Raw genomic sequence first — 144,179 nt, forward strand, 5'->3', positions numbered from 1 at the left:
TTTTACCAAAAAAAGATCAAAAAAAAAAAAAAGTAGAAATGCCCTTGGAAACTTTTGCCATTTAAAAATTTTTTAAATATATCTAAAGAGCCAGAAAAATTACCTTCAGCTAGATGCAACTATGTGAAATTCAGATAGAGACATCCACTTTTTGTCATGCAAATGCTTGAATTGATAAATTCCAGCCCTTACAAGCAGGCTGAGGAAAACTTGAAGTGTTGCCATGAGGTAATATCTATTACTGACATAAAGACAGGCTAAAGCATTCTCATTTCAAATTGCTCTAACTCTTTAATTTACCCTTTCTCAATAATTTATCCCATGCTGAGGGAATGTTTAACTCCTGATCCAAATAAAGAGGGCCAACAAGCCTTTTTATCCACTTATCTTTTTAAGAAAAAGACAAAAAGAAAGATAACGAAAAGAAAATATATTGATTCTTAATAGGTCTAGTTCTTTATACCAGCGGCCTGCTCACGTATGTTCATAAACAAGTCATTATAAAACCTCAGGCCATCACCTCACCTCCTTTTTGTGTAATCAAATATTCTCTTAGGAGATAGAGGCAACCTGAACCCTCGTTTCTGTATCAAATGTACACAGACAGGAATAGCTCCTAAAACTCTCTAAGGATATTTGCCCACTGTAAATAAGAAATTCTTTTGAGTATCTAGAGCTGAAGTTAAGAGTGATGTATATTTTTTTTTCCTCACTATTTTCCAGATTCTATTAGAGGTCTACTGAAGTGTTTTCTAACACATTTAATAGTGGGAACTCCCTGAAGAACAGGTCCAACTCAGCTCCAAAGCTCATTCATCAAGAAGGGGAAATGTCTGCAGCTTTCACTGGACTTCTGTTTGTGTAAGAAACGCTCAATACTGAGACGGACTTTCAGAACGAAGCATCCATGGAAGGGATCCCTCTGGTGCTGACAAGCTTGGGAATTGGGAAAGAAGAGGGTAAACTGAAGCAATAAAATGTTGGCATTTATTATTACATTAACTATAACTGAAGTGAACCAACATCCAGACCCCAAAGAACCAACATGAAACTCACTGCAAGAAACAAACACAACACAAAATCCTCCAGTATAAAATGATGGCACAGAAAAATTGTTCTGATTCAAGCTTCCTTATCCTTTCTAACATTCGTAATTATCCTGGTTCTTGCCTAAGCATTAAATGTGCTAGTTTCTGACAGGTCACATAAAATTAAGACTCAGTGGCTGGGTTTGTGTTTGTGCCCTTAACATTCCCCAAAAGTTGTCAAGAGCCAAAAGTCTACTATCCAAGCTAGTAGTTGCTAGACTCAAGTCCTGGATTCTTTCGGTGACTTGTTACTTTACCCAAGTGAAGAGCTGGTTTCCATCTCTCTTTTTTTTCTTTTAAGTTTCTTTTTTATTTTTGAGAGAGAGAGAGAGAGAGAGAGAGAGCACAGGAGTAGAGGAGGGTCGAAGAGAGAAGGAGAGAGAGAATCCCAAGCAGGCTCTCTACTGTCAGCACAGAGCCCAACAAGGAGCTGGAACCCACAAACCGGGAGATCATAACCTGAGTTGAAACCAAGAATCGGATGCTTAACTGACTGAGCCACACCGGTGCCCTAGTCTCTCTCTCTCTCTCTCTCAACATGGTAACAAAACATGGTACCTATAATTTGCCTTAACAGGGTTATGGTGAATGTTCTGCAAACATTAGCTCATGGATATTCTTCTGCACAAATATGAAGAGCCATTTCATACTAAAACAGTTATTACATACTAGTATTGATATTGAACATTATAGCAATAGCTTATGGTGGCTAACAGAGCTGAAAGTCATAATTATACATACCCTCTAGCCCTCAGGATACTTTATTGATGCCCATAATCCTTTTTACTTCTCAGGAATAGAAGCCCCAGTAGTCCATTTAGATTTTCCCTTTATCATCACAATAGTTTATATTTACAAAAACTCCATCCACTAAAAGCCTATGGCCTGTGACTCAGATATTTTTAAAACTGACCAAAGTATCCTCAAGCATCTCAGATCTCTATTATCTCAGAAAGGTTAGTTTGATGGGGAATCTAAGACAAATAGTAGAAATGGCAGATTTACAAAGCAGGGGAAAGCATATGTAATCCACTCTGTACCCTTTATCACGGGATTCAATTCACTGAGATGTTGGCTTTTTGCTGTCTTAAGGAGACAAGGATTCCGGCTCCACATGAGGTATTACACGAATCACTTTTGTGCTCATATTCTGAGGAAGGTTGTATGGAATGACAGGTAGAGTTTAGGGTTTTAACCCTCTGCCCTAAAAAAAGGTGGGATTTCAGTTTTTTGGGTTTTTTAAAAAAAAGTATATTTATTTTGAGAGAAAGAGCATGAGCAGGGAAGGGGAAGAGATGGAGAGAGAGAGAATCAGCACAGAGCCTGACAAGGATCTCGATATCATGAACTGTGAGATCATGACCTGAGCCAAAATCAAGAGTCAGACACTTAACTGACTGAGCCACTCAGGCACCTTGGGATTTCAGTTTTGATTGTTATATGATATTGGACATTTATCATTTAATCCTTCTTAGACTCAGTTTCTTATGTATAAAATGAAAATAATAACACTAACCCTAGAGAGTTGTAAATGCTTTTGCTGCATTCATCACATTAACTTTTTTAATGTTTATTTATTTTCAGAGACAGAAAGAGATAACGGTCATGAGCAGAGGAGGGGCGGGGGAGGGAAGGAGAGAATTCCAAGTAGGTTCCATGCCCAGTGTGGATCCCAACTCAGGCTCAATCTCATGCTTGTGAGATCGTGACCTGAGACTGGAGACGAAATCAAAAGTCAGACAGTTAACCAACTGAGTCACCCAGACGCCCTCATCACACTAAATTCTGATTTGCTTATAAATCTGTCTCTGAGCTTCTTGAGGGCAGAGACTGTCTCACCCATCTCTGCATCTTGAACGCCTAACACACACCAACAAATAAAATCACTCATTATACTGTACCGAGTCAGCTACTTGCACTGCTTTTGCTAACAACATACTGAGTATTGTTTTTGTAAAGAAGAAAATACCAGTTTTAAATTCAGATGGTAGATTAGATCACTGCTTAAGAAATATTCACCATCATCCCTCTCCTTAAGGAGAAGAGTATATTTTCTCATCCCTTAAACTTAGGCTTGACCATTTGTTTTGCTTTGGCTAACAGGATGTTAGTGGACGTGACATAAACAGAAGTTTGAACTGTGCTTGCACAATTGGTCTTGCTCTCTTAACTCCTGCCTTTTACCATAAGACAAGCATGTCTTGAGTAGCCACTAGTCCAAAGAGGATGAGAGACACTTGCTATCAAGCCTTGGAGTCTGGGTATGTTTTTTTAAACAAGTCCCCAGGTGATACTGACACCAATGTAGATTATGCCTACCGATAGATTACAGATTAGATAAATAGAAAGACATTTTTGAAAGAAACTTACCAGCCTCAAGTATTCATCATGGCACCTGCATCAATCAGTTATTTAAAGAGAAGGTAATGGAGATAAGTAGTGAATTTGGTAAGTCAATTAAGTAGCAGTTAAGAAATCTCCTACTTTCCACCTCGTATAGTTCTGTATAACCGTTGCTGTAAATTTTAATTGAGGTTATGACTGTAAAGTAGTCAGCACGGCGCCTGGTATATGAAAGCACTCAATAAATGTTATCATCATTATTATATTTTAGTTTTCTTTGTGTTAATTCTAAAACTCACCCAACACAGCCACTAATCACCTCTGCATCTTCGTATTAAGTAATTTAATCACTCGGTCACTGAGTTTATTCATCTGTAAAATAAAGTGGTTGGAATAGATGATCTTTATTGTCTTTCTCTAAATCTAAAAGTCCCTAATTTTACACTGACAGGAATCCATCACATCGGTCTTAAGGTTTTATATTCACTGAGTGCTCCCCTTTCTGATCACAACTGTGATGTCCTGAAAATCTTGTTTCTTATTTATCTCATCGAAATTCCTCATCCTGTAGAATTTGTTTTTTTAAGTACATTGGACTTTAGGTCAGTTTCTACCCCTATTTATGCCTGGGAACTAAGAGCTGAAGTACTATAAAGAGAAAAATCCAAACAGGAAAGGTTGTATTTTCTGTTGGTAGGGTCATACTTTTCCCATTTGGGTTTTCTCTGAGGCTTTCCTCAAGAAAACTAAAGCTCCATTAGCAGACATGCTACAAAAAGGAAGCTGCTATTACTTTAATGATATGGGTCTAATTGCAAGGATGTGATAGTTTATTTACCATACACTGAAGAGTGTACATTTCAAGTTGTTCTAGGATTTGAAACCACAAACAATTCATTCAGATACCATTAATTTCACTGAAGGGTCACGGTCTAAAATTCTGTATATCAACATTCTTACTATCAGTATAACTTCACTTATATTATGCATAGTAACTTAATGATGAAAGAGCAAAATGGAGCAGAAATGAAATACACACTTGCCAAAATGGTTAATTTACCATTGCCTGTTTGCCTTCTTTTGCAATGCCTTAACTCTTTGGCTGAAAGTTAGGCTTTTACTGGAGGAAATGTGGTCTGCACGCACACTGAATCTCACCGCAACTTGCCTATATAACCCCTCTCTCTTGCATCATCAGCTTTCTTTCTGCTGTATCTTTGTTCTCTGCACACAAAAGTGATGTTCTTTCTCCCATTTTAGAAAGATCAAAGCTTCTCTTAGTCACAGCCCTCTCTAGGTACTGCCTATCTTCTGCTTCCTTTCGTAGCAATGTAGTGCAAAGGTAGTGTGCACATTCACTCTCCCTTTCTTCTCCTCTCATTCTCTCTAGAACTTACTCCTAGCAGGGTCTCACTATTTCAACAAAACTGTTGTGTCCTTGATCACCAGTTAACTTCTAATTCTCAAATTCTAAAGTTGATTTCTGGTCTAAGTTGATTGTCCTCCTTTTTGAAGTACTTTCTCAATTTGACTTCCAAGAACACTACACTCTCCTGCCTATCCTTCTACCTCAGTGGCTGTTCCTTCTTGACCTTCTTTCCTGAATCCTCTTCAGTTCCCTACCTCTCATGCTGGAATGCCTCAGGGTTGAGCCCTCAGACGTCTCCTCACTAAGTACATTTCTTCCTTACATGATCTCACTTGTCCGATGACTTTCAATACCATCTGTGCAGATGATTCCAAAATGTCTCTAGTCTAGGCCTTCCCTGATCATTCTTTCTAAAACAGCACTCCCTCCTGTCATTTTTTTTCTATTTTTTTATCACTTTAAAAATCTACTCTCTCAGCAACTTTCAAATATACATTATAGTGTTACTAATGATAGTCACCATTATTACATTAAATCCTCAGGACTTCTTTACTTTATAACAGGAAGTTTAAACCTTTTGACTTTCTTCACTCATTTGCCCACCCCACCCCCACCTCTGGCAACCACCAATCTATTCTCTGTATCTATGAGCTTGGTTTTTTTTTTTGGGGGGGGGAGGAGTTTCTTTTATATATATATATATATATATATATATATATATATATATATATATATATATTTAGATTCCACATATAAGTGAGATCATATGGTATTTGTCTTTCTGTATCTGACTTATTTCACTTAGCATAATGCTCTTGAAGTCCATCCATGTCATTGTAAATGGTAGGATTTCCTTCTTTTTACGGCTGAGTAATATTCCATTGTGTATGTGGATCTTCTTTATCCAGTCATATGTTGATAGACACTTCGGTTGTTTCTGCATCTTGGCTATCATAAATAATGCTGCAATGAATATAGGGGTACATTTATCTTTTCAAATCAGTGGTTTTGTTGTCTTCAGATAAATATCCAGAAGTAGAATTTGTGGATCATATGGTGGCTCTTATTTAACTCCTCAAAACCTCTTATTATAGTATGTGAGCTGGGACTGATGGGAAGGAGTAGCTGTAATGGGCAACCACTGCCCTGAGTAGCATTGGATGCCCATCCCGATGGCCATGAACGTGCCAAAGGTGCTGCCACCCTGCATCATGGTTTTCCTGATCCCACCATCAACTCTTGACCCCACACTTTAATCCTTTTCCTGAGGAAAAGGTGCCAGAAAGTGCCTCAGCCACCACGCCCACTGCACAGCCCATCACAAAAGCCCATCTTCATGGGGTCGAAGCAGTTCATCTGCGGCTGTCTATAGGGCCCCGTGACCACCAGCATCTCATTCATGTCTTCAGTTACCCGGTTTTGGTTGCTCTATTTTTAATTTTTTGCGGACTCTCCATCCTGTTTTCCACAGTGGCTGCACCAATTCCCACCAAGTGTGCACAAGGCTCTCTTTCTTCACATTCTTGCCAGTACTTGTTATCTCTTGTCTTTTTGATAATAGCCATGCAAACAGGTATGAGGTGATGTCTCATTGTGGTTTTGATTTGCATTTCCTTCACGTTAGTGATTTTGATTAGTGATGTCACCTTCTATTCCTTTTCCCTGCTTTATGTTCCTTCACAGCACTTACTTCTTAGCAATAATTTTATATTATGTATCTATTCATTTGTTTGTTTTTCATGTTTCTTCTGGACTAGGAAGTCAACTCCATGAGGGCAGGGATTTGGTCTTGTTCCCTGTTGTATCTCTAGCACATGCAACATCATGCAGTATTCGTATATATTAGGTACTCAATAAATACGTGTCAAGTGAATAATTAATGACAAAATCTTTTCTTTCAAATTGTTCAACACCAATTTCATTTGTGTAATAGTGACAGGTAAGCAATAGTTTAAGCTCTCAAAGAGTGGGATTACAACAGGCTGCCTGTGTTATACTCAGCATGTCAGGAAGGAGGATGAGCTGAGGGGCACAAGGAAGGGGGCCCGATACAGTGGTAACAATTCTAATTTGTATCCAAACTGGGGAATGGTAAATTCAGTCCAATCCAAATCAGGTGTTGGTTTTGGGGTAGGGAAACAATGGGATGGGAGGGCCCGAACGCAGAGATGCAACTTTATAATATCAGGTGAAGACTGTCAACTTAGGTTTCTTTTTTTCTTTTCTTTTTTTTAACTTGTTTTCTTTTTTTTTTTTTTTTACATCCAGATTGGTTAGCATATAGTGCAACAATGATTTCAGAAGTAGATTCCTTAGTGCCCTTTACCCATTTAGCCCATCCCCTCTCCCACAACCCCTCCAGTAACCCTCAGTTTGTTCTCCATATTTATGAGTCTCTTCTGTTTTGTCCCCCTCCCTGTTTTTATATTATTATTATTTTTTAATATGAAATCTATTGTCAAATTGGTTAGGTTTCTATCAGCAAATAAGGTCTAGGGAAACTATCAGATGTTCTGAAGCAAAAGAAAATGTGCAAAACTCACAAGAGACCTACCACCTTAAGGCCTGTTTCCTTAATTTCAGTGTAGGATCATGGCTGCCTACAGATGGCTTAATGTTCAGTCCAGTATCAGATGTGGGATGAAGCAGGTATTGTGTAAAATGCAAAATAAATACGACAAAATCTCTACTTTCAAAGTGCCTGTAGACTTACAGACGATGATAAGACACAGCTAATAAAAATAAGAGCATTATGTAACATGTAACCTGCTCCAGAGTCATGGAATCGTAGCAAATTATGTCTTTAAAGAGGCTATTTCTGGATTGTGTTTAAATATAGAACTAGTCTCTTGAGTACAAGAAAAAAGAATAATTTACCAGTCACAAATCTCTTCATCGGTAAAATGTAAGCTTTAAACAGAACTCTTCTGTATGTTTCCTCCCAGTTCTAAATTGCTATCATTCTTAATTCATACACATGTAACCCTATATACATATACATACATACATAATAAAAATCTCATTAATTTGGACTTTGCTAAAATGAAATTTGTGATTCACCATCAAAGTGAGCCTAGATGAATTTTAATTTTGCTCTAACAGAGACATTAGTAGCTTATTCAACAAAGAGCATAAACAAATTATAAAAGGAATGCTCACAAAGTTTAAAGAACAAACTGTTTCCAAAGCATTCAGAACTCCTATTTGTGAACAAATAGCTAAAGTGTACATTAGCCATTTGGACGAGTGTTTTGATATACTTCATACAGATCTCTGGGCTAGGGCCCGCTGGACAGAAGGGGGTTGGCATACCAGTTCCCTGACCCTCACCTCCACTCAGAGCATAGGAGTCAGCTTGACTTGACTGAAGGAGATGCCAGAGGAAATTGTACCCAGAAGAACCATGGCCTAACTGCTTATCCCTTGAGCCTCCTGCTGTACTTCTTGTTCTGATAGTAAAAAGTGCTATGCAAAGCATACGCCAGAAAAGATGCATTCTTTTCCTTAGGAACAGGTTATTATATAAAACTAATTCATTGGAAAAGATTTATCAAATGCCTACCATGCAGGAGGCACTGATACATATCCTTGTCACATTACGGATGTTTCACTTCCACATTTATTTGTCCATAGCTCTTGAAAATATGCTGGAAGAAGATCTCATTATTACACAGTTAGTTCTAATGGGAATTTCAGTTACATTGCCTCGAAAGGCTGCATGTGGACCTCATAGGCAAATGGGAATGTTACCAAACATAGAAACTAAGGTGATTGATTAGAGAATATAAAATTTAGCAAACTTTTACGATGTAGGTCAGAAAAGTGGAAATTCACAATGAGATGAAAATTTTAAAAAGACAGCAAGGGAATGGAAAAAGAGATCATGGAAACTGCATCGCTAGAAATCTTCATTATACCTTAGAAAAATAATCACAAAGTGAATACTAAAGAGGAGGTAGGTGTGGGAAAGCAGGAATAGGAGTCGAACAACCTATCAGCCACTCTCTGTGGCTGAATCAAAAGACTAATCAAGATAGGCAGGCCATGGTCCTCAGTCTCCATTGAACACACTGAGGCCATGTCCAACTTAGTGTTTTTCCTAATGCTGCTTTCCTCACCCATTGTCTGCTTTTTCAGATACTTTTTCAGATTCCTTATTAGAGCACTGCTGCAATTCCAGCTTCACCTTAGCCCTGATTCCTCCTTCCAAAAATGACAGCCACTTTCTGGATGCCCCACAATATCAAAATTTTGCACTAAATGGTTCTTTAATAGATGTTGAGTTCTTCCAGATTAGACTACAGATTTCTTATTGGTAGGACTCAGGCCTTATTAAACCTTTTAAAACTTATGCTTTTGAACTTACTTATGAGCAAAGTCTTACAAGACATAAAAATTAAATCACATTAATTATACATTTAATGAATTGCCTCTATTGAAAAGAATAATATGAAAGTGAAACTACTGTGGAAAACTTGGGATGTGTGGTCCACATACCCAGTGCACTTGACTCCTTATAAGACATACAAGAAGCACTAAAATATTTTTGACAGACATGTTAATTGATGAATGTTTATAAGGGAGTTTTTCTTTACTGAGATCTTTCATTCTAACCTATATGTTCATAATGTATGAAGTTGATTAGTGAAAATAATCAGACAATATGTCCTAAAGTAAACTCAAGACATTCACCACCATCCTCTAAAGACTGTCTGGCCTCCTGCATCCTCTATCATATTTGATGACATCACCATTCACCCAGTGACCTAAGCCAGGAACCTGGTGGCCACCTAGCATTTTGTCCTTACTCTCATATTTTATTCCTCATCTGAATGTTCTGTAACCAATTCCAATTTGTGGGGAGAAATTTTCCCACACATCACCAAGCAATTCTCCGACACCAGATGGTGTCCTACAATTCAACTCAGTGAAGACAGTACCTGGAGATAGCATCCAATTCCACAGCCTAAAGGCTCAGTCTCACAGGATTGTCTTCATCCCCCACACCCATTCTTACCCTCACCCCCTCCACTTTATTTGCCAATCCCAAATCCAGGTTGTCACAATCAGCTATAGATTGGAGGGTCCCAAGACTCCCTCCTCAAGTTTGAAAATTTGCTAGAATGGCTCACAAAACTCAGAGAAACATTTTACTCAGTGGATTACTGGTTTATTATAAAAGGATATGACTCAGGAACAGCCAGATGGAAGAGATGCATAGGGCAAGGTATGGGGAAAGGGCAGGGAGCTTCCATACTATCTCTGAGTGATCCACTGCTTCCAAATCCCTGTGTGTTCACCAACCTGGAAGCTCTGAGAAACCCATCATTTTGGGTTCATTACATAGACACAATGGATTAAACCACTGGTCACTGACCGTTGGTGATTGATTCAACCTCTAGTCCTGGCTCTTTCTCCCTTTCCTTCAGGGAACTTTCGGTCCCAAACCTTTCAGTATTACCTCAGTTCTCCTGGCAACCAGACCCCATCCTTTGGTTACAAAGGAGTTTTCCAAAAGTCATCTCATTAACGTAAAAAAAGACACCTTTATGGTTCTCTGCTGTTAGGAAATTCCTTGAGTTTTAGCAGTTCTCTGCCAGGAAAGGGGACAAAGACCAAATACATATTTCTTATTAGAAATCACAATATCATATTGTCAAATTCTGTTGGTGCTCTCAGATCCATCCCTGACTCTCTTTCAGCACAGTTTTTACCTTGGCTCAGGCCTTAATACCCCCCACCAGGTGCTATGGTCATTTCTGCTGGCCTTGTATCTGGTCTCACCTCTTTCTAATCCATGCCACATACACCTAGGGATGATCTTTCTAAAATACAAATCTGTTTGTGTCACCCTCCTTCCTAAATATTGTAATGACTTTTAATGCCTAAAGGACAAAGTCCTAACTTCTTTGCATGTCATTCAAGGGCCCTCATAATCTGTCCCTTTCTTTTTAATTTCAACTTTGGCCATTTACCTATACACATCGTACCTTCTACCCATGCTAAAATTGTTAAACTTTGAAATACCATGCCATTTCATCTCACTATTCTAAAACCACCTTTGACTCTACCCATTTATATTACTTGAGTTACCTTCAAGCCTAACTCAAGGACCAATTTCTTTCTCAACCACCACTGCAAGACTGATACTATGGTCTGGTAATTGCCTTCAATCTATTTTCATATACCCATTTTACCGACTAGATCTTCTTTACTCTCAAAAGGGTAGAGAGGGACATCGCAAATTCTGGTATGGAAACAGAGTACGTGGTTTGGCCTTTCATATATTACCATCACCATAATTACCATTCAAATATTTGTTGGATACTGGTAAGTCAAGGATGAGTTTAAAAGAGAAGAAATTTTAGGGAAGGGAACAGCAGGAACAAAGGCTCAGAAATAGCAGTGAACTTGCAGTAGGCAGAGACTAGCCCAAGGTATTTTTTTTTCCTGACATTTCCTGACATTGCTAAATTGAAGGTTTTTATAAAGAAGCTAAAGGTGAGGGAAGGAACAGTGACTCAATCAGCAAAACATGAAACAGAAAAATAACTCAAAGACTTGTACCTGGGACGCTGGCAGATTGGCAGCACCTTAACAGAAAAGAAGTCTGGATTACACATTCAGACTAGTTCTCACCATCTCAGTTTGAAAAAAAAAAAATGTCTAAGAAGGAAAACTGAATGGTTACCTATAAACTGCCTAATAAATGTCCTTGCCAATTTGAGGACTTATGCCACCTGGTGGCAGTTTACCCAATTTTAGATTCAATTTTTTAAAGTGGTGTAAACTATCCAAATTTGTACCTACAAACCTTAGCACAGTGCCAGGAACAGAGCCGCTACTTAAACAATTTTTGTTGAATGGGTGAATTACTTAAGTGTATAAATCAATGATTAAACAAGGCAAAGCTCTGTGGTGAAAAGAGCTCTGGCCTGAAGGTCAAGAGAGTAAATGTGTGGTTCCACATCACTACTTGTGGGCTGACCCTAAGAAAGTCACTAGATCTCTGGGTCTCAACACCGGTATATGTAGAATCTCTAAGTAGATGATTTCTAATCTCCCGTCCAGCACTAACATTACTGACTTTATATTGGGACTTCAGTTGGCTCATCTGGAAAAAAAATTAGGTAGTCAAAGTTAATGATATGTAAAAATCTCTTAACATTATATTATTTGATTTTTTGAATAAATGTGTATGGAAAAAGGGAAGGGTCCATTGTCAGGCAAGAGCCACAGAAATAAGAAGATAATAAGAGTATTGGAGTTGGAAAAATAGGTTAGGGGAATTTAAAAAGGGCATGTGTATGTTTCAAGGAGTGACATATGAATCCATAAAATGCTGAGAGATGGGAAGAGCATGAAGAATCCCTTATTTTGCAAATGTGTGTTTGTGGACATATTGGGAGGAGAGCCAATGTGGTTGTCAGTAAATGGCAGGAAGTACTCACATTATTAAAATGTCTGTAGTCACTTCTAGTTAGGGGCTTGAATTCCGACAATACTCTTTCTTATTATTTGATACAATGGCTATTTTCCACATAAAAATGTTTGACATCTTAAATTCAGTTAGATGGGGGGGGGGGGGTAATGACAAGAAACAGTATACATTCTTGAGTACATATTGCCACCCAGTGGATGCATGTGCATGATACACAAAGCATTTGCAAAGGGAAAGACAAAGGAAGATGACAGTAAGAGGTTAATTATGACCATGTTAGTGTTAAAGCTATGTTTATGCTCAGTGAAGGTCAGATATCATAAGTGACCCAAACCTGCATTACCACTCATTTAGAATGCCAGACTAGATCTTAATATACATTTTCTAAGTATTCTGATAAACATTATCAGAGGCTTTCAGCAATGAGAGAAAAATATTGAGCGTTCTTACCTCTGCTTTAGATACTAAAGTCTCATTAATGCCAATGAAACTTAATGTCCATGGATTTCCAATAAAACAAATCAGGCGTATTTAACTTACAATAAGGCAGAAAGGGTTCTCAAGGCAGAGACTAGACATTTAAACCTTGACTCCCCAGGGTGCTAACAGTTTTGATCAATTACATTTTTGGCATAATAATCTTGAGTTTCCCTTCATCAGAAAGCAAATAAAGATTTATTAGAGTAGGGATATATAGAGACAATGGATGGAAGCTGGGTCATTTATGTATTGACGTCATGTTTATGGAGAGATTTCCTAGTGGTTCAACTTGAAGGGGCACAACAAATATACTTCTCATGGAATAACTCCATAAGATTCTTCTGGTATTCTGTAGATAAGTCTAAACCTATGTACTATGTTTTCTAAAAAGAATAATAAAATCCACGCAATTGGAAGGACATTGAAAGTCCAAGGAAAACTAGTTTGGGGTTTTATATCTTGCTATGTTTATGCAGTATCCTCATGAAGAGATTTATCCATCCACTTTTGAGCAACTCTAGATAGGGAGTCAAGTAACTAGGGTGCTTGTTCTTTGCTGGGTCTGGGATTTATTCATCTAATCCTACTTATAAGCTAGTAAGTTAGCCTATCACTGTTTCATGAATGTTGACAGAAGACATGAGATGCCTGAGTCAGGCACAAATGACTTCATTATTCACAATTAGCAAGTAGGATGAAATTACATTTGAGTGAGTTTCCCTTACTGCCAAGTCCCATAGGCGCACTGGAGAGGGACCCAGGTGCATTCTTTGTACGTCTATTTGTGTCCTATGTTAAAAATCTTTAACTCGGGGAATCCACCACTTTTATAATAAGTGGTAAGTAAGTGTGCCTTTTGCCAATGGGATCAAACAATGCCTGTCTGGTCCAAGTTGGGAAGAGAAGAAGTTTTAAATTTAGATCAGATTGGACTCAATATTCCCAAATTTACTACAAGTTGGAAACAAGCAAGTCTAATGATGGGTAAAACAAAACAAAACAAAACAAAACAAAACAAAAAACATGGCTGAAAGCCCTAAAATAGATCTCTATTGCAAAAGTTCTTTCTTTATAGTGCCTTTAATATATCATTATTTAAATAAGTTCAGCTAAACATTGAAGATATAAAAGTACCCAGTGAGCAGTGATCCTCAACATTGGCTACACATTAAAATCATCAAGAAAGCTTTCAAGTACACTGATGTTACTGTGTAACACTCATACCCGCCATTCTAACTGAATTGATTTGGGGTAATTTTTAAAGCTTAACAGGTAAGTCTATTAATGCAGCCAATGTTGAGAACTATTGCTTTAGAAATAGAGTCTACCAAAACAAAACAAAATACTTTTACTACTTTACTTTCAAATATCAACAGAACTATTGACAAGCTATTGAATTTTCATGGAAGAGACCTACCTATTTGATCTTCACTCTCGGGATCCCTGTCATAGTGATTTGATTAAATGAATGTATTCCTTTCATTAATGGGATATAAGTAAGTTCATTCCATGGGGTCAGGGACCAAGGCTCTTGTGTAATATAAGATAAATACTAGAATATATTATTACAGGAGTGGAAAGAAATCAACAGTTTTGAAAACACATATTGATCTCTAACATACATCATTCCCATAGAAGACATGTTTTTTAAAGCAATAATTTAAAGTTTATATTGTTACATGAATTGGAAACTGGAAATTCTAATGTTTTAAAGAAACATGGATGAACACTTTAAAACAGATCTCCATCTTAGATATTCTTTCCTTAAAATGACATTAATGTATTGTTATAATTTATATTTAAATAAATTCAACTAAATATTGAAGATAGAAAACTACTTGGCAGAAAATGACAATACACACACACAACAATGCCCCAAATGGTTTATTATCTTTATCCTTTCAGACTTTGTGCTGATCAATAAAGGATTCCTCCCCTTTTCCCTCCCTTTTTTCTTTCTGTAGATATAGGTGATTACAATGTGTTAATCTTCGCTAGATATTTAAAAAATGAAGATGAGTAAGACCTGGTCTTTACTCTGATAGCGCTGACATATACCAGTAGACAAGTAAACAGACCAACATTTAAAAATCAGTACACTGAGGACTATAAAAAAAATGATACACAAGATAGTACTCAAGAAAATGACCAACAAAAATGTTCTGGAAAAGATGACCCCTGGTCTGAGTCTTAAAGGATGGCTATGAGTTGGAGGAGTCAACATGGCAGAGAAGTAGGGGGCCCGAAGTTCCTTCATCTCTCAAACACAGCAGTATTGAGGCCAGAAGACGGGCTACAGAGTGACAGAAATATCTCCAGGGGCCCACGGGGACATCTTGGTGGGCCATAGGCATGTGATTGTGAATTGGGAGAGATAAAATGGGCCGCGTAGGCAAGGAGGGGAGGGATCCCCCTCTGTGGAGAGACAAAAGAAAGAGAAAGAGAGGCTGTGGAAGTGTAGGATTATATTTGGACAAGAGAAAAACCTCTCTGGACCACATACCGGGGAATGGAAAAAATGGAGAAAGAACCAATTTCTAACTTGCAAACAGCCTTAGGAGTGACGAACCAGGGTTGTGGGACTTCCTCTGGACTGGGGCCAGCCACCCTGTGCGTGTGCCTGGGGAGGAGGGGATCGAACCCTGGGCTTAGTAGCGAGCTCAGAGGCACAGTCAGAGAGAGCAGTCCCCTCCCTTGAGTGCTGTGGGAAGAAGGCATATAGCCTCTCCAAGGACAAAAGACCCTGCAGGTGCTGGCCAGCCTGAGGCCCTTTGTCCTCTGGCTGGATAGAGTGGCACTACCCTGGAACAGGGGCAGGTGAAGAGGAATTTAAGACATCAGGGTTTCAATCCCAGACAAGCACATGGGAGGCACGAATGACTGTAGAGCAAGAGAAGCCAGCCCATTCGCGACCACCCAGCACTGTGACAAACGCCTGAACACAGTGATTTGGGACACCCAGTCCAGGGAAAAGAGACTGGGTGTGCCATTTTTCTCTCCATCACCAACAAGGTGGGGCTTCAGGGAATAGGACAGACGGCCACAGTGGAGGCGGGACCCACCTACACCAAACCACGCCCCTCTGTGCCTGGTAACTGCTATCTGCCAACCAAGATTGACACTGACCAAACCAGACGGCCCCTCCTCCAAACCAGCACAGCCACTGGTTTCAAGGCAGCATCAGATATCCTCCCAGCGTTTTTGCATTTTCTGGTTTGATTCTTGGTCAATTCTGTGTGTGTGTGTGTGTGTGTGTGTGTGTGTGTGTGTGTGTGTGTGTATGTATACGTGTATATGTATATGTATACACATGCACACATATATATAATTTTTTTCTTTCTTTTCTTCCTCTTATTTCTTCTCTTCTCTGTTCTGGTTGGTGGTTTGTTTAATGGGACATTTTAAATCTATTCTTTTTACACCTCTTCTGTATCTCCTTCTTCTTTATTTTCCTCTTTCTCTCTGGATTAAGCCATATAGTATAGTTTCTCTGAGTCTCTAACTGGTCTTTTTTTTTTTTCTTTTCTTTTTCCCCACTCCTGTCATTTCTCTCTTTGTATGGAATAAGGCTTCTTCTACCACCACTCCCCATTTTGAATTTTTTCCAAGGTTACTTCAATGAACAAATCAAAGCACAAGTGGGAGAAGGTCCAAACCACCACTATGAGTAGGGAGATAAAGCAACTAGAGTCAAAATAACAGAGAGCACACAACACACTCCAAAAACACCTCCTGAAGGGCCAGGCCCTGGACAGTGTATGACCCCTTTTTAATATGGTAGTTCTCACAGTTGCAGGACACATAACAAGCTATTAAAACACGTAAAGGACAGAAAACCAAACAAAATGATGAAATGGAAGAATTCTCCTCAAAAGAAATTCCAGGAAATGACAGCTAGAAAATTGCTCAAAACAGATATAAACAATATATCTCATTAAGAATTTGGAATAATAGTCTTGAGATTAATAGCTGGGCTTAAAAAAAGCATAGAAGATACCAGAAAATCTACTGCTGCAAAGATCAAGGAAATAAGAAATAGTCATGACAAATTAAGAAATGCTATAAATGAGGTACAAAATAAACTAGTTGCAGTGACAGCAAGGACGGAGAAAGCAGAGGGGAGAATAAGTGAAAAAGGAGATAAAATTATGGAAAATGATAAAGCTGAGAAAAAGAGAGGTAAGAAAATACTAGACCATGAGGGGAGAATTAGAGAACTAGGTGATTCAATGAAACATAATATCTGTATCACAGAAGTTCCAGAAGAAGAGAGAGAGAAAGAGGCAGAAGGTTTACTTGAAAAATTATAGCTGAAAACTTCCCTAATCCGGGGAAGGAAGCAGACATTTATATCCAGGAGGCACAGAGAACTCCCTTAAGAATCAATAAGAATATATCTTAACCACAGCATATCATAGCAAAACTAGCAAAATACAAAGATAAAGGGAATTCTGAAAGCATCTAGGGACAAATGGGCCTTAACCTACAAGGGTAGACACATAAGGGTAGTAGCAGACCTGTCCACTGAAACTTGGCAGGCCAGAAGGGTGTGGCAGGAAATATTTAATGTGTTAAGAACAATATGCAGCCAAGAATCCTTTATCCTTCAAGGTTGTCATTCATAATAGAAGGAGAGATAAAGGCTTTCCCAGATAAAGGAGTGCATGACCACCAAACCAGCCCTGCAAATGATCCTAAGGGGGACTCTGTGAGTGGAATGCTGCAAAGACGACAAAGGACAAGACATCACCACTAGCATGGAACCTACAGATAACACAATGACACTAAATCCATATCTTTCAAAAATCACTCTGAATGTAAACGGACTAAATGCTCCAATGAAAAGACATAAGGTATCAGAACGGATAAAAAAACAAGACCCATCTTTTTGCTGTCTACAAAAGACCCATTTTATACCTGAGGACACCTTCAGATTAAAAGTGAGGGGATGGAGAACCATCTATCATGGTACTGGAAGTCAAAAGACAACTGGAGTAGCCATACTTACATCAGACAAACTATATTTTAAACTAAAGACTGTAAGAGATGAAGAAGGGAATTGTATCATAATTACAAGGTCTATCCATCAAGAAGAGCTGACAATTGTAAATGTTTATGCCCCCTAATTGACAGCACCCAAATACATAAATCAATTAATCACAAACATAAGCAATCTTATTGATAAGAAAACAGTAATTGCAGGTGACTTTAATACTCCACTTACAACAATGGAGAAATCATCTAGGCAGAAAATCAATAAAGAAACAATGGCCCTGAATGATACACTGGAACAGATGGACTTGACAGATATATTCAGAACTTTTCATCCAAAAGCAACAGAATACACATTCTTCTTGAGTGCACATAGGACATTCTCCAAGATAGATCACATACTGGGTCACAAAACAGCCCTCAATAAATACAAAAGAATTGAGATCATACCATGCATATTTTCAGATCACAAGGCTATGAAACTTGAAATGAACCACAAGAAAAATTTGGAAAGCCTCAAAATGCATGGAGGTTAAAGAACATCCAACTAAAGAATGAATGGATCAACCAGGCAATTAAAGAAGAAATTAAAAAATGTATGGAAGAAAATGGAAATGAAAACACAACAGTCCAAACCCTTTGGGATGTAGCAAAGGCAGTCCTAAGAGGAAAATACATTGCAATCCAGGCCGATCTCAAAAAACAAGAAAAATCCCAAATACAAAACCTAACCTCCACCTAAAGGAACTAGAAGCAGAGCTGCTAAGAAAACCAAAACTCAGCAGAAGAATAGAAATAATAAAAACTAGAGTAGAAATGAACAATATAGAATCCAAAAAAAAAAAAGAGAACAGATCCATAAATCTAAGAGTTGGTTTTTGAAAGAATACGCCAAATTGATAACCCACTAGCCAGACTTCTCAAGAAAAGAGAGAAAACACAAATAGATAAAATCACGAATGAAAGAGGAGAGATCACAACACCACAGAAATAAAAATAATTAAGAGAATACTATGAAAAATTATATGTCAAAAACTGGACAACCTGGAAGAAATGGACAAATTCCTAGACACCCACACACTACCAAAACTCAGAAAGAAACAGAAAATTTGAACAGATCCATAACCAGTGAAGAATTTGAATTGGTTATCAAAAATCTCCCAACAAATAAGAGTCCTGGACCAGATGGCTTCCCAGGGGAATTCTATCAGACATTTAAAGCAGAGTTAATAGCTGTTCCAAAAAATAAAAATGGAAGGAAGCTTCTGTGAGACCCTACAAAAAAGGAGAATTATAGGCCATATCCCTGATGAACATGGATGCAAAAATTCTCAACAAGATACTAGCAAATTGAATTCAACAGTATATCAAAAGAATTATTCACCATGATCAAGTGGGATTCATTCCTGGGCTGCAGGGCTGGTTCAATATTCACAAATCATTCAGTGTGATCCATCACATTAACAGAAGAAAAGATAAGAAACATGACCCTATCAATAGATGCAGAAAAAGCCTTTGATAAAATACAACATCCTTTCTTAATAAAAACCCTCAAGAAAGTCAGGATAGAAGGAACATACTTAAACATCAAAGAAGTCATATATGAAAAGCCCACAGCTAGTATTATCCTCAATGGGAAAGACCGAAAGCTTTTCCGCTGAGATCAGGAACATGACAGGGGTCTCCTTCTCACCACTGTTGTTTAACATAGTGTTGGAAGTCCTAGCCACGGCAAGCAGACAACAAAATGAAATAAAAGGCATCCAAACTGGCAAAGGAATCAAACTTTCACTTTTTGCATGATACTCTACATGGAAAACCCAAAAGACTCCATCAAAAGACTCCTAGAAGTGATACATGAATTCAGCAAAGTCGCAGGATACAAAATCAATGTACAGAAATCAGTTGCATTTGTATACACCAATAACGAAGCAACAGAAAGAAATAAAGAAACTGATCTCATTTACAATTTCACCAAGAACCATAAAATACATAGGAATAAACCTAACCAAAGATGTAAAAGGTCTGTATGCTGAAAACTATAGAAAGCTTATGAAGGACTGAAGAAGACACAAAGAAATGGGAAAACATTCCATGCTCTTGGATTGGAAGAATAAACATTGTTAAGATGTCAGTACTACCCAAAGCAATCTACCCATTCAATGCAATCCCAATCAGAGTGCACAGAGCTAGAATAAACACCCTAAAATTTGTATGGAACCACAAAAGACCCCAAAGAGCCAAAGTAATGTTGAAAAAGAAAACCAAAGCGGGAGGCATCACAATCCCGGACTTCAGCCTCTACTACAAAGCTGTAATCATCAAGACAGTATATGGTATTGGCACAAAAACAGACACATAGACCAATGGAATAGAATATAGAACCCAGAATTGGACCCACACATGTATGGCCGACTAATCTTTGACAAAGCAGGGAAGAGGATCCAATGGAAAAAAGACAGTCTCTTTAACAAATAGTGCTGAGAGAACTGGACAGCAACATGCAGAAGAATGAAACTGGACAACTTTCCTACACCATACACAAAAATAGACTCAAACTGGATGAAAGACCTAAATGTGAAGCAGGAAACCATCAAAACCGTCGAGGAGAAAACAGGCAACAATCTTTGACCTCAGCCACAGCAACTTCTTAATCGACACATCTCTGAAGGCAAGGGGAATAAAAGCAAAAATGAACTATTGGGACCTCATCAAGATAAAAGCTTCTGCACAGCAAAGGAAACAATCAACAAGACGAAAAGGCAACCAACGGAATGGGAAAAGATGTTTGCAGATGACATACCAGATAAAGGGCTAGTATGCAAAATCTATAAAGAACTTATCAAACTCCACACCCAAAAAGCAAATAATCCAGGGAAGAAATGGGCAGAAGACATGAATAGACACTTTTCCAAAGAAGACACCCAGATGGCCAACAAGCACATGAAAAGATGCTTAATGTCACGCATTATCAGGGAAATACAAATCAAAGCCACACTGAGATACCACCTCACACCTGCCAGAGTGGCTAAAATTAACAAATCAGGAAACAACAGATGTTGGCAAGGATGTGGAGAAATGGGAACCCTCTTGCACTGTTGGTGGAAATGCAAACTGGTGCAGCCACTCTGGAAAACAGTGTGGAGGTTCCTCAAAAAGTTAAAAATAGACCTACCCCACCACCCAGCAATAGCACTACCAGGAATTTACCCAAAGGATACAGGAGTGCTGATACATAGGGGCACAGGTACCCCAATGTTTATAGCAGGGCTATCAATAACAGCCAAATTATGGAAAGAGCCCAAATGTTCATCAACGGATGAATGGATAAAGATGTGGTTTATATATACAATAGAATACTATTTTGCAATGAGAAAGAATGAAATCTTGCCATTTGCAAACAATGTGAATGGAAGTAGAGGGCATTATGCTAAGTGAAATAAGTCAGTCAGAGAAAGACAGATATCATATGTTTTCACTCATATGTGGAATTTGAGAAACTTAACCGAAGACCATGGGGGAAGGGAAGGGGAAAAAATAGTTTCAAACAGAGAGGGAGGCAAACCATAAGAGACTCTTAAATACAGAGAACAAAGTGAGGGTTGATGGCGGAAGCTGGGGGAGAAGGGAAAATGAGTGGTGAGCATTGAGGAGGGCACTTGTTGGGATGAGCACTGGATGTCATATGTAAGTGATGAATCATGGGAATCTACTCCCAAAGCCAAGAGCACACCGTATACAATACTGCTTAGATATGCCAAAATTTTGTTATATTTTGTAGAAGGTAGACCTTTGAACATTAACATAGCCCCTCACCCTGCCTAATGGAACAAAAACTACTATTCTTCTATATATGACCTGGCATATTGCTGAGTATACACTACATTGACAACTGAATTTTGGTCAAATGTCTCTATGGAATTGGGGGGGGGGGGGACACTCCAGTGCTGTATCCATTCATTTAGAGGTTTATATTATGTATGTCCTCGGTGCTGCTTGTTTTCTCAGGAGAAAACCTAAGTAAAAGTAACCTTGAACCTAATTTGAGTTCTAGTCAGTCTTTGAATACAAACCAACCTCTGTGGTCTGACTGAGCTTAATGGTATATTCCAGGAAATGAAAAAAAGCACAGAATGGATGGAATATGCAATAGAGAGTGGGGAGTGGTAGAAATAGAAAAGGTAACAAAGGGGTGAGATCATAATAGCTCATATAAAAGTTAGTGAGTAGGCCTTCATCTTGGAGATAGCAGAAACATCATATAGTACAGAGGGATGTAATATGACCAGATTTGCATTTTAGAACAATAATAGCAGTAAGAGAAGAGATTCAATGAAGGCAGACTAGTTAGAAGGCTGGTCAAATGATGCATCTGAGAGATGATGATCTGAATGTCTGGCAGTTAAGATAGAGAGACATGGGAACAGATGATAGATTTATAAAGGCAGAAGTGTAGGGGAAGAAGAGGTGAAGGAAAGGGAGACATTCAGAAACACTCTAAGATTTTTTGGATGAGCAACTTCACGAAAAATGGTTTCATTCTCTGAAATAGAACATCAGAGGGGAAAAATTTTGGAGGGGAAATGGTGAGTTAAGTTTGGAGGATATTGTTTTGAGGGGCCCATAGGATATGTCCAATAAGCAACACTATACCCAAGTCTGAATATGTACTTGAAAGTATAAAACTTAAAGAATTAGGTTACCTTATGTAAAGGAAACATCGATTATAAACACGAGGATGATGGGGTGGGATAAGAAAATAAACTCTATGTTCATAGCAGCACTCTCAACAATAGCCAAATTATGGAAAGAGCCTAAATGTCCATCAACTGATGAATGGATAAAGAAATTGTGGTTTATATACACAATGGAATATTACGTGGCAATGAGAAAAAATGAAATATGGCCTTTTGTAGCAACGTGGATGGAACTGGAGAGTGTGATGCTAAGTGAAATAAGCCATACAGAGAAAGACAGATACCATATGGTTTCACTCTTATGTGGACCCTGAGAAACTTAACAGGAACCCATGGGGGAGGGGAAGGAAAAAAAAAAACAGGTTAGAGTGGGAGAGAGCCAAAGCATAAGAGACTCTTAAAAACTGAGAACAAACTGAGGGTTGATGGGGGGTGGGAGGGAGGAGAGGGTGGGTGATGGGTATTGAGGAGGGCACCTTTTGGGATGAGCACTGGGTGTTGTATGGAAACCAATTTGTCAATAAATTTCATATAAAAAAATAAAAAAAAAATAAACATTTTTTAAAAATTAAAAAAAAAAAAAAATAAAATAAATAAACTCTAGGGGCGCCTGGGTGGCGCAGTCGGTTAAGCGTCCGACTTCAGCCAGGTCACGATCTCGCGGTCTGTGAGTTCGAGCCCCGGGCTGATGGCTCGGAGCCTGGAGCCTGTTTCCGATTCTGTGTCTCCCTCTCTCTCTGCCCCTCCCCTGTTCATGCTCTGTCTCTCTCTGTCCCCCCCCCCCCCAAAAAAAAAACACGTTGAAAAAAAGAAAATAAACTCTAAAACATGTGCGTAAGGAAAGTAAAGGAATAGGGAAGTACTGATAATATGTAAATTGAAGCAATGTATAATGCAAAACTAGGAATTAAGAAAATGGAGGATAGGGGCACCTGGGTGGTTCAGTTGGTTGAGGGTCCAGCTCTTGATTTTGGGTTGGGTCATGATCTCACGGTTTGTGAGATCAAGCCCCACATCTGGCTCTGTGATGATGGAATGCAGCCTGCTTGGAATTCTCTTTCCCTCTCTCTTGCTCTCAAAATAAAGAAATAAACATTTTTTTTAAAAAAAAGAGAAAAGAAAATGGAGGATATTAAAAACTCAAAACTCAATTGTCATGAACACATCTATTTTCCACAAATGTTTCTCATTAAATGAGAGTACTCTCTTTTTGTTGTTGTTAGAAAGGAATGTGACATTTTGAGCTAAAGAGTCTGCTGGAAGCTTTAATTATTTAATAAAATACAGTAACTGGACACCCCAGCCTTCTGAGAATTAAATAAAACAAAAAGCCTGCTCCAGATTTAGAAAGGACATAGTTTACCACAGGCACTTGGCACAAGGACACAGGAAATACGATGTAAGCATTTATTTCTCTAGAAAGAAAATCTATTTAAGGAGAGTATGAAAAGTTTGTCTCTACACAATTGATACGTGATCATCATGAGTCCAAACTAAATGTGTTAATCTGGAAAAAGTAGTAGTGACAGATTCTATTTCCTTCACTAAACAAATAGCTAGCATAGAATAACTCATTACTTGTAGCAGCCGCCCCATCTCTGATATCACAAGTTTAAAAAACATTGCCTACAATGGAAACACATGTGCTCTAGACCACAGTTCACATAAACACATACAGTAAGCATATAAACTACGATTCCCATTCTTTACTGCACAAGTTACAAAAACTTTATAAAAAGAAATCCATAATTCCACTGCATCCAATATGTTGTGTGTGAATTTACATTATTTAGGGCAAACAGGCTATATATAATACATACACATTTCTTGCTTGCCATTTAGCACAAACACTCGGATCCACACACACACACACACACACACATAGATAACTGAGCAGTGCTTTCTTGAAAGTGCTGGACTTCCATAGATTGGTGGCATCTAAGAGTTCACATAACAAATAGGATGTTGGGACACCAGGGTTGCTTAGTTGGTTGAGCATCCGGCTCGTGATATGGCTCAGGTCATGATCCCAGGGTTGTGGGATCAAGCCCCATGTCAGACTGAGTGTGAACCCTGCTTAAGATTCTCTCTCTCTTTCTCTCCCTCTGCCCCTCTCCCCCGTTCTTGCTCTCTATTAAAAAAAAAAAGTAGGATGGATATATTGTAAGTATAACTTTAATACAACCAAGTAAAAACAATTATTAAATCTACTTTGAAATATAAAATGATATAATTCACATGTAATTGACATATTATCCTCCAGCTTTTGAATCCATGGGTGTTATGTTTTTGTCATGTGTCATAGAATAAGCTTCTCTGAATTTCTCCCCCCAAATTCTACTTACAGAAAAGGAATTACTGGAGATTCTGTAGAAGTGAGATAGATCCAGGTGGGTGAGGGTTCCTAAATGCTTTTATAGACTTGAACTACAAGATGGTGCATATATAAAGTAAGAGCAATACATTCATTAACTTTAAAAGCACCTCTTTTTTTTTTTTTCTTTCCTGGTACAAATAAATACAGAGAGTAAGATTGGTTCAACTTTATACCAAGGAAAAGAGCAAAGCTACTTGTAGAAATACTGCCTCCTAGTGGAAAGATCACTTTTTCATTTGTTTTATAAAGCACTGGAGTACAGCACATTTATTTGGTCACTATATTACTATTCACAATTTAAAACTACAGTTAGACAAAGTTTAGTTTGATACTTAGCACCTCCAAAAGAATCATGTCATGAACTCTCATCTGATTTACAAACGTGATTCCTCTTCTTAATAAAATGACAACCAGTATTTCATATGTGCAGTTAGTAGCAGAGCTTAGATTGAAAACTAAACTTACTAAAAATAAAAATCATCATTGTGGTTTTACCCTCAAAGTACCAGAAACCTATACATAAATGCTTGAGAGTGACAAAGATCTTATAGAAACAGTAAGACACAATTATTTAACAACCTAGTCATTCTGTCTCTGAGTTAATCAAAACTTTTTCACTCAGTAAAACAGCAAGGAGACTTTTCATTAAATACTTTGGAACAGATAATCCAAAGTCATAGTCAAATATAATTTTATTTTGTTTTAGAATATTTTGGTACATAAAGTGAAATATGGTCACCTAATCCTCTTGTAAATTTATAAACTTCAAACAAAATAATGCATAGTGAAGAACTGGAAAATGATCAACCTTTCTTAATGTGTGAAATTATTCTTAATCTTCATTGTTATCATTAAACAAAAGTATTTTTCCTGAGTTTGAAATTGTTATCCTATGTTTAATGCCTTCCCTGAACTGGAAGAGACGAGGTATTTAAATTTTACACTGTCTTATGAGTTGCATAGAAGAATTCAACTGAACAAGGTATCAGGTTGTGACGACTTAACAACACATATCTCAGTATTGCAATTGCTGGTTTATTGACTGCCACCTTTCAGTAGATATTAAACCTCCTAAAAGCTACAAGTGTATTTTTTTTAACCTATCCTAGTACCTCAACAAAATTTTGACTGAATGTATGAATGGATGATATTAACAGAACGTTGAAAATAAAAATTTAACTTAGATAGCTTTGATTAACTGTAAAATCTAAAATGAGATTTGAAGTCCTAAGATGTGGGTTCAAGTCCTGCTTTATCACAAAGTATATGATTTTAAACCTCAATGAGACTTAAGTTTCCTCATCTGAATAAAAAGAATAACAACTGGCCTATGTATTTCAGAATAGCTGTCAAGATAAAATGAGGTAACGTATATAAAAGCCCTTTGTAAATACCCAACAAATGTAATTTTCCATTATTCTACTACCTGTTCATATAAGACACATATGAATAAAATAAAAAAGTTGAAGATGCAATGAACTACTCACTTTAAAAATACACGCCATATATACCATTTTGCCCCATGTACACATAGCTTGACTCCTCTCTTCAGCCTACAAATATATTTAAAACTCCTGATCAAAAGAAAAAAAATACCCCTTCCTTTGAGATACACAGCCCCCAGTGCTTTCTCTTCTCTAGTAAATACTATCAAAGAAGAGTGGACACCTACGCATCCTCTTCCACAGTGTCCTGAAATCCGACTCTGCCACCATTGCCTACAGAACAGCTTCAATATGGTTAATCCACTGGTTTCTTCTCAGTTCTCATTTTATTCCATCTCTGAAAATTTCTTGTACGCTGTGTCTCTGAAAATTCTGAGTTCCTCTCACATCCACACTGGCTTCTTTCTTCAAAATGGGAATACTCTGGTTTTCTTCCCTTATTTCTAATTATTAATCTTTTTTTTTTTTAATGGTTCAGCTTCTTGATTCTTCAAACCCAGGTGTTGTATGAAGTTTCACCCTCAAACCTCCTTTTCACTCATCCTGTAATTCTGCCTAGATGATTCAGTCTACTCCAATGGCCTCAGGCCTCATTTCTGCATAGCCAACTTCTAAAGCTCTATCTTTCTCCCAGCTCCCACCAATGTGACAGGGCTGTATTTCTAGTCATTGACCAAATATTTCCATCTGGATACACTTTAGTCTGCGTGTCAAACTCATTATCCTTCTCCCTTTTCCCAAACTTCTTTCTTCCTCTTGTTGCCACTCTTGGTAGTCAACCAAGCAGAAATCTTGGAGTCATCAATGACTTCCCCACTCTTCCTCAGCTGTCCTCTTCATTATCTATTAAGAGGATCTACTGATTCTATATCTGAAACGTCTCGCCATCTATTCTCCTCCATCTTAATTTCCATGGTCTTCATTTAGCCTTCATTATTTCTTTTTTAAAGTATTTTGCCTCTTAACTAATTTTCTCTGGCCTGGTCTCTTGCAATTTAAATCCATCCTGTTACAGATGTCGAGAAAATAAAAACACTCCCCTACTTTTTATGCCTACTCTTTAACTGAAAAATCAACTCTAAACTCTCTGACATGGCATGTGAGACCTTAACTAATCTCTTTCCAACCTGTTTTTCCAGTAACTCCTGCCTACACACTTCTCTCTCTAGAACATGTTACACACTCAATTTCATGCCCTAGTTCATGGTGTTCCCTCTACCTGTTATGGTTGTTCTTCATTTGTCAAAAGCCTGTACATCTTTTGGGCCCATGTGATATATCATTTTCTATATAGCACTTTCCCTATCCTGCCTTCCAGAGAGAATTAATCCTCTCTTCTTCAGTACTCTTCCACGGCTATCAAAATTAAATTTAAGTATTATAAGTGTTTATCTCCTCCATTGCATTAGACTCAAGGGGAAAAATTATTACTTATTTTGACTCACCTATGCTTCATCAATGCCTGACAAAGAGGGTACCCAATAAATACTGAAATGAACAGACCTATTCCTGATTCATGCAACACAGAAAATAGACCACACTTTACGAATAATCCTCATCTAGATTTTGTTAGAATCAAATAAAAATCATTTGGTTTTGGATAATAGTGAAAATATACCTAAAGATGAATTATCCATTATAATCCTTTTGGTTTTAAGTAAATCAAACAGCTAAATTTGTCTCTTGTCGTTGGTTTAGGAGGAGGCAGGAAACAGTTGTGTAAAAATCCAGTCAATATCTGTAAAAATACATTGAAATCAAATAAGAGACCCTTACTAATGCTATTATAATATCAAGGTAAAAATCACTAAGTATGCTAAAGTCTTTTGTATATTAAAGAGTTAAAGACATTGTGAAGATTAAAAATAATATTAATTCAGTTAAAAGGAAACTTAAGGAAAATTAGATATGTGCTAAAGGGTCAGGACTAAATCGCTGTCATGAAATATTTTTTTATAACTCTGAGAAAATTATCTGAAATAAATACTAACTTAATGAAATTATATTCTGTCTCGCTCTATGACTATAGATCAGGTATCAGCAAATTATAGCCTGTGGGCTAAACCTGCCTGGCGCCTCACCTGTTTTTTTCATAAAGACAGTTTTATTGAAATACAGTCGTACTCTTTTGTTTCTGTGTCTTTCCTGTCTGCTTTTGCTGTACAATGGCAAAGCTGAGTAGAGATAGAAACTGCACATACTACAAAGTCTATTTATTATTTATCCTTTAAAGAAAACTAGCAAATTCCTGCTATAATCAGTTGGAAATCTAGTTGAAAACCAAGCCAGTTTGTGTATGTGAGGATTCTTTATTATTCTAGAATTTAGAATCTTTATGCAAAGATTTCTCAAAAATCAAAAGAATAAAAAAAAGAAAGGTATGAGGATGTTATGATAGGAAGTATACTGATATGAAGTACAAAGAAGATAAATGGTATTCATATCGGATTTTTTAAAAAGAATAAATGATTTAATTTTATACTTATATGCTAGACTGATTATTCTTCATTAACTAGGAAAAGGAGTGGCTATTCTTTATATTATAGCATGTCACTAAAATTAACTTTTCTACCTCTATTGCTTCAATAAAAAGTAGAAACTTAATTCTTCCTACAAGAATAAAGGGGTAAAGTTAAATATGATTAATTATTTTTAAAAATGAGGGGAGGGAAAGGTGGAAAGAGGAAGAAGGAGAGAAGGGAAAGACGAGAGAGAACCTACTGTACCTCATTCTCTAATTGATATGAAGCCAATCTGTGTACCAAAATTAAGGCCATCTCGGACGTGGGAAAAAAACTTGTCAGGATGGCAGGATGTACAGATGTTGAGATCTTGGTTCAGGTCCTGAATATTCTGTGGTAGAATTCCTCCCCGTTCTAGAAGAATCCTTGGGATAAAGATTTTTTAAAAGATAGCAAGAGTTTATTTTACCAATAGACAAAGCAGTAATGTGTGTGTGTGTGTGTGTGTGTGTGTGTGTGTGTGTGTGTGTATTGGATATTGGTATAAAAGAATTCTGGGAAAGATCTGCTTAAAACCATGCAAGTTGATTTTCAGATACAAAACATGAACAAGTCCAGGAAATGATAGATTTTATCACCATTCATCACTTAAATTCATATATAAACTGTAAAACCTTCCATATTGTTCTGCAGACATGACCTGGGAATTTTATAATCAAAATCAAGTACTTATTCAGAAGAAACTTCTAAAGTTACCAGGGTATTGGCAGACAAGATTCATTTGATTCAGAACATGCTTTTTAGTCATTTGGCCCTCCCTTCTCCTGTCCTCCTCTTAACCAGATTTTTCACAGAGAAGTTGTTTCTTCATAAACACTTTATGATATGAAATATGACTATAAATTAGTGACACTAATTCCACAAGTCACATTTAAGAATCAATTTCAATCCTTTCTACTTATGTGCTAAATGAAGCAGAATCTCAGCAAGGTTTTGTTGGCTGGAACAGAAACACAATTCAAATCAGACAATTTTCCTTTATAGGAATGATAATGGGTATTAACAGCAACACTTTGTAACTCAAAATTGTAAGGGGCCATAAAAACCTTGAAAGTGACTATGTGCTTATATTACCTAACATTTTTTCTAAGAAATATATTCCTCTAGTTATAGAATAAAATAATTTTAAAATATCAGCTTTCTGATAGTTTATTGTATTTAGGACATTTTAGCTGAGGAATGTCTATTAAGTACATGGCAACTTTTCTACATGAAGTCTAAGTAGGTCTCTCAAAACTACATGGTAAATATATCCTCCTTCACTTTTAAATCAGTAAGAGGTACCAGACAAGAAAATTTCATTATTCAAACTTAAATGACAATGTATTTCATAATTAAAATAAGTTTTTATATATATGTGTATGTCAGCTACTTAAATACCTGCCACCTGAATTTTTCTTGCAGTTACTAATTGTTGTCTAAAGTACTTTTCATTTTAGAAACAGGGGCAGCTGGGTGGTTCAGTCAGTTGAGCATCCGACTTGGGCTCAGGTCATGATCTCATGGTTCATGAGTTTGAGCCCCACACTGGGCTCACTACTCTCAGCACAGAACCCAATGTCCTCCTCTCTCTGGCCTTCCCCTGTTCGTGCATTCTCTCTCTCTCTCTCTCAAAAATAAATAAATATTTAAAAATAAAATAAAATAAAATACACTGAGGCACTCATGCCATAGAGACTGTATATTAAAAAAAAAGAGAGAGAAACAATAAGCAATAACCAAACTTGCAGTTCTGTAATGAAGTCAAACCTACCTAGTGGCTTTACGAATGTCAACACAGGGATTTGGTGAATCAAATAACCGTACACATTCAGGATCAAGATTATGAAATTCCTTTGCTGATTCCCTTGGCAGAGTAAAACAGCAAGGTCCTACTGAAGGTCCCAGTACAACAATAATGTCTTCCAAACTACAGCCGTATTCTGTGATCAGAGCATGCACTGTAGCCATAGCAACACCTAACAAAGTACCTCTCCAACCTGGTAAATAGGAAGAAAAAAAGATAAGGGAAGTTAAAATGTAACATTGCACCTTAATTTCTATCTAACTTAAAAATGAACAGTTTGTGTATTTTTCAAACTCCAGAAACAGCAAATAAATCACAAAATTAAGCTAAATAATCAATTAACTAAAATACTGGTTTTTAAATACGGTATGTTATATAAAGCACCTGACATAGAAAACATATTTAATGGGAGGTCCCTTCCACTTTCTTTAAAAATATTCTACAGCTTCAGTTTCCACTGGGATTATATATAACTTGTTAGTATTCTCTCTCCTTCACTTTTTTCAAATTTTTTTAAATTGTGGGAAAAAATATGTAAAATAAAATTTACCATTTTAACTCTTTAAGTGTATACTTCAGTAGTGTTAAATACGTTCATCTTGCAAAACTGAAACTCTATACCCATTAAATAACAACTCCCCCTCACCACTTTCCCCTCGCCCTGGTACCCACCATTCTACTTTCTATGAATTCGCCGACTATGGATAAGCCATGTAAGTGGAATCTTAAAAGTGTCTCTTTGTGACTGACTTATTACACTTAGCATAATGTCCTCAAACCCCTCATTCGGGTGTCAGGATTTTCTTCCTTTTTAATGCTAAATAATATTCCATTGTCTGTATATATCACATTGTGTTTATCTATTCATCCATCTGTGGACTCTTGGATTGCTTCCACCTCTTTGCCATTGTGAATCATTCTGCCATGAGTATGGGTGTGCAAGTATCTTGTCAAGATCCTGCTTTCAATTCTTTTGGATATACCCAGAAGTACTGGATACCAGGACTTCTACCTAGAAGTAGAATTGCTGGATCATATGGTAATTCTATTTAAAAATTTCTGAGGAACCATCACATTATTTTCTATAGCAGCTGCACCATTTTACATTCCCACTATTCCCACCAATAGTACATCAGGGTTCCAGTTTCTCCACATCCTTACCAAAATTTGTTATTTTCATTTGTTTTTAATATTAGCTTTCCTAATGAGTGTGAGGTGGTATCTCATCGTAGTTTTGATTTGCATTTCCCTAATTATTAGTGACATTAAGCATATTTCACATGCTTGTTGGCCATTTGCTTATCATATTTGGAGAAATGTCTAGTCAAGTCCTTTGCCTATTTTTCTGGGTTGTTTTTTTGTTGTTGAATTATAGGAGTTCTTTATACATTCTGGACATTAATCCCTTTTCGGTTATGTGAATTGCAAATATTTTCTCCCATTCTATGGTTTGCCTTTTAACTGTGTTGATGCTCAGTTTGTAATTCTGATGAAATCCAATTTATCTATTCATACTTCTGTTCCTTGTGCTTTCGGTAATCACATCTATAAAACCACTGCCTCATCCAAGTTCATAAGGATTTACACTGTTTTCTTTGATGAATTTTATAGATTTAGGTCTTACATGTAGGTCTTTAACTCAATTTGAGTTAATTTTTATATATGATGTGAGATAAGGCTCTAATATCATTCTTTTCTATGTGAATATCCAGTTTTCTCAGCACTATTTGTTGAAGAGACTATCCTTTCCCCACTGTATAGTCTAGGCACCTTGTTAAAAATCTTTTGACCATATGCAAGGGTTTATTTCTGGGACCTCTGCTCTGTTCCATTGGTCGATATGTCTGTCTTATGCCAGTACCATACTGTTTTGATTACTGTGGCTTTATAATAAGTTTTGAAATCAGAGAGTGTCAGACCTCTGACTTTGTTCAAGAGTGTTTCATTTTGACAGCTTTAATCTTTGATATTTAAAAATAATGTTTCAAAACCTAAGTAGTAACAAATAAGATTTTTTTATATCCAGGAACTAACTCAAACGTTAAATAACAGGGGCGCCTGGGTGGCGCAGTTGGTTAAGCGCCCGACTTCAGCCAGGTCACGATCTTGCGGTCCGGGAGTTCGAGCCCCGCGTCAGGCTCTGGGCTGATGGCTCGGAGCCTGGAGCCTGTTTCCGATTCTGTGTCTCCCTCCCTCTCTGCCCCTCCCCCGTTCATGCTCTGTCTCTCTCTGTCCCAAAAATAAATAAACGTTGAAAAAAAAAATTAAAAAAAAAAAAACGTTAAATAACATTTTGATAATGGCAAATCAAAATTTGACTTCTAGTCATCCAATCCCATAACTCTAGCTAGATCAAAAGAAAAATATGCCATTTTCTTATTTATCTTTTGTCTAAAAAGCAAAGTAGTCCTAGATTTACAAGCAGAAGGAAATCTGAAAGATCATCCCTTATTTCACATAGAGTAGTACCCACAGGATAATTTAAATAGCATTTTAAAATACCTTTAGAAAACAAAATTCCATAACCTTAACACAGCATCTAAAAATCCTTTGTTCTTATCTTTAGATAATAAAGGCACTAGACTATAATGTATTAAACTAAACGACTTTTTCCAAACATATCTTGCTTTTTCTTACCTCCATACCTTTTACACATGCTGTTGTACCTTCCCCTTCATGAATACCTTTCTGCAACATGCTTAACCTTCCTATTCCCCATTGCGTGGACTTCGAGGGTTCTCAATCAGAGGCAGTACCACTCCCTTTGGAATGTTCTGAAAAGCATGAAGGCTTTCTTTTTGTTGCTGCTTTTCTTACAACAACTGGGGGGGGGGGGGGAGGGGTGCTACTGGCATTAAGAATTTTGGAAGCCAAGCAAACTGCAATATAAGATTATCTTGCTCAAAATGTTAACATTTTGGCACCCCTGCTGAGATACATTGGTACCTACTCAGGTCCTGCAAATTCCTCAGAAATCAGCCTGGTTACTGCTTCCTTTGGGAATTCTACTCTGATTCATATAATTTGACTTAGGTACTGCCCTCACCTGTTCCTATAATAAGAGTATGCTGGTTCTACCCCTTTATACTTAATACCATGTAATTAACTGTCTTATAATGCGCACCGTAAAGAAATTATAATTTTGCCTATACTACAAAATTGGTAAAACCTTAAATGCTTCATTAAGGATACTTACCAGAGTGAGCAACCCCACATGCTTTTTTGACAGGATCAGCAAAAACTATTGGTATACAGTCAGCACCAAGAGCTGCTATTGTGACTCCCCTCTGATTTGTGGTGATTCCATCGTAAGATTCAGGCTCCTTCCTTCCCATAATCCAGACGTCATTGGCATGATCAGTCTAATACCAAAGATGTGTGATAAAAATATTTTGAAAGGAGGATTTCTCATACCATAAGCTTTTCTGAAAATACTCTTTTTGTACAAAATTAAACAATCAGTTTAATATTACCAGCAAGCATTAAGTATATCGCTTCTGTATGTGGTGAAATACCAAATTTACTTATCACTTAACTTTTGGTATTATAATCTCTGCATATTTTAGTCAAAGGAAAACACACTTTAACACTTAAAAATTTAATACAGTATATCACAAACATCTCCTACTAGAGATGAGTAAATCTCTACTTGCAGCAGTTTCCAAAGAGTATTATTTAAGGAAAGAAGTTAATTACCAAATCAATGACATTTTTACTTTTCCTGATTCAAATAAACCTAGCATCTGTAAGGAACAAGGCATCCATTGTGACCCTAGTTCCTCCTAATGTTGATTTAGAAAATAATAGCCTTTTTCTCCCATCATTCTGGAATCTTCCTTCTGAATCAAAAAGGGCAGTGATACCATACCCTGAGAATTAAAAGTACTTTTAGACATGAGTAGCTTCAGGTGAAATCTATCACAGAATTGATATTTAAGCTATAGAGTACAGATCTAAGAAAAACAACCATAAGCATTATCCTAACATTTTCAGTCAAACACCAGATGCAGAAGTTAAACAGCTTGATTAAAGTCCATGAAGTCATTAGCAGAGTTAAGAATATACTTTGCATCTTCTAAAACATGAAACAAAACTTTACCTTTATTTGGTAAAATTTCTCCACATCAAATCCTGCAGCATTCCCCAACCTACGCAGATTTTCTTGGACAACAACCTTGGGATCCCTCCGTTTGGAACTACTGAAGAGATTGAATGAGCTAAGAGTTGGTATGTAAGATATTCCACCTGTCCTTGTAGTAAATCCATGCAAGAAAATATCTATCGAATAGAAGTAGTGAAGATTCAAAATATGCTATACAACGACTATAGAGCATTACCAACCCAGTCTCACAGTAAGACTTTCCCTGATCACCTCAAGCTGCTTCCAATTTCTGCTTTCTGGCTTCCAATTTCTACAGCACTGTGTACCTCCATGTATTCTTGTTATACACGATTTGTGTTTGCTCTACCTTCCCCATGGGACTATTGCTTTTCGAAGGGTATCTTCTGTCCCATCTGTCTTTGGTATTCCTCATAGCATACAGCTCACAGTAAGTATCATTTAACCAAGAGTAAGATGGACTCTTAAATTTCATTCTTCTGTCGAAACGCCAATGAGTTAAGGTTCCAGAATTTCTAAATAGGAGATGCTTAGGGTCATAAATCTCATTTTAAAGGAAGGCTGGGGGATTTGTCTTAAAGCTGAATTTGCACAAAGCAAATTTATCTATTTAGGGTGGCTCTGAAGGGACTGTCCCTCGACACTGCTGACGCTACAAGGCCATCCCTGATACTCCCATGTTGCAGCTGATGCCAATGAGCTTATAAACCCTACAGTCTACAAAAGAGAGGAGGGGGAAAAAGGTGACCAGCCTCTAAAGAAAGACTGTTTTTTTTTCATGTATACAGTAAGAACAACACAGTGTTTAATATACCTGAGATTAATGGAGATGTGATAATGGTTAATTCTCCTTTCAGAGCTGGCAGACTTCTCAAATATGTTTTTATTTCATTCTGGATTGCTTCTTGTTCTTGATCTGTGATCATGTTTATTTCAGTGGACTGTTTCACAAGACCTCCCCTCAGAGTCACCTGTAAATCTTCAAACTCAAAATTGTAAACGTTGGTGAAGAGTTGATCAATAAAAGCTTTCAGCAATGTCTTCCGGTGCTTGGGTACAATTACCTTAATGCTGCTCAAGTTTTTTTCATCAATTTTTTGTTTAATGGTATACAAAGAGGCAGCCATACTAGGATGGCTAACAGTCTCAAACTCTCTCAAGAGAGCTGATAATCCATTGCTTGCTTCCAGTTCAAAGTTATGTTCCCCATCCCTTTCACAGCTGATGCTATTACAACACATTATGCAAAGAAACTTGGCCTTGGCAGCATGATGGTATCGGACAGCATTCAGTGTCTTCAGTAATACCTGGTGACTGTTTTTCTGAGAGTTAAATTTCAAACTGAAGAAATCAATCAACACTGCTTCTGCCATCCTTCAATAGGGTACGCAGCCCTTCAAACACTTCTGTGCCTCCTAAGAAATCACCTATAAAGAAAAATTGGCCTAAGAATGCAAAATTATATCAACCTTCTTATAGTTACAACAGAAATTTGTGCCTACATCAAAAAAAAAAAAAAACAAAAAAAGGTTCACGGATCTAAAAATGTAGTAAAATAGTAAATCTAGACTTCTCCCATTAAAGCCAGTCCACTATCTGTCCTACGTGAACCATGAGAGGAGAACCATCTTTTAATTTGTTTTGTGAACGTATTTGTACATCTTTTCAGCAGGACTACAGTTCCTCTGTGTGTGTGTGTGTGTGTGTGTGTGTGTGTGTTTGCACACAGCAAGTTTTAAGTAGGGAATTACTTGTTGACCTAGACGAAGTCTTGTTTCTTAATTACAGGGTGTCAGTTTATGTTATGTACATCATTAATCTTGATGTGACTGGCATATTAGGTCACACCTCTTCATATGACACATTGGGGCCTTAAATTCAACAGATTAAATGGAGCTGCACTAAAATTCACGCTTTTAAGGGGATAAAAGCTGAGACGATCCAGGATTTACAAAGCACTCCAAGTAGGGCAATGGGCACAAAGACTACCACGATTTGGATCAGATGCGCTGCCTACCCTCTTGCTGACTCAGGGCCCAGGCCCCGCCCAGAGTGGATCTTCACCCCTCCAGCCCCAGCACTCCCACCCCAGGGCCTCCGCTTTCTCTTCAGGGGCCGCTCCCAACCTCCACTCCATACCGTACTGGGCTCCCGCTGAAGTTCACCTCGCCAGTTTTGAAAAACATTGAGAGAAGCTGGGAGGGTGACGGCCTCCTTCCCCTCTGCCTTGGGAAATGCCGCAAAAAGCGTCTGTCCCGGCCCGGTCCCACGCTCGGTCTCCACCTGCCCGAGCTCCACCACCGCCTCTTCCCCGCCCCTTTGGCACTTCCTGACATACGGACGTGCACCGTAGGCAGTTTTCCCCTTGCCGCCTGCCCACGCTCCGCTTAGACCTATACTCCCAGTCTGCTGCGAGCTCGGAAGCGCCCGGCAGCCACCGCCACCACCCCAGCCCCGAGCCAGGATGGAACCCGGAAGCCGCGAGCTGGGCACCTGGAATCCTAAGCCCCGCCCCGCGGCCCCGCCCACTGCGGCGCCCGCCCCACCTCACCCACCTCACGGCCTACCAGCCGCGGGGTGGCGTGCCGGCTTTGCGTGGACTCGACGGCCGGGGGGTCCCGCTGTCGCAGAGGCCCGGGCCCGGCCAGGCCGGCGAGCGGCACGGGGGCACGAGCGAGTTCGAGGGAGAGGGCTGGGCACCGAGCGGCCAGGCGGGCCGAGCCCCGGCGCGGGGAAAGTCCGGGAAGAGCCGAGAACTGGCCCCCGCGGCCACCTCAGTAGTTCCGGGTCAGCGCGGCCCGTCGAGGCCGTCCTCCGCCGCCCTGTCTAGGCAAGAGAAACAGGAACCGGGGCTCTTTGGCCGGAGCCAGGCGGGTCAGCGGGCGGGGGCCAGGGCGGCGGGCCGTGAGGGGGAGCGGGCGGGCAGCCAGACTGGAGGGCCCGTGCGAGGAGCTGGCCGGCGGGAGGCCAGACCCTTGAGGGGAGCGGGGCGGCTGGTCAATTTGAAGGCCCGTGAGGGGAGCGGGTTGGCGGGGAGGAGGAGGGTCCGCGAAGGGGCGGGCTGGCGGGCTGGCCCCTGTGCGGGGTAAGGCGGGAGAACGTCGTGGGGAACCAATCGCAGACGCCGTTCTGTGAATGGATTCCGTCTCCGGGAGTGGGCTTCCCCAAATCGGCACCCCGCTCCGGCCCAAGCAGTCCCGGACCAGCTGTGTGAGCCAGAGTTTTGGTTTCATTCCTAGAGCCCAACCCTGAGAACCTCCTATGGTTCAAGTAATAGGCCTTCTCGGGGCGGGGATTTGGTTTGTTGTTCTTGCTTTTTTTTTTTTTTTTTTTTATGTTTGTTTATTTTTGAGAGACAATGCGCCAGCAGGGGAGGGGCAGAAGGGGGGGGCGGAACAGGATCCAAGGCGGGCTCTGGGCTAACAGCGGAGGGCATGATCTGGGCTGGAACTCACCAACCCGGAGAGCAAGACCTGAGCCAAGGTCAGATGCTTATCCCACGGAGCCACCCAGGCGGCCGCTTGCTGTTGTTTTTTACAGTGTGTTGTTTGTTCCCGGAAACAACTTTGTTGAACCTTCCTTTGCCTTTTTGCTGATTCCGCCTTACTTGCTGACGGGACCAAAACTCCATACAGCCCCTTGTACTGACTTTTTTGTATGCCCGTTTAAAAATATGAGCCCCTAGTAGAACATTAGAAGGCAGTGACTCTTAGAAATGTAATAAATTAGCATCCCTTATCTAACCTCGAAGAGGGTGACACTCATTTAAAAATATTGAACAGCTGCTACATGGAAGGCAGATGCTATGGTAAAGGGAGAGTCAATCCGACCTTCACAGAGTAGGAGAAAGGGTGCTTCCTGTGGAACTGGTTATGATGGAAGGAGAGGTCCCTTTTGTCTTCATTGTTGCTTAGATGATAAATGCTGAAGAAATTTAACCTGAAAGAGAGAGCCTTACATATCTGGGAGTTTAGAAGAGCATTTGGAAGTGGGCAAGTGCTTCCATTCTATTTAACTAGGTGATGGGATCACCAGCCCAGAACAGGAACTTGCTGTTTAGTATCCCTGGCAGGTGTTCTGTCCAAATTTGTATTTTCATGATTTTTGTTGGACATTTGTTAAAAACCCTGAGTGGCGGATGGTACACTTGATCAGAAGGTGCACTCTGCTCTCTGAGTTTTGTGTTAAGTATTACCTTAAGTAAAATAGAAATCTTTGAGTTACAAAGCTGGTTTAAAACGTTTATCCCTGTTTTTATAGACAATGGTGGGAATTCATTTTCTTTTCCTGAAACAGTAGTGGCAGTAAAAAGTTTAAAAAATTTCAGGGGCGTGTGGGTGGCTCAGTGGGTTAAGCAGCCGACTTGGGCTCAGGTCATGATCTCCCCCTTGGAAGGTTGGAGAGTCGAGTTCCCTGCATCAGGCTCTGTGTTGACAACTCAGAGCCTGGAGCCTGCTTCAGATTGTGTGTTTCTCTCTCTCCGCCCCTCCCCTGCTCGTGCTCTGTTTCTCTCTCAAAAATAAATAAACGTTAAAAAAATTTTTTAATGTTTCAAAATAGGGAAGCTACCAGGAAAGAGATAGTTTGTCATCTTGTTCTATTTACATACTATTTCCTTTCACCAGTTGTTCCTAGACTACTATCTAGCCTCATCTCCTAACTCTCTCTTCCTTCATCCCGGTTTACCCCACTCCGGTGGTTCTTAATCCTGGCTGCACCTCAGAACTACAAGTAGAACCAACAACAAAAAAAAAATAAATCTAGGGACTCCACTCCATATACATTTAAATCAGAATCTCTGGGAGTCAAGTCTGGGCTTGTTTTTCCCGGCTATTTGTTTTCTTTTAATCTGTACAGATGATTCAGATGCATAATTAGGTTTGAAAAAACAAATGCCTTATTCCCAAGCCATTTAAACTAAAGGCTGTTCCTTGGATGAACTACAAGATTTTTATCCTTTACATTTGCTATTCCTTTTACTTAGAACACCCTTCTCTTTTTACGCTTATTTATTTGCTGCTTATTTAAGATCTTTAAAGCCAATCATAACTTTCCTTGAATCCCCATCCCCTCACCAGACAGAATTAATTGCTTCTTCCTTAGCATTTTGTTCACACAGAAGAAGCCCTCTCATTGATGTACTCTGGACCCATAACCTACTAATAAATTGAAAAAGTCAATTAAACATTGAATGTATTATTCATTTTTTTATTTTTTAAATATTTTTAATATTTGTTTATTTTTGAGTGAGACAGAGTGTGGGCAGGGGAGGGGCAGAAAGAGAGAGAGAGAGGGAGACAGAGAATCCAAAGCTGGCTCCAAGCTCCGAGCTGTTAGCACAGAGCCTGACTCAGGGCTTGAACCCATGAACCATGAGATCATGACCTAAGCCAAAGTCAGATACTCAACCTACTGAGCCACCTAGGTGCTCTGAAGTGTAAACTTTATAAGAATGAACTTGATAGTATATGACTTTTCTCTAAATAAAGCTTTTTTAAAAAGTATATTTCTTTTGAGAGAGAGAGAGAGAGACAAAGAGTACATGCAAGTGGGGGAGGGGCAGAGAAAGAGGGAGACCGACAATCCCAAGCAGGCTCCAAGCTGAGTTCAATGTGGGGCTCTAACTCACCAATCCTGAGATCCCCACCTGAGCTGCATGATCTGAGATGAAGTTGGATACTTAACCCACTGAACCACCCAGGCACCCCAAAGCTATTTTTTGTTTGTTTGTTTGTTTTTTGTTTTTGTTTTATGTGTTTTGGTCAGTTTAACCCGAGAGTCGTGATAGAAATATAACATAAATATCTTAAACATTTTGTTTTAGCCTAAAACAACTATGTGCTCGTTTGCCAATCTGAGAAAGCCATGGCGTTTTCTTTGCACAAGTTCTGCTGATTAGAGTTTTGTGTTGCATTTCTTGCATAAACTACACCTCTAAACCATCAGCAAAGATTTCCTAAGATTTTATTCCTTTAAGAGGAAAATAATTTAAAGGCACTTGCAGAGCTGTCTGAGTGCAGATTTCTCCTTTATAATCTTTTATTGTGATCTCACACATTCAAACAACTCACAGTTAGGGGTCTTTCCAGAATATTAAACATTAGATTTTAAAGAAACAATGAAATTTATTTCCACACTATTTCATCGCTTTACATATTACTAAATTATGAAAGCAGAGTCACAAGTACAACTGGCATAAACAGGTTTGGGAACAAACACAGGTAACTCACTGTCAGATTGTACTGATAGGAGCAGAAGTAGACAGATTCACGGGAGAGTAGTTTCCTAATCAGTCAGCATGATGTGGGAATTAGCAGTTTATGATTTATAAAGGAAATAGAATGAGTTAATTGGTTAAAGTTTTTAGTGTAAGTAGACTAAGAGAGCAACTACTATACCTCTACATTTTAATTATTTTACTGTGTGTCTGTCGCCTTCATAGAGACGTAGAGCATTCTGAGGGCAGAGATAGTGCCTGGCTATTAAAGGAAACTTTGGGGGAATCCCTAAAAGTTCTTCTATCACCATATAAATCTTTAATCTTCTTATGAAAACAAATGAAATTCTGAAAAATGAACAGTTGTTTTTAAGACATTTACATTAATTCATGGGTCCCTCAAGAAAAGTAAATGTAATATTGCACATTTCCTTGTTAAAAGCTTATATTAATTTCCTAAGGCTGCCATAACAAATTACCACAAACTGGATAGCTAAAAGCGACAAAAATGTATTCTCTCGTAGTTATGGAAGCAGAAGTGCCAAATCTAGGTGTTCTCATGACCATGTTTCTTTCAAAGTGTCTCATTTTCGTTGCCTCTTCAGCTTCTGGTAGCTCCAGGTATTTCGTTCCTTGGCTTGGGGCTCTATGTCTTGAGCCTCCTATGGTCTTCTTAACGTGCATCTGAATCTCAAATCTCCCTCTACCTTTCTGCTGTAAGAACACTTGTGTGGAAATAATGGCCAACCATATGAGAATAAGCAAAGATTATTTATTCAGAGTTTGCTATGGCAAGGAAGTCAGCCACCATCACTTGTGGGTTGGCAAAGTAGGAAAGCTTTATAGTGGAAAAAAAGGAAATCTTCAAGTATACCCTGATTAGAGGCAATTGGCATGGGGAAGCTGTAAGTGGGCTAACTAGAACCAAGGCATCCTATGCGATTGGTTAAGTGTGCATATTTGGCTTTCTCTGATTGATCCCAAGATAGAAGTGGTGACAGAAATTAGGGAAGCTGTCAGTTATTCAGCAAACCAGCAAACACTGGTCATTTGGGGCCAGTTGTTACAGAAGTTTTTGTTTGGCTTCTAGAATTGTTATTAGAGATAGTGGTCTGGCTTCCTACAAGCCTGGCTTATAGACAGCAGGATGGTTTCCTGGTCTGGTTACTGTAGGAAACAGGTTGGTTTCCTGAGTTGGTTGCTGCCAATTGTAGGTCAGAATTCTGTATTTGTATATGGTCTGCCCACTGTTTGCATAGCCCATCTCTCACCTGTCATTGGATTTAGGGCTAATCCTAAATCCAGGATGATCTCATTTCAAGATCCTTAACTACAACTGCAAACACCATTTTTCCAAATTAGCACATTCACAGATTCTGGAGTTTGGGACATGGACATATAGGTGTGGGGGCACCATTCAACCTACAAGCTCCTCTTGGTTTAGAAATCATGCTTACTTGTACACAGAGTAAAAAAAAAAACCACCTTGCTTCTTACTGTCCTGAATGAAACACATAGGCAGGTTGTGACTGGATTTCATCATACACCTATCATTTCTATTTGAAACAGTTGCCTAGCTATCCCTTAAAGCTTGGATTCAAGCTGCGGATCAATCTTTGTATGTTTACACTTTAAAACAAGACATCTTGGTAGTCCATTACTAGCGGAACATTCAGAGAAATCTCACCTTTTGTAGAAAGCTAGAAGCAGGGTGGTTGATGTATTAATGTTGCCTGTATTGTCTTTGATAGGAAGTTAAGGAACACTGCAAATCCTGGTTTTTTTCTTTCTGTTTTCAGCATCCTGAAACCTTAATCACATTGCCTAGTCAAAGAAGAGAGTAATGACTACTCTTAGCAGATCCCAACACACTAGTATATAATAGGTATGAATACATTTTTAATGATCCAATTAATTAGTTCCTTTGGATGATGTTATAACTTCTCTTAAAAACATGTGATTGAAAAGACTTACACTCTTTTTTACCTGAAAAGTGTGTATTCTTATTTGTGCAGTGGGTGACATTTTCCCCACTATTATCTTTATTTGTTAGAATTGAACCACCCAGATCTGAGTTCATCATGTTTATGACAAATAAAGACCATAATTTAAAATTTGCTCGATTCCAGGGAACTCTTTGACCTCATCTTTCCCCAGGTTAATTTTCTTTAGCTTTCCCAGCTAAATATCAGCTTTAGATATTAAACTCCCCTACCCACTTAGAAAGCAAAAATAGTTTCACATGAAAATTATGTTTCTGGTAATATTTTCTGTTTTCTGAAAAGTCGCTATTTTAAAAGGGTAGGATGAAATTATAAGCTACTTTAACTGCCTAGCTGTCACATGACAGCTTTTCCCATTCAGAATGAAAACCGGTGCTTATGTGACATGGTTGCACGTACACAATTACCTCCTCGTAGTGCTTCTAAGCCAAAAGCTCTCAAAAGCCCAGAGGAGTTTGACAGTCTTGCTTTATTTTGCTCATTAACTTGGAGGAGGTACCAGATGATGAGTTTCCAAAAGTTGGAACCATGGCCTTTTAAAAATATCCCAAGGGTCAAATAGAGGGGCTTGCCTCTTCAATGCAAAAGAGGTAATGCGCAAATTATGCTTATCACAGTGCTTTCATACATGTTAAGTGCCTAATAAATGTGAATTTGAATCCTAATTGTTTCAAATTCCATCCTTCCTACTTGTTGGATGTGTGACCTTTGGCTAATTTCTTAATTTCTCCAAGTCTTAGTTTACTCATCTATAAAATATAGGTAAAAATAATATCTAGCTTATAGGATTGTTCTAAGGGAAAATACAGATAATTCATGTAAAAGCACTTAGAACAATGTCAGTTACTTGTAAGTACTCAATGTTGATTATAGTTAATATGGAAAAATGATAGTTTAGTGTAGTATTTTTATTAACTTATTTTCTGTAAAGCTAATTTTTTAGTTGAAAGTATATTTTCTAAATGATTGTGTTTTATATGTAGTTTGAACATTTACTATCAAATACTGTAGTTTTTTTTTAAATCAGAGTCACTTAATTTGTCTTTATATTCCTCAAAATACCTTATATATTATATGTACCCACATATATGGTTTGAATGAAAGAGTAATTGAGGGGCACTTGGGTGGCTCAGTCGGTTGAGCCTCTGACTTTGGCTCAGGTCATGATCTCACGGTTCGTGGGTTCGAACCCCGCGTCCGGCTCCGTGATGACAGCTCAGAGCTTGGAGCCTGCTTCGGATTCTGTGTTACTCTCTCTCTCTCTGCCCCTCCCCTGCTCACACTCTGTCTTCTCTCTCAAAAATAAATAAATGTTAAAAAAAAAAGTAATTGATACTGTCTAGTCTCTAAACTCTCGGTTTCATTGATTTAAATGACTGTAATGAATTATCAGTAGATGGCAGTAGTTTGTTTTCTTTTTTATCTTTTGTCCATTCTGCAATAGAGATCCAGAAAAAACTACAACTTTCCCAATTTTAAAGCATATATCCTTTCACAAATAGTTGGTTTAAATAAATGTCACCCAAGAGTTTTTCAATTTATGTTGCTTTAGAAATAGAGATCAAGAAGTACCAGTTATGTTATTTTTTATTATTATAAATCTAATGTTTTCCATTTTTTAAGATTTCTCCAACAAAATTTCAGGGAATACAAAAATGAGTAAGACACTGTATGTGTCTTCCTGGAGCTTATAGTCTAGTGGGGAAATATGTATAAAATGATGGAAATAATAAGAATAAAAATTGTAGGGGTGCCTGGGTGGCTCAGTTGGTTAAGCATCTGACTTCGGCTCAGGTCATGATCTCACAGTCCGTGAGTTCCAGCCCTGCGTTGGGCTCTGTGCTGACAGCTCGGAGCCTGGAGCCTGCTTCAGATTCTGTGTCTCCCTCTCTCTGACCCTCCCCTGTTCATGCTGTCAATCTCTCTCTGTCTCAAAAATAAACATTAAAAAAATTTTTTTTAATAAAAAAAGAATAAAAATTGTTAAGTAGCAGGAATTTGCTAAATGTTGTCATGCATTATTGAGTCCTCAAATAATTCTAATGAAACAGGTATTACTATTGTTTCTGTTTTATAGATAAAGAATCAGGCCCAGGTTGGGCCTAATAAACTAGTAAGTGGTACAATCTGAATTCAAAGCTGGCTGTGTCTTACTTTATAACCTAAACTGTCATCACAGTATAACAGATATAGAAAAATTGCACCAGAAAGAGGGAGGGATTATATCTCCCCAAAAAGATCAAAAAAGACTTCTTAAAGAAGATGCCATCTGTGAGGAAGTTGAAAGATTGGTTGTGATGTTGACATGGCGGGAACAGTATTTTAAGAGATTCTATCAGTAGAACAGGGTAAATTGGAATGAAGATAGACTACAAACAGACACCTAGAAAGTGCCAGGCACTGTTTCAGGTCTCTACCTTTGTGGACCTTATATTAGTAAAGGGAGATAGGAAGAAACAAATGTATATAAAATGTCAGTAGTGACAAATGCTATTAAGAAAACTGAGGCAGGGTCAGAAAATGGAGAATGAAGAAGGGGAGGTCATGTTTTAAAGAAGGTTATCAGGGAAGGCTTCTCTACTAAGATAGTATTTGGAAGTGCTAAGTAGTGAGTGAATCCTAATATAATTTAAAGAGGGAACCAACAGGTTTTGCTAAAAGAATTGCATGCAGCATGTAAAAGAAAAGTCAAGATTCTGGCTTGTCCTTTGGGTAGATAATTGAGACAGAAGTCCTGGGCCACATATTTGGAGAGTATCTTAAGGGATTTCCCAAAGGGCCTATGAAACATCCACAATGAACTCTTATTTGTGATTATCTTGAAGAAGTCTTGTTGAATTGCTGAGTGTTCTCTACTTTTTTATTTTATTGATTGATTGATTGATTGATTGATTGGAGAGGGAGCTGCCATTTATTTAGCTTTGCTCCCTCCTGTTCTATACTTTTTTAGAGAACTCCTTACTAATGTCTCCAGGGTTTTGGGCCTAAACAGGAAAAACTTCATTTATTGAGATGGAGGAGACTGTGAAGGAGCAGGTTTAGTGGTGGTGGTAGAGTGAACAGAGAAATACATAGTTCAGTTTGGACTATATTAAATTGAAATGCCTATAAAAATCCAAGTGAAGATATCAGGTAGGCAATTTTGGTATGAGTCTGGAGGTCAAGAAGGATGTTCAGATTCGAGATATGAATAGGATAAAACCTGTAAGTGGGTTTTAAGGCTATGCGACTAGGTGACATCAGTTGAAGAGTGAGTATGGAGAAGATGCCTGAGGACTTAGCATTGGGACACTGACATAGATGGGAAAGCTGAAGAGGAACTAGCAAAGGAAACCCTAGACAAAGTCTGTAATAATTACTCACTATATACGTCAGATACTATGCGAAGCATGCTACCTATATTACATTAATTATTATGACAGCACTGTGAGGCTTTATGGATGAGGACCCTGATGGTCAAAGAAGTTAAGAAATTGTCCCAAGGTCATAACAGCTAAAAAGCAGGAGAACCAAGATTCAAATACAGTTCAGTTTTCCTCCAAAGCTTTTTCACTTAACCATTGTGTTTTAATTTTAGGAACTAATGATGAAATATCCTTGCCATCCCTTTGAGGTTTTTGACAATTAATTTGCTTTCAGGATCACCAGGATATAAAACAGGAAAAAAGACAAACAGGAAAAAAAAGACAGGAAAAAAGACAGGAAAAAAAAACAACAACAAAGAAAAGAGAAATTATCAATATTGATTATTTTATAGGCACAAAAAAAGGTGAATCAAAAAGGGGGAAGAGACACAGAAGAATGTCAGGCAACAAAGAAATGAAGAGTCAAGGAGTTCCTGAAGAAGGTAATGAAGCAATCTTAAGAAATAAATAAAAGATAGGCAACAACAAAAAAGTAGTATGATAGGATAATTGTGTTAAAATTTATAGCCAAATAGAACAGAAGGGAACTGTTAAATTTCTCGAAGAAGGAACTTATATGTTGTTTGGAAAAGGCATAACAACCTGGAAATACAGGCCTATAATGAAAACTCATCAACTATAATCGCTATATAGTTGTTACGGTAGCACTGTATGTATATGTATAAATGGTCTGGATAAAATAGGACAATCAAAATATTTCTACCGTTCCGTACAGGAACAGGTATAACATTACAGTAGGTGATTCTGAATTGTGTATTATTATGGCATTTGATTTTGGTTTTGTTTATGGTCAGAAAGGGAATATTATCAACCCTAAATCTACTTTATTGATGAGAAACATCACATTTTTCATAACTTTGAGTAAAGAAACACTAATTTTCTTTGAGTGTTTACACTTAAATTTGTATTACGTACTTTATTCTTTTGTCTAGCTCTGGCTAACCGAGGCACATCTTCATTAACTGCTGCTGTAGAGCAAGTTGCAAAGCAACAACAATCACAAACATCAGAAATAGAAAAAAATAAAAAAGTTCTATTCCATTTGCAGGTAACCTATTTCATATAGTTTTTAAATGAGCCTTTACTGTCTTCAAAACTATATTAAATTATTAATAGAGAAGTTATTGAGGATAATTAATTTGGGGAGGCAATTTCTAAACTTCTATTTTTCATGTTTACTCCTTCTTAATTATTCTTTTATCCCTAAATGAAGTGTATACAAGTATTCGAGTGTCATGGAACATTTTACACACCCAATATACAAGGATTCAGCAATGTCATTGCAACTGTAGTATGTACATATAAAACCCATCTATCACATAGAATTATTTTAAATTCACTGCTATTTGATAGTTTTTTCTAAAATGTTAAGTTGAAGAAAAGTTAAGTTTTTAAGCTAGTGGGTTTTTTAATTTTTTTTGCTTTTATTTATTTTTGAGAGAGAGAGAGTGAGAGAGACAGTGTGCAACCAGGGGAGAGGCAGAGAAAGAGGGAGACACAGAATCTGAAGCAGGCTCCAGGCTCTGAGCTGTCAGCACAGAGCCTGACATGGGGCTTGAACTCACAAGCCATGAGATCATGACCTGAGCCAAAGTCAGATGCTTAACTGACTGAGCCAACCAGGAGCCCCTAAGCTAGTATTTTTAAAGCCATGGCTTGTGAGTTACAGTTGTCAGTGAACATTTCAAGTTGATAAGAAACATTTTTGTGTTCCTTATATTTCATAATATATTCATAATTCCACTGCAAGGAATCTGGAAGCCATACTTGTTTTTTGTTTTGTTGTTGTTATTGTTGTCGTTTGGCATGCAGCACATTTAGATGAACTATACTCTGTTAATATAGCTAAAGAAGCAAAAATGGCAACCGTATCGTTACTATCTGCTTTGTAAAGGTTATTATTAAATATATTATGGAAATGAAAAGAATAGGCTCTAGAGCCCAGCTGCCTAGTTTGAAAGACAAAGTTTGCTACCTTTAGCTCCATGGTTTAATTTCTTTGTGCTTCCATTTTCCTATTTGTAAAATGGAGATAATCATATGACCTACTTAGAAGTTTCATGAGGATTAAATGAATTAATATTTGTAAATACGTGTAAAGTATCCTGCTGGGGCCCTGGTAGACAGTATAGAGCTGGATTTTGATATTGGCTTTAGGTATTAGTTCATCATTCATATGATGATGATAATTTTACTCTCACGGTAATACGGATCTCCTACAAATATCTGCGTTGCATTAGTCACTTGTAGAAAAGAATATATTTTTTTGCAATAGAATATAATACAAAAATAATAATGTCTTAGCAGTTTATAAAGAAATTATCTGTAAAACTTCTCAATCTTCAATAAGTTGCACAGATGTTATTTCACTTATATTCAGGGCTTACTTTCTATTAAGCATTTTGCCAAGCATTGTCCTCACTCTTAAGTTGCTCATCATCTATTTATGAGGGAGACAAATAAATACATAATTATATGCAGGGTAGTAATGTCAACAGTAGAGGCAGATTTAACACTGAAAAAGGAGTGATCACAAAGTGATTTTTCAGTTGAATTTAAAAGAAGACAGCTGAAGGGACGTCTGGGTGGCTATGTCACTTGAGCATCTGACTCTTTGATTTTTGGCTCAGGTCATGATCCCAGGGTTGTGGTATCGAGCCCCTTGTCAGTACTGAGCATGAAACCTGTTTGGGATTCTCTCCCTCTTTCCCTCTGACCCTCTCCCCTGTTTGCGCGCGCGCTCTCTCTCTCTCTCTCTCTCAAATAAAATTAAAACAATTTTTAAGTCTTAAAAAAAAAGAAGATAGTTGGAATTCACTTGAATAATTGGGTATCTGGGACAGGTTTAAGGGTTAGGTGCTAAGGAGGATGGTATTCCAGACATCCAGACAAGATCCTAAGAAAATCCACAGGTGGATGTAGCATTGATACACTGATACATTCGTAGACCTACAGTTGACCCTTGAATAACAGAGTGTTAGGGGCGCCCACCCCTAACATATATAACTTTTGACTCCTCAAAAACTTAACTATTAATAGCCTATTGTTGACGAGAAGACTTAACCAATAACATAAACAATCTATTAACACATGCTTTGTAAGTTATATGTATGAATTACTGTGTTCTTACAATAAAGTAAGCTAGAGAAAAAATGTCATTAAGAAAATCACAAGAAAGAGAAAATACGTTTCCAGAACTGTACTGTGTGTGTGTATGTATGTATGTATGTGTGTGTGTGTGTGTAAATCTTCCTATAGTGGACAGTACTGTGTGTGTATCTTCCTATAAGTGGACCCATGCAGTGCAAATCTGTGTGGTTCAAGGGTCAACTGTACATGTAGTTTGGTGGCAGTATAGCATAGGGTGTGTTTTGAGACATGGTGGGAGATATATACTGTGATCAGAAACCTGGATGTAGTCTACAGGTGATGGGAAGGTTTTGATGGGTTTGCAAATGATTACCTTTATATTTTAGAAAGAGAATTATAGATGCATAAAAAACACTTTTCATAACCCAACATCCATTCATGATAAAAACTCTCAGCAAATTAGGAGAACTTCCTTAATCTAAAAAAGGCATATATATCCATTTATGAATCTTACAGCCAACTTCATACCTAATGGCAAAAGACTGTTTCTCCCTTAAGATCAGGAACAAGGCAAGGATGTATGCTCTTACCACTTCTTTTCTTTCTGTCATACTGCTGGTTCAAGCAAGTGCAATCATGAAAGGAAAATAAATAAAAAGGCATCCATATCGGAAAGGAGGAAGTAAGACACTTTTATCTTTAGAAAATCCTAAGGAATCTTTAAAAAAAAACAGATTAGGACTAATAAGTGAGTTTATGAAGGTTGCAGGGTACAAGATTAGTATATAAATATCAATTGTATTTCTGTATATGAAAGAAACAACCAGAAATTAAAATTTAAATAGCAATATCATTTACAGTAGCATATAGGTAAATGTGACAAAAGGTTTGTGTTATGGACTGAATGTGTCCCCCTCACCCAAATTCATAATGTTGTAGCCCTAACCCCCAATGTGATTGTATCTGGAGATGGGGGGAGGTAATTAGGCCTAGATGAAGTCATCCTCATGACATGAGTAGTGCCATTATAAGAAGAAACACCAGAGAGCTTGCTCTCTCTCTTTTTCTGGTGTGAGGATACAGTGAGAGGGTGGGTGTCTGCAAGCCAAGAAGAGAGCTCTCACCAGAACCCAACCATGCTGACACACTTTCAGCCTTTAGAACCATGAGAAATAAATGTCTGTTATTTAAGCTACTGAGTCTATGGTATTTTGCTATGGCAGCCCAAGCAGACTAAGACAATTTGTCTTAAGACTGGTATGCTGAAAACACTGATGAGAGAAAATAAAGACCTAAATAAATAGAGAGATATACCATTTTCAAGAGTCAGAAGAGTCAGTATTGTTAACATGTAAGTTCTTTCAATTTTATCTATAGTTTAAAAGCAATTCTAATCAAAATCCCAGCAGGCTTTTTTTTTTTTTTTGAGAAATTGCTAATTCTAAAACTCATATGAAAATGGAAAGGACCTAGAATAGCCAAAACAATTTTGAAAAAGAAAAACAATGTAGAAGTTCATATGTTACCTAACTTAAAGATTTATTATAGAGCAATCAGGACAGTATGATAAGGAATAAAGATAGACCTACAGATCCATTGAACAGAACAGAGTATGCAGTAATAGCCCCACACATATCAATTGATTTCAAAGGTGCTATTATGGATTGAATGTTTGTGTTTCCTCTAGTGTGATGAAATTTTGAGGTAAGGCCTTTGGAAAGTAAGATTTGGGTGACTTCATGAGGGTGGTGCCACTATAATAGAGTTACTGTCCTTATAAGAAGAGGAGGAAAAGGGGCGCCTGGGTGGCTCAGTTGGTTAAGCGTCTGACCTCAGGTCATGATCTCCCAGTTCATGAGTTTGCACCCGTGTCAGGCTCTATACTGACAGCTCAGAGTCTGGAGCCTGCTTCGGATTCTGTGTGTGTTTCTCTCTCTCTCTCTGTTCCTCCCCTACCAGAACTTTCTCTCTCTCTCAAAAATAAATAAGCCTTAAAAAAAAAAAAAGGTTAAAAAAAAAAAAGAGGAGGAAGAGAAACCAGAACTCTGTTTTTCACATGAGGACACAGGAAGAAGGCAACCGTCGGCAAACCAGAAACGAGGTCATCACCAGGAACTGAATCTGCTGGCACCTTGATTTCTCAGAATTGTAGAAATAGATGCTTGTTATTTAAGCCACCTAATCTATGGTATTTTTTTATAACAGCCAAGCTGGCTAAGGCAGGTGCAAAGACCATCCTTTAGAGAAAGAATAATCTTTCAACAGCCACGTGCAAAAAAAGTGAACCTCAATTTTCACCTCATACCACATGGAAAAATTAACTCAAAATGGATTAGCAGCCTAAGTGTAAGAATTAAAGCTATAAAATGTCTAGAAAAAAACATAGGAGAAAAGTTTAGTGATACTGAGTTTGGTAAAGATGTCTTAAATAGGACACAAAAATTTAAAAATTGGACTTCATCGGGAATATTTTTTAATTTCTACTCAAGAGACACTTTTAAAAATGAATATATGGTATATTTGTTGGGGCCCTATGGACATTTGGATTGTCATAGACTGGGAAAATTGTTTGAAAACACATATGACAATGTGCTTATATTTACAGTATATAAACAAATCCTACAACTCAAGAAGGCAAACAACCCAATTAAAACCTGGACAAAATATTTGAATAGTCATTTTATTAAAGAAGATATTACAAAAGACAAGCAAATGAAAAGATAATATCAATATCATTCATCATTAAGGAAATGCAAATTATAATCATCATAAGATACTACTCTATACGACTGGAATGACTAAATTTAAAAAGACTGACCATACCAAGTATTGTAAAGAAGATGCAAGATATGGAAGAATTGGAACTCTCAGATCCTGTTATTTGGAATGTAAATACAACCACTTAGGAAACAGTTCACAGTTTCTTAAAAGGTTAAAATATATTTCCTGTATAACTCAGCCATTCAGCTTCTAGATATTTGTTTACCCAAGAGAAATGAAAGTGTATACTCACTGGAAAACTGCATACAACGAAAATACCCATCAGAACAAAGTGTGGTATACCCATACAACAGAATGCTACTCATCAATAAAAAGGAAGAACTAATGATATATATAACAATACAGTGGTATCTAAAAGTAATTATGCTGAAAGAAGTAAGACTTAAAAAGTATATATTGTGATTATTTATAAAAAATTCTTGAAAATGCAAACTTATCTTTTGTAAGAGACAGAAAATAAATGGTTGTCTGAGAATGGAGAGATGGGGAGGAAGGATGAATTGCAAAGCAGCAGGAGGAAGCTCGTTGGTAATGGATATATTTATTATCTTAATTGTGGTGGTCTCAAGAGCACAAAAATAAATCAAAACTCATCAAATTGTAAAGTTTAAATATGTGCAGTTTATGTAAATTCTACCTCAATAAATCTATAAACAAAAAAAGAGAAGAGGGAGAGGGGAAGAAGGGACAGAAGAAGAAAGAGGAGAAGTAAAAGGAGGAGGAGGCATTGGGCATGAAGAAGAAGGGGAGGAGAGGGAGGAGAACAAAAAATATAGTTCTAGTGAAAGAAATGGATTGAAGGAGGAATTGACTAAAGCCAGGGAGAAACATTAATAACCTATTATATTAGTCCAGGAGAGAGAAGAAACGATTACCAAATCAGTGGAAATATCTTTCCCCATATTGATCAATAGTGTTAATAGCCTCATCTAGTTGGCAGTGCATGTGTCCCTGTGCATCATTCATTCAATCATTTAATATTTATTGAGCACCTTCCTTGTACTAGGTACAATTTTAAGACCTGAGAACATAATAGTAAAGAAAATAGACAAGGTTACTGCACCCAGGGGGCTTACTTTCTAGTCAGGGGAGGCAGGCAATAAAGAAATAAAACAAAAAAGGTAATTCCATTAATTGATGTGTTTCAAAGGAAATACAATAATGTATAGAGAGTAATGCAAGGAGAAGGATGGATGGTTAATCTATATTTTAATTCAGAGAAGACTATTTGAAGAGTAATAATAAAACTGAATTGTGGAAGACAAAGACCCCAATAGGTAATAACTAAAGGTAGACAAATCTAAGGTTGAGATCACAATTACTCTCCAATAGAAAGTCATTAGGCACATTTAATAAACAGAAAGGAAGGTGGAGGAGGGGAGAGTAGAATGTGAGAGGGATGGCACAGTAAATAGTGGCTAGAGGATATATAGCTTTGTAAGCTACATTAAGGAATTTGAATTTTATTATTAATGCAATAGGAAATCACTGGAAGGTTCTGAGCTGGGAAGTAACATGATATGATTTATGTTTTTGAAATATTCTTCTGCCTGATATATGGAGCTCAGATGTGGGGGGGGGGGGATGGAAATAGGGAGACCAGGTAGGAGTCCGGCCACAATAAAGAAATTGGTCAGAAGTGAATGTGGGATTTTATTTTGGAGGCCCAACCATCAAGTTTTACTGAATTAGGCTGTGGGGAGTTAGGTAAAGGGAAGAATCAAGAATGAATTGTAGGTCTTGAGTATCTAGGTATAAGGTGGTGCAATTTATTGAAATCGGGAAGACTAGGGGAGGAACATTGGGTGTGTCGATTATTTTCTGAACATGTATAGTTGAGATGTCTATTGGGTACCCAAATAAAAAAATCAAGTGGGTATTTGAAATATCAGAACTGGAGATAAAAATAGAGGTTCCGCAACATATTGTATTTTTCTCTTTCTTGTCTCTGCCAGGAAAACGATAACTTGGTCTGACTTTTTAATGCATTGCCCCTTCCCAAAATTAAAAATTTATTTAAAGAGAATGGCCATACTAGACAAAAAAAAAAAGGATGGATGATGGTCTGCAGAGTTGTTTTGGAGGGAGGATCTATAAAATTTGATTAACAGATATAGATAATAAGGAGAAGGAAATAATTAGGGATGGCTCCCAAAGTAGTACCATTCGTTAATTAGTTTGGGAATCCAGGGGTATGGTAATTCACATTTTTGGTCCCAATTCTTCATCCTTGTCTGTATTCATACCCATCCCCATGTATCATTACCACAGGTGGGCATACTGTTACCCTTTGACTGTGAGTTGCATCATATGACTAGCTGGGATGTTAACAGATGTTATGAATAGAAGCTTGAAAAAGCTCTTCCATAATTCCATAAAAAGTATGCTTCCATTCTTTTGCATCTGCTATCATCATGGGAAGGATATGTCTGGTCTGTCCCACTAGAGGACAAGATATATATGAAGCAAAGCCAAGACATCATGGCCAGCCCAGTCAGCCAAGCCAAACCATCTTACAGCCAGTCAATTCTCAGACATTTGAGCAAATCTAACCAATGTCAGCATCTAGCCAATTCCAGCTGTGAGCAATAAATATGTATTGTTGTATGTCACTGAGGTTTTGTGGTCCTGACAATAGATAAGTAATGCAAGGAAGAACACGATGGGAAGGGGAGAAAGATTAGTCTGATTTGGGGACGTGGTGAATTTGAAATGGCCAGTGATACCTGGGTATAGGACTTAACAGCCAGTTATGTTCTGTGAATCATTGGCATATATGTAGCTCTAGATGTAAGTATGGGTAAGATTACCCAAGGAATATACATAGAATGAGAGGAGGAGATGATGATGGTTGCACCCTGAGGAAGACCTATATTTGAAGGAATGACTGAGATTGAGAAGGAACATTCAGGTATCTGAGGAGAACCAGAGAAGAATGGTGGTGTGAAAACTATGTTTTAAAAAGGAGGTGCTGCTGTTGGTGGGAATGCAAACTGGTGCAACCTCTCTGGAAAACTGTAGAGGTTCCTCAAAAAGTTAAAAATAGAACTACCCTATGAGCCAGCAATAACACTCTTAGGAATTTACCCAAGGGATACAGGAGTGCTGATGCATAGGGGCACACGTATCCCAATGTTTATAGCAGCATTTTCAACAATAGCCAAATTATGGAAAGAGCTTAAATGTCTATCAAGTGACGAATGGATAAAGAAGATGTGGTTTATATACACAATGGAATACTACTTGGCAATGAGAAAGAATGAAATCTTGCCATTTGCAGCAACATAGATGGAATTGGAGGGTATTAGGCTAAGTGAAATAAGTCAGTCAGAGAAAGACAGATACCATGTGTTTTCATTCGTATGTGGATCTTGAGAAACTTAACAGAAGATCATGGGGGAAGGGAAGGGGAAAAAAAAATTACAGAGAGGGAGGGAGGCAAACCATAAGAGACTCTTGGATAATGAGAACAAACTGAGGGTTGATGGGGGGTGGGGGAGAGGGGAAAGTGGGTGATGGGCATTGAGGAGGGCACTTGTTAGGATGAGTACTGGGTGTTGTACGGAAACCAATATGACAATAAGTTATATTAAAAATAATAATTAAAAAAATAAAAAGGAGGTGCTGGTGGTGCACCTGGGTGGCTCAGTCAGTTGAGCATCCGACTCCAACTCAGGTCATGATCTAGGAGTTCCTGAGTTCAAGCCCTACATCAGGCTCGCTGCTGTCAGCTTAGAGCCTGCTTTGGATCCTCTGTCCTCTCTCTCTGCTCCTCCCCCACTTACGCTCTTTCAAAAATAAATAAAACATTAAAAAAAAGGAGGTGCTAGTGAGAAATGCCAACTGCCCCAGAGAGGTAAGGCAGACATCTTTATACTTATTTATAAATGAATAAAGTGAGGTTTAGGTTTAGATAGGGCAATTAAGTTTGCTATATATGATCATACCAACTAGTAAATGGCAGTAAGGGCCCTAGAATATAGATCTTTTGATTTTTAACCTAGGGCTTTATAATTTTCATCATATTATCTTTCTTCAGTGCATACTTCTGATTCCATAAATATATTATTTAAATGATTGTAAAATACATTTTATTATGAAATGTTAACACAAACAGTAAATTTTAATATTTTGAATTAGATGAACATTAAAAAGTAAGAAATATGTAATTCTGGGCTCACTTCAAGATTATAAGATAATTTGTTACTTATTGAATGGTTCTTTTTGTATAACAGTTTTTCAATATCTGATAAATATGTATTTTTATGTTGTGATTTCACAACATGAATTATGGATCAAAACAATAGTATCCTCTTTTTTGAGTATCATAAATTAATAACAATAATATTGAAATATTTTACAGGATGAACTCCATGAGCTTGAAAAACAAATAGCATCTGTCTCTGCAGAAACTAAAGAAACAGAAAGGCAAATTTATCAGCAAGATGCTGCCATCGAGAATACCAAACTACAGTGTGGGAACCTGGAAACTCAAATCAAATCCTTACATACAGAAAATGTAAAGCTTAAATTTGACATAGAAGGAGCTCAAGAAGACTTTGAGGAAAACATGATAAGATATAATGAATATTATGCAAAAATAAAAGAGCATAAAGATAGTTTGTGGGAGGCTGGAAGCAAAAGGTCATTCATGACTACACTCCATGAAAAACGAGATCTTGTTAGAAAACTAAAAACAATGAAAGAGGAACTTATGCAAAATCTCAAAAATCCAGAAGGAAACCACATAAAACAAGCACAGGTTTGAAATAACACTTACCAAAAGTTTTTCTATTACTCCTTTTTTCAAGCACACTTATTAAGTGATAAATTTATCATTAACTTAATAAAACACCCATAGCTGCTTTAACTAGATTTAGAAACTATTTTTACAACTTCTAAAAACTTAAATACATGAGTTATATAACAACTATGCCAAATGAACAAATGCGTAAAGGAATTGTTCTCAAATCCCCTGTGGATTAATAAAAAAATTCAAACAGAATTGCAGTGAACAATTAATCCATTTTTTTGCAGAAGCTTGTGACTCACAAAAACGTTGAAGCCCTAGCTTAAGCTAATGGATCCAACCAATTCAAATCAATTTAGTATGCATAATGCTGTTATACAAACAGCATCAATTAATAATTGCACCTTAAGCATTTTCTATTTTTTAGAGTATTGTTTGAAGATGGGGAGATATAAATTTAAAATATCTATCATTTCTTGCTAGAGAATTTAAAAGTATCCTTTATACTGTTGCTGGGCAATTGCCACTATGACTACCACTTTTTTTTTTATGTCTTATCTACATTTAGTTTTAATTTTGTGTCTTTAAATCAAAGGTTTATTTGTTTGAATAACAGTTCTTTATTCTTTGTACCTATAGAAGTAATGTTCTAATCCTGTTTACCAAAATTAAATAGGATGTCTAGTTTTTTTAAATTATAGAAACATTGAAAATGTTGGACTTATATTGATCATTCATTGTTTGACTTGTATATTTTAAATTTTATAAATATGCAGGAAGACATTATAAAGCTGAAGGCTAAAATTATAGCTGTAAAAGAATCTATCATTGAAAAAACTTTCTTTCTTGAGGAAGAAGAAAAGACACACGAAAAATTAAGAAAAGAAATAGAGGTAAGTCTTAATTATCTGGATTTCAATGTTTTATGGTATCATTTCTTAACATATACTATATTTATAATTTCCATAGTTTATTTTCAATTCCTAAAACAGCTAGAGAACAAAAAAGAACTATAAAAAGCAATAAAGTTCAAATCATTACCAGAAATAACTCTCATTCAGATACTTAAATATGTGAAATGTATTCAAAAAAGCAAACACTCATTCCTATTAAAATATGGCCTGGGAGGGTGCCTGTGTGGCTCAGTTGGTGAAGCATCCCACTCTTGACTTTGGCTCAGGTCATGATCTCACATCTGGGTTTCACTGAAGGCACAGAGCCTGGATTCTCTTCCCCTCTCTGCCCCTCCCCTACTTGTGTGTGTGCATGCGCATGCTCTAAATAAATAAATAAACAAACAAATAAATAAATAAATAAATAAATACTTAAAAAAATTTTTAAATGTGGCTGGGAATTATTCCAGGTCTCATTCCATCAACAACTTGGTACTAAATAGCTAGAAAGTAGAGGCTGTCGAGTTACTAGATAGACATCAGAAACTCCTTAAAATAGAGTAAAAGGCAATGGAAGTCATTAGTATCCTAATCCTTTCTGACTTCACACTTCCAATTATTAAGAATCAAATAAAAAAACTGATATGCAAAATTGAAAATGAAATTAAATTAGGGGTACCACTAGTAGACTTCTATGACCATTATTGTTTAAATAAATGGAGAACAAAAATAGAAAAGAATATGTTGTTGAGGAAATAAAAAATTATTTATTATTTGAAATTATTATGTGAAATTATTATTTGAAATAATATGTGAAATATTATGTGAAATAAATAATTTTCACCCTTAAGACATTAATTTGAAAACTAAAAAGATATGTTTGCTTGTGGCTAATTTAACACAATAAAAAAGCATCTGAGGAATTTGAAGATAAAAATCCTCACCTTTACAAAACATTTTTCTAAGAAATACCATTACTTTATCATATATTTAGTAGTAACCTAAATAAATGATTACTTTTTTACCTTCTGGATCAAGATTTATTATAAAACTAGAAACAGTAAGACACTATCAGCGGCATCAAAATAGAAGTACAATGATTAATGAAATAGAAAAAAGACTCCGGATATAATCCATCATAAATGGTACAAACAAAATAAGTTAGCCATATGGGAAAATAAAGCAAATTTGGAAATAAAATTATACTTCTATCTTATAACACATACAACTACTTCCAGGAAGATTCAAGACAGTATATGAGACAAACTTAACCATTTGTGTCAGAGAACTATTTCTTTTAAAAGAAACACACACACACACACACACATACACACACACACACACACACACAACTGCATGATTAAATATTGCTTTTGACAATATCATAAATTTCTGGATTATTAAAATGTACCATTACAATAAAGAAGATAAGACTCATAGAGAGAAGGTATTTGTAATTTATACAAGTGACTAAGATATAAAAGATGTCAAACAAGCCAGTAGAACACTGGGTAAAATATGAAAAGTCTTATTTTTTGAAACATGAATATCCAAAAACACTGGTAAAATTGACAAACCTAATTAATAATGGATTGATAATTAAAACCACAATGGGGTCCCATATTTAGTCTCTTAGATTATCAATATTACAGTTGGGAAGATATGGAGCACCTGAATTTTATTATTTTTAAATATAATTTATTCTCAAATTGGCTTACATACAACACCCAGTGCTCATCCCAACAAGTGCCTTCCTCGATGCCCATCACCCATTTTCCCCTCTCCCCCACCCTCCCATCCACCCTCACTTTGTTCTCTGTATTTAAGAGTCTCTTATGGTTTGTCTCCCTCCTTCTCTGCTTGTAACTAATTTTCCCCCTCCCTTCCTTCATGGATGTCTCTTAAGTTTCTCAAGATCCACAGATGAGTGAAAACATGATATCTGTCCTTCTCTGACTGACTTATTTCACTCAGCATAATACCTTCTAGTTCCATCCACATTGCTGCAAATGGTGAGAATTCATTCTTTCTCATTGCCAAGTAGTATTCTATTGTGTGTGTGTGTGTGTGTGTGTGTGTGTGTGTGTACATTTTAATATAATTTATCGTCAAATTGATTTCCATACAACACCCAGTGCTCATCCCAGCATGTACCCTCCTCCATGCCCATCACCTACTTTCCCCTCTCCCCCACCCCCCATCAACCCTCAGTTTGTTCTCAGTCTTTAAGAGTCTCTTATGGTTTGCCTCCCTCCCTCTCTGTAACTTTTTCTCTTTCCCCTTCCCTTCCCCCATGATCTTCTGTTAATTTCTCAAGATCCACATATGAGTGAAAACATATATCTGTCTTTCTCTGACTGACTTATTTCACTTAGCATAATACCCTCCAGTTCCATCTATGTTGCTGCAAATGGCAAGATTTCATTCTTTCTCATTGCCAAGTAGTATTCCATTGTATATATAAACCATCTTCTTTATCCATCTGTCACTTGATGGACATTTAGGCTCTTTCCATAATTTTGTTATTGTTGAAAATGCTGCTATAAACATTGGGGTACATATGCCCCTATGCATCAGCACTCCTGTGTCCCGTGGATTAATTCCTAATAGTGCTATTGCTGGGTGGTAGGGTAGGTCTATTTTTAACTTTTTGAGGAACCTCCACACTGTTTTCCAGAGTGGCTGCACCAGTTTGCATTTCCACCAACAGTGCAAGAGGGTTCCCATTTCTCCACATCCTTGCCAACATCTGTTGTTTCCTGATTTGTTAATTTTAGCCACTCTGGCAGGTGTGAGGTGGTATCTCAGTGTGGCTTTGATTTGTATTTCCTTGATAATGCGTGACATTAAGCATCTTTTCATGTGCTTGTTGGCCATCTGGGTGTCTTCTTTGGAAAAGTGTCTATTCATGTCTTCTGCCCATTTCTTCCCTGGATTATTTGCTTTTTGGGTGTGGAGTTTGATAAGTTCTTTATAGATTTTGCATACTAGCCCTTTATCTGGTATGTCATCTGCAAACATCTTTTCCCATTCCGTTGGTTGCCTTTTCGTCTTGTTGATTGTTTCCTTTGCTGTGCAGAAGCTTTTTATCTTGATGAGGTCCCAATAGTTCATTTTTGCTTTTATTTCCCTTGCCTTCAGAGATGTGTCGATTAAGAAGTTGCTGTGGCTGAGGTCAAAGATTGTTGCCTGTTTTCTCCTCGACGGTTTTGATGGTTTCCTGCCTCACATTTAGGTCTTTCATCCAGTTTGAGTCTATTTTTGTGTATGGTGTAAGAAAGTTGTCCAGTTTCATTCTTCTGCATGTTGCTGTCCAGTTCTCTCAGCACTATTTGCTAAAGAGACTGTCTTTTTTCCATTGGATCCTCTTCCCTGCTTTGTCAAAGATTAGTCGGCCATACATGTGTGGGTCCAATTCTGGGTTCTATATTCTATTCCATTGGTCTATGTGTCTGTTTTTGTGCCAATACCATATACTGTCTTGATGATTACAGCTTTGTAGTAGAGGCTGAAGTCCGGGATTGTGATGCCTCCCGCTTTGGTTTTCTTTTTCAACATTACTTTGGCTCTTTGGAGTCTTTTGTGGTTCCATACAAATTTTAGGGTGTTTATTCTAGCTCTGTGCACTCTGATTGGGATTGCATTGAATGGGTAGATTGCTTTGGGTAGTACTGACATCTTAACAATGTTTATTCTTCCAATCCAAGAGCATGGAATGTTTTCCCATTTCTTTGTGTCTTCTTCAGTCCTTCATAAGCTTTCTATAGTTTTCAGCATACAGACCTTTTACATCTTTGGTTAGGTTTATTCCTATGTATTTTATGGTTCTTGGTGAAATTGTAAATGAGATCAGTTTCTTTATTTCTTTCTGTTGCTTCATTATTGGTGTATACAAATGCAACTGATTTCTGTACATTGATTTTGTATCCTGCGACTTTGCTGAATTCATGTATCACTTCTAGGAGTCTTTTGGTGGAGTCTTTTGAGTTTTCCATGTAGAGTATCATGTCATTTGCAAAAAGTGAAGGTTTGACTTCTTCTTTACCAGTTTTCATGCTTTTTATTTCATTTTGTTGTGTGATTGCTGATGCTAGGACTTCCAACACTATGTTAAACAACAGTGGTTAGAGTGGACATCCCTGTCGTGTTCCTGATCTCAGGGGAAAAGCTTTCAGTCTTTCCCATTGAGGATAATACTAGCTGTGGGCTTTTCATATATGACTTTTATGATGTTTAAGTGTGTTCCTTCTATCCCAACTTTCTTGAGGGTTTTTATTAAGAAAGGATGTTGTATTTTATCAAATGCTTTTTCTGCATCTATTGATAGGATCATGTTTCTTATATTTTCTTCTGTTAATGTGATGGATCACACTGATTGATTTGTGAATGTTGAACCAGCCCTGCAGCCCAGGAATGAATCCCACTTGATCATGGTGAATAATTCTTTTTATATGCTGTTGAATTCGATTTGCTAGTATCTTGTTGAGAATTTTTGCATCCATGTTCATCAGGGATATTGGCTCATAGTTCTCCTTTTCTGTGGGGTCTCTGTGTGGTTTAGGAATCACAGTAATTCTGGCTTCATAGAATGAGTCTGGAAGTTTTCCTTCCATTTCTCCTTTTTGGGACAGCTTGAGAATGGTAGGTATTAACTCCGCTTTAAATGTCTGGTAGAATTCCCCAGGCAAGCCATCGGGTCCAGGACTCTTATTTGTTGGGAGATTTTTGATAACTGATTCAATTTCTTCACTAGTTATGGGTTTGTTAAAATTTTCTATTTCTTCTGGTTTGAGTTTTGGTAGTGTGTGGGTGTTAGGAATTTGTCCATTTCTTCCAGGTTGTCCAGTTGTTGGCATGTAATTTTTCCTACTATTCTCTTATAATTGCTTGTATTTCTGAGGGATTGGTTGTGATAAATCCATCTTAATTCATGATTTTATCTATTTGGATCCTCTCCCTCTCTCTTTTTGAGAAGGCTGGCTAGAGGTTTGTCAATTTTGTTTATTTTTGCAAAATGTCAACTCTTGGTTTCATTGATCTATTCTACTGTTGTTGTTTTTTTAATTCTATATTGTTTAGTTATGCTCTGATCTTTATTATTTCTCTTCTTATGCTGGTTTGGGGTTTCTTTGTTATTCTGCTTCTGGTTCCTTTAGGTGTGCTGTTAGATTTTGTATTTGGGATTTTTCTTGTTTCTTGAGATAGGCCTGGATTACAATGTATTTTTCTCCTAGGACTGCCTTGCTGCATCTCAAAGAGTTTGGATTATTGTGTTTTCATTTTCATTTGTTTCTACATATTTCTTGATTTCTTCTTTTTTTTTTTTAAATTTTTTTTTCAACGTTTTTTATTTTATTTTTGGGACAGAGAGAGACAGAGCATGAACGGGAGAGAGAGGGAGACACAGAATCGGAAACAGGCTCCAGGCTCCGAGCCATCAGCCCAGAGCCTGACGCGGGGCTCGAACTCACGGACCGCGAGATCGTGACCTGGCTGAAGTCGGACGCTTAACCGACTGCGCCACCCAGGCACCCCTCTTGATTTCTTCTTTAATTGACTGGTTGACCCATTCCTTAATACGATGTTCTTTTACTTCCATGCGTTTGGAGGTTTTCCAAAGTTTTTCCTGTGGTTGTTTTCAAGTTTCATAGCATTATGATCTGAAAGTGTGCATGGTATGATCTCAATTCTTCTGTATTTATTGTGGGCTGTTTTGTGACCCAGTATGTGATCTATCTTGGAGAATGTTCCATGTGAACTTGAGAAAAATGTACATTCTGCTGCTTTAGGATGAAAAGTTCTAAATATATCTGTCAAGTCCATCTGGTCCAGTTATGATTCAGGGCCCTTGTTTCTTTATCTATTTTCTGTCTAGATGATCTGTCCATTGTTGTAAGTGGAGTATTAAAGTCCCTTGCAATTACTACATTCTTACCAATAAGATTGCTTATGTTTGTGATTGTTTTATATATTTGGGTGCTCCCAAATTCAGTGAATAGACACTCATAATTGTTAGCTTTTCCTGATGGATAGACCCTGTAATTATTATGTAATGCCTTTCTTCATCTCTTGTTACAGTCTTTAGTTTAAAGTCTAGTTTGTCTGATGTAAGTATGGCTACTCCAGCTTTCTTTTGACTTCCAGTAGCATGATAGATGGTTCTCCATCCCCTCACTTTCAATCTGAAGGTGTCCTCAGGTCTAAAATGGGTCTCTTGTAGACAGCAAAAAGATGGGTCTTGTTTTTTTTATCCATTCTGATACCCTATGTCTTTTTATTGGAGCATTTAGTCCATTACATTCAGTGTTATTACTGAAAGATATGGGTTTAGAGTCATTGTGTTATCTGTAAGTTTTATGCTTGTAGTAATGTGTCTGGTCCTTTGTGGTCCTTGCAATCTTTCACTCACAGCGTCTCCCTTAGGATCTCTTGTAGGGCTGATTTAGTGGTGATGAATTCCTTTAGTTTTTGTTTGTTTGGGAAAACCGTTATCTCTCCTTCTATTCTGAATGACAGGCTTGCTGGATACAGGATTCTTGGCTGAATCTTTTTCCTGTTCATCACATTGAAAATTTCCTGCCACTCCTTTCTGGCCTGCCAACTTTCAGTAGATAGGTCTGCTACTAACCTTAAGTGTCTACCCTTGTATGTTAAGGCCCATTTATCCATAGCTGCTTTCAGGATTCTCTCTTTATCTTTGTATTTTGCCAGTTTCACTATGATATGTTGTGCAGAAGATCAATTCAAGTTACATCTGAAGGGAGTTCTCTGTGGAGTACCTACATTTTAATATACTGTTGGTATGAGTGTAAATTGGTAAAAAGTATTTTGGAAAGGATTTTGAAATTACTAGTAATTTTTAACTCTAATATTCTTTCTTGAGGTAAATTGTTGTAAGAGTAGGTACACGAATGAAAAGGTGTAGTTTGACTAATTTTGACTAAGATATATATTTACACCTGTTATTACCATCACCTAGATCAGGATAGAACACTTACCCATCATGCTTACGAAGTTCTTCTGTGCTCCTTCCCCCAGGCTACCACTATTCCGGTTTTTAAAAACAACTTCATTGAGATATAACTCGCATACCATATAATTATTAATCCATTGAGAGTGCATAATTCAATGGTTTTTAGTATATTTATCAATAATTTCTAACCATTGCCACATTTAATTTTAGAAATTTTCATCACCTCAAAAAGAAACATCATACCCTGTAGCTGTGACCTCTTCTTTTGTCTATTTTGTTTACCTAAATTTTTGCTCTACCATATTCTTCTTTCCTACTTGATGCTCTAAAATTCCTTCTTTTATCATGTCCTGTCTCTTTAGAAAAATAAATTCATTCTTTTAGAATAGGTCTGCTGGTGACAAAGTGTTTTAGTTTTTTTTCATCTGAGAGTGTCTTGGTTTCCCCTTCACTCCTGACGGATGTTTTTGATGCATATAGAATTCCGGGTTGAATATGTTTTCACTCATATGTGGGTCCTGAGAAGCTTAACAGAAGACCAGGGGAGAGTGGAAGAGGGGAAAAAGTTACAGAGAGGGAAGGAGGCAAACCATAAGAGACTCTTAAATACTGAGAACAAACTGAGAGTTGATGGGGGGGTGGGGGAGAGGGGAAAGTGGGTGATGGGCATTGAGGAGGGCATCTGTTGGGATAAGCAATGGGTGTTGTATGGAAACCAATTTGACAATAGATTATATTTAATATAAAAAAATAAAATAAAATAAAATAAAATAAAATAATTCTGGATTGAAAGTTCTTTCCTCATTTGAAAAATGCTGTGCCACTTCTTTCTGACCTCCATGATTTCTGATGAAAAATCCTGTCATCCAAATTGTTTTTCTCCCTATAGATGAGGTGTTCTTTTTTTAAATTGAAATTTGATTAACATACAGACTTCATAACATCATAACATAACATAACAACATCATTTTGGGTATGCAATATATCAGTTTTATACATTACTCAGTGCTCATCACAATAAATGCATTCTTAATCCCCTTTGCCTACTTTACCCATCCCCCATCCAATATCCCTTCGGCAACCACCAATTTGTTCTCTGTATATGAACAATACAGAATTTATCAATATATTTTATATAACATTCTTCTCAAAATAGGGTAGCAGCCATTTGATTTTCAAAAACTGTCTCAAATAGCACATGACTCCTTCACTTTTCTATGTGTGTGCTACATTCCTTACAAAACCCTTTCTAAAGATATATGTCCTCCTGAACTTGCATTCTAGTTGGAGACATAGACATAAACAATATATGTAAGTGAAATATATGGCATGTTAGCTAAGGATAGGATTAAGGACCAAAAAATGGAGCAGAGAAGGGAATATGTAATATATGTGGTGTAAGGAGAGAGAAGGCGAAATACTGTATCTTCTAGCCATCAAAAGCTGCACTGAGAAGGTCTCTTTCAGCAAAATCCTAAAAGAAGTGAAGGAGCTAGGCATGCAGATCTGAGTGAGAGCTTTCCAGGAAAAAGTAAATGCAAGTGCAAAGGTCTTAAGATGAGACCATTCCTGGGCTCAGAGGTTAGAAGAGCAGTGTGGCTAGAATGGAGGGAAGGAAGAAAACAGTAGTGGATGAGGTCAGATTTGGCTTATACAGGGCTTTGTTTTCTTTTTGCCACTGTGTTTTGTGACCACCACCTCTCCTTCATTATTGCTTGTTTCTTCCTAGCCAGAAGCAGTAACTAAATGAGAGTAGTGGCCCATCCACTTCCTAGAGGCAAAAAGTTACTTTATGTACAGAACCATTTACATCCCTGGCTGCCTACAGATAATCAAATTTGAACATTAAGACACATCTCAAAGTCTGAATGTTATCAGTAGAGGCTGAACAAATGGCTGACTTTCAAGAAGGCTCACAATGTGAACTTTGACTTTACAAAGTCACTTCTTGTCTCTCTCCCTCTCTCTCTCTTTTTCCCCTTTGTTCATTTGTTGTATGCATGGGGGGGTTGTTTATTTGTTAATTTCAAGTTTTTATTTAAATTCTAGTTAGTTACCAGAGGGAAATGGGTGGGGGGGGGGATGGGTGAAATAGGTGATGGGGATTAAGGAGTGCACCTGCCATGATGAGCACTCCATGATGTATGGAATTGTTCAGTAACTATATTGTACACCTGAAACTAATATAACATTGTATGTTAACTAGCTGGAATTAAAATAATACAAAATAAGACAAATGAAATATTGGCATGTGAAAAAGAAAAAAATAAAGTCACTTCTTGGCCAAACTGCCTTTTAGCCTTGTGAGCTTAGAAACTTAATCTTGTTAGTATCCCAGAGTTGCTTAGACATAGAGAGATGCTAGTAAGTTCACAAGAAACTGATGTATCAGTTCACAAGAAACTGATAACTCAAATATCAGCTTATTAATTTACAATAATAAAATTCTCAAGGAAACCAGATAACTTATGTCAGCCATTGGTGCTTCTCCCTGTAAGGGAACTACATTGGAAGCCAGGAGTTGGTTAGTGAGCATGGAAATCAAGTCAGTCATCTGAGTTTGAATGTTCTTGGACTCTGGCTCTGGGTGCTCAAGGAGCCAATCCCCATAACACAATTATACTTGTCAGATAATCAGTTCCTACCAGCACATGACTCCTTAACTTTCCTATGTGTGTGCTACATTCTTCACAAAACCTCTTCTAATGATACATTCTTTCTTTAGGTGTATTAATACCTTTTGTGACATCTAGCTATGACTGGTGATCTGGAGTCCCACTAAGGGTACCTTGCACATCTCTACTCTGATCCATTGTGTATTAGTTTCATAGCTTACTACTGAAGAATAATTTTAGAAGCATGCTACTATGCAACTGACCAAATTTACTGATTAAACAAAAATTTGTTTTAGTTATTTTATTGCTATGAATATATTCTATGAACAGCAGTATGTGCACATTCAGCAACTATTCTCTCCTTATGAATATATTCTATTGTATATACCAGTGGATATAATATATAAATATATTATGTATAGTGGATATGTATGTTTTTATATAGAAATATAGATATAAATATATATCCTCTTAAGTATATTCAATGTATAAAAAATCTTTTTTTGATTATAGTTTCACATCTAATATGATGTTTCAGTTTATATTAATTTACTTCTAATCCTTTTCAAGTCATTTTTTATTTTGTAAACATATTAGCAGGGTTAGTTCACCAGTTTCAATGAATTATCTGAACTTAAAGAATTAACAAAAATGAAAACTTAGAATGACATAAAGTTTATAGAACTTCATGTGAAGTGTCAGTTGACAAGTTTTCACTTTGTCTTTATGGTAGTGATTTGATGTCTCTGTCCCCATTCCCCTGATGCTGTTGCAGAGCTGTATTTTGATACAATTTATTTTTTTGTAATCATGTATGTCTTATTTTATGCATTAAAAGCATTATTCTGAGGAGTCCATAGTCTTCACCATATTGTCAAAAGGACCCATGGTATAATAACGGTAAAGAAGGTCTGAGCTAAGGCAGGAACTTGGAAACAAAACGAGTGACCTTTGGTGGGGGAAAAGCAGAGGGGAGATTCAGGATGTGTACTCTTGTTTTAACAGGTACAACATAAGAGATATAATGCAATTCTTAAGCGTTTGCATTGTCAAGTGAACAAGCTTCAGTCAAATAGAAGACAATGGCAATCGAACATTCAACAACTGGAAAAAACTGCAGCTGAACTGAGAAAACGCATTGGAATGAAATACTAACATGGCTAAAGGGCAATGTAGAACATAGACTATGCCAACGAAACAGAAAATTCTTTGGATTCTTAACAACCAGCATCTACTACCAGAGGTCTGTCTTAATAACAGATGTATTTTCTCTCTCTCTCTCTTTTTTTTTTTTTTTTGAATCAGTTACCTGCTTACCTTCCAAGCCTACAATTGACAACAGTAGAGAGACAATAGGAATGCTTATGTAAGAATAGTGCAAGATTCTATATAAACATTTTGAGTGTATAAGATAAACTGTACTCATGATTCTTATTTTATAAATGTGTTGTTTGCATTATCATATGAGGTAAAAATTTAGAAGGAAACACTTGAAGTTATAATGATTTATTTTAAATGATTTATTTTAAATGATTGTTTCAAACATTTTATTAAAACTTGCTTTTTTACCACTGCCTTCACAGTAGTCCATAAATATTGACATTTATAATAATGTTGTTGTATGTTCAGTGCTTCAGGTACTTTACTCAGTTTTTTATTCTGAAGGTAGCAACCCAAGGTAACAAAGGTAACAAAGGTACCAAAGGTAACAACATTTTTTTCTTCGTTATTAGATAAGGTAACAGGTAACAAAGGTACCAAAGGTAACAAAGAACATTTTTTTCTTTGTTATTAGATAACATAATTTTAGAGTGTTGCAATGCATAAAATTTTTTGTTTACTTTTCTGTCTGTAAATTTGTTAGTAATATTCTGTGATGAAATTGATGTTATAGCATCGTGCAAGGCAAATATGAGCTCTTAAAAAAAGAATATTAACCAGTATACACTACCATGTATTTTTTCTCACTGGAAGTCATATACTAGGTCCATGGCAACATTTCAAAATTTAACTTGATACTAAGATAAAAATGCTCCTTCTTATGGCTCCATTGAATCAAATTTTTAGGAACAAAAAAAATATTGAGGATAATGGTTTTTAAATATTTACTTTTAGGACTTAATGCTTTCAAAGCAACAACATCAAAAAGGTATCTCAAGTCCATTTTCTCCTCACCTTTCTTTGTGCCTACGACTAAGTAAGAGGATAGCTGATATAAAACCTGACATAAATAATCTTGTTATGTCTAACATTAATAATCCTATTATGAATTAGCATGGCTCAATATGGCTAACATGTCAAATATCTTTGCTGTTAACACAATCAGCTTTGGTGCATGACTCAGAAATGCAGTTAGACTAAAAATGGTTAAACCTGCAGATTGTAGAGAGTATCCACTATGCTCAGCGGAAGACAAGGCTGACACAAAGGCTGATGATATAAAAATATTTCAGTGTATTTTGCATATTTAAAAGGTTATTTTTATAATTATACTTTATAATTTTATTTACATTTTATAATAGAAAAATTCTAGCTTTCTAAACTTTTTAAGCTTATAATAGGTTTCAAAATATTTGTACGTGATAGCTAAACACCTTGAGTTATGTTTGTGAAAATTATTTTTAAATTAAGATAGAAAAATAGGTTTAATCTGCTTAAGATAATGTGTTCTATTTGAGAAAGTTGTTTTTAATGTAGTTTTCTGAAATACCCATGATAACAATACATGTACCTATTTTAAATTTTGTGACAGATGAAAGAATTATTTGAAAGAGAAATTCTTTTCTTTCCTTTCTCCTTCTAATCTTGAAAATCATTTCAGATGATGGAGGCTTTCAGATTAACCAAGAAGAACTAAAACTTGAGGTATCCTCAAGCCTGATCATATAGTTAGTGGATATGATATCTCAACATAATCATAAACTCTGCAGTTAGAAAATGAAGTAATTTTTTAAATTTCTCTATAGCTGAATCTAGATTAGAATATGAGCTCTTCTGCTTAATGGCCTTTGTCACATACACTTTTGCCTTACAACTCAGTCTATTTTGAGGAATCATTCAGTCAGATTCTCCTTCTTCTCATTTTCTTCTTGGAGGTAGTCTAAATTCCTGGAGCAGGGGATGGGCAGTACACTTACATTGTTTGTCATCAGGGGAAGGGTCCTGGTCCCAGCAGCATTCTCACTGGCCTCTGCAGAGCTGTAACCCATCTTCTTGGTCTTGAGGAGTTTGCCTATGCCACAACTGCAGTTGTTGTCTCTAATTAATGTGGTCAGCCTCCTCACCCAATCACAAGGTCTCTTCTGCTCATGTTTACTTCTCTTTTTCTGTATGTAGGACAAATTTTACCTCTTTGGGGCCTGTTATTCTACTCACGAATTCTTCCTGACTCTTTGATTCCTGGTATAAAATGAGTCTTTCAAGTCTCTCAGTGCTTTGGAGCTCAGCAAATTCTTCTCTCAAAATGCCCCGTGTTCTGCAAAGGAAAGCTATGATTTTAACACTATTGTGCCTACTGTGGACTCTTTCAAAAGCCTAATGTGAAGCTCAAAGCTGATAAATGACTTCTAAATTCTGAGTAGTTGTGTCCTGACTCTAGCCTGCTAAGTTCTACTATCTAAATGATCAGGAAAAGGTAAGTAGTGCAAGGAAGCAGTGGGAGGAAAAAAACCTACAGTTATATATCAAAATATTACTTACTACATGTGCAATGTATAGGCAAATTATAGTTGACCAATGTGAATAAATTGATATCTACTTTTAAGTCATATATTAACAGTGGTGATTTCCATTGTCAAAGCAGCTATCATAGGCACTGTCATGGACAGTATAAATGATCTATGTGTTATCTGTTAGGCCATGTTATTCTAGTCAATTGATTAATCATGTTATTTTCTAAAAGACTAAAGATATGAAATAGCAACAATAGTAACATAATTGAGCAACTATGCAATGCCCTATTTGGCAGTTTGCATACATTAATTCATTTACTCTTCAGAATAATGAGAATAATGGCTTAAAGTATATATTATTGTCCTTGATTTACAGATGGGGAAACTGAGGCTTAGGGACTTGCTTAAGATCTTATCACACAGCTCATCAGGGGCAGAGTTGAAATTCATTGTCTTATTTTTTTTTAGCTACATAAAATATCCTGCAAGAAATGATCCCAAAGAAAGCCTCAATTTTACAATTTTATTATTAAATAAATATTTTATTTGTATACTTAATCAATTTTTAAAATAAATTACAAGGCATAAGACAAATTTAACTTAAAGGAGAAATCTTATGGTTAAAAAAAGGGGGGAATTCCACATATAGGTCACCACACCGTCCTAACAAGTGAAAAGTTAATAGGCTGAAAAATCAATAACTCTTCTTGGATCCCTAAGAGGTGAGGACACAAGGGAAACCACTGTCTCTGAAGTTGGAGACACAGGTCGGCAAATACAACAAGGCACTGCTGGCCAGAGCAGAGACTCACAAACCGCCATAGGAAACAGTGTCAGGACAGGAAAACCTAACTGTAATTGATAAATTTCTGGAGTCCTGGCGTACTCTAAGAGTTAAAAACCCCAGGGGAACCCAGGCAGAGGTAGGTCCCCACAATACTGTGAGATTTATCTCCAGATAAGAATTACAACTGACTTCTCAGGAACCATACAGGCAAGAAGAGAGTGGTGTGAAATATTTAAAGTGTTGACAGAATAAAATCCACCAACCTAGAATTCTGTACCCTATGAAATTATCCTTCAGAAGTGAAGGAGAAATAAAGACTCTCAGACAAATTGAGGGAATTTAATGCAGTAGACCTACCTCACAGGAAATGTTAAAGAAGTTCTTTAGAGAAATAAAAAATAATATAAGTAAGAAACTTGAATCTGTATAAAGTAAGGAAGAGTATCAAAGAAGGAATAAGTGAAGGTAAAAGGAAACATTGTATTTTTCTCATTCTTTTTTTCTTTTAATTTTAGTTAGGTAACATACAGTGCAATATTCGTTTCAGGAGTAGAATTCAGTGATTTGTCATTTGCATACATCATCCAGTGCTCATCACAAAAAAGTGCCCTCCTTAATACCCATCACCCAAGTAGCCCATTCCCCACCCACCTAATTCCACAAATCCTCAATTTGTTCTCTATCATTGAGAGTCTCTTGTGGTTTGTTTCCCTCTCTCCTTTCTCCCTGCTTCCCATATGTTCACCTATTTTGTTTCTTAAATTCCACATATGAGTGAAATCATATGGTATTTGTCTTTCTCTGTTTGACTTATCTTGCTTAGCATAATACCTTCTAGCTCCATCTATGCCATTGCAAATGGCAAGATTTCATTCTTTTTGATGGTTGAGTAATATTCCATTGTATATGTATACCACATCTTCTTTATCCATTTATCAGTCAGTGGATACTTGTGCTCTCTCCACAGTTTGGCTATTGTTGATAATGCTGCTATAAACATTGGGGTGCATACACACCTTTACATCTGTACTTTTGTATCCTTTGGGTAAATACCTAATAGTGCAATTGCTGGATTGTAGGGTAGTTCTATTTTTAGTTTTTTAAGGAGACTCCATACAGTTTTCCAGAGTGGCTGCACCAGTTTGCTTTCCCCTGAACAAGTGAAAAAGTGGTCCCCTTCGGTTTCCTGAGTTGTTAATTTTAGCCATTCTGACTGGTGTGAGGTGGTATCTCATTATGGGTTTGGTTTGTATTTCCTTGACAATGAGTGATGTTGAGCATCTTTTCATGTTTCTGTTAACCATCTTGATGTCTGCTTTGGAAAAGTGTCTATTCATGTCTTTTGCTCATTTCTTCACTGGATTATTTGTTTTTTTGGGTATTGAGTTTGATAAATTCTTTACAGATCTTGGATGCCAAGACTTTATCAGATATGTTGTTTGCAAATAACTTCTCCCATTCTGTAGGCTGCCTTTTCATTTTGTTGATTGTTTCCTTCACTGTGCAGAAGGTTTTTTATCTGGATGAAGTCCCAGTAGTCCATGTTTGCTTTTGTTTCCCTTACCTCTGGTGTATTTTTCTTATTCTTTTTTTTTTTTAATTTTTTAACATTTGTTTATTTTTGGGACAGAGACAGAGCATGAGTGAGGGAGGGTCAGAGAGAACGGGAGACACAGAATCTGAAACAGGCTCCAGGCTCTGAGCTGTCAGCACAGAGCATGATGTGGGGCTTGAACTCACGGACCACGAGATCATGACCTGAGCTGAAGTCAGACGCTTAACCGACTGAGCCACCCAAGTGCCCCATATTTTTCTATTCTTAATTGATATAACAGATAACAATTTGCTCGAAATAATAATGTTAGCAACAATGTATTCAAATATACACACTTATATATGTACAAATATGTTATGAATGCTTCTATATGTGAAATGAGTGACGGCAATGATAGAAGGCATGGGAGGAAAAAATTAAGATTATTTTGTTATTAAAAGATATTCATACTACCAGTGAAATGGTATAGTGTTACTTGAAAGTGGACTTGGTTTGGTTGTAAATATATATTACAAATTCAAGGACAAGCACTAAGAAAAGTTAAAAAATAAGTGTAACTGATATTCTCCAAGAAGAGAAAATGGAATCATATAAAATGCTTGACTAAAACCAAAAAAAGCAGGAAAAAAAGTGAGAGACAAAAAAAGTGAGAGACAAAAAGTGAGAGAACAAAACACAAGGGCAAAAATCGAAAACATTAACAAATATGCTAGATATGAATCCAGCTATATCAGTTATCACTATGAATGTCAATGATGTAAATGCACCAATTAAAGACAGAGATTATCAGAGTGGATCAAAAAACACAAGTCATATGTTGTCTATATGAAGCCACTTTAAATACAAAGACACATACAGATGAAAAGTAAATGGATAGAGAAAAATATACCATGCTGACATTAATCAAAAGAAAACAGGAATAGCTATATACTTTCATAACGGAGCAGACTTCAAAGTAAGGAAAGTTATTAGAGATTAAGAAGGACATTACATAGTAAGAAAGGGGTCAATTCTTTAAGAAGACATAATAATTCTTAATGTGGATGCATCTAACAACAGAGCATCAAACTATGTGGGGCAAAAACTGATAGAACTGCCAAGGAAAAATAGATAACTCCACTATCATAGTTGCAGACTTCAACATAACTCTATCAGAAATGGACAGATTCACCAAAAGAAATTCAGTAAGGACATCGTTGAATTCAACAACACCATCAATCAACTGGATACAACTCACACCAATACACTACTTCATCCAACAACAGCAGAATACAGATTTTTCTCAAGCTTACATAGAACATTCACCAAAATAGACAATATTCTGGGCCATAAAACATACCTTAACAAATTTAAAAGAGTAGAAATCATAAAATATTTGCTCTCAGACCATAATGCAATTAAACTAGAAATCAATAACAAAAAATAACTGGAATAATACCCAAATAGGTAGAGATTAAACTACATACTTCCAAATAAATAGATCAAAGAAGAAATCTCAAGAAATTATAAAATATTTTGAACTAAATGAAAATGAAAACACAATTTATCCAAATTTGTGGAACACAGTAAAAGCAGTGCTTAGATAGAAATTTATGGCATTGAATGCATATATTAGAAAAGAAAAAAAAATCTAAAATTAATCATCTAAACTTCCACATTAGGAAGCTAGAAAAAAAAACAGTAAATTTCATTGAAAGTAAGTAGATGAAAAGAAATAAGAATTAGAGCAGAAATCAATGAAATAAAATGCAGGATATCAGTAGAGAAAAATCAATGAAACCAAAACCTGGTTCTTTGAAGGAATCGGTAAAATTACTGACCCTCTAGCTACATTAACTAAGACAAAAAGGACAAGTCACAAATTTCTAATATCAGAAATGAAAGAGGAGACATCACTATAGATCTCATGGAAATTAAAAGGATAATAAAGGAATACTATGAATAGCTCTATGCCCATAAATTTGATACCCTAAATGAAATGGACTAATTCCTTGAATGATATAATCTGCCAAAACTGACACAAGAAAAAACAGATGATCTGAATAGGCCTATATTTATTTAAGGAATTGAATCAATAATTCATCACATTCCAAAACAGAAAGCCCCAAACCCAGAGGGTTCAGTGGTAAATTCTGCCAAACATTTAAAAATTACACCCATTCTCTATAATCTCTTTCAGAGGATAGAAGCAAAGGGAATACTTCTTAACTCATTCTATGAGGCCAGCATTAACCTAATACCAAAACCAGACAAAAAATTACAAGAAAATAAAACTATAAACCAATATCTCTTTTGAACATAAATTTAAAAATCCTCAACAAAATATGAGCAAATCAAATCCAAAAAATTATAAAAGAAATTGTATGCCATGATCGAGTGGGAATTGTCATAGGTACACAATTATGGCTCAACATCCAAAAATCAATTAACATAATCCATCACATCAACAGACTTAAAAAAGTAAAATCATGTGATTATACCAATAGATACATAAAAATCATTTAACAAATCCAAATCCCATTTATAATAAAAACACTCAGTAAAGTAACAATACAGGAGAACTTTCTCAACTTGATAAAAAAATTCTACAGCCAACATCATACTTAATGCTAAGAAACTCAAAGCTTTCCCATTAAGATTAGAACAAGGCAAGGATACTTTCTCTCACCATTCCTTTTCAACATCACACCGTAAGTCCTTGCTGATGCAATAAGGTGAGAAAAAGAAATAATATGTATACAGATTAGGGAAGATAAAAACTGTTCATAGATGACATGATAATCTAGGTATAAAACTGAAAATAATTGAAAAAAAGAACAAGCTGCTGGAACCAATAATCAATTATAGCAAAGTTTCAGGTAATATAACAAAGTCAATGCTTTTATATAACGATAGTGAACAAGTAGAATATGAAATTTAAAACCATACCATTTACTTAGCACCCCTAAAAATGAAATACTTAGGTACAAATCTAATAAAATATGTGCAAGATCTATGTGAGAAAAACTAAAAAACTCAGATGAAGGTGTTCAAAGAAGAACTACATAAATGGAGAGATAGTCCATATTCACTGGTAGAAAGACTCATTATAGCCAACATGTCAGTTCTTCCCAAGGTGATCTACAGATTCAATTCAATCCCAACCAAAATCCCAGTAAGTTATTTTATGGATATTGACAAACTGATTGTAAAGTTTATAGAGGGAGGCAAAAGACTAAAGACTAGCCAGCACAGTATTGAAGAGGAAAAACAAAGTTGAAGCGCTGACCTTATTTGACATCAAGACATACTATCAAGTTGCAGTAATCAAGATGGTGTTGTACTGGTGAAATAATAGGTAAATGTAACAGACAGCCACATAAAGAGACCCACATGAATGTATTAACTGATCTTTGGCAAAGGAGCAAAGGTAATACAGTGGAGCAAAGATAGTCCCATTCAACAAATGGTGCTGAAACAATTGGATATCCACATGCAAAACAATGAACCTAGACACAGACCTTACACCCTTCACAAAAATTAACTCAAGGAGTGTCTGGGTGGCTCAATTGGTTAAGCAACTGACTCTTGATTTAGTCTCAGGTCATGCTCTCATGATCTGTGAGGTCAAGCCCCCCATTGGGCTCTCTGCTGACAGCACAGAGCCTGCTTGGGATATATTCTCTCTCTCTCTCTCTCTCTCTCTCTCTCTCTCTCTCTCTCTTTTTCCCTGCCCCTCCCCCACTCAATCTGCTCGCTCTCTTTCTCTCAAAATAAATAAATAAATAAGCTTAAAAACAAACAACAACAACAACAAAATTAAAGTGGATCATAGACCTAAACATAAAATGCTAAATTGTAAACTCCTAGAAGGTAACATAGGAGAAAATCTAGATGATGTTGGGTTTGGTGTTGCCATTTTAGATACAACACCAAAGGCAACCCATGAAATAAATAGTTGATAAGCTAAACTTCATTAAAATTAAAAGTTTCTATTGTGTAAAAGACACTGTCACAAGAGAATGATAAGACAAGCCACAGACTGGGAGAAAATACTGCAAAAGCTCCATTTGATAAAAGACTGTTCTTTAAAATGAAGAACTCTTAAAATTCAATAACAAGAAAACAAACAACTAGATTTTGAAAGTGGACCAAAGACCTTAACAGAAACCTCACCAAAGAAGACAGATGGCAAATAGCATATGAAAAGGTGTTCCACTTTATATGTCACCAGGGAAGTGTGAATTAAACAATGAGATACACTACACACTTATTAGGAGGGTCAACGTCAGGAACCCTGACAACACCAAAATGCTAATGAGGAGGTGGAGCAACAGGAACTCTCATTCATTTCTGGTGGGAATGCAAAATATACAGCCATTTTGAAAGACAGTTTGGTGGTTTCTCATAAAACTGAACATATTCTTACCATACAATCCAGCAATTGTGCTGCTTGGTATTTGTCCAAAGGAGTTAAAGACTGATGTCTACGCCAAAACACAGATGTTTATGGCAGCTTTATCCATAATTGTCAAAGTTTGGAAGCAAGCAAAATGTCCTTCAGTAGGTGATTAGCTACATAAACTGTGGTATATCCAGACAATGGAACATTATTTAGTCCTAAAAAGAAATGAGTTATTAAGCTATGAAAAGACTTGGAGGAACCTGAATGAATATTACTAAGTGAAAGAAGCCAATCTGACAATCTGACAATACCGCATGATTCCAACCATATGACATTCTGAAAAGGTATAACGATGGAGATAATAAAAAGATCAGTGGCTGCTAGGGTCGGGGGCAGGGTAGGGGAGAGATGCACAGGCAGAGAACATAGGAATTTTAGGGCAGTAGAAATACTCTGTATGATATTATAATGATGGATATATATCCTTATACTATTTATCCAAATCCGTACATAGTATAACACCAAGAGTGAACCCTAAGGTAAACAATGGACTTTAAGTGATTATGATGTGAAAGTACCATTCTGGTGAGTGAAGTTGATGATGAGGAAAGCTTTGCATGTGTAGGGACAAGGAGTATATGGGAAATCTTGTACTTTCCTCTCAATTTTGTAGTAAACCTAAAACTGCTCTTAAAAATAGTCTTTTTAAAAAGCACTCAAATGTAGTTAACACTACATCAAGGTCAGTATCAGTAAACATTTTGCTAAGTGAAGTGAAATCCTGCTTATAAATATTACTTTGGAACCTTTTAAAATTCATATAGGTGACTGCAATGAAAACTCTATGTTCCTGTATCACCTAACATTGAATGTGGAATCCATTGCTCATATAAAAATCATTCAGGCCTATATTAATGATATGGAGATTTGAGATCATTTTTTGGCAGAGGAATCAGTAGATTGAGAAGAGCTTATAGTTTTGCAACTATTTGATTTGTTAGTTGCTTATATTTTCAATATTACACATATTTTTCATTAAGCTAAGGATAACTAAAGCTAATGATCAGAATCTAAAAATTATATGCCTTTCAAAAATAATCTGTTATATTTGTTTATTTGAATTTATAATGTATTTCTAAGGAAAGGGTTTTTTTTCCTTTTCTGATAAATTTGGCAGTGTGAATAATGGGTTTTCGATATCACATTATTTATCATATAATATTCTCCTGAATGTTGCTGAACTATGACCAAAACCAGAAAAAATAAATTGAAACAGATACTAATAGCAGGATAGCTTTATTCAATACATAGCTAAGAATGGGATGCTCCAAATTGCTTTTTCTTTTCTGTAATTTTCAATTTAAACGATGGCTTTGAGATCTAAAACTTTAGAAAAATAAAAATAGTATGTGATTTGGTAATGGCAGAGCTGTTTACATAATCTAGTGAAGAGAGACATGAAGTAATGAAGTTTAAATCTCTTAATTAATGAGATGATGTATTCAAAAGGAAAATCAGAGTTCATGCAATAAATAGTTTTAAAAGGCTTATTACCCAAAAGTTCCCTGGCATAACAGTCATGTCCAAATTGGAATAAAACACATAAATAACAGATGTGTTCCAGTATTTCTCAGTCCACACAGCACAAGGTAATTTAGAGACAGTGATAATACACTAACAATCCAAGATATAGTTTCTGTCCAAAGTGTTTAACTCAAGACATATGATCCCCCTCATCTACTATTATTTGTTACACCCCCTGACATTATTTGACATAGTATTTAGACAAATGTAATCACTTTGCTTGTATTGAAGAAGCTTCATCAAGGTGTTCTCAAGACTAGGTATGTCTCCTTGAGTCCATAGTGCTGCTTTCTTTGTGTACCTGGCATGAATAAATAAATAAATAAATAAATAAATAAATAAATAAATAAATAACTAGCTAGCAAGCCTGCAATCTTCATGAGCTGTTTTGTCTTCAGTGACTAATGTTAACTAACTCATGCACGGTGATCCAACCAGATGTCAGCACATCCAATTGGCTGAAAATATCAGTTTTCTCTTCATCTGCCTGTTCCACAGAGACTGTATAGAGCCATCCTTAAGTGTCTGTCATTCTTTAGAGTGAGACCTCTTTGGAGACACTTCCATCCCTTAGATGTAACATTAACTTTGCTGGGCTGTTAGATAATGTTGATATTATTTTTTTTTTCCAACGTTTATTTATTTTTGGGACAGAGAGAGACAGAGCATGAACGGGGGAGGGGCAGAGAGAGAGGGAGACACAGAATCGGAAACAGGCTCCAGGCTCTGAGCCATCAGTCCAGAGCCCGACGCGGGGCTCGAACTCATGGACCGCGAGATCGTGACCTGGCTGAAGTCGGACGCTTAACCGACTGCGCCACCCAGGCGCCCCATGTTGATATTATTTTAATTTGTGGTTCATACAGATTTGTATTAAGCACTCACCTTGCAGAAAGGTCCAGTCTTTTTCTAATCTTCCAGTAATTTGGGTTGTTCATCTTCTAAGCCTTTCAGTCTCAATCTGTCAATGTAATTTACCCCTGCACAGTTTTTTAATAACTAGTGTAACTCTCTCATTTTTCTTACATTCCTTTCCGTTAAAAATGCCATGGCTTCATTCAGAGCTCACCTGTTTTCGGTCTCTGCAGAGCCATAGCTGTGTCATCTTCAGGCTCCAGTTCTCATTTTTGTTGTAACTCCAAAGTTTAATCCATGGCTTAAAGTTAGATCCTGAACATTGAAAACGATCTCTTCATTTATAACTGGCTTACGCAAGAGAATCTCTTTTTTCTACTTTGAGATGCTTCACAGAGATCAGCTTTCTCAGCAACACTGTGCAGTGGACATGGTCCGGACTCTGCCCAGATCCTCTTTCAGATCTTTTTTTTTTATCCCTTATGAGCATCCTTCTCCCAACTAAGGCATGTTTTTGCCTCCAATAGCTCTCACCTAAGACTTCCTGTGGGAGGTTTGCTTCCCTCAAAAAAGACTTTGCCTGAGATTGCCGCCTTGCTTGGCTTTCTCCTTACTAGTCTGGCTTCCCTTACCAATTTCACCTGGGAGGGCTTCAGTAATAAATCACTTGCTCAGAGTCTGCTTCTGGGAATCCCAAAGTAAGTCCCCTTGCAAAAATAATCACACACTGAAATCTATTTTTAAGAGATGACAATTATTCTACTCCTGCTGCTCATTCCAGATCAATCCCTCTCCCAGCAGTAGCCGCAGCAGCAGCAGAGAAAAAAAGAAAAAGAAAAAAATAAAAGAAAGAAACTTACACCTTTGAAATTTAATCACTGTCCCATTTAGTATAATTTTGATATCATTTATTTGCTTTAAATTTAAAAAGCCAAAGGCACAAACTTTATTCCATATATTTAGTGTGAATATAAAAGTACACTATTAGCCTTCAAATATAGTAAATAAATCACTATGTTGCATTTATCTTTTTTGATGTTAGTGTTCTTAGGAACTACTATGTTGCTGCATACGATAATTTATTAAATAAATCTTGATTCTGAGATCCCAATTTCAAAGTGTAGGATATTTTTCCAACTGTGTTAAAGTCACATGACTTTATACAGCTGTATTAGAAGACTCATGCAAGCAGACCAAAAGGGTAATATTTATGGAAAACATCTATGTTACTCTCATTCCAACCAGATGACAAGACAGAGACAGGAATAAATCATGTGTGCACATCCACAGACCCTACTTCTTTATATAGTCATTCTGGTTCTCTCAAGCCATTCTTTCCCATCTTTTCCATTTTTTTTAAATTAGTAATTCTCCTTTCTAATAATTCATTATGCTACCTATAGCTCAAGAACACTGGAATAATAGTCTGTTGCAGACTAAGAGTAATTAACTCAGAAAACTACCAAGACATATGGATCTATAAGACAGAACATTGTAAATATGAAAGCCACAGCATCTGCCAGCATAGTTTTTTAAAATTTGTAACTTTGAGAGTATTTACTGCTAATAATATCTTATATCTTTGTGATATTTTTACCATAGCAACATTCAAAATATAAAGTTAATAATTCCCAAAAACAATTATTGCTGTTGTGAAAATTATTTTATCCTAAGCTAAAGTAAATATAATCCTTTTTGCTCTGAACTTCAAAATGCTTTCAAAGTTAATGTTTCTGGTCCTCAAAACTTCTAGCTGATATATGAATAATTTAAAACTACTGCAAATGCAAGTGAGGCCCAGCAATAGGATCAAAACTTGAATACAGACTTTCATTTTTGTTTTTTTGTTTTTGTTTTGTTTTGTTTTTTAACTTTTTTATTTTTATTTTTATTTTTGAGACAGAGAGAGACAGAGCATGAATGGGGAAGGGGCAGAGAGAGAGGGAGACACAGAATTGGAAGCAGGCTCCAGGCTCTGAGCCATCAGCCCAGAGCCCGACGCGGGGCTAGAACTCACGGACTGCAAGATCGTGACCTGAGCTGAAGTCGGACGCTTAACCGACTGAGCCACCCAGGCGCCCCACAGACTTTCATTTTTGTAACATCGTCTAAAAAAGAAGCTAACTAGTACAGGTTATAGCTCAAAACACTGAACTAATTGCAAAGAAACAATTTTCAAGTTATACCTTCTCTGTGTTAGGTAACTGTCAAAATAAACATGGCATGATTCTTTTCATCCAGGAGATCAATTTAGTTGGCAAGAGAGACATATATATAACAGATTCAAATACAATGTACAGCACCCTGCAATAGAAACAATTAACCCAACTTTGTGGGAACACAAAATGAGGAGCACTTAATTCCAAATGGAGGCAGGGAGGCTTAAAAGAAGACATGATGTTTGAGGTGAACTGCAAAGCATTATAAGTTCTTGTGATTGTTTCCACTCATCAGACCCTGAAAGTTTTTTATTCCTGTTTGCATCTCCACAACCTAGCAGATACTTGGAGTGTATAAATAGTACTCTGATGTATGTTGAATGAGTTAGTGAATAAGATAATCAACCAATATTCTTATTGATATCTCCCAACATTCCTATCTTCCGTCTCTCTTAGCTCTAGTACTATTGTTAATGCTATTACTTGAGTTCTTTTCTATGAGTAAAAACTGAGCATGTTATGCTTCTCCTAAAAAGAAAGAAAAAAGAAAAACTTTACATGGACACAAAATCCATTTCATCACTAAATAGTAAACACTTACAAATCTGTCCCAACCCGCTTGTTCACCCTCATTTTTTCCTGTTCAATCTAACAACCCTATACTCCAGTCAGAGCAAAATTTTAACTTTCTGTAAGCATGTATTTTCACACATTATTCTCTTTGCCTTGAAGTTCTCGCCTACATTCAGGAATTACCTCTAACTCAGTCTTCAGCCTCAATTTCTCTGTAATGCCACGGCTTAGAAATACTAAGAAACCTATATTATGATTTCTGAATCAACACAAATATTTGCTTACAACTTAGAGAACATATGTACAAATCCTTGTTTAAAATAGGTTAAAGAATGCCTGGTTGGCTCTGTCAGTTGAGCATTTGACTCTTGATTTTGGTTCCAGTCATGATCCCAGGGTCATGGGACTGAGACCTGTGTGGGGCTCTGCGCTGAGTGTGGAGCCTGCTTAAGATCCTCTCTCTCTCTCCGGAGCTCTGCCTCTCTCCCCTGCTGGTGTTCTCTTGCTCTCTAAAAAATAAATAAATAAATAAAATAATTTTAGACTTCTAAATATTGGGCTTTATTATGAACAGTCTGGCATGGGATTGTTTGGATAATACCAAATAACAGATAATTTCATTTATCATCTATAAAAGAACATGAGAATTAGTTGTTCCATGACTATTCCAAAATCTACTTTTATGATTTTAAATCAAAATGTGAATATTTATGAACACAAACTTTTTTGAATCACTGGGTTCTACTCCTGAAGCCAAGACTACATTGTATGTTAACTAACATGAATTTAAATAAAAAAAAAAGACAAACTGTTTTAAAAAATGCCTTTCTAGAAAATGAAATTATGTTTTTAGTTTAGCCCTAATGAAAGTAAACATGCTTAACAAGCCACAAGAAATATGCTTTTTGTCTTCTTCAATTATAAATACTTTGATTGAACCATGCTTTATAAGAGTTTTATATATTGAAAAATTAGATAAAATGTTCTATCCTTTAAAAAAGAAAGCTGGTAATAAGCTTTATGAAAATACAACTCAACAAATGAGACTGTATGGGAATAGAAAGAAAATCTGTATTAAAAATGAAAAACAGAATATTTCTCTTAATATTGTACATTAATCATAAATTTAATGCGTATTTAGGGTAATTTGGGGAAATTTCACTTTGTTTTTATTGTTTCTCTATGGGTTGTGCATCATTATGAAGTTTAACTATAATTTTAATGTAATTTTCCCAATGACACACTTTATATCTTTCCTAATTACATTTGTAGCAAAATCATTTTCAGGAAACCAGCTTTCTGTGTCTATTCTATTACTCTTTACACCACTGAAAATAGCCTCTCTTTTAATCACTTTCAAATATTCTTTACTTTTTCCCCTTAAATTACAATATTCCATTAGCTGATGGCACAGGGGCTTTGAGTACTTTTCAGAGTTTTGGCATCAGAGGTATCCTTAGCCATGCTGATTAGGCCTTAGAGAGTGCTAATTTTCTCATACAAAGGGAGTTTTGAGCTTTCATTAGGATGTTTCCCAGATGCTTTAATTTTCAGATACAGTTTAGTACAATTATGGCTGCTTTAACCAAGGTTATTTGAAAAATAATCTACATAGAGAAATGGAAAAGCACCAAGTGGCTGATAAGCAACCATAGTAACGTGGTTTAAACATCCCATGTACCAAAGAGAAAATGTGTATTCTGTGATATTAACTATTGTAATTGCTAATACATCATGATTTAGGCAAATAAGTTCGATATTCTCCTAAGTCCTTGAAATCGTAAGCATTCTTTGAATCTGAATTAAAATGTAGCACTATTTAAAATGATGGGCACTGGAGAGGAGGGAATAAAAAAGTGAAAGGCCAAATATACCTAATTAAATAATGGAAAAAAGAGCTTATTAATATGCATATTACCAAGAGTCTGAATTCATTGACTGAGTTAAGACAAAATGTAGATTATAAAATATTATGAATGATATGTTCTAATTCCATTTTTTAAAAAGTGATAGTGAGTTTTGTCTCAAAAAGCTAGGAATGTTTAGCCCATATCCAGCCCAAAGACTGTTTCTCTGGGCTAAATATTCCCAGTTCTTTTGTAACAACTTATATAAGTTCAAGTCCCTTCAACATCCTAGTCACATCTCTGGTTATATTCTGCCTGGATATTGTCCTGTGAGAGGTACAGACCAGGATTTGATAATTCAGATATAGTCTCATCAGCTGCTTGTAGAAACATATTTCATCCTATATGAGGCTAGTTTTCTAATAATGCAAACTAAGTTTACAAGGGCAACTTAGGCTGTCATTGTTCCTAGGGTTTTTCAGTAGGTGGAGGTAGGAGATATCAGTATTTTGGACAAAAAAAAAATTGAATTTATACTGTATTTTAAATTCAAAGATTACATGTAGTTTTCACTCAATTTTACCTTCAATTTCATAGGTGTATGTTTTTTCCCTCTAATGCTGAAAATCTTAGTTGCTGAATCACATTATTATGAATATTTATTTTCAAAATATCATGATGTTATTTTTAATAATATAATTACAAGTTAATTTTTTCTGTAGAATCTAATTTATTTTTTATAGCTACATAGCTTTCCATTCTAATGGATGTCCATAGCTTATTCTTTTTTCTTAGTGTTTATTTATTTTTGAGAGAGATTGACAGAGAGAGACAGAGCGCAAATGGGGGAGTGGGAGAGAGAGGGAGACACAGAATCCGAAGCAGCTGTCAGCATAAAGCCCGACGCAGGGTTGAACTCATGGACGGTGAGATCATGACGTAAGCCACAGTCGAACTCTTAACCAACTGAGCCACTCAGGTGCCCCTCAATTCTATTTTTTTTAACCCTCCCCTGACCCCTATAGCTTATTCAACTCTTAATGAACATTTGAGTTTTTTTCTAATCTTTTGCTACAGTAAATAGTACTGTAATGAATGCCTCCTGTGAAAATGTCATTTTCTATTTTAGCCAGTATGTCTTTGGAATAGATTTCTAGAAGTGGAATTGCTAAGTTGAATTTTGTATATACTTTATATATATTTAATAAATATATATATATATTTATATATACTTTATATATATAAATATACATAAAGTGTATAATGTGCACACATAATTTTGCTTGATGTTATAAAATTTTTCTCCATTGTGTTGAACCATTTTGTATCCCTGTCAACAGCAATGTATGAGACTGCTTGCTTCTCCAAAGTCTTGCCATCAGAGTACATTGTCAAGCTTTTGGATTTTTGCCCACATGATAGGAGAGTGAACTTTTATATAAATTCATTTTAATTCACATTTCTCTAATAATTGAATTTGAGCATCTTTCATATGTTCAAAGGCCATAAACATTTCTTTTTCTGTGAATTCTTTTTAAAATGTTTACCCCTTTAAAAAATTAGAGTTGATGGCTCTTCTCAATTCTTTGAGACCTCTTGTATAAGCAATAATAATCCTTTGTTGTTGTTGTTTACTGTGGTAAAATATATATAACATAAAATTTACCATTTTAGCTATTTTTATGTGTACAGTTCAGTAGCTTTAAGTACATTCACATTGTTGTGCTGTTAACCAGCAACTTCACTCCCATCCATATCCAGGACTTATTCATCTTCAACTGAAACTCTGTACTGATTAAACAGTAGCTTTCCATTCTTCCTCCCTCCTGTTTCTGGAAACTACCTTTCTATTTTACATCTCCATGAATTTGACTTCCCTAGGTACCTCATGTAAGTGAAATTGTGTAACATTTGTCCTTTTGTGTCAGGCTTATTTCACTTAGCATAGTGTCATATTGTAGCACGCGCCAGGATTTCCTTCCTTTTTAAGCTGAATAATATTCCATTGAATGTATGTACCACATTTTGTTTATCCATTTACCTCTCCATAGACATTTGAGGTTTTCCTACTTTTTTGCTGTTATGAGTAATGCTGCTCTGAACGTTCGTGTTTGAGTCCCTGCTTTTAATTCTTTTTGAGTATTTACCTAGCAGTGGAACTGCTAGATGATATGGTAATTCTATGTTTATTTGAAAAACCACCCTGCCTTTTCCACAGAAGCTGCACCATTTTATATTCCCACCAGGAATGCACAAGGTTTTCAATTTCTCAACATCTTTTCAACCGCTTATCTTATTTTATAATAGCCACCCTTATGAATATAAAGTGGTATTTCACTTGGTTTTTATCTTCATTTCCCTAATTAGTGATATAGAGCATCTTTTCATGTGCTTATTGGCCATTTGTATATTCTTTGGAGAAATGTCTGTTCAAGTCCTTTGTCCATTTTTTTTATAAATATTTTTTTAGTGTTTATTCTTGAGAGAGCATGAGCAGAGGAGGGGCAGAGAGAGAGGGGGACAGAGGATCTGAAGCAGGCTTTGTGCTGAGAGCAGTGAGCCCAATGTGGGGCTCAAACTCATAAGCTGTGAGATCATGACCTGAGCCAAAATTGGGCACTCAACTGACTGAGCCACAATGGTGCCCCTGTCCATTTTTTTAATTGAGTTATTTTTGTTGGTGGTGGTGAGTTGTAGGAGTTCTTTATATAGTCTAGATTATTAATCCCATATCAGTTATATAATTCAAAAATATTTTCTCCCACTTCATGGGTTAACTTTTCACTCTGTCCTTTGATGTGCAGAAATATTCAATTTTGATGAAATCCAATTTATCTATTTTTTTCATTTTGCTTGTGCTTTTGGTATCATGTCCATGAAATCCTTGCCAAATCCAGTCATGAAGCTTTTCCTCTATGTGTTTTCCTAAGGGTTTTATTGTTTTGGTTCTTAGATTTAGGTCCTTGATCCATTTTGAGTTAATTTTTATATTTGATGTAAGGTAATAGTCCAACTTCATTCTTTTGCATGGGAAAATCCACTTTCCAGCCCTATTTGTTGAAAAGACCCTCCTCTCCCCATTGAATGGTCTTCACACACTTGTCAAAAATCATTGTCCATATATGTGAAGGTTTGTTTCCGGGCTCTGTATTCTACTTCATTAGTCTGTGTGTCTGTCTTGATGCCAGAATAAAGTTTTGTTTGTCATGCAAGTGGCAGATATTTATTTCAGTTTGTCATTTGTCTTTTTACTTTGTTTATATACTTATCTTTTCCACACAAAAGTTGTTTAATTTTATGTAGTTAAATTTATCACTGTTTTTATTTATTTCCTTTGTATTTTGTCTCATAGGAAAATTTCCCTGCACTTTTTTATTTTAATTAATTTAATTTTATTATTTTTTTAATTTCATATGTATTTGATGTATTTATGTATTTATTTTTAATATCATTTAGTGTCAAGCTAGTTAACATACAGTGTATACAGTGTGCTCTTGGTTTCAGGGGTAGATTCCCGTGATTCATCGCTTACATACAACACCCACTGCTCATCCCAACATGAACCCCCCTCAATGGCCATCACCCATTGTCCCTTCTCCCCCCCCACCCCCTGCCATCAACCCTCAGTTTACTCTCTGCATTCAAGAGTCTCTTATGGGTTTGTTTCCTTCTCTGTTTGAAACTGTTTTTTTCCCCTTCCCTTCCCCCATGGTCTTCTGTCAAGTTTCTCAAATTCCACATATGAGTGAAAACATATGATATCTGTCTTTCTCTGACTTATTTCACTTAGCATAACACTCTCTAGTTCCATCCACGTTGCTGCAAATGACAAGATTTCGTTCTTTCTCATTGCCAAGTAGTAGTCCATTGTATATATAAACCACATCTTCTTTATCCATTCATCAGTTGATGGGCATTTGGGCTCTTTCCATAATTTGGCTATTGTTGAAAGCTCTGCTATAAACATTAGGGTGCATGTGCCCCTATTAATCAGCGCTCCTGTATCCTTTGGATAAATTCCTGGTAGTGATGTTGCTGGGTGGTAGGGTAGTTCTATTTTTAACTTTTTGAGGAACCTCCACACTGTTTTCCAGAGTGGCTGCACTGGTTTGCATTCCTACCAACAGAGCAAGAGGGTTCCCATTTCTTCACATCCTCGCCAGCATCTGTTGTTTCCTGAGTTGTTCATTTTACCCACTCTGACTGGTGTGAGGTGGTATCTCAATGTGGTTTTGATTTGTATTTCCCTGATGATGAGTGACATTGAGCATCTTTTCATGTGTCTGCCTACACTTAACTTATAATGGAACATGCCCATGGTTTCATTTGTGCATGAATAACACTGTAAGGTTTTCAGAGAAAGAGTTGACCCCTTTTGGTAGAAACATGATAACACACCAAATTGATAAAAGACTATACAAAGACTCCTGGTCAAGTTAGAATGTAATCTTCTGCTTAATAGTAATGGAGATAACCATAATGATGAGGAGGATGGTAATGATAATAACTATCGAATGAATGACTTCATATTCTGTACAAGGCACTGTAGGAAGTCTTTGTATAAAGTATAGGGAAAAAAGAAAAACTCAATTGTTAAGAGCTTTAACTTTGAAGTTATATAAGCCTGAGTTCAAATACATGTTTTACTAGATTAGTTCCAAACTATCACTTACAGGTGGTGTAACTTTGGGCAAATATCTTACATTCATTAAGTCTCAATTTTAAATGTGTAGGGTGGGAATAATAATAGGATTTACTTCATGGACTTGTTGTAGAATTAAATTAGATAATGTATATAAAGTCTTTAGAGATTAAAATTAAGTATTTAATATATTTGACTACTGTTAATAAAATTAGTACTAATTATTTCATAAATTTCTCAGTTTATAAATAAGATTACCAAAGCAATGAGAAAGTAGATAAAGTCAAATAACTAATAAGGTCAGAATTGGGATTTGAACCTAACCTTTGATCTGTTTTTACTCCAAAGCTCCTATCTCTCTATTACATCAATTGAAAGTCATTTTCACATGAATGTTGATTTTTAGAAAAGCCTACACTAGATGGACTTGGTTATGAAGAGAATTGTCTTCTGATTAGAAACAATGGCAATTACATAAGAAACTTAGTGTATAAAAAGCATAATGCCTGAATCCATGATCTTTGCCTCTTTTTCCACAAATTTTAGAGCTGAGAAGTCAGAGAAGATAAGGACTGAAAAGGTGTCACCAGAGTGAGTAATTAAGATCCTATGGTTGATTTCTGAGGCAGAAATCATGGTATGTAGGGTTTAGGAGTGAGTGTATTTGGCAACAGAAGGGCTGGCATGGTGGCTAAGATTAGACAAGCTTTCTGGGGCATAGCAGGAGTTGGGAGAAGCCCCAGCAGGGAGGCAGAAGATGGATGGTGTGGAACATTTATTGCCCGTGACTCATATTTCCATAAAGGGAAGAGAATGTCCAATCTACTCTCCAGGAATGGAAAATTATGGGAGGAACATTTTTAGCTTATCTCTCATCCCAGTAGATGAGTAACATATTTTTAATTAATTTGGAAGAAGGCTTAGCCCCTTTTCCCTGTAAGCTAGCCTGCAAACCCAGTGGAGACAGGGTATATTCTAGGCTGCTATGATAGGACACAATCCCATGTAATAAAGCTATTCGCCCAAACAGCTACAGACACATTTCCCAATCAGCTTTATCAATAATGAAGTTAATGTTTTGATGTGTATTTGTCCAAACATGAAAGGAGGAAAAAAGAGTGTAACAGAGGTCAGCAACAGGCAGAAATTGAAGCTGATAGGTGGTTGGCTTTAGTAAGTTCTAGTAGTAGTGATATAGGCAGAATCTAGTTCCAGGTTGGAGCACTTGACATGTTGATTTGAAACTGGGAATCTAAAGAGTGAGAGTTGCTTCCTTATGACTAGATTTAACCTAGAATCTAAGCACAAGCTCACTCCCATAGGACTGGAATTTGTGGCCTTAGGTGTGAGGACTGGAGAGATTCCATGCATCAAAACAAACAAACAAAAAAAATCAGATAAATGGAGATAACATGTTGATTGCATTTTTGAGAAACAAGATACTAAATGAAAAGCCAAACATAAAACAATAATTTATAAAGTAGCCAAAAGGGTTAGGAAGAGGATTTTCTAGGGTCTGGGAAATCTGACCATACTTGTAGAGCTCTTGAAAAGGGCAATACTGCAGATACAAGATGGTAAGAGAGGAAGAGAAGAAGGGGGTAGCCTTGAGGAAAAAAATCACATCCAAGAAAGAATGGGGAAAAAAAAGAGAACATAACTAAAGGAAAAGGAAACTTCTCTCTTTTTTATTTAAATTCTAGTTCATTAACATACAGTGTAATGTTAATTTCAGGTGTACAATATAGTGAATCAACAATTCCATACAACAGCCGGTACTCATCACAAGTGCACTCTTTAATCCCCATCACCGATTTCTCCCATTTTCCCACCCACATCCTTTTGGTAACCATCAGTTTGTTCTCTATAATTAAGAGTATTTTTCTTTGTTTGCCTCTCTCTCTTCTCATCCCTTTGCTTGTTTTGTTTCTTTAATTCCACATGAGTGAATGCCATTTGCAATGATGTAGATGGAGCTAGAGAGTACTTTGCTAAATGAAAAAAAGTCAGATAAGGAAAATAAAATTTTATTTTTTAAAGTTTACTTTTTTATTTTAAGAGAGAGAGAGAGGCAGAGAGAGAGAGGGAGAGAGAGAATCCCAAGCAGGCTCCATGCTGTCAGTGCAGAGCTCCACATGGGGCTCCATCTCACAAACCGTGAGATCATGACCTGAGCCGAAATCAAGAGTCAGACACTTAATGGACTGAGCCATCCAGGTGCCCCAGGAAAATTAAATTTTAAAGAGAGGAGGGAAATGGAAGGAGTTTTTGTTTAGATGGAGGAAGGATAAGAGCTGAGGGTGATGGTGTGGAGTTAGCACATTTGAGCAAATGAAATGGTGTATAAAGCTATGAAAGAGGGATTGGCATTAGTGGTCTAAGTGATACAGATTAGAGTAAATCCATGGTGAACCTACTAAATTCAGTTTTGCCATTTTTATTTTGGTATGTTCTGTTGTCCAGGATAAGGAAGCACAGCAAAAGATGGGATGGAAATTGGATTAAATAAATTCAGCGGGGCGCCTGGGTGGCGCAGTCGGTTAAGCGTCTGACTTCAGCCAGGTCACGATCTCGCGGTCCGTGAGTTCGAGCCCCGCGTCAGGCTCTGGGCTGATGGCTCGGAGCCTGGAGCCTGTTTCCGATTCTGTGTCTCCCTCTCTCTCTGCCCCTCCCCCATTCATGCTCTGTCTCTCTCTGTCCCAAAAATAAATAAAAAACGTTGAAAAAAAATTTTTTTTATATAAATAAATTCAGTACATCAAACACATTTTAACTTTTCTTTCTTAATAATTATGGATTTTAAATAGCTATTCTCTTAATATGGTAGTATAGCGCTAAATATATAAGTTATAAAAGATAAGGCTGAACTCAAAACATACCTGGGAAGTAGTTTGTTTGGTTTGTTGGTTTATTTTATTTTATTATTTTATTTTATTATTTTTTAAATGTTTATTTATTTTGAGGGAGAGAAAGAGAGCAAGCAGGGGAGGAGCAGAGAGAGAGGGAGAGAGAGAGAGAATCCCAAGCAGGCACCATGCTGTCAGCACAGAGCCCAATGTGTGGGACTTGATCCCGTGAACTGTGAGATCATGATCTGAGCTGAAATCAAGAGTCAGATGCTTAACCAGCTGAGCCACCCAGGCGCCCCTGTTGGTATATTTTAAAACTAAATTCAGTATCTCAGATTACAAGTGGAGTGCTAATATTTATTGAACACCTAAGAAATATTAGACATTTGCTTGGGCACCACACAAATATGTAACTTGATTTAATTAAATATTCCAAGGTTCTGGATCATTTATTTAAAAATTCTGGATCACTTATTCAACAATTGTGCATCTACTAACTGCATACCTCTGGAACATAATATAATGGACAGTACATAGTTCTTTCTCTCCTTTATCTTACACCCAGTTGTGCCAGTAATACATGACACAGATTAATCACTTTAGCAACATTGAAAGGGTAAGTACAATGAAGTATCACTATGTTTCACAAAATTTCAGAGGAATGAAGAGCATGAGATGTTTTTGGAATGATGGACAGGATTTTGATGAAGAGGAGAGGAAAGGCTTGGATATTTCAGACCACAGCTGTTGCGTGCTAGAATGACCACAGTACATAGGTCTAACTACTTCAGGGAAGTAAAAGAGAAAGTTTGAATCAGATACACTGAGATTCAGAGGCTGGGTGGCAGGTGAGAGGGCTGCTTGGTGCAAAGAGAGAAGAGAAACATATCCCTGAGAGTCTGCACCATGGGTTCATCTGATAGTTGTAGCTCCTCTAGGTTGTTTTGGACATGAAATCCTGACTATGCCATGTTTTTTATATAGTGTTCTATGAATATTATTCCATCATAAGGATTTTCTTTTTTTAAAGTGTTTATTTATTTTGAAAGAGAGAGAGAGCATGAGCTGGGGAGGAGCAAAGAGAGAGGGAGAGAGAGAATCCCTAGCAGGCTCCGTGCTATCAACACAGAGCCCAACATGGGGCTCAATCTCACGACCATGGCATCATGACCTGAGCCAAAATCAAGAGTTGGATGCTCAACTGACTGAGCCACCAAGGTACCCCATCAGGATTTTCAAAACATGAAGTCTGAAAGAGTCAGTGTTGTCTGTAATCATTAATGTAATTCCCTCTCCCCCAAGCAGTCCTCAGCTGACCTACCCATTAGTGCAAGTTAAACTGGAAACTACTAACTTTGGAGCAAGCCACAAGGCCTTCAAGTAACCTAGGATTTTTTTCCTTTTTTAAATATTAAACTATACTAAATAAATATGTAGCAATTTAAGTTTTTAAGTTTCTCTCCTAGAGCCAAAAACTGAGTTCAGATGTTTTTAGTGTTTATAGCTTTAAAAGTAGCTAAGGGGTTGATACCATTTTATTATGCCTCTTAAAAGTAAAAAAGAAATAGCCTGGTAAATTTTATTTTGACAAATGGTTGAATAAAACCTTCCAGAATATATCCTATAACCCCCAACCTACACAAGGTCAGATAGAACACCATGATGACTGTGAGAGAAAGCCTTGGACAGTTGCACGAGTTGTAAGAGGTCTCAGGAGTCAATGTAGGCCAACTCACCTCCCCAAATCCTTGTATCTTCATGCAAGCAAAGCAGCTAGATGGGTAGGCTGGCCCATGCTGTCACACCTCTTGGCCCACCACTTCCCACTACACCTAACATTTCAACAGATTCACTCATTTAACAAAAATACTTATGAGCAGTCACTCTGTGCAAGCTATTAGGATACAGTGTAAAAAAAAAAAAAATACATGTGCTCTCTGCAGTCATGCAGCTTATAACCGAGAAGGGAAAGCAGATGTTAAGTAACTACAAGGTTAATTATTGAACTGTAAAGATGCTAAGTGCTCTAAAAAAGGAATATGTGGAGCTGCTAAGAGAATGACCTAGTCTGGAGGACTCGAGGAAGTCTTGAGTTGTCCAACTAAGGAATGCTACACATGTAGCAATTTATTGCCCCATAGAGATTCCAGAATGTAAAGAACAAGAAAAGTATCATCAACAATGTCTCATACACTCTCATGAGCACTTTATGAATCTTAACTCTATCTTCATAACCTCCCTATGAAGCAGATGCTATTACTATCATCATTCTCATTTCATATGTGGGGAAACTGAGGCACATAGAGGCTAAGGAACTTGTGTATGGTCACAGAATGACATAATGGCTTAGCTAAGATTTGGATTCAGATGCTCTCAACCACCATGCTGTGATGCTTCTGTTCCATAGTCCATATAAAGCACAAGGGAAGAAGCAAGCACATCAAGGTATAAAATATGCTAGGATTAGCTTATGTACATTTGTCTTCTGCATCCAGTAGCTAAATTCAATCAAATCTAAGATCACTAAAATCCATCAGAAATCAAAATGGAGCTGGATAATATTTTGATATATGATTTACATTTTTTTCTCACCTATTTTTTCCTTTACCCTTTCCATATTTAAGCCAATAGCTGGCTCTGTGCTCTTATGCCTCAGGTATAGGAAGTTGTCCCTGTCCTTTCTGGCTTTTCTTTCTAAAAATAAAACAAAGCCCCTAGAAGAACTTCCAGTGCTTATAGAGGATGCATTAGGGAGAAAATGTTTGCAGGAGCAAACTTTTGAAAAGAGTAGAAGGAAGGAAAGTGCTTTCCCCAAGGAGGGAGGTCCTGGGGCAGGAGTCAGATGCAGTCTTCTGGAAATGTCCGGGGAGGCAGAAGAGCCTAGTGTGGAACAGCTTCAAGTCATAGGTATGACTGTCAAGGAAGGAGAGCACGGTAGCATCAGAAGGCCATCACACTGGAAAGGACGGAGCATGTGGAACGTGACAATGAGCATGAATTCAGTAGGATCCAATCAGGATCACTGTCTCCATCTGTGTTCTGGTGGGTGTCTCCTCCCTACCACCTGGCAACATCTCAGAGAGATCCTATAGCATTTCCGGACAATTTCAACCATAGCTACAGTCTCCTAGGTAAGCAATAGGCCTAACTTTAATTTCCTGTTTTGACTAAAGCTTTTCTTCTGTCAGGTGAGGTCTGACTCCAGGCTTTAATTAGGTACTAGGAGTAGGACAGGCAGGCTGTCCCTACTGCTGTCTTCTAAACTTCAACTGCTGACACCACCTTCTCTTCTCCTCACCCCAAGGTGGAGCAGGAGGGCTGAGTAGAAAGAGCAAAGGCCTATTTACTCAGAGGTCGCTGTTCGTAGTTCTGTCAGATGTAGAGTCTCTCTCTTAGGTTATATTTGCAGATTATTTACATACCCCTCATTCAAGGAACTCTAGTCTGGACCTTTCCCTACTGGATACCTTCCAAATGACCTCTTACCATCCCCTGCAGCTGTCGCCTTCTAGTGGTGCACACACAGCCTCTTTCTGCTGGGGTCCTTGAGCTGGCTCAAACCTGGCTCCCCTGTGGAGTTCACTTGCTGATGTACAAAATCCCAGAACAGTGGCACATTTGGGGAAGGGGAAGTTTCCAAGAGAGGTGGACGTTAAATTTCCTCACAAGCATGAATGATAGAAAGTCCAGAGTCAGAAATTAAGATGACTTATAAAAAATAAATCGATATTCATTGCATTTCTACGTTTACAGTTTGAGAATCACACCTGCTAAAATGGTAAGTCCCTTATATGAATGTTGCCTCTGGAATTGTGTAACACATGGCTCTAATCATCTATTAGTGTATGCCAAGAAGTTGTTGCCTATTACAATACATTTCCTTGGACTTTTTCGAAAGTTACATAGGAGAAGTCAATTGCCATTGTCCTAGGCAAAGTACGAGGCTGAAGGAACAATTTACTTTCTAACTAATTTTAACCACGGAAATTATGTATACAATGAAGAGTACCTTCTGGTTTCTCATTCAAGATTAAAAAAAAATTTTTTTTAATTTATGTTTGATAAAGACAGAGAGACAGAGCGTGACTGGGGGAGGGGCCAAGAGAGGGAGACACAGAATCTGAAGCAGGCTCCAGGCTCTGAGCTATCAGCACAGGGCCTGATGCAGGGCTCGAACTCATGAACTACAAGATCATGACCTGAGCTGAAGTTGGACGCTTAACCGACTGAGCCACACAGGCACCCCCTCACTCAAGATTTTAAAAACTGTCTTCTTTTAAAAAGATATTCATTCGCTAAATGTTTATTCTGCTCCTACTGGATACAAGGGCTACAGGATTCAAAGAAGACTATATGGTTTAACAAGTAGAAGAGGATATGACATGTCACAGATACTGAAACAGAAGGGAAAATATGATAAATTCCACCACAGAAGAGGCAGGGACAGAAATCTCAGTGGTTCCCAACCAGAAACCATTTCAACTCAAAAAAAAAAAAAAAAAAAATGTGTGCTCCTCATAACAAGAGTGAAAAACAGTCTTCTTCAGTAGAGCAATATAGAGGAAGAGATTTCTTTCCCTCCTCTCCCCACACTGGCCTCCCTCTTTCCTCTTTTGTCAGTAGTAGCTCAAAATCCTCAAGTCACTGCTAATCACTAATTGTCACAAAGTTGACTTCTGTTCACGATCCACTTTCTAGATTTTATCTTGTCCGTATTGTGGCATCAGGGGACCATCATGTTTTGATACTTTTCTGTTCCATTGATCTTCTCTTATAGTTTTCAAGATACCAAGAAAACCTTGTATTCTGTGCTGGGGAGGAGAAACTGTTAGCTGGGCATTTTTACCCAATATTAACAGTTCTAAAACAACAAAATTTCATACTTAAAAGTATATGATGCTGTTGTGTCACTAGATTCCTCTTTATCACTAAAGAGGTATTAAATGTTGCTGGGTCAACTCGGACATGCTTAGTTAACGGGAAAGGGAGAACAAAGTAAATAAACCTACGTAATGGGTCTGCAAATTAAAAGGAAGGCAGCATGGTTGGGAGTCTCTCAAGAATCACACGTCTATGTGTTCTGCCTCTCACTCTTTCTGACTTGTCAAACCTTTTTGATTTTTCAATTACACATCCCTGAATCCTTAGGAAGGTAACAAAACCTAAACCTCTCAAATCTGTTAAAATTCTCAAAAAAAAAAAGAAAAGAAAAGAAAAGAAAAAAAGAAAAAAGAAACAAAAGCAAGGAAGATGGAACAGAAGCAGAAATGGCTGTTCTCAGCTCCCAGCACATATGTTCTGGGAGAATGACATAGTTTTGCAATAATTTCAGATCAATAGTTCATTCTATTCTTCCCAGGCTCATCCCTCAATTGGTTACGAGTTCCTTCATAATCATACTCTAAGTTCCCTAGATGTCCATAAACGCTTCTTCAGTGAAATTGGCAGATAAAAACTCTCATTCTGTAAATGTGTTTAAAAACACGTTTGATAAACTAATTATGTATTTCAGATATGCTAATTTTTCCTGATGAAGTAAATGTTAGACATGCAGATTTTAAGCCATCATCATTTCCATTGATTACTGACAGAAATATTAAGGATCCAATAGTGTAGAATAAAATTAAACGAAACAACTTCAAATGGATGGAGGAGGGCATTTTGTCCAAATATGAATCATTTTATTTTAGTGAAACCTATTACGCACATATATTTATTAGTCATTCACATATCCCCTGCACACTTATGTGCTAGGCAAAGCAGAGTGATGGGCTGAGAAATATCCCATGCTATTGTTCTCAATGGTAATTAACATCTAAAATCTTGGAAACAGTGCACTGAGTGGGCACTAAACCGGGTTAGATGTGATAGCTGGCAACATCAGCCAGTGTGCAGTACATTTGAGTGGGAGTCCTATTTCTAAATTCCATTCAAAGCAACCCTCTCCTCACAGCAAATTACATCTCTTGATTCCTTCATTTCTCTGGCATTAAAGATTGGGGAAAATGTTTGGGAAGAGAGTATTGGTGAGGATTCTCAAGATCTCGTTTTACCAGAGCTTTCCATGTCATGCCACTTTATAATTAATGCATTAACAAAGTAGTTCTTAAACCCATTAGGGCATCCCTTGCCTTGAAACCTTTAAAATACCTGAGGATTCTAGTATCTCCCTAAGGTGATGAAAGTAGGATAGAGATACTCTATATCACTGCTTACTTTTTGTAAATGTCTATACTTGCATTTATTAATTTTTAATAGTTAAACCTGAAGCCAAGAATTTTGACTTAAATTGGAAGAGAAAGGCAAAATACGATCTTCTTAGCTGAGCACAAGAAAAAATGGAATGTTCTCGATTCTGGCTACATATTAGAATTATCTGAGAGATTTTTTTTTTTTTTTTTTTATACTGAAACCTTGGTCCTATTCCAAACTGATTAAGTCAAACCTGTTTAGGAGGCTTGGAGATCAGCATTTTACAAAGTTATCCCAATGTTTCTGATGTGTAGCTAGAATTGTGACCACTGGAAAAGATAAACCAGCAATGATTGAGAAGCGGATGTGTCTTACAGCTGTGGAAGACTCTGGGAAATAGGACAAAAGTTCCTCTTGGATAATAATGGAATTGCCTCAGGAGCTGTTCTGTATAAAGGGAGTAGTGTGGAGAACCAATAAGAGCTGGATCGAATGAAGTACACAGGTTTCTAAAACCACTAAGAAGGGCTTGGTCTGGGACGGGGCTGAATCTGAATAAAAAGATAATAATGCCCAGAGACTCTCTTAATCTAAGACACACCCTACTCTGACTCTGTAATCACCAATCTGCAGAATAGTCAACAAACCCTACATTCAAAGAGACTTTGAATTCCTAAGGAGAGATATGAGAGGAAAAGTCGCATCAAATGAACTATTTATTTAAAATTTTTTTGAATGTTTATTTACTTTTGAGAGAGACAGAGAGAGAGAGAGCAGGGGAGGGGCAGAGAGTCAAGGACATACAGAATCCGAAGCAGGCTCCAGGCTCTGAGCTGTCCGCACAGAGCCCGATGTGGGGCTCAAACGCACTGTCTGAGAGATCATGACCTGAGCTGAAGTGGACACTTAACCGATTGAGCCACCCCGGCACCCCTCACATGAGCTATTTATTAAGTACATGGCCTTTGCGGGATATTGTGGAAGATATAAATAAATATAAGACATGGTCCCTGCCTCCAATGAGCATATTTTCAGTGGGCTGGACAGATCAATTGTGATAATACTCATGTTACTAATCATCGCAAATTTTCACTTTTGAATCATTCTTCTTTATACTCTTCTTCACCACAACTTAAGAGCTATTTAAAAACAGTCTGTAATTGGTTGTCATGTAGTGGCTCAGACCATAAGGACTCTGCTTTTAGAGAAGGAAGAGGACACTATGGATACGACTCACCTAGGAGAAGGCTTCATAGGGGCTTAGACCCAAGCTGAGTTTGATGGCTGAATTGGGTGTGGATAAGTGAAAAGAGGCGGTTCTTGGTCTTGGAGATGTCTTCCCTGGTGTCACTGTGGTGTGTGGGGGTCAGAGACATGAATGGTTTGCTGATGCTCAGGAGGCCTCAATGCCTTCCTGGTGTGCACCAGCATTGCCAGGAGAGGTGATACCTCACATGAGCAAACTTCCACAAAGGGATAGGTAATCAAACCTCTGTCCACACTGCCACACCATTCACGGTGTGCTCTGTGATCCATGCACGCCCATCACCATAAAAGCCTCCATGTCCTTTTACCAAGTCAAAGTCATTGACGTTTTAACTAAAGGAAGAGCATCAAGTCTGAAAACCTAGTTAGATACAAAATAAATGGTTTATTGTTATCATACCAAGCATATGACAAGATAATATTTATGTTTCTAGACTTCATGGCTACCCCGTGTGCATGTAAGTTCATTAAAAGCTAATGCTCTGGGAGAGGTTAGTTGCCATCAACAAGCTTTATCAAGAATGGGATAACTGAAAGGAATCAGAGTATGGGGACTAAGTGAAACAAGAGCGGCCCACAGGGGAGGCGGGGTGCCAAGAGGAAGAGGGTGCACTCAAAAGCCAGTGGGGAGACAGCCGGCAAATGCTGTCGGCTCCATGGTTTTCCTGAGAACTGTCTTTGTAGGATTGGTCCGGGAGTTTCCCTAGAGCAGCAGGATCACTGTGGACAGTGGTGGGAGCTACTCTGTGAATCAGAACCACTGACAGGAGACCCAGGAATGTACAACTTTTAAAAGTACCACCGATGGTGCTAATGTGCAGGCACATCCTGTTCTAGAACAATTCTCCCAAAAGAGGCCTGGAATGGATCACTGGAGGCTCACCCACCTGCAGTTTGATCTTAGGCACCACAGAAGTTACAGAGTAAAGAATTTCAGGGTTCTAGACAGTGGTCGTCAAACTCCAATGTGCATAAGAAAAGCCTGTTAAGTCAAAAGTGGGTGCCAGGCCAGAAGTTTAGGATTCAGCATGTCCTAGGACTAGGCTGAGAACATGTGTCTTTCATAAGCTCCTCAGAGGATCTTGATACAGGTGGACTGAGGACCACAATTTGAGAAACGCTGCTGGCATGTTGCCAGGGTGTGGCTCACAAGCCATCTTGTGTACGACCGAGGGCACGCTGGCTGGTAGAGAACTCAGATGACCCAGCACGCTGAGTCCTTCCGGGGAAGTGTTGGGGACGACACCTCCAACCCCTTCTTCTCCACTGTGTGTAGCATGAAATGAACGTTCGTTCTCTCCTCACTGAACGCTGGCTCTCCTCACTAAGAAAAGTGTTCCCCTTTCCCTCCTTTTCTTTGTAAAGAAGGTAAAAGTTGGCCTCTCAGGTAGATCAGATTGAGGATGGACCAGAGAGTTGTCAGCCGAGCAGAGGAGAGGGTTATTTCACAGCCCTGTGGAGGTTTTCCTCAATTCTTATTTGATTATGCTTCCATGTAAGGTAATTTAACTTTCGTTCCAGAAAGGTTTTTTTTTTTTTTGAATGTCAAAGTAGATTACTGTGAAGGCAATTATTTCTACTGAATATTTTTTTAAATACCAATAGTAAAGTGACTTGGAATGTACTAGTAAGAAACAAACACAGCCATTTAAAAAAATCTTGCAATCTTCATGACAAGTAACAAAGGGTTTTTAAAATTTATGTCTTATTTATATTGTGTGCACGTATTCAATGTGCATAATTAAGGATCCTCTGAAAAACCTGTAAAAAAGAGAAAATTAAATCCCAGTAGATGGCACTGTTTGCTACTTTTTACAAGTTAATTCAGTAAGGAAACATTCCCCTCACCCCCAAACCTATTTGTTTTTACAATAATATAAATCCAACCTCCATTTTTAAAAAGCATTACTTACAAGGAGCCCGATCATTATGTCCTTTTCCAGACTCACATTGAGTAACTCTGTCACAATTTATTAAACAGAACAGTACTTAAGGATTATTAATCATGTCTGAGAGTAGAAAGCATTTAACTTGCTCCTTTTCTTTCACTTGCTGCCAAGATAGCTGTATTTCTCCTCCCCACTAGTCCTCATATACATTGCAGATACTCTGTCTTCAAAAACTATGTAGGTTAAAAATCAATTTCAGGCCAGAACGGCACCTGTGTTTCAATGAAATTATGTTTGTATTAGGATTACACCTAGTTCTCTCACTTCATTTTTTTCAAACAGTGTGACACATTACGAACAAATACTTTATCGTATTTTTTGACACGAGAATGAACTAATGTGCAGTTAATGTAGGTAGGTGACCGGAATCAGAAGGGGCACTGGTATGGCGCCCTAATCCTATGACCTCTAATCCTATGACCCTGGGTGCCCAGTTCAATGCATGATCCACAGTAGCTACTCAGACTGTTGTTTATGTTGTTCTATTAAACTTAATCTCCTAGAATCAGGGAGGCCTTATGCAAAACTTTTAGAACTTCAGAAACATAAATTCCATTATCTCCATTAGCAATATACTTAGTCTCCACTCTCCCCCCACCACCCCCATCAACCTAAGTGATGCTAATTTACTGTGTTTTCTGATCATCAGCATCAAACGTATATTTTAAAGCTTCTTGGGCTTTAGAGGCACATAGAGGCAATTCAGCAAGCACCATTTACTGTTGAAGGTTAAAGCAACTGTACCCTGTAATCTCCTACCCAGCTGCCAATACTAATTTAATACAGAAAGGTGAACACGTGGCTGAAACATTTAGCACAGTATCTACTTTCCCCATCTTGGTTTAAGATTATGAAAATTATCTATTATCCACAAAAGCTAGTATTTCCAGTTAGTGATAGTTTCCCAACATCAGGGCACTAAATACATCCAAGTGCCAAGGTATTCTATGAATGAAAATTTTATGTCTGTAAGCATTCAATTTGATTAAAATTCAGAAGCAGAGCAGAAAAAGATTAACAAAATGAACAGGAATATTCAGAAGAAAGAAAAATACCACCCAGAAAAGAGAAAAGGCAGAAAGGAGGGGAATCACCCTAACAACAACTTGAATTTTCTATATTTATCCATGTGTATTTGCTTCACTTGGTTGTCAATTTTAATTGGTCTGCAACATGCTGTGGTTCTAATGTATTCAGAATTTCAATTGTTGTTTCTGTCATCTATTATAGTATCCCCAAATGCAGTCTATTCCTAGTGAATAATAAGGGTTTCTCTCATTATAGAAATAAATAGCTTATTAAATCTACTGGTAGTTTTTATACCTGATGCCAGAACTGTTTAAAAGTGCAGAGAATGGGAAACTATCTCTTCCACAAGTCATATTTATTTTACTAAGAGTAAGGATGATTTATCAAGGTCGGCCCAATGCTAATTAAGATTTTGCAAAGGTTAAGCCAGGTATATACCAAAATGTCAGAAGTTCACTACTGATACTCCTGTCTTTCCAATGCAATTTGTGTTTTGAATGCCAAGACTATTTTTAAAAAGGAAAAAGCATCCTGCTGTGTGTGTGTTTGCATGTGTGCAACTACACAGATACATATTAAACCTTGATGGTTTTAAAATTTAACAGCCCACAGGATATACTGACAAAGGTATAGACCTTGGAGGAACACAGATCTGGATTCCTGGATACATACTAATCATTATTAGTCTTCTTACCTTGTAAACTTACTTAACCTTTCCGGAACAGAACTTTGTCATCTATAAAAAATGAGAATAACCATGCATGCCCTACAGAAAGTGTACTTTATCACAATACCTGAAATATAGGAGAGGCTCAATACTTGATTAGAAATTAGAACAAAGGTGAGCCCTGAAACAACTTCATATACGAGAATCTGGCTAGACAACAACTAAAAGCAAGTTGTTAATTACTTTTAAACACAACTTTAAGAGAAATAACAATAGAATCACTTTTAAAAGCATGTATTAGTACATTTGAAGTTTAACAAAAAATAATGCTGTACAAAACACATTAAGTAGAGTGAAATATACTGTAGAATTAACAGAACACCAAAGGGAAAATCACGATTCTGTTGCTCCTAGGCCATTCATTTGTTCATTCCTATTAATAAAAATGAGTTCCTCATCCTTGAGTAATACCTAGCAAGTATTTTTCTGTTTTACTTTGAATAGGACAGGTTAATAGATATCGAGGTTTGTTAATTTAGCTAATGTCAATATGTATGTATGTATATTCTTTTGCGCTGTTCAGAGACATTGCTTAATGTGTGCCTAATCAGTACATGGAAATTAAGGTCAAGCACAATAAACATAAAGAAGACTTCCGGGAGTTAGGCCCACTTTCTCCTGTCATTTTCTCTGATGTCTCTCAGATCTCTCACTTGATAGGAAAAGTTGGGTACATACCTAAAATTTCAGGTTTTATTGAAGGGTTAATGAAATTGAACTAGCACATGTTGATACTGGATTCATTCATGAATCCAGGGGTTGTATATTCTATAATACTCAAAATGTTATTAGAATATAGTACTATAAGTTATTCATTTTAAATAAGATTTTCTTCTAAGAGAAATAGTTTCATGTTTTGTGGATTTCTCTGGAAAATGAAGAACTGAACTGAGGACAGACATAAGGTTAGTTGTAATTCAACAATATGTGTGTTTTATAGAGGCTGTGTGGGTGAGAAAGGATTGTTGGTCTGTTGAGTTGGTTTTGATTCTAAGAAATAAGACTTAGTGAGTTCAACCACTGGCTTCCTTGATGAACCATTTTGAAAAGATAATTAGCCAAAATGCTACTAAAAGACATCTGCAAAATGACAGCATACATAGAAAGGATGTCGAGGATGATGATTTGGTCCCTAAACTAGTGCCCATATCAAATGTGTGCAGTCATTTGATTCTAGCACCACTAAGTAAAGACACTCTACAACTACTATATGAGCAATGCCTTCGGTTCAAATCTGGTCTAGCTAATTGGATTACTGACTGTTTCCTGCCACATCTAAGAAAAGTAGCCACTGTGTCCACAGCCATTCTCACACCCTTCCCTTCATTATTACTGTTCCCCAACTCATTTACTGCCCAATCTAGCTTGTGTGTTTCACACTTTTCCAAAGCTCAATATAGCACACAAATGTCTTAGACCTTCCATTTGCCATTAGCATAAACAGAGAACATTCATAGCAGACTCTCAATTGTAAGTCTTGTGTGTCCTCGTATCAGTTTCTGATTTCTGGACAGCCCTGAAGATTTTAGCAGTCAACATATCACATACTTTTGTAATGAAATGAAAGGTTAGACGTATACTTTTTTAGGCCCTTCATTTATTGGATTTTTCAGGTTATAGCTGAGTCTATTAGAGAGGTAGTATGTAGGGGAGCTGCTGAACAGAGGTAGCAACCTGGTAGGAGAATGATAGGATGGAGAGTGGTACTGGAAACTGGCATCACAAGGGTCACTAAATGAAACAGAAAAGTAGCAATACAGAATAGTTTTGTGGGTTGAACAGCGGTCTGGACTGCAAGGACATTGGGACTCAGTAATTAACTCTTGAGTCCTGCTGATAGAATAGTCATAATATTAATTAATTAATTAATTAATTAATTAATTAAACAACTATTTATGAAGCACTTGTTGTGGGCCAGGGACAGAGTTAAGTGCTGAGACCCAGAGGGAAGAAAATAGATAAGCTTCTTGATGCTTCTTGACATGCTCACAGACCCGGCACGGTTACTGCTATGAGGTTCCTGCAGCATCAGTTGAGAAGACCACAGGGCAGAGACTATGCAGGTCTGGATTCCCCTCCAGCTGCGCTGCTGACTTGCTGAGGGGTCTTGGATAAGGCATTTAACCTCTTTGTCTCACTTTCTGCCTTCATACAAGGAGGCTAACAGTAAAGCTGCCCTCTCTAGCTTCCTCACAATGTCGGTGCGATAGACAAACGAGATAATCGATATGAGAATGCTTTGAAAATTGTAGAGTACCCATTTTATTTTCACCTTTCTATACACAGAAATAATAATTTCCACCTATTCACCTCACATGGATGCTGTCGCTTCTTGGCATTTATTGAACAACAATGCTCTCTCTCTGATTTACAAATAGAATTAGACAGAGTTCCTGCCCTGTGATTTTAAACTAGGCAGACATGCATGATAAAAAGATGCGAAAACATTCAAGATAGACAATGTTGTGTGATGATCATTAATGTGTTTATAAAGGGCCAATGTGGTTCTTAGATGGAAAAATGCTATCAGCATTTTTCATAGTCCTTGGGATATTTGCTTACTGCAAAAATATAATCCCAATAATATAAACCAAGAGGAAAGGTACGGGAGGATTGAAAAGAAATAAAGTTGTTTTAAAAGAAGGGGAGGGGCACCTGGGAGGCTCAGTTGGTTAAGCGGCCGACTTCAGCTCAGGTCACGATCTCACGGTCTGTGAGTTCGAGGCCCACGTCAGGCTCTGTGCTGACAGCTCAGAGCATGGAGACTCCTTCGGATTCTGTGTCTCCCTCTCTCTCTACCCCTCCCCCACTCATGCTCTGTCTCTGTCTCAAAAATAAATAAACATTAAAAAAATTTGTTTAAAAGAAAGAGATAAATAACATGATGTACTGAACACCTTACTACATGCTTTGTACCAGGCTGAGTCTTAGATGAGTGAATCACTGGTGTGAGATGAACGAACAGCATCTCACTTTGCAAATGCATTCTTTATTTTGTTCTAGAAACTATGCCAAGTAAATTAGTTCATGGTTGACTGTGTTACTATATTTAGCTTTGAAAATATTAATATTTTAAAATAGTAACAACTGTAGTAATACCCTCCAAATGTTTTAGCATTTATACGATGCCTTAGATTTTACAAAATTTTTATGTGAAAAATTCAATTTAATCTTCATAATAGCTTTGGGAGATGAGCATTACCATTTTCTCTAATTTAGAGATGAAAATACTGAGCAGGAGCTGGTAAAATAATTTACTCAAAGTAAGACAGTAAGTGGGAGACGCATGGCTTGAACCCAGGCTTTCTGACACAAGGATATATTTTCCATCTTCACTCCTCATAAATAAATCAACAGTCTACAACAAAGCACCATCATAACAGGCTAGGAAAAGAAAGACCTGGAAAATAAATTAAAAAGCAAATTCAAAGCATGGATTGAATTTGGAAGCATCGTCCCTTGTACCCCTCATCTTATTCCACTTGTAGAATTTATAAGTCAATTGCATTGGTTTCCAGAGTGATGCAGTCATTAGAAGGATTCTGTGAAATGGTAGTTCTGGGCAAACACTGCCTTCTTAAGGAATGTCAATTAAACCGTGAAGGTTTAAATTTTTTTTTAACGTTTATTTATTTTTGAGAGAAAGAGACAGAGCATGAGTGGGAGAGGGGCAGAGAGAGGGAGACGCAGAATGGGAAGCAGGCTCCAGGCTCTGAGCTGTCAGCAAAAAGCCCAACTCGGGGCTCGAACTCACGAGTGGCGAGTTCGTGACCTGAGCTGAAGTTGGACACTTAACCGACTGAGTCACCTAGGCGCCCAAACTGTGAAGGTGTGATTGTGATTATGGTTTTGCATACCTATAGTACATATTTCTTTCATATATTTAAGATGCTCAAAAAAAGAGCCTTGATGGGAGATTTACCAAAACATTTAAAGCATTTATTTTATTTGCATCCAGCTATAAGTAGTAATGTATAACATGGAATCTGTAAAGAGAGTAAAAATGGCTTTGAAAAATATAAGACAAACCCAAAGTCATAATTGACATTTCCACTGTAAGAATGAAACAAGGTTCTAGTTAACTGTATTAATGACAAAGCTTATACGAGTAAAACACATACACATTCACATAATTATGCATGGTTGTTAGCAAGACGTTAATGATTCCCTGGAAATTCTAACAGTCTTCTAGTCCAAGAACAGATTACTACATGGCAGTTAAAGTAAAAGACAACAACTACTACATTAACTCTTGGGGTAGGGTCTTAGTTCAGGCTATTACAGAATAACACTGACTGGGTGGCTAAAACAACCAACATTTATTTCTTGCAGTTCTGAAGGCTAGTCAGTCCAAGATCAGGGTGCTGGCTGATTCTGGGGTTGGTGAAGCCTCTCTCCCTAGCTTGCAGGTGACCATCTCTTCCATATACCCTCATAAAGTGGAAAGCAAGCTTTTGTATTTCTTCTTGTAAGGACATTAATCCCTTTCTTGAAGGCTCCACCCTCATGACCTTATTAGATGTATCCTCCCCAAAGTCCCACATCCTAATACCAATAACGTCATTTTAGGGGGTAGGATTTCAACATGTGAATTTGGGGGGGACACATTCCATCCATAGCAGGTAGACTGGCATATCATATTCCCTCTCTCCCCACCCTCCTACAATAAAAACAAGATCTTTAACACGAGATCTTTTACCACGTAAGAACAAAATCTTGTTTCTTCTCGCCCAGACTACTGTCTCCATTCTAGAAATCTAAAATGGAGATTATCTCACTAAAACAGCTGCTAAAGTCCAACTGCTATTTATTTTCATTTTTCCTTCTATAATTGTCATGGAATAAAATCATTAAAATGTATCACAATAACCTCTTGGTCTGGCTTTTCCTATTCTACAGTATCAGAGAATCATCTGAGTAAAAGAGTACTTGAGGGGTGCATGAGTGGCTCAGTCGGTTAAATGACTGACTCTTGACTTCAGCTCAGGTCATGATCTTGTGGTTTGGGAGTTCAAGCCCCACATGGGGCTCTGTGCTGACAGTGTGAAGTCTGCTTGGGATTCTCTATCTCCCTCTGTCTCTGTCCCTCCCCTGCTCACATACTCTCTCTCTCTCTCTCTCTCTCTCTCTCTCTCTCTCTCTCTTTCAAAATAAATAAACATTAAAAACAAAGAGTACTTGATTAATCACTAATGTCTGGATTTAGTAAGTACTGTATATAAACACTTTTATTTAGACCTGTTTATAAAGAGCTTCATATGGACATATATAAAAGGACAATTCCACTGTCTTTCTTAACTCAACTTGGATAGAATCACTTTATCAGGAAACTCTTCTTCATACTCTGATTATAAATCCCTTATATGCCCCAGATTAAGAAATATAAATATACACATGTTCCATGTGAAAACTCTTGGAGTATCTTTTTTTTTTTTTTTTAATTTTTTTTTCAACGTTTATTTATTTTTGGGGACAGAGAGAGACAGAGCATGAACGGGGGAGGGGCAGAGAGAGAGGGAGACACAGAATCGGAAACAGGCTCCAGGCTCCGAGCCATCAGCCCAGAGCCTGACGCGGGGCTCGAACTCACGGACCGCGAGATCGTAACCTGGCTGAAGTCGGACGCTTAACCGACTGCGCCACCCAGGCGCCCCTTGGAGTATCTTAAATATGAAAAAGAGATTCAGTTCATTTATTTCCAAAAACTTGTGATTTTTATGATAGGAAGCACTGAATGTTTCAGGTTGGATCACATAGGACGTAACCCTTAATGAAACCTTCATGGTCTGGGCTTGGTCCACAGTTTTGCAGTTTCAAACAACGGAGTAGTGGTCTGGCCCTGAGGAACGGATTCGTACTAGCTGAAATCACAAGAAACTGATTCCTTTCAGGGTGAATATGTGGTATGATGTGAAGGGTGAGCAGAGTTGATCAGGAAGGAGGAAGGTCAGATGTATGCCTTTCTGCTTGGGATGCTCTTTTACGGATGTCAGTGTATCTGAAAAACTGAATTCCAATAAATACTTTATGTATTCAGAATACAGTCTAGACATGGGAAGTAAGTAAAGCGAGACTATTTGTATTGAAAAATAGATGTTCCCAAGTCTGTGAAATGGAATTCTCTTTGGAGCGGAGGAGAAGCTATGATCAGTTGCACTGATAGAAACTAGAAGGGATAACTGACATTTTGAAGAAATGTAGAGAAAACAGACATGTGAACTCAAAAGTCCATTTGGTGGTGGAGGAAGGTATGCTGGTCAGGGTTCTGCAGAGAAGGAGAACCAATATCTATATTTAAAGAGATTTATTGTAAGGAATTGGCTCACATGATGATGGAGGCTGAGAAGTCCCACGATCCGCTGTGTGTAAGCTGGAGACCTAGGCAAGCCAGTGGTGTAGTTCTGGTTGGAGTTCAGAGTCCTGGGAATCAGGAGAACCAATGGTGTCAGAGGGAACAAATTCTCCCTTCTGCCTTTTAGTTCTATTTGGGTCCTCAACAGATGGGATGATGCCCACCCACTTTGGGGAGGACAATCTGCTTTCCTCTACTGATTCAAATGCTAATCTCATCCAGAAACACTCTCATAGACACATCCAGAAATAATGTTTAGCCAAATATCTGGGCACCCTATGGTCCTGTCAAGTTGACACATAAAATTAACCATAAAAGAAAGTAAACTCTATATGCCCTTAGTATCCCCCAGGGGCAGGTCAACATTAGGAAATGCTTAGTGTTGTCTCATTGATCATCACAAAATGTTTTAACAGTTAGGTATTAAACTACCCCTATTTTCAGATGAAGAAACTGAGGCCTAGAGAGGTTAAGAAACATACTCAAGCTTACTCAGAGAGTGACAGACCTGTGACTTAAATCTAGCTTAATTTGATCTTAAATTGCATATTTTTATTTTTCTATGCTAACTATAAAAAGCATTCTAGTGATTCTAATTTGTGAAGTTTAGGTTAAAGGATACAAAACATACCATATTTTAGCAGAAAGTAAATTAAAATTATTGTTGCATTTATTTCAATTTTTCTTAGTTCCTCTGGTCAAATGTTTTTATTATAATAATTCAAAGGCTGGTTTTTGAGAATAGAGTCAAACAAATTTAAAGTGCATAGCATCCATCCCTTGGAGCTTCAACCAAGCCGTGTATCACATTTGAGGATCATTTCATGGCTACTCAACTCTCAAGGACTTGGTTCTGGAGCACTGGCCTCATCCTGTCTCCCAGTCTCAGATTTTCTGTTTCTGCCCTCACCTTACCTTTCAGATTTAATGGTGTGAACATGGCATCTTATGACATCTGGCACAGGAAAGAATCAAGGTAAGTAATCATGTGCAATAAGGGAATACCTTTCTAGTTGCTGAAACTCTCTCATTTGCTAACTTTGATGGCTCTCTCCTTTGATTAATGTCAGACACATGCTATCAATTCTTGGAAACTTTTTAATACATATTGTTATTCCCTGTATACAATTTCTAAGACTATAGCTTGTCTCATATGTTGCATTTTATTATCTCATTATTTTCTTTTATGAGTTGTACATACAATGTTGTAACTTATTTACTTAAAACTTTCGTAATTCACAATGTAGGGCATATATTTCTCAGAGAACTATATGTAATTAATCTCACCTCGTTTTCTTTTTTTCTTTCCTTCTGTCAGTTCTTTAGCGCTCGTTTTAAGAGGGGTGGCAGAGGGCCTGGTCTCTTGGATTTGTAGGGGGACAGATTGGGTTGTGGTTGTTTTACTTTGGGAACCTGTAGCCTTCTGTACAACTAGCGAACCAGCAAAATTATAAACAAACATTGTTATATGTTTCATTAATAATGATAGCTTCTGGGTAAAATAGTGAACATGCTCAATTGTGAAAGTTGGAGATTCTACTGGAATTATCGCTGGCACTTGCATTGCGAAGGACTGTTTATAGACTCCTAAAAGCAAAATAAAACAAACTTCCCAAATTTTGCCTGCAGCAATTGACATAAAACATGAACTCAAATAATTCACCACTACACAGACCTTCTGTTGAACCAGTAGATGGTCACTCCAGTGCACACTCTGGTTACTTATTGAAATCAAGAATCTTTTTTGCTCCATCAGGGAATGCAGTACCAGATCCAAGGTCAGAGCTGGACCTCATCTTGGGGGTGGAGGCTAAGTAATGCAAAGCACCCACAGAATGGCCAGAGGCCAAGGAGCAGGGCTTGTGACTCCAGATCACGTCAGCTCAAGGTGAGACTAAGTTTTTAAAGGGTCATTAAAAAGGACTCATTGTTAGATGTGGTGAAAGTGAGGAAATAGGAAGGGAAGTTTTCTTTTAAAAAAATTTTTTTTAATGTTTATTTTTGAGACAGAGAGAGACAGAGCATGAGCAGGGGAGGGGCAGAGAGAGAGGGAGACACAGAATCTGAAGCAGGCTCCAGGCTCTGAGCTGTTAGCACAGAGCCCTACATGGGGCTCAAACCCAGGAATGGTGAGATCATGACCCGAGCTGAAGTCAGTCAGAAGCTCAACCGACCGAGCCACCCAGGCGCCCCAGGAAGGGAAGTTTTCAAAGATGATTGGCTAAAATCCTGTTTAAGCTGCGTGATGAACAAAGGGCCCATCTTGGAAGAAAAGTGTATGAAAGGAAAAAACAAAAGAGAACAAAACTGTTGAACTTTTTTGTGAACCGTTTTTACTAAAATGCTAGTATGCATTTAAATGGCTGAACATTGACTTGAATCACTTTTTAAAGGATGAATCTATGCAAATAAAATGTCTAGAAGGATATATACCAGAACAGTAATGGTGATTGGTCCCTGAGAGGTGATGTAACAGCAATTTTTTCTTCCTTATACATTCTGCATTGCCTTTTTTTTTTTTTTTTTTTTAACCCAACGAACACATACACCACTTTCACAGTTAAGGGGAGGGGGCAGAAAACAGTGAACTATTCTTGATTTAGAAAATTACTATTGGTATTAATTTTTTTTTAATTTTTTTTCAACGTTTATTTATTTTTTGGGACAGAGAGAGACAGAGCATGAACGGGCGAGGGGCAGAGAGAGAGGGAGACACAGAATCCAAAGCGGGCTCCAGGCTCTGAGCCATCAGCCCAGAGCCCGACACGGGGCTCGAACTCACGGACCGCGAGATCGTGACCTGGCTGAAGTCGGACGCTTAACCGACTGCGCCACCCAGGCGCCCCTGGTATTAATTTTTAAAATAAATGTTCACATAGGCAAGTTAGCAGGGCAAACCATCACTGGGAAAGGAGAATCCGTGTGACCGAAAAAAACAGAGACTAATTAAAAACAAATGAACACAAAAGCCTGGGTTTTGCAATAGCAGTAGAATTTATAGAATTACAGCACCTCTAGAATTATGGAACCCACAATATCCTGCATGTGTCTGTTTCTGCCAACTTTTGGTTGTCTGTGGTTTTCCTAAAATATCCTTGGAAGGGACTCCCAGGAATCATCAAATCATTCAACATTATTTGAGTTATCTTCTAACAAAAACCTCCAAAATTTCCGCAGGAGCCTCCCATTCATGTACGTGCTCCAATTTTCTGCCACAGACATTTTTTAAAAAATTAGTATTTAGATCCAAGATTTCACAGAGTTACTTAGCTCCTACGATGTGAGGGATCCTTTCTCACATTATTTCATGTAATTGTCTTAACCAATGAGTCAGTTATTATTATCCGCATTACACAGGAGGGCCACCTGATGCTTCGAAAGTGAGTTGCCCCGGGTCTCACAGTAAGCTGTCGGCCAGAATAGGATTGAACTTAGATCTTATGACTTGGTGCCCAGTACTATTTTTATATGATGCTAAGATGCCGGAAAAGTAAAAAGATATGATTGATGTTCCTGCTTTCCCCACATGAAAGCCTCTGGGGTCCTTGGGGAGGCAGGCTGTGTAAAATGTTCAACACGTGGATGGTTGGGCTTTCCACAGTTCTAATTTTGTGACTGGCTTTCTGTCTGTGCCACTGTATAAGGGGCAGGGGAATTCATGGTAACACTCTAACCACTGGAAACTTCTTGTTTCCTTATGTTGGTGCTTTTGTACTCTTCATAATTCTGTCATGAATTAAGTGAAGGAGTTGCAGTTTTAAAAATTATATTAACCAAAAGTAATTCTGTGTCAGCAAGCCAAAAGAAACCGCGAAGACAAAAATTAAGAAGTTTTAAGGAGAGTCCTTAGTAAAATATTATGTTAATAGTATGTTATGTTAAATAATAAATATTATAATATTTATTTTATATTTATATTCTATTCATTTATAATTTAAAATAAAATATTATGTAAAATTCTCCAAGAATAGACTGCTGGGTCTCTGTAGATCTAGGCTTTTCAAAATGCGTGGGTACCCCCCTAATTCTTTGATCAATGGAAATATTAGCTCTAATATATCCTAATCAATTCCACTTTGCCCGGGGATCCTGTGATAGATAATCCATAGCTGCCATTGCCAACATAGTCCATTTTTTCTTGCCAGCAATTTTATTCTTATCTCTAATCTAAAATTCAGAATACAGCAATAAACTAGCTTTTTACATTACACATCATGCAACAGTCTAAGTGATTATTACTAGGGGTGTATGAATATAAAAACATGCATTTAGACATAGGTCGCTAATAACCAATTTTCAACAGAATGGTTTAACAATTGGTTTAAAAAGTTGTATTAGTTAATTCAAATTGAGGCTTGTTGTATCTGGTCAAGTGCTAAAGTATGCTTATGTTAGCTTTTTTGTTCCTAAGAATAATGATAGCTAGATGATAGGCTCTTTAAAGGCAGAAATAGATTGCACTTTATACTTTTTGGTAAAAACCACAGCATAAGGAACAGAATTAATTATGGAGTAGGTACTCAATAAATACTTGCTTGGTTTCCTGATTTGTTTATGCATCTTCTTGGTGTTGACAATCAACTAAATTATCAGGTTAAAAATAGAAATGAGGATATTAGTAAATCTACCAATTCATCTCTCTATAGCTGTAAATCTCAATGTGCAAAGGACGTATGTTAGGGGTTCCTTACCTCAGCTTCAGAGTGGATTCCCTTAACTCCTGAAATTTTACTCAAATATGTTTTACATCTTCAGGGGAGCCTGGGTGGCTCAGTCAGTTGAGCGTCCAATTTCGGCTCAGATCATGATCTCATGGTTCACGGGTTCCTGAGTTTGAGCCCCATGAGAGCACAGAGCTGACTAAGGATTCTCTGTCTCCCTCTCTCTCTGCCCCTCCGCCACTCACTCCCTCAAAAATAATCATTAAAAAAATTAAAAAAAATTGTTTTTACATCTTCATATGTTCACTTTCCTGAGGAGAGGATACATAGCTTTCTTCAGCTTCCAGGAAATCCATAACTCTATCAGAAACTATTAAAAATGGGTGTTATTTAATATATTCACCTGTACCATAAATGTCAGCACTGATGATGACAGAAACCTATCTACTTTTGCTTGGAATAAAGTATAACTTTTTTTTTCTCTGGTTTTTGACTTTCTTAAAGATCTTTATTCAGAATTAAGCACAGTAAGTAGTACCTGGAATAAAGCAACGTATAAAAGCACGGATGCAAACAGGATAGCTCCTGTCTTCTCCTTGTTCCTGAGTGACACTCTGTACCAAAGTGGCACTTTGTGTCCAGGTGCAGGTCAAGGTTGTTTTTTTTGTTGTTGTTGTTGTTTTTGTTTTTTTTTTTTTGTTTTTAAATCATATAAAGTTCTAATGGACTAAGTGATCTGGGACCTGATTATGGGGGGAAATTACCTGTCTCCTTATGCATGCTCACAACCATTTCAAATCAACAGCAGCACTTCAACTAACGGTTCCTGCCACCTCACTTCAGAGAATGTGAGGCCATATGCTCCCAGCAGCAGAAGTTGACTTAAGAATCCATGATACATCTCATGCCCAAAATTTATGAGTTCAGAGGTAGAAAGCTTTTTCTTTCTTTTTTTAAATTTAGACCGACAGAATAGATTAGTTAGTTGTGGTCAAATCAGGTTAAAGTGTTTCTCTACCTACTCCACCTTTCCCCAGTACTATGTTCTTAAGAAAGTTAATGTTTGACTAGTGTATCGCATTGTTGCAAATTGAAAAAAAGCAGTTACTGTTAAGGAGCATGCCCTTTTTAGGAAGAAAAATAGGACCTTTATGATTATGCTATTGATTCAGTCCTACTTATGATAACATATAACAGCGAATCTCTCAGCAGCACATTTTATTATTATGTAGTGTTTAAGTAGCGTGAGGGCCTATGGTTTATGGCATTTTGATCCTGGCTGTCCCTCCAAACTTTTATCTTTAAGTGGGTCATAAACACCATATATCTTATGTTGTTATCTTTTCTGTTGTTTATCTTTTAAGTGAACATAAATTAAGATTGCTATAAGCCTACATGCTTATTTAAAAAAAATTTTTAATGTTTATTTATTTTTGAGAGAGAGGGAGAGACAGAGCATGAGCGGGGGGTGGGGGGGGGGCTGGGCAGAGAGAGGGAGACACAGAATCCGAAGCAGGCTCCAGGTTCTGAGCTGTCAGCACAGAGCCCTACACGGGGCTCGAACTCACAAACTCACAAACCGTGAGATCATGACCTGAGCCAAAGTCGCACACTCAGCCGACTAAGCCACCCAGGCGCTCCCATTACTATTTTTAAATGTTGGCTTCTTCTCAATGCATTTATTTTTACAAAGAGAAGACTGCCCCCTTTGGTGGTCATCAGAGAAGTTAAAACTTGGTTACATTCTGCATCCCAAAGACAAGCACTTGGGAAGCCTAAAGACATCTCTCTAAGGAAAACAAAGCTTTAAAATTATTTTGCAAGACTTTGACTCATACCTATTTTAGGTTGGCTGTCAGGAACCCATTTGGGGTGTCAAGAGTTTTTCTGCTCCTCCTGTAAGTTCCAGAGCTTCCTTTCAAGTAGAAGTTTTGTTTTTTTGTTTTTTTTTTAACATTTTTATTTTTGGGACAGAGAGAGAGCATGAACGGGGGAGGGGCAGAGAGAGAGGGAGACACAGAATCGGAAACAGGCTCCAGGCTCTGAGCCATCAGCCCAGAGCCTGACGCGGGGCTCGAACTCACGGACCGCGAGATCGTGACCTGGCTGAAGTCGGACGCTTAACCGACTGCGCCACCCAGGCGCCCCCAAGTAGAAGTTTTAAACATATAGGTGTTCTACATAACAAAAAAGCACCTGGCTTCTTAAGAAGACTGTAAACTGAGGGACAGAGAAGAAGTTATTTAAAAGGACCCCCACTAGAGAACACACTGGCAGCACCCAAATAAATCCATTTTAATTGTCACTTTATTTCAACTACATTTTAAAGCTGTGATATCATGAGTGGAGAGGGAAGCAGCTCATACAAGAGCCTGAGTTCAAAGAAATTGAAATTTAGCGTGGAATGTAAAACTGAGGGCTTTTACTTCTAAGAGGATGGTTGTGGAAATACCAAGGGTGAAGGACGTGGGTTTGGTGCTACGGCAGAAATAGTCTGGGGTGACTTTGCATTGGTCAGTGTCCATGAAGTAATGCTCTTTATAAGAGAAAAGCTTGTACCCGACAAGCTAGTAGAAATGTGCATTTCTCTTAAAAGTTTTTACTTTTTTCCTGTCCTTCTGTTCTAGAAGGGACATTATAAATTGCTAATGAACAGTGACTTTCACATGTTAAGAGATTAGATTCCCCCAGGACTAAAATAAAGTGTGCTTTAGCCTTCTTACACACAGGATATCCCATTGGGTTCCCTGCAGAGTGCTCTCTTCTTGCACCCTTTGGTAAGGCTGCACAATGGGTCACTATTGTCTGTAGTCTTTTTTTTACATTGGGTCTCTGGCAGCCAGAGGGGAAAATAGTCACACACAGGGAAATGGTGCAAGTTAAAATCAAGTAAGCCTAGTGGGGTGGTAATGACTTTCCCATCATCCAAGTCTTTGCCTTCAGGATATGTGAAGCTAAAAAACAATGTCACTCATTCAACGTTTATAGAAAACACACAATGTACGAGGTACTGTGCGAAGTACTGGAGGGCATGCGAAAGTATGCAAAACACAATCCCTGCGTGGAAGAATCCCGCCAGGAAGGGTATTTTCAAGTATTACTCAGACCTTATGATCCTTCAAGAAATTCTTGGGTGAATAAAATTGCACTTCTAATTTAAAATAAGCAAGAACTGGAAAAGCAAGAAATGGAAAAGACGCTATGTCTTTTAGGAAGAAGGTATGTAAATGTGTCTAAAATTTTTATTTCTAAGGTATACACAACGTGGCTTGGATGAATGAAGGAGTATGGGAGTTAACAGGCCAAGAGCGGCGCCAGGCTGGCCACAAGGGCCCCTTCTTGGCCGAGCCTGACTTCAAAAAGGCGCTGCTCTGATCCTGCACAGTTAGCTGAATCCGAACAAAGAGGCGACCGGCACTTTTACCTGGGAAGTGGATTAACTTTGAGGAAAAGTGGCCTCCGAGGAGGAAAAGAGGCAGCATTCTACCTGGAGTAAGAAGCGCCTTCCCTTCCCCCCGGACCGTGCAAGCTCACCTCCCTCCCGACTGACCTCACCCTTGCTCCCCGCCCCGCATCCCTACACTGGCGAGGCGGTGGGCCGCGCTCGGTGGGGTTCCACCGCCCACTCCACGCCCGCCGCGCTTGCACACGCCGACTCCCGCCGGTAGTCGGCCACGTGCGCCCGGGTCTCCGATCGGCCCACTAAGGGGCCGAGCGCCTCCAAGGTGGCAGTGGCAACCGTGGTGTCCCGATTTCTGTCCCTCCGCGCTGAGCCGAGAAGTCCGGACAGCGGCGGCGGTGGCGGGAGAGAGCGACTCGGCCCCTCCCTAGAGGGGGCCGCGCGACCGAGGGCTACGGGCACCGCCTCTGCTGCATCCGTGGCTGCGCGCTCCGCTCGGCTCAGACCCGCTCGGATCCGGAGCCCGCGCGCGGCGCTGCCTTCCCTTCCCCCTCTGCCGCCGCCCCGCGGGCAGCTCCCCCCGGCGAGACGCACGTTCGATCCTCCTTCGCCGGATTTACGGATTTCCGGGGGCAAAGAATTTTGCCTCAGTCCCTACCAGCATCTCTTGGCCTCTCCCCCCCCCCCTCCTCGCGACTCCCCCACCCCGTGGGCGCGCGCGCGCGCACACACACACACACACTCACACACACTCACACTCGCAGGCGCGCGTGCGCACGCCCGCGCGCCCCGAGCCGCGGAGTCTCCAGCAGATCCCACTCTCTCGGGCGCCGCTACTCACACAGGCTTCCAGTCGCCACGGGGCGTCCTCTGTCTGCGGCAGCAGCGGCGGAGGCAGCACAGGGAACCGCAGCTGCAGCCGGGCCGCGTCTTGCAGCTTCGTGTCCGGGACGGAGTCCGGGAGAAGCGGACGAGGAGGACGACAAGGCGAGGAGGAGCCGCGCCGCGCCCAGCGCCCGGCTCCCGGCTCCCGGCTCCGCGCGGCGGGCTGCCCCCGCTCCCGGTATCGCGGATCCAGGTAAGCAAGCAGCTCCGGGCCCCGCAGCATCCCTGGGGTGTCCGGGCTCGGTGCCGGGATTCCCCGGTCCCGCCCCCGCCATGGCCCCGGGACGGAGGCTTGGAGGGGAGTGGGCTCCCGGGAGGGGGAGGGGAATAGAGCTAGAGGTGAGGCTGGTGGGGAGGGGTACGTGGAAGCGTGGAGGCTTCCGCGCAGCTCCCCGCGCCTTTCCCCGCTCTACACCAGCTCCAGCCCTGTCACTTTTGCGAGCCTGGAGGTGCCCGGCGCTCCAGACAGCTGTGTCCTGCTCTCCCCGCCGCCGCCGGCCCGTGTTGGCTCTGGGCTCCGAGCCCGCCGTGCGCTTCCCACCTCCCCTGCACCTTGGACAGCGCACCCAGCCGCCCGCCGCCCCCTGCGCGGCACCCGGGACGGAGCCCTGCTCGCGCAGCCCTCCCGCTACCCTCTTCTTGTCAGGTTGTCACCCTCTCGCCCTGCACCACTTGTCCTCTCTGTCTTGGCGGACTCCGCTGTGGTGCGGGCCGGAAACTTTACTCCCTTTCTCGTCTGCGCTAGGTACTGTTGTTATTTTGTGACTGTCCCCTTACACGGGGAACCCGGACACCTTGGACGTGTCTTCTTCGGCGGGAGCAGGTCCTGGCCCGCCGAGTCGAAGGCAAAAGAGGCACTGGGCAGCTGGACTCGGCGGCTGCCAGGGTGCAGAGTCCGCGCCTCAGGTCCTGGACGCCTGCCGCCTCTCCGCCTCCCTGCCTCTCTGGACTCGACACGTGCGCGCCTCCCACGGACGCGGCCCCTCCCCGACCACCCCACGTCCTCCCCCTGCACGGCCACAGCCACCCCATAGGTTGGACACCCGGAGTTCGCGGGTCCTGATTGGCTGAAGGCGTAACCCCGCCTCCTTCCCGGAGGGGGTGGTTCTGGAGTGTTGTGGTTGTCATCCCGCGGCGCGCACATGGGGAAAGTGGGGTCGACAGGTGGGGAAGCCCGGGTGGGTAGGATCCCCGTGTCCCACGCTTCTCCTTCCGAATACACTCCTGCTCTTCTCCTTTTCTCTCAACATTTTGGTCCTGTAAGTAAAAAACAAAACAAAAAAACAAAAACAAAAACTGGCTTGAAACCCTACTTTTATCAGTATTGCATTTGTTTGGTGTAGAGATTTGGAAAGCATATCTAGAAGAATGAGGGAAACAAATGCATGTGGGGACGGTTCGTGGCAGACTGGGCTGCGGTTTGAGTCCAGTAGTTTGGAGAAAGTAATGGGAGGCTAAGAGATCTGAAGATGGAGAAAGTGGGAGGGAAATTGTTTCTTGGATAAAGGAAGACGAAGGTGGGTGAACTTGGGAAGCTAAGGGGAAAAAAAACAACTGGGTCATTTATGGGGTGACATGTGAAGGAGAAACCCATACGGGCACTCCCGGGAGGTGAGTGGGTTCTGCTGAAGAAGGCTCCGTTCCAGAAACGGGTAATTTTCGATAATATTTAGTTCATTATTAGCACACTTTGTTTCTGTTTTGCTGGCGTTGTCCTTTTGATAGGAGACTTTATAGTAATGACGTCAAGCCATGTAATGGATTTTGCTTATTCCCGTTTTGTTGTAATATATAGATTTCCAAGTGGCAATGAATTTCAAAAAGTGAACTTAAAAGCTCCTTTAGAGGGATGCACTAAATAGTTAAGGCAAAGTGCTTTTGAAATATTGTGAAGGAAGACGGATGAGCATTGCATAAAATCCAAAGATTGTTCTGGCGTTATTTAGGTCCTTTGCAGCAATACATACATACATACACACACACATATATATATGTATGTATAAATTATGTATAAATGATACTGATTTCTCTTTATTTCAAAACGTGATTGCCTCTAGCATTTTCAAGCTTTGATTCCTTCAGGCCGTTTTGATGTTGTGTCTGTACATCTAAGAACATTGTAATTCTTATCTTTAGAAGCCTTGTCAATGCAAAACAAACAGCAACTGATGCAAGTTAATGTTGACAACTTTATATTGAGTACACTGTGTGTTATTTTATTTGCAAGCTAGTGAAATATGCAAGAGTAACATAGCATGACTGTTATTCCCCAGGGACCCATATCAAAACAAAGTGGGGAATCACATGAGGCTATTCCAAGGAGAACAGTTCAATTATTTTTAAAATGAATGTATTTTAAGATTCTTGGGTGTAAGCAGCAACAGTATTTTCCCATTTCAATTATTATCTTTGTACGCAGTGGTAGCACATAAAAACTCAGTAAGTCCTACAGCATGTTAAATATGTTAGGTAATTCCAAAGTAGATAGATAGTGAAGGTTTTCCTTTTGATATTATTTGTATACAAGTAGACAAAATTGATTTTATGATTGTAGGACTTTGTATGGAAGGGACAGATTTGATACATCTGGCAAACTGGAAATTATTGCGATTGTTGAAAAAATAGGTCTTACTATGTTTTTGTATCTCTAGGTCATACTTTGATTTGCCTTCAAGGGATTTAGATTCTAGTTTTTAGCCTATCAAAGTTAGATGGCTTTTGAGGTAGGTAGAAGATGAATGTATATAGTCGCACATATGTATATCTGCAAAATATATGTATGTATAGACCCACACAGCTATATATGTATACACGTCATTTTGGGGTACATTCAGTGTATTTATTTATATATGTGTTATTGTCATTCTTAAATTTTTTCTCATTTCTTCTTGTCCAAAAGGTGGCCCTGTTTTAAACTGTAGAAAGCATTATTACCAGTAGAATTGGCCAATAGATCATGGAAACAGACAATAGTATTTTGTTGCTTGGCAACCACCTACTGTGAATGAAAAACAAAGCAGTGACAGCTGCTTCCACATCCTGATACCCATACTGTAGCTCAAGCATTGAAGCCCTCCAAGTGAGACAGATCTAAGTTTCATTTGAGTCAGGTGAAGCTCTTTCTTTTGGGGGATGTTTTTAAAAAGAGTATTTACATTTTTTTTTGTCATAAGAATCACATTGTTACTGTGGGATGAAATGAAGCATCTAATTTCAGTTGCCCTCTTAATCCTAGTATAAACTGAAAGATGCAAGATAGGGTGACTTGTTTAGACCCTTCTCATTCTTCCCTTTATAGTCATTAGACACTGTAAGCACATTTTCTGCTGCTGTCAGATGCTTTTGGGGTTTTACAAAAACTTGAGTTCTCCGTGACACCTAAATAGATAGCTGGATTTCACTGCTAGCAGGGAATTAGAGATTTGTGCTCTGGCCTCATTCTTTAATTTCATGGGACACTGAGGCACAGTGAGGTCATGTGACTTGACCCTGGTGACAGAACCATCTCTAGAATGTCTTCCCTTGGGTCACATTTGGAAAGTTTCCCCCATTTCCTCCCTGGAATTATTCTTGTCCTTTAGTTACATAAAGTTTATAGAAAAAGATTTTTATCCTAATAAAGATACTTAGAAAATACAACAATATTTGGGAGTACAAATTCAGTATTGACACCAGGCTAGATTATGGTGTTAGAGGCATTGTATATCATGTGTTCTCCCTTCAATATAAAAAGTCCTAGGACTCCTGTCTTTTTCCCCCCAAGTGGGGAAGCCCCATCCCTTGCTTTGGTAATTGTTTATACTTTTGGACAATCTTTAATGATCTATTATTCTCTGAGTGAATTTTAAACAGGGATGAGATTGAAGATTGTGTTGGTCAGCTTGTATACCAGCGAGAGTTTAAACATTACAGCTAATTAATCACTCGTTCTGGTCTTCTGTCTGCAACGTGGTGGAAATACTGTTGGTGTAGTGATTTGGGCTCTTTAAAGTACACGGGGCAGACTGTGTCGCTACATAATATTCATTTCAGTCTTTTATCAAAGCTCTCTTGCCAAAGATGCTACCTGAAGCGTGTTGGTGGAGGACAAGTCGCGTATCTGTGGGAGATGTAATCTTGCCAGTGTTTCTTAACTCTAAGATGATAATGAATAAATTACTGGGTGGCAAACTTGGATCACAGATGCATCATTAGGCATTTCTTCTAAACTTAGGAAATGTATTGCCTGTGTGATACATTTTGAGGTTCCTTATGCTATTTTAAAGAATCTGTATTTCATTGTTTATTATTTATGTCAAAGATAGGCATTTAACTTTAATGTAACAATTGCAGTAGAAAAACTTGAAGTGGTCTGGTTGGAGAAACAATAAAGTGACAGTATTAAGTACCATTGAAGAACCATTTTCACCAGAAAAGCATGCACTTTAGCAGATTTATAGGGGGGAATAAATTGATTTAGAGCATGTTTAACCTAGTTTTGGAAGCCTGCTATTAACTTGTTCTAGCTAGGAGAATTTTCAAGCAGAATAATAATTTGGCAGATTCAAGTGAACTTCACTGAATTTTTAAAACTATTTTCCACAGTCTGGTTATGGTTTGTCCAGGGCAAATACTTGTTTCAGATCCTCTAGGATTAATCGAAATTTCAAGATTGCTATTATTATTTTTTAAAATTTCTGAGCCATTTTTCTTTGCAAGGTGGGATGTTAAATATTCTGTCATTCATGCATTTAATTTAACTCACTGGAATTTTGATATTTAACTTCCCTATCCTATCTTCAAGTACAAGATAATGTGTGTGTATGTGAATGTGCCAACACACAATACTTAGATTTCCCCCTTTTGTTGTTTTCATCCTTGTAGTAGAACACTAAAAGACTTGATTTATGGTTTTTTTTCATACAGTAAAGAGAAACTTTAAACAAAAGATATTTATGTTTTCAATTTCCTTATGTCTGTTTCCGCTATTATAACATGTAAACTCTCACCCACACTAATAGGATGATTGCTAAAAACAAGCATATATATGTGTATATATATATACATATGTATGTATACGTATATATACGTATATACATATATATATGTATATATATATGTATATACGTATATATACGTATATATAGGCAGCATCCCATTTGTTACCCTCCAAGCTAGCCAAGAAAGCATATTTTCTTATTTTTAGACAGACATATCCTTCCACACACATACCTACATAGACATTGAGTTTAAGGTCCTATAGACTCTTTTAAGAGTGGACAGGAATAGTGTGTTTATTGGGAGCTCTGTGCATGGTAATGCTGGTATATTTAGTAAAGTGTATATATTCAGATTTTCAGAAATATAGTAGCATAGGAAGAATTTCATTGAATTATTCCCTTTGTAAGATTTTCAAATTATGCTGAGAACATAACCCACAACCCTTACGACAGTTCCCAGTACCTACAATAGAGCCTGGCATGTAGTAGACACACAGTACCTATTTTGTGGAATATTCACCTGCCCTCCTTTTGTATATATAATGTTGCAAACACTTCAGTCGGTGTCTGCATGAATAGTATAAGTTGAGAAGATGGAGAAGATATTACCGTAGTTTTCTAATTGTTTCTGGCACTATATTAAAAAAATAACTTAGCCAGTGAGATATTGTGGAATATACTTCTTGTCAGTGTAGAAAGTTATACCAGGAGTATTGATTTTTCACAAATACAGCCATCCTAAGTACAGAATAGCTCTTTAATAGCCCACAGCAGCAGAACAAAGGTTATGGCAGCTAGTCCAAAGGAATACTTTATTTAGTTGGAGCTAGAGGGTGAGGTTTGCTAGCCCCAGTGTAATTATCCAGACTGGAATGTGGCCAAGGGGCTGTGGTTAACATCCCAAACAGTGGGAAAAAAGCCATGGATGAGGTCTTTAGTGACTGTGAGTGGCCAGACCTCTGCTATGGTCTCATTTGCAAGAGAGCACTTTTAGTAGCTTAAAAACCACAACAACTGTTTTGCACTTAAGGGATTGAGCCCAGAGTTACCATTCTAGATCCCAGGTACCAAATTTCTGGTCATTGGATGAAGTCATAATCCCAAGAGTTCAGTGACATTGAAATAAGTCTCTCTTCTTTGTCCTGTGCCATCCTTGTGAAGTAGGTGGAGAGTGATAGTGTCTCTGGGGACAACCATGGCAGGATCACAAGGTAGGTAAAGTTTAACATGCTTCCAATTAGTCTCAAACATCCTTCAGCTTTCCACCACTACCCAGCTGTTTATCTCCGTTGTGGGGCTTAATTAATAGTTTCGTATCAGCAAAGCTCCAGCAGACTGCTTCCTGAGTTCCCTTTTTCTGTGAGAGAATTAGTCCTGCTATGTTTTTAAAAACCACCTCTCCCATGGCCGACCTCGGGTCACTCCAGGTTGGGGAGAGGGAGCTACCACATCTGTTGACCAGGGCCAAGTCATGTCCCCTCTTTGCCCATCTCTATCAAGACTCCCTTTTGGGGGAAAAATGTGTTAAGGTGTATACTGTTAAAAGGCTATAATACTTTCCTGGAGAGATTCCTGAGTATGTTACATACATTGGGTTCTAAATATAATTATGTAATATAACATATATATTAATATAATTATGTGTTTAGTTTCACTAGTAGAATTGTACCTATTTTTTTTTAATTTTTTTTTCAACGTTTTTATTTATTTTTGGGACAGAGAGAGAGACAGAGCATGAACAGGGTAGGGGCAGAGAGAGAGGGAGATACAGAATCGGAAACAGGCTCCAGGCTCCGAGCCATCAGCCCAGAGCCCGACGCGGGGCTCGAACTCACGGACCGCGAGATCCTGACCTGGCTGAAGTCGGACGCTTAACCGACTGCGCCACCCAGGCACCCCTGTACCTACTGTTTTGATGCATAGGGAAGGTAGTTTTGTCCAGGGAACACTTAAATAATATCGTATTATTTTATTTTAGGATTATTTCTTTAACAAACATTTATTGAGCATTTACTGCATGAATGGTACAGTATTTGGCCCTGGGTATCATAAAGATTCTTAAGGCACAGTTCCTGCTCATAGACGAGAATATGCTGTTTGCAGGGAAGGGCACAAATGTGACTTTAAAGGTGACTATGCAGGAGGATCAGTAGGTCTGGAGAGCAGGACGGCAGACACACAATGGCGGACCTAGTGAAACCCATACAAGATTTTGAGCTTCATGATATTAGTTTCACAATCTGCCTCTTGAACACAATTCCATGCAATTCCTGCTATACTACTGATTCCTGGGTCCCACCCCAGACCCACTGTACCAAAATCTTTAGGGACATGGCCTGTTGGAGCAGACATGGTCAGTGTCATACTTATTTGCCCAAATGCCCACTGCTCCAGTTCATGTCTGCAGAATGCTTCTGCAAGTACCTCTTGTTCTCTACGCGAAGGCTGTTTCTCCCACATGTAGGGCAGCGTGGTTGGGCAGTGAAGTTAATGGCCTCAGGACTGGACCTAGGCCAATGACAGAAGGGAGCTGGGAGGTAATACACTAGCATCTTGGACTTTCTGGTGTGATAACTGACACACGTTCCACACTGTGTCCCCAAATTGCCTAGTGAAACTGAACCTCAGTTGCCCATAATGGCAATCTGTTAGATATCTGTGCTTTGTTGACTGTCTCTCTTTCCTCTACCAGTGCTTCTAGGATCCTCTGCTAAATAAATAACTTGTACTTACATTCTGTCTCAAGATCTGTTTCTGGAGGATCCCAACATAAGATACTGAAGAATCTGCTTTATTTAATTTTATTTTTTATTAATGCCCCCACTGGTTTTTATAAAGAGGCAAATTTGGGAGACTTGGTCTCAGGTGATGATGGAGAGCCACTGAAGGATTAAGGCGTAGGCATTGTCATTTTTCATTTGCTTAGCAAGATCATGCTCGCAGGTGTGCGGCAAGTGGATTCATGGAGGAAGAGTCAGGAGCCTGGAGATCAGTTAGGAGGTGGCATTGCCCAGGCAAGCAATGGTCAGCACCAAAGTGAAGGTGGCAACTGTGGGGATGGAGGTGGGGGAAGGATGCAGGATGGGTTGTGATGGAAAGCTGTCTGGAAAGGTCAACAGGACATGGAGGCCTGCATGTGTGTGGTCACCTAGCTGACTGCCGTTCCAAAAATGAGATTTTAATCCTCTCTCTGCCATGCATCGTGGCCCTGCTTTGTGCATTAAGCTCAGCACCCCTGAAGGGCTGAGACTCCTGTGCCTTGCCTGTAATCTTGGTCAGGCTTTCTAGAGTTAAGGAGCACAAGTCTGGGAATAAATAAAAGAAGACATGAAGATAAATTGAAGAATATAAATAATTCACTACTAGATCATTAAAGGAAGAAAGTTATATTTTACAGGAAGGATTTGTGGAGTTACAGACAAGGAGAGTTGCAGAGATGCTTGTGACGCACGTCCTTTTTCTGATGAATAGTGATTCCCCCCCCCCCCCCCCCCGCCCCCGTGCTCTTGACTAAGAGGAGATTTTCATCCACCATCAGTTTCTGGAAGTCCTAGCCTGTACTTAGGTCTATTGTTTTTCCTGCTTCTCTGAGACCCTGTATTTTAGCTAAGTGAATGAGTGGTAGCTGGGGTTGGGGTTGGTTCTTTTCTCTTGCTCTGTCAAAATGCCAGGCTTTTAGTTGCAGTTTCCCCTGCCAGCTCTTAGGCCACCAACTCCCAAAGGAGACCAAAGGGTACAGAGGAGGGCAGGAGAAGGGAAGAGCAAATCCGTAAAAAGAGCTCTTCTGAATTAAATGCTTAATCATGAAATGAACAGGTTAAAGCTTGTTAGTTGATATGAAATAAAAGGAGGCAGCCTTCTAATTGTCCCATGTGCAAATACTTACATTCTGGCTCTGTCTGTAGTCAGATATGCCAAGGCTGAATCGTCAAACAAGAGCAACTTTCCACCATCACCTTTCTGCAAAAGTAGCCTTGAGCCGATGACACGGAGAAGACTGCATTATAAGAAGCTGTAGAATGGGTCAGCAGAAAGCTTATTGGGCCTTGCTTAACAGGCAGAACAGAGTCAAGGCAGTGGCAATACGGGGCATGTGAGCATAAGGAGGCTGGAGAGACTGTGTTCAACACAATTCAAGGAGAGCAGCCTTAGAATATTATGAACGTATTTATGATATTTTTAAATGAAACTTTATTCGGACATCACTGTAGATTCCCATGCGGTTACAAGAAATAACCCAGAGAGATTCTGCGTACACTCTGCTCATTTCCCCCCAATGATAATATCTGGCAAACCTATAGCACAATATCATAACCAGGATATTGGTTGATAGAGTCCGTCATATCTTCTTCATATTTCCCCAGCTTTACTCGTAATCATTCGGGTGTATGTGCCAGGTTTTTTCTATTCAGTACTCAGGGGATTTTTTTTTTTTTTTTACTTTTCAAGGAGTCTTTTTCATTCTAAAATTTTGAAAAAAATTCGCTTGTTGGACTTGTGCTGGCTTAGCTGTAACTGAAGAAAGGGTAATGTAGAATAGATTCCTTAACCCCCTTTCAAGTCTGGGATTCTGCAGAGTGGAATCAAGGGCCACCTAACATGGCAGGAAGGTCAGTAGGCCATGGTATAGCTTCCACTTTATTACTAGGTAACCACTTTATTACTGGCGCCTTTCTATGGCAATACACAAACCTTTTAAAAGTATGTCTATTGCAAAAGAAGATCCTATTGTAACTCATCTTTCTTGTACCAGAGTTTCTGTCCTTTCCTTCTGGCATTTCTTGCCCTCCCCTTTTCCTCTTTGGGTCGGAGGGGGCTCACCCCTTCAGGTTGTGCTCCTAGATTCCTGAGTCAGCTGGCCTGCTGGCTTCAGCCTGTGGGAGGCACTGGTAAGAGAGGGCAGGGAGAAGGGCAAGACCAAGGCATTTTTGTCTTTTCTCTAGCTTCGTGCAGCATCCCTGGCAGTGAGACTCCCTCCTCTGTAGCACCACTCGTGCTTGACACACTGGCTCTGGTGCTAGCTGCTCACAAGTGACCTTGGCCCATGGACCCCAGAGACATACCCTCCTGCCATTGCCTCTTCAGCCTTAGGGAGGTAGCAGCCTCCTGCTCTGGCTGATCTCTGGATTGCCTTGCTATCCTGTTAGGTTCTCTGCTCCACCATCACCTGAGTAACCAAGTCCCTATATTAGATTTCCTTTGTAAAAAATGCTTGAAGAGATTTCTGTTTTCCTAGTTAGATATTCTGCAGTTCCTCAAAGCATGGAAATGGCATAAATCTGAAGAGGTTTTCTGTTTCTGACATTCTGGCGTATTCCAAGGGAAAAATCTTGCGAACTCTAGTCAGGGCAGAATTTGTAACTTGTAATCTCACCTCTCCCACCTAGAATCCCAGGCTCTTTACTGACTATTCACCTGCTTCCAGTCTTTGGTTTTCCAACCTGATTTCCCTTTGTCTAATATATTTGGTAATTTTTCAGCCTCCCCTAGTGTCTTTGTTATTTTGTCCTTGGGCCGCTCTTTTACTAATCTTCCCTATCTTATTTTCTGCTAGCGGTTCTTACTGACCTCATCTCCATGTGTAATACCCTTATGCCCATGTTAACATATTGGTCTCATGACTCGCTCCTGAATGTTCTTTGGTTTATGGGGCATACATCTGCTACATTAGGATTTGGTTTTGCTGTCACTTCACTTTCTTGCATGAGGATGCTGTTTATTTGTATTACAGGGGTCCTCCGCCTCTTCTCCTGTAAAAGTATATGTGACTCTATAACAAAAACAATGGTAAGAATTTGAATAAGAATGTCTTTGTCAGAAGGTAATAGGACTCCGTAGAATCTTCAGGTATAAAGCATATTTAGAAGCCATGTCATTGAAAGCAAAGCTGGGAACCACCATGATGGCCACACATACTACCTTAAGGAAGGGACATGAAAGAGAAACAGTATGCTTAGGGAAGGTGTTGGGATGGTAAGGTTGACCACTCAGGTTCCTCCCCCGGTTGGAGAGAAGTCTTATTGGTTGCTACCATATTGGTCTCATAGTTGGTCACATTGAGCAACTTCGTCTTTTCTCCAGGCGGGTCCCCAGGTGAGCACAGGGAACTGGGAGTTGGAGCAAGGAAAATGCTTTCAAGCTATCTCCAACTAAGATGTGTAAAAGGTCACACAAATAACCCAATTGCAGGTGCCCCATCTTCCAAGGCCAGGAATAGTACCCTTAGGCACTGCAGCACACACAGGGGATACTCTTTAAATGGATAGCCATGCAAACCACTACTGGGACTGTGGATTAGGGTCGGGGAAAATCCAAAGCTTTGGCTGAAGAAGAATTTAAATATTGAAAAGTAGCCTGTGGCACGAGCTCTGGATGTGTTCAGGTCCTGATGTTCTTCTGTCCTTGTGGTGGACACAGGGCTGGGGAGTGTTTTGCAGCTAGTGCACACAGTTATGAACAGATGGATCTCTTTGGAAGCTGGAAGGCCACTTGCTTGCCTCTGCTCTCCATAATGATCAGAAGTGGTGAGCGTTGGGCAGGAGAATTGTAGATTAGGCGGCTCTGGGCAAGCTGACAATGGAAAAGAAATAAGCTTATTTTAAATGGGCATAAGCTTTGAAGGCAAGTAATAAAGACATATTTCAGCCTCATGGACAAATTAGGGTTCTAGTTAATACAAGTGCAAGATCGGAAAAAAATAAATCACTTGCTCATCTATAATCGCTAAAGAACAGTTTGTTTAGTAACAAAGCACCAATCATGCCTGCTCTTACGCGAGTTTCTCCTCTATTTCTCTTTTTCCTACATCTCTCAGAACTGGTTGAGTTCAGGGTCCTTTTTCCCCTGGGAGTACTCTATACAGTTTTATTCTGGAAAGTGGAGCCTATGTGAGAGCCGCCAACAGTTTCCCAAGACATCCTTCTGAATCCTGGTCTTTACCCACCTCGGTTCCATCTTTCTGTAAATATATAATCCCTGCTTCTTTCCTCATTACTCAGTAATGTGCTGTGGCATGAGGAGAGAGTTTTTAAATGGAATTTTCTTGGGCATTAGGAACTTCAATCTATCAAGAAGCACAAAGCAGGCACTGTAGAAGTGAGTTGTTTTCTGTGCATTGGTTGTGCACTCTATTATGTTGAGTTGGCCCTGAGTAGTCTCTGATTTTTCTCATCTAGTTATTAAAAGAATAATGTTGGTAGATATATATTTAAATCTCACATAATATTGTGACCTAGCTTGGTACTCATTCTGTAGTAAAGATTTAATGTTTTTGGAGGAAAGCATGCTGCATATTCCTTCTGCCCAATGAATAGGCACTTACTGTGCCAAGTTCATGCTAGGTGCTGGAAATACAGCAGTGAACAAAAATGATCACTGTTCCTGTCCTTCTGGGAGCCCCCAGTTTACCGGAAAGGACATTAAGTAACCCCCAAATAATTCTGTAATTGGAACTCTTGACAAGAACTTGGAAAAGACCAGGTTTCTCTGAAAGGGTATAGAGAGGATGAAGTAGTCAGAGAAGGCTTATAGGGGAAAATAATTTACAAATGAAGATCTGAAGAATGATTGGGGCTATCCAGCTGGGGAGTACCATTTGCGAAGCCCTCACCTGAGAAAGATCTTGGGTTTTAGAGCCATTGAAAGATACTCGGGTTGGTGCAGTGCATTGAGTGAGGGTGGACTGTACCTGGGGGGGAGGCCGCTGAGATGTGGCTTAGGGCCTGGTTATGCCACACCTGCTAAGCCATGCTGAGGACTTTGGATTTTATCCTAAGTGCAATGGGAAGCCATTGAGAAGTTTTTGGATTTTTTTTTGTTTGTTTTTTGTTTTTTTTTTTCTTTTTTAAAGTTGAGATGAAATTCACATAACACAAACTGTGTGAAAGTGAATAACTCAATGGTATTTAGTACATTCACAATATTGTCCAACTACCATTGGTATGTCTGTTCTAAAACATTTTCATCGCCCCAAATGGAAACGCCATTCCCATTAAGCAGTCATCGAAGAGTTTTACAAGGAGTGATGTCGTGTTACCTGTAGTATGTAAGATCTTTCTGGCAAGTTCTGGAGAAGGGATTGGAGAGGGGAAGAGTGGAAGCAAGACAGCAGACTTGGAAGTAGTGGTCAAGTTCAGAGACAGATGATGGTGATGGCTTCCTGGACGAGGGACAAGATTAGTGAAGAGAAGAGTGGAATGATCCAATATGGAGTTATATAATCAAGTTTGATTATCTGTGTAAGTGACTTAGTCACTGTTTAACTATCTACATAACTGTTTCTCAAAGGATAATTCATCCCCTATTCAGATCTAGGTAGTCTGCTTGTTAAAATTACAGGTACGTAAGCCCACCTCAAGGTACTGATGCACATGGACTAAAGAGGGACTTTAAGGGATTCTTCTCGGAACTGAGGTTTGAGAACCATTTATTGTTATTTGTCATTCTTTCTCATTCTGATGCCCTTTAAGATTGCAGGCTGTCAACAGTCCATCAAGGTGGGATGAATTAGAATGAGACACAGAATAAACAAATGGATAACCTAGTGTACGCTTGTAATTTTGAGTGGGATGGATGCTTTTTGGAGATGAATCTTTAACTTGATCTTAAAGACAAGTATGTAATACAGACAGTTCTATGGGTGGTGTTTATTTTTGATTCTTTTCTTCTTGGAGTATTGTGCCTCTCCCAGAATTAAATGGTGACTGACTGAGAACAATGATATTGTTCTCAGTGTAGGTACAGTGTAGGTACAGTGTAGTAATTTATGGTAAGAGACACATACAACTGCTGGAAATTAACATATGAAACCAACCATCCTGGTATTTTTTGCGGTTACCTTGTAGCTACAGGATTCCTATTAAAGACATGTTCACTCCAATTAACTGAATTTAGAAGCCAGAGTTTTTTGAGACTTTATAGTCAGAAAATCCTACAAGCTTTGGTAAAAATCAACCAATCAACAAATCAAGATTTTGTCTTTGACTTCTGGTTTCTGTTTGCCGTCGGTAGGTTTTTCTAAGCCATTACTACCTTCTTAGAGCTGTTAACTTGCAGCCAGAGTCTACGACATTCAGATGTTACTGTCCCGTTCAAATAATTCCCTCCCCCACCACAATTTCGCTAACATGTTTGGTTAAATTATAATTTTAGAACTGAAAGATATTACAGAGAATTTAGTTTTCTGTTGTTGTTGTTGTTGTTGTTGTTGTTGAAACTATTACCTTTGGAGATCTTAAAGTAAGTGAAAGAAGACTTCTACTAAGGGAGTGGCGTTGGGTCCTTGGGCATTAGGGTCCCTGAGGAAAGGGTGTGGGTATCCAGCAGCAGTCAAGGGTTAAGCCCTCTATTTTACCCAGCATAACAGCCCACCAAAGTAGTTGTAAGTGGCCTCAGTGGTACCTGCTCTTCCTGCAAGTAGCTGGTGTCTCTTGGCATCCTTGCAAGAGATCCCTTCTTCCCTCCCCCACTAGGACTTCCTCTGTTTGAGTATGAAGTGCTCAGCTTCTACAAGATGTTTCATTTTGATTAATATTATTTCCACTCTTCTGGAAAGACACTTGGGCACCTCTGGCTGTGTTTCTTTTTCAGCATGTACAAATTCGGATCTTAAAGTGGTTTCATTGCTTCATCCTAGAGTTTTATAATGAAATAATATTTTGAGTGCCTGATGGGTTTTGATCTTTTTCCCTGGACCACTTAGGTTTGGAGAGGGATCTGAAGAAAAGCGGTTCATTTATTTTCCACCAAAGATAAACAGAATCGGTAAATAGCCAGCTTTTTTCAAAGCTTAGTTTTTCTGTTCCACAAAAATGCATGTTGTTGTGTAAGAGCATACACTATAGAAGAATACAAAAAGGAAAGTAAAATTCCTCTGAAATACTAGAGTTAGCCATTGTTGACATTTTTGTAAAATTCTTCCAAGTATAATTCTCTATCATCTCTATTTATGTGTGTCTGTGTATATTCTATGTACAGATGAAGTTCTCAGTAAATGGGATTTTGCTGTATGTGTTATTCTGTAGTCTATGTTTTTCTAATAATGTGTGGTTGGCAACTGTCCATGCCAATAAATATATGTTATCTTTTTAATAATTGAATACTCTTATTGGATGCTTTTCATGTAAGCAATACAAATCCCAGGGCAAAGTAGCTTAAATAATAAGAACATAGTGAAAATCCAGTGGGTAAGGGCTTCAGGCATAATTTAATCGGGACTTAGGATTTCTCTCCTTTATAGTTTTCTTTTGCTTACTCTTTTTCATGCTCCTCATGGTAGCAAAATCGCTGCAGCTCCAGGGGCTCATTATCCAGAGAAAGAGAGCCTCTGCCAGTCACTGAACTAAAATCCTGGGCTTCTTCTGCCTGGATCATCTTAGGTAATGTGACCAAGGGAATGCCATTATTCTGATTGTTTCAGATCTGGGTAACAGTTTATGCTAATCCCATCCAAAATTTGTGAATAAGGAACTCAGAGTTCTGCTGGAAAAGAAGGTGAAACAACTTGCAAAGGAGGCAGCTAATGGTTTCTGTTAGAGTTTACTCTGGGCTTACTGATAGACATTTAAGTTGTTCCCAGTGTTTCAGTCTAAACACTATTGCTGCCCTAAGCTTGCTTGTATATATACTTTATTCTTTTGCAGTAATCTCATTTGGATAAATTCTTATTAGAGGAATTTCTGGGTCAAAAGATATGCCCATTTTACATTTTTTAATTGACATAAACCATCCAAGCTGGAAAACCATACTCTTGCCAATTATATTTTGAAATCCCTCAACTGCCTGTTGAGAAGCTGTTGTTTGTTTGCTTTTTTTGTGTGTGGTTTTGTTTTGTGTTGGTTTTTGGTTTTGTTTTGTTTTTTTGTTTTTTGTTTTTAGCTTCTGAACTGAAGCAGAATTTCAGGCGTCACAATTTCTCCAAGCAAGACAAACTTGACCTGAGATAAGTTGAGGTTAATCAAAGCTTCCGTGTATAAGATGTTTCACCAGGAAGGCAAAGAGGGAAGGATGGAGAGGAATACATTCTTCCAGCTGCAGGCCTCGTTTTTGGTGGGCGATGGCTCAGGAATTGACTGGGTGCCCCTGAGTGCCACCCTGTGTCTTCTCAGTGGCATGTGCTCTCCAGTCACTCTGCATTGTCTACCTCTTCATTCCCGTGTCTGGAAAGTGCTGGCGGATGGTGGCCATTCATGCAGTTAGTCTGCACTTTCTATTGTACCTCTGAAGTTCTTGAACTTAGTAGAAAAAGCTAACGCAGAAATCAGTGATCTCTGAGATGGTGGGACCTTGGTCATTGTTTTGAGGAAATGAACGGGGCAGCTCATGGGTGACACACTTCCAGGGAACCAATGACAGATGTGATTTGTTAGGATGGCCTGTATTCGTGTGAATGAGAAGGACATTTGAGTGGAAACTGAGCAGGAGATCTCAGAGTTACAGTGAATGTCCCTTTGAGTATTTTCTGGCACAGTTGTAGATGCCATCCTGTTTAATCCTCATAATAACCTTTTTTCTGTCAACAGTAAGAGGAAACCAAAACCCAGGAAGATTAACCTGTCCACTGTCATAGCTAGTATGCGGAAGAAGCAAGAATTTTGAACCTTTTATCCCACCACATTTTGCTCTATAAGGGTCCCTCTCTCCCAAATAGAAATTATTAATAACAACTGGCTTTGTTTTATTTTATGTAAAAGAAGGAATATAGTGGTTAGTTCTAAAATTATGATGGCATTAAAGAGATTCACCTGAAATTTTTAAATGATGAAAATCAACCCAAAGTGCAAATGAACTAGATGAGACGTGCAACCTAGAAAATAAGGAATTTGGATCAATAGTGACAAAGGGAACAGGCTCACTTGTGGGCACTGAGAGTTGGGACTTTCTTTCATGAGCTTGAAACTTGAGGAAAGGGGCCAAATGGTAAAAATAGATAAGATTAAGTGCATGGTATTATGTGAGCATGTTCTAAAGCTGTGAATATGCTAAAGAAAGAAATTATTATTGTTAAATTGGAAAGGTGTATCACGGAAGCCTATTTACATGACAGAATTTTATTACAAAGTAGAGAAGTGATAGAATTTTAGAGATGTGTGAGCTTGGCTGCTCTGTTTTTTGGGCTCAGACTGCTAGATGGACATGAATCAATGAAGTCAAACACCATCCTGATCAACAAGAAGAAAAAAAAGGCAACTTATGTTTTTAAAAAGCAAAAATACGTTTCCACTAAAAAAAACCAAAAGACTGTTAGGGTGTATGCAGCATGTTTAGTAGAGAAAAGCAACAGCTTAAATTCACAGGAATGAAATGTAGCACAGGGTCAGTTCTTCTGTCACTTCAAAGGAGGAAGAGTTCCTTTTGGGCAGGGGCCAAAAGGAGAGCTCCACCTTGTGCAGTCTCTCACCACCCTCCGCCTCTCTAATTGCCAAATGCCAGGGGGAGCTGGAGGGCACTGACAGATTGAGTGGTCTTGGTGAGTCTTGTGTTGCATCTGGCAACAAGTGTATTGGTCTCCTTGGGCTCCTGGCGGCTGCTATGCACTGCCCGTCGTTTGTGGTGTCTTCCAGTGGACAGCCAATTAAGAGCCATGGGGCAGAGGACCGGGCTTTGGCAAATGGCCAGCTGTATATGGCAGACCCTGCTCGCTGTAAGTGCTTTGGTGGGAACCGGGCACGTTCTTTCCCACTGATGCTGTAATGAACCGATGACAGAATACCTGCTATAGTGTCTCCTTCATCACCTTCCCTGGGAATTGACTCCATTGCCCGATTGCACTGATCATGAAAAACTTAAAGTGTGCAGTCTACACTTCTCTCTCCTTGGCTCGATGAGATTGCTGCTTGCCCTATTTGGCAGTCTCGAGAGTAGCTGTGAGCACCAGTGAGGTTATTGGCTGATGAGTTAAACAGAAGCTGGATAAAGTGTGGCTCCCTGCATAGTCAGGGCAGAGCTTCTAGTCCCAGGGTTAAAACAACACGGAGACAGCAACTGAAAATGTCACTGAGCAGTACACCATGAATAGCCTTTGATGCCCAATGGGGCCATCCATGCCTTGGTGCTGAAGTGCTGCTGCAGACTTCCAAAGCTCCAAATTTGTGCTCAAGTTTCTTTAGTCTCAAAATCTTAGCGTGAAATATTTAGTACCCTAGGAAAGCTAAATTAATGGTGAGTCAAAGTAATTAAGGCAAAGTAAATAATCTCCAAGGTTCTCATTCCCCGTGAAACTAATTTCATATCTTATCCTTCATGTGTTAAAAATAGTTCTCTGCTAATTCAAGATGCCCGTGCTCTGTGTTAGTGAAGTGCACTTCAGTTCTATTGAAAGGATGCAGATTAGGGAGTTATTTTCAATTGGGCATTTTTTTTTTTTTAAAAAAGAGAGACACTCATTTTGGCACCACGAGAGTGTGAATCTCTTTGGGTGAACTGAGAGTTGGATACAGCTGTAGCCGGGCGGATGATGGGCCAGCTAGCTTACGATGACTTGCAGCTGGGACAGCCTCTTCATCCTTCTAGTGAGAACTCTCAGTTCCCATCCTTCCATTTGATGATGAGATTAGTTTAACTCCTTTGCAGGATTTTGACTGGCCAGAGCTTGTCCTTGTCTGTGACTACACGCGTAGGAAGTAGATCTGGGTAGGTTTTCTACATGATGGGAACATTGGGTCTTGAACATAATTTGAGAGTTATTTGTCACCTGAAAATAATCAGGACATATAAATAAGGGGACGCTTGTGAGCTTATGGGTTTGTAGACTCCAGTGTAACCAAGCTGATCTTTCTACATTTGAGCCATTCCGGTGATAATGCCCCATTGTCCCAGGGCCTGAGAACACATGGTACTTTGGAGTCAGTGCATGGCTATGATACTGTGGCTTCCTCAAGCTAATGAAACTGCTTCAGAATTTATTATTGTTACAGCGGCGGTCTTGATCAAATGTGAGAATTCTTTTCTCTACGATCGGAGAGTATTTTGGTTAGAACGAACAGAGGTGGTTGAAGAGATGTTGAGCAAGCAGTCCTCAGTTACCTACAGCTGAAATATGCCATCGTTATCTTCTTGCTCACCTTCAGAATTCCTCAGTTATCTTTTTGTCTTCAAAGAGATGCCTTAGCTCTTCAGCACATCATGGGCCTGTTCTTCCAGAGAAATGCAGTTTTGCTTTTAATATGTTTTGAGATGGCAACCTGGGAGTGGAATATGCAGTACTCTGCTTACATCACAGAGTGGAGTCTGTATCTCGCCACACATCCATGCGGAAAAATGCGCATAATTAATAGAAGGAGAATCATATGTAAAGTGATTCTCTTATGTTTGATATTTGGTTTTAGTGTCATAAGAACATTTCTGTGGACAGTGAAGTGTCCCTTTTGCTAATTTTTTATTTCTCTTTCTGAAAAAAATACCAGAATTAAGTTGAGCATAGGTGCGTGGCATGTATGGATAATATTTTTACTGTATGTGAAGCCATCATACTATGGACATCATGGCTTTTTAGTATTTTATCATAATCATTCCATTTATAGAGTACCTAACAAAGTGCAAAGCATCAGCTCATTTTTTTGATCATCATGACTTCTGAATGAGCAGGGTAACCATTTATTATCCCTGTTTTGAAGGTGATGAAATTCAAATTTGGTGAAGTCAGTTTGTTGGTAATCCCTTCATTGATTTGTCCTTTATTTCACAAACTTTTACTGAGCGCTTCTCAATGTTTGACGGTTCTGAAGGTACAAAGATGAGATGGTCCCTGCCCTCAAGGATACTAGAAGAAATGGACAGGCACAGATAACACTGTGTGGCCGGTATTAAGTTGCAAATAGCGTTCAACTTTCCCACAGCAGGGTGCGGTTCATTCTGGCAAGGGAGTTGAGGTACTTTTTCACAGAGATGAGAATTAAACTAGGCTCCAGAGGGGTTCTCCAGGTAGGGAAGGTCTCATCCAAAGCTGAGCCACAGAAAGATGGAAGAGCACAGCGTGCCCCAGGAGAGCTGTGTGAAGTGGCTGGAACATTGAGAACAAACAAGCAGGTGAGATGAGGCTTGGAAAGGTCCCATAGCTTGTAAATGACAGAGCCAGGAAGGGGCGGGGTTTTCTGCTTCCTAGTGTGATGCTTGTCCTGTACATTAGGTTCTCTGTTGCTTATTTAGGTTTTCTTTCTTTTTTTTTTTCTTTCTGAATACATCACTGGCACCCTCTACACAAGTCATGTTCAAGACTACGACAACTAGGGATTTCATTTGACAAGGTTATCTCATATGGCTAGAGGTGTAGCTTGTGTTTTAGTCAGTGTATGAATGTGTGTGCTCCTATGGATTAAGGTGAAGTGACTGGGGGCTGAGGCCCAGTGGTCTCAGTTAAATGTTCTGACAGGAGAAGAGCAAGTGCCTTTTTATCAGCCACAAACAGGTGTGTTTCTGCTGCCTGACCCCAGCCCTAGACTGGAGGTCCCCCAGGTTATGTAGATATGGCACTTGGCAATCTAAAGGCTTTAGTCATTATTTGGAAGGGGTTGGTTTTTTGAAGCTGTTGCTCTGGTTGGAAATGATTTTTTGTTCACAGCGCTGAGTAAATGCTAGAAATAATTGAAAGTGACTTGAAGAAGGAGAGTAAAGTGGAGGTAAGGCATATTAGCTGCCGGCTGATGTTACTGCTTGAAAGCAGGCAGTTTTGTTAGATTTTGTACACTGTATGTGGTGTAAAGAACAAACCTTTCCATTTTTTTTTTCTGAGAGCCATGATGTTATCTCAGTAATTGAAAATAATCTTCTAAAGTTGCTCTTTAACTAGATTTACACAATCCCCTTTCAAATCGGCTGTTATCTGCCCTTACATTTCACAGTAAATGTTGCTGTCTGCACAGCCCCTGCTAACAAGAAGATCAAGTGTAACTCTTTTCATGATTTGAAGTAAAGTGTTTCTATTGTAATTATCCTGGCTCCTGGTTGTGGTGTTAGAAGGGGGCTCCTCTCTTAGCTGGGTTTACGAGGAATACAAGGCGTTGTGTTCCAGCCGCGTTTCCTTTCACGAACATCTTAAGCAATTGTCTAACTTTCTCAATCATTTAGATTTTTTATGTTTAAAAATGTTTTCATGGATAGTTCATGGTGTGGTCTGGGATTAAGGAGAGGTGGGTTTTGGGAATTTTTACATCTGCTCTCCAGGGTAAACTTGAGAGCCACTATATCTCCTGTTTATATCTTCACTGACCTCATTTTGGCAAAATTAGAATAAACGTTATGCCTAATAAGCTGCAATAGGCAGGTTTTAAATGGGTGTTTTATGACGGTGGTGACAGAGGTAAACAGTAAAATGTGTTACTAGAGAATGTTGTGAAAAGCTGGAATCTTGTTTGAAATTCTTCAGCAACAGGATAAGTTCTCATATGTTTGGAGCACAGATTCTCTGAGTCTCATATACTGTGATAATACATTTAACTGTCTACTCCTAGATTGTGTTCACATTTTATTTTTAAATTGTGATGTCATCCCCCTGGCATTATTGACTTAGAAAAGCATTTTGCTTATTGGAGGCTAGCACTTTTCAATAAAGTTTCCTTTAAATCATATTGCTAATTGCTTTCTCATGGAAGAGACCAACCAACAACCACGGAAGAATAAAAGGACATGAAGTCCTATTTAAATTAGAGTATCGAATCAACTAGTAGCATTTTGTTAACTGGTATTTCGGAAAGGAAGTCCTGAGGGTTGAATGAAGGATGGGGTGAGGGAGGGAAGACTCCAACTGAGGTTAAATATGCTCTTCTTCTTCATGATGTTAGTTGGGGTGGTTAGATTAAGGCCCAAATCTCAATAATTGTATGAGTCCTTTGAACACTTTAAACCTAACTTCACTTGGGTGCAAAATAAGAGGGTTGGATAAAATGACCTTCTAAGAGTCTCAACTGCTCTTATCTGAAATGATGAACTCTGTTAAATTTAAAGACTATTCAGTGCACCTATATATTAATAATAAAGAGTGGATTTATGAGCCATAGCTAAAAAACTACATGGTCTGCCTTTTATCTCTTGTATTGATCAACTCCTTTAATAGAGATAATTGAGAATGGACTGAATCACTTTGACAGCTTCTTAATTACATTAACAAAAATAAAAATATTTTTTGCATTGCCAAGTATTTTACATTGCATAAATATTTCATGTAATATTCCACAGGCTTCATAGTATGTGACACCTTTTTCCAAAAATATCTTCTGACCCAGGTATAATAGGTATTGTATTGTAAATAGTAAGAGAGTAAATACCTTGTCTAATTCCCACAGTTGGCTACCCGCGGCGTCTTTTTTCGGACTGTAGGATGCCAAGTTAGTGCTTGCCCCAGATGATGAACTTCCATCTGGTGAAAATGGACACCATGGGCTTACTCATGTCCGAGGCCAGAGATCCAAGTTGTGCTACTTTTCGTTCTACATCACGTTTTGTCTCGTTGAGTACTTACTAGAACTACTGCTGCTTAAAAGACACAGGAGTAATCATAGGGAATTAAATTCAAATTTCATCCCATGGTTAATGAAACGGGTGAGGAAGTTAATAAGGAAGAAAACTCAGATCTGATCATTAAAAGAAAGCCAATGTATCCACCCCCAATCATCTCAGGAAACTGAGACTTGGATGACCTGAAGAACAAATAATCGCTACCACCTGCCCACCTCCTTGTCCTTCTCAACAGTAGGCTGTTGACAGCACAGGGAATAAAGGGAAAATTGGAGGGGGGAGGTTTGTGTGGAAGAAGTCAGGTGGCTACATCTGTAGCTTACATGGGTCCTAGAGCTCAGAACAGAGAGTAAGTGGTCGGGAAGTTTAAATTGTCCCGGAGCCATTTTAATTTATGAGTTTCTCACGTAACTTACAAGTTTCTCATCTAATGGGCATATTGCCAGAAGAATTCTGTAAACTTTTGCCCACACTGAGCTATCCTTCCAGATAGATCTCAGCAGTCATATCCATCCCAGGTAAACCCGGGCACATTAACTATTATTCTCAATTATTCTCAATATTGTTGCACTAATAAGTCCAGCTTTATTTGACATTAGCCGTACAAAAAGTAAAGGAGGAGGATGTGCATGAAATAGATTTGCAGAAGGCAGCATGACCTAGAGAAGGTCAGAAACACATGCTTTTATTTTATTGTTTTTGTTTCCCTTCCTGTTCTCTGGCCACTTGGAACACTGTGTCCAATTCTTTTGTAGAGGTTTGTAGTATTTTACTAATTGAGCCTGGAAAGTGACACAGACTTGGCCTCAAGCGGTGAGAACATTGGGAATGCTTAAAAATGTTATATCGCATAGCAAGAATCCTGGGTGACTGAGCAGACACAAATGAGGAGCGAGAAGAGGTGCCCAGGTCCCTATAGTTGAAAAGCAAGCAGAGGCGGGTCCTAATGGAATGACTGACATTCACCTGCAGGCAATCCAGTCTACTGCAGGGAACCGAGGAGACATCCAAGATGGTGGGCAGGGAGTTGAGATTTGTAACATGCTAACGCAGGGGTTTCTGTTAAAGTATGCAAACAGTTGTATATCGATTGTTTTCTTCACTGTGTGAAATGTGCCCTGAGAGTTGCTGCATTTATCTGAAGTAATTTCAAGGTGTTTGGAAAGGTGACAAGCACATATGGTGGTAAAGAAAGATGTAGGTTTTCCTATGTTTTAGGTACTTTCCATTAGGTTTCCTGTGAAAAGGTGGTTTCCTTCAGACTGAAAAGATTAAAAATTTTTTTTTTACTATTCTTAGTTCTGAGGAACTTGGCATTTCATTCATTCATTCATTCATTCATTTATTTATTTATTTATTTATTTATTTATTTATTTATTTATTTTCAACCTCAATTTCTCTATCTCAGAGGAAGATTGGGTCCCCCTGGGCATTTCTGCTCTGGACGTGTTCTTTCCTAGAAAGAAACTGAGGGCAAGGAAGCAGGAAGACCCTCAGGCCTCTTTCTGTGACTTGGGCAACTCACTTAGACTCTTGGCAATCACAGCTTGACTCTCAAAGTAGTAGGAATTATGCTCGCCTTTTTCTGTGTCTCAGGAATTTGGGGAAAATAAACGAGATAATAGGACAAATATTTGAACTCTTTGTAGGGAAAAATGTTGTATAATCATAATTGACATAATTCATACTGCCAGACCAGTAGTACTTGCTCCTTTGTTTTTTCTTTGTTAGCCCTCTGGAAAATTTGTGATCCTGAAAAGAAGAACCCTCTGGCTCCCTGAACATTTTTTCTACAAATCTGGTGCATTTGAACTCTGTTTTGGGCGAAGGGTCTTTTTACTTTAAATTTATGTATAGTGCCTGTTTTTTGGGTTCCCTTGGAAATTTCCATTTTTGATCTAGCTTATGAAATACAAGCAAGAGAGCAGGTTAGAGGGAAGGAATGATGGCAGAGGCAGACAGTATGGATAGAGCCAGTGGAGTTACCAGGCTCTAAAGGAAACAAAGCGTCACAGTACTCGGATGTGCAGTGTGGGGCAAACATGCTGATGTCCTCCCCGGTTAGAGGGAGGGCTGGGGGAGCATGCACAGATAGCAGGCTATGGTGTGCAGTGAGCTTCCAGTCCTCTGTACACCCCAGGAGAGTTCAAAGGGACTATGTGGTACTGACATTCATAATGGTCACTGGGGGCCATTGAAAGCAAATTACAATCATTTGCCTGTTTTAGTGTTGTAGAGCAGTGCACAATGGCTCATTTTAGGATTTGGTTTTTACAGGTTTTAAGTAAAATTTTAGCCTAAGGTGATAGTTTTCAGCTTTCTAGAAAGTACACTGAAACGACCCAGAATACTCTTTGATGATGATCTATGAAGTGTTTATTTTCATTATGTAGATGGCAAAAATAAACGAACAAACAAATAATTGAGCGGTGTTTTCACAGCACATCATTGTATGGAAGAGAGTCTTACGCTGTTGATGAGCAGATGCTTGTGCATCCAATGAGGTATTCCCAAAGCTGCTCAGGAATCTCCATCATTGTACATTTTATGAATGATTAAGCAATTCTATTCCTCTCCTGATAGAATGTAAGTTTTGTGAAGGTAGAGACTGTGTCACTCTTGCTCATAATTGTAGCTCCAGCGTCTAATATGGCACTCAACACATAGAAGATGGTCAATGACTATCTGTTGAGTGGATGGATGGACATGCCTAAAAATAATGTGGCTTGATTATCCTGTACCCTGGCTACATTCAGACACCATCAAAGTAGTTACCTTAAAGTGTTGCTGATATCTACACTGAAGAGACAATCCTCTTTATCATTCCAGGGTGATATAAAATGTCATATCATGTGGAAACCATTAACCCTTACTTTCAGTGCTTATCAGATGATTCTCATGTGCAGTTTGGAATGTCCACCTCTGATTTAGAATTTTACAATTACTGGGAAGGGTAGTGGCTTCTCCATTATCTCCAT

The 144,179-nt window shown here is 38.2% G+C and overlaps 3 protein-coding genes and 1 pseudogene across 28 annotated transcripts in view; 2 read left to right on the forward strand and 2 right to left on the reverse strand.

Moving 5' to 3' along the window:
- Nucleotides 1-2,675: 2,675 nt before the first annotated feature.
- LACC1 (laccase domain containing 1) lies at nt 2,676-37,360 on the reverse strand. 7 transcript variants are annotated; one of them, XR_002741182.2, is made up of 8 exons: nt 36,800-37,000; nt 35,475-36,087; nt 34,640-34,818; nt 33,737-33,902; nt 30,508-30,733; nt 28,959-29,119; nt 27,851-27,970; nt 2,676-3,803 (listed from the first exon to the last, which is right to left on the reverse strand). XR_002741182.2 is itself a non-coding variant. In XM_023251788.2 (7 exons), exons 2-6 carry the CDS (start codon nt 36,031-36,033, stop codon nt 28,960-28,962), a joined length of 1,290 nt encoding a protein of 429 aa, XP_023107556.1. In that variant the 5' UTR covers nt 36,034-36,087; nt 37,228-37,360; the 3' UTR covers nt 23,804-27,970; nt 28,959. The 7 variants fall into 7 exon arrangements, 6 of the variants coding, with proteins under 6 accessions (XP_023107556.1, XP_023107553.1, XP_023107555.1 ...); XM_023251788.2 differs by lacking the exons at nt 2,676-3,803; nt 36,800-37,000 and adding an exon at nt 37,228-37,360 and having other exon boundaries at nt 23,804-27,970; XM_023251785.2 differs by lacking the exons at nt 2,676-3,803; nt 36,800-37,000 and adding an exon at nt 37,216-37,350 and having other exon boundaries at nt 23,804-27,970.
- LOC109498138 lies at nt 5,652-7,095 on the reverse strand (annotated as a pseudogene).
- Nucleotides 37,358-92,059, forward strand: CCDC122 (coiled-coil domain containing 122). Of its 7 annotated transcripts, XR_002741186.2 has the most exons (8): nt 39,964-42,762; nt 46,638-46,727; nt 47,238-47,353; nt 56,540-56,938; nt 57,703-57,819; nt 68,413-68,650; nt 90,011-90,055; nt 91,928-92,059. XR_002741186.2 is itself a non-coding variant. In XM_045053349.1 (7 exons), the coding sequence occupies exons 3-7, from the start codon at nt 46,682-46,684 to the stop codon at nt 68,560-68,562; spliced, it is 828 nt and encodes a 275-aa protein (XP_044909284.1). In that variant the 5' UTR covers nt 37,815-37,870; nt 42,677-42,762; nt 46,638-46,681; the 3' UTR covers nt 68,563-69,350. The 7 variants fall into 7 exon arrangements, 6 of the variants coding, with proteins under 6 accessions (XP_023107560.1, XP_044909289.1, XP_044909284.1 ...); XM_045053349.1 differs by lacking the exons at nt 90,011-90,055; nt 91,928-92,059 and adding an exon at nt 37,815-37,870 and having other exon boundaries at nt 42,677-42,762; nt 68,413-69,350; XM_023251792.2 differs by lacking the exons at nt 39,964-42,762; nt 90,011-90,055; nt 91,928-92,059 and adding an exon at nt 37,358-37,490 and having other exon boundaries at nt 68,413-69,350.
- Nucleotides 92,060-118,842: 26,783 nt separating this feature from the next.
- The window catches only part of ENOX1 (ecto-NOX disulfide-thiol exchanger 1), a 579,959-nt gene continuing 554,622 nt past the window's right edge, over nt 118,843-144,179 (forward strand). For 12 of the 14 annotated variants that reach the window (XM_023251799.2, XM_023251828.2, XM_023251820.2 and 9 more), the window contains exon 1: nt 118,843-118,967. The gene's annotated coding sequence lies outside the window, so the exon portion shown is untranslated. Of the gene's footprint in view, nt 118,968-119,725; nt 121,885-144,179 lie in introns of those variants that run through there. The other 2 variants (XM_045053383.1, XM_023251807.2) reach the window with 2 other exon arrangements.

Source organism: Felis catus, chromosome A1 (assembly GCF_018350175.1).
Source record: "Felis catus isolate Fca126 chromosome A1, F.catus_Fca126_mat1.0, whole genome shotgun sequence".
In the NCBI taxonomy this organism is placed as follows: domain Eukaryota; kingdom Metazoa; phylum Chordata; class Mammalia; order Carnivora; family Felidae; genus Felis; species Felis catus.

Excerpts from the sequence above, each read along its gene's own strand:
- CCDC122 (XM_023251792.2), top strand. The coding sequence starts at position 46,682 with ATGTCAGGCAACAAAGAAATGAAGAGTCAAGGAGTTCCTGAAGAAG. Across the intron at positions 47,354-56,539 it reads AAGTTCTATTCCATTTGCAG|GATGAACTCCATGAGCTTGA; the intron begins GTAACCTATTTC and ends AATATTTTACAG. Across the intron at positions 56,939-57,702 it reads ACCACATAAAACAAGCACAG|GAAGACATTATAAAGCTGAA; the intron begins GTTTGAAATAAC and ends ATAAATATGCAG.
- LACC1 (XM_023251788.2), bottom strand. The coding sequence starts at position 36,033 with ATGGCAGAAGCAGTGTTGATTGATTTCTTCAGTTTGAAATTTAACTCT. Across the intron at positions 34,819-35,474 it reads CACATCTCCATTAATCTCAG|ATATTTTCTTGCATGGATTT; the intron begins GTATATTAAACA and ends TCTATTCGATAG. Across the intron at positions 33,903-34,639 it reads AGAAATTTTACCAAATAAAG|ACTGATCATGCCAATGACGT; the intron begins GTAAAGTTTTGT and ends CTTTGGTATTAG.